This window comes from Pungitius pungitius, chromosome 16 (assembly GCF_949316345.1).
Source record: "Pungitius pungitius chromosome 16, fPunPun2.1, whole genome shotgun sequence".
Lineage (NCBI taxonomy): Eukaryota > Metazoa > Chordata > Actinopteri > Perciformes > Gasterosteidae > Pungitius > Pungitius pungitius.
In genome coordinates, this window is record NC_084915.1 from 6,324,863 (window position 1) to 6,429,369 (window position 104,507).

Genomic DNA, 104,507 nt, shown 5'->3' on the forward strand with positions numbered 1-104,507 from the left:
TATTTATTAAAGAACTTTACCCCTGTAGCATTGTAGTTATTGTTCTCTCTTGTTAACCTGAGGTCATAGATAATGGGATGGGTACGAAGCATCTTTAGGCTGAGAAAGTTTGGTTCTCATTGAAAGTGTACAGTTGATCAGCTGAGAGGGTTAAAGATTTTGAATATGCTGTAATGTCTTCATTTTTTACAATACTTTAATGAATTTTTTTATGAAATACCATTCCACAACATGTGACGTAGCTATTCCATTTTTTAATGACATAATACACTGGGACTTCTTTATGACATTTTTTATGACAAACTAACTACAATTCATTTTTATTTATTTTATACTATATTATGGGATGTTTTGACATTTTTCTTTAGGCCTGAGGCTTTTACATTACTACTTTCACCATGCTAAGCAATTACTTTTATTCAACCACAGGATACATTTTGTGACAAGATATACTTATATTTTTAATGACAGCCACAGTATATAGTTCAAAGATATTTCTATAACGTAGTGCCACTCTTTCTGCCATTTCTATCATGCAATTTTGAAAGATGTTTTCTGACAATTAATACTATGTTCTTTTAAGTCATACTACACCATGACATGTTTTTATTAGATTTCTTTTACGACTGTACTGTAACTTTCTTTAAAGCTTTTGTGACATACTTCACTATGACCTTTTCATGAAATACTATGACATATCTATTATGTCTTTGACTTTGAAATAACATACTGTGTGAATGTTTGAAAAATTCTCACTTGACACCGGTTGTCATGTTATGCGTCATGCGCCAAGGCTAAAAAGTCTTTATCTTCAGAGCGGGAATATATGGTTGAAAGATAACATAATGAAACAGGGGGGCTTTGTGCACATCCGAGTGCTGGGCCATCATGTTCTCTTCTCAAGGACGTGTAGTGTGGAGATTCTAAGCGCCGACATCTTCTATCAGCTGACATGAAGTACACAGTTAGCATTGCAAAGAGAGCGACGACATTCTGGGATCAGCTCTGACTATGCCATGATATTATTGCAGTTTTTCCAACTGTGGATCTCAGGATTATAAGTATTAATTAACATTTTTATACACTGTAGAAGTAAGGACAATACCATCCTGAGTTACAAGTACAAATGATCAGACTACAGATTGTTTTTCAAGAATCTCAACTGTTTTGTTTTTTCAGATCTTATGAAGATGCGACATTGGTGACTATGATTATCATTTTTATTGAGCAGAAAGAACCAGTCAAACTTTTCTGGCCACTTGGGAGCAGTAGAAACAAGTTAAACTCAATACTAAAATGGCATTGCCTTTTTTTAACATGTCACAATTTCCCAAAACAGAGCGACTTTATTTGTCTGTATCTGTCACCTCAATGAATATTGGCCCATTACTGCTTTTACTTCTGTTTTCTTCTCCACTAACTGAAAACAAGATCTGTGTCTTTAGCAGAATCAGTGATATTGTGTTGTACAAGACATCATGAAAGATCATTTTTTCTCAAGTCAGGTTGTAAAAATGGAGCCTTACAATGTTCAAACATGTCGTTAAAGTAAAAAAATGGCTCACAGTATTGAAAGTGGAAGAAACTCAAAGAAAATGACTTATTTCCTGACAATCTGAGTTTTTAAATATATATTTTAAAGAATATGATTGTCTTTTTGTTTTGGACTGTGTATACTTTCATTTGATTTGAATGTTTGGTTGGATTTCGAAAGATCAAAATATATCAATAAATGCCAATGCATTAGACAAAATGCACTTTTTTGCCAATATTGCACGTGTGTAGGGAGGTGTCTTGTGAGCTAGCGGTTCACCAGCCTGATGGCCTGCGGGTAGGCACTGCTTGCTAGTCCCTTGGTTCTGGACATCAGACCCCTGTAGCGTCTGCCTGATGGCAGGAGCGAGGAGAGTGTGTGCTGGGGGCGTGTTGTGTCCCTTGATCATGTTGTGGGCTCTCCGTGACCCTGGTGGAGTGAATGTCCTGTTGTGAGGGGAAGGCTGCTACTGAGATGAACTGTGCTGTTTTTATCACACTCCGTCCTGGGCAATGCAGTGTCTATACACAGCAAAATCCTTTTAATTAGTTCATTTTCCGGTGTTAGCCAAAGTGTTGAAGTGCAGAGTTGAAATCACACTGCAAAAAGATTCAGCTCTTACAGAGTTAATTGTACTAAAGAGCTGGAGTCATTATCCAGTGTCAAGATCAGATTTATTTGATATATCCTTTGATAGGATTGAAATGTAACTGTACAGGGTCACAGTTCTTGGTATCAGGCTTAACTGCATGTAATATGGCACATGGATTGGTGATGGTGTGCCTGGAATCACAGGGTTGTTGGATCGATCCCTGACTTACCCATGTTCCATGTCAAAGTGTCCCTGAGCAATACACCGAACCCTGAATTGCTCCCTGGGCTAAAATGTAAACTCCATGTGTTAAAAATGATGCTTTTGATGAAAGCATCAGCTAAATGACTGGCTGCCCCATGTCGGAGTGTTCTTGAGCAAGATACCCAACCCCTAATTGCTCCCCCGTGCTAAATGTAAAAACCTGCTAAAAATGCAATGTAAGTCCCTTTGGATAAAAGCGTCAGCTAAATGACATGTAATTGATGTGGTGAGGACGTACCTCAACCGTACCTCTGCAGAAATGTTGGTTTGCATGCCCAATTTCCTCAGTCTTCTTAGGAAGTACAGCCTCTGCCGGGTCTTTTTAGTGATCTAATGGCGAGATGGAGCGGGGACCCCCTATTCTACGGAGTTTGGTCCGCTGTTAGATCGTGATTATGCTCATGTCTGATTGGCTAGTGCCTGTGCTGTCATATTTGCATGAAAGGTGCTGTGAATGAACCGGTGTCCAGCTTGACAGAGCTCCTGTGGGTGTATGTGTGGATTGAAAGATAACTTAATCTTCTCCATCAATTTATCAGTTTGTATGTTGGATTCATGTTAATGTGTGTTTAAAGACAATTCTGATTCTGAAGATATTTAAATTAGTGGGGAAAAAATTTGCTGAAAAAATAAAAATAAAATTGTCAATCAAAAATCAACCAAAAATATTGCAACCCCCCCTGCAGTACCTCCGCGGACCCCCTGGGGGTCGCAGGCCCCTGTTGAAGACCTCTGCTCTGCAGACTTGGTGATATTGGTGTTATTCTGGGAGGCCACATAGGCGTACGTGAAGAGGGTGTACAGCAGGGGACTCGGTACACACCCCTAGGGGGGGCCTGTGCTCACAGTTCTTGTGTTGGAGGTGAGATTCCCAACTCTGACTAATTGGGGTCTGTCTGAGAGGACTGCAGCAAAGGTGAAGAAATCCTGGCCTTTAGCTCAAAACTCCAAAGAAATGTCTACACTTCCCATAATACAACTCCATTGCACATGTTAAACTTTCCCTGTCCGTTAATTAGCTCACATTTTAAATTCCACACATGTTTTCTATTCTTAGTCCCTTTATCAGCCCCCAATAATTTCAGTGGACTGGAATCAGACAAAGCTCTAATTAAGGCAAAATATCTGAAGAGTGTACACTGGCTGCTTGGTAGAGGTGGACACCCCTCGGTGCATTGCATCACACACTGTGATATAGTGAACAGCGAGATGGTTGGTCACTTATTAGATTTACTGTTGTGCCATTGCTAGCACTAGGCTGCCCACTAGTGGTAATGATTAGTAACTGCATCTCACCCATTTCCACATTCCTGACACACTGTAAAGGCGTGAAATGAATTCTGATTATTGAAACCCCAGATAACTGATGTTAGGGTCACGTATGCTCTAATGTGGGAAGATATATATTTTTTTTATATATTGTTCAGGTAGAGATACACACTTTTAAATTTACTACATTTCAGTCATGGGAATATTTGAAACATACATTTCTCTCCCATTGATAATTTATTCAAAGCAGTTGACAGATATTTTGGGAGGAATTAAATATTAAACTATATGCGCGAAAAAGTGAAATGAAATGTCTGCCACCTTTATGATAGACTCAATGGAAATAACAGAGCTTTTAAGCCAGATGTGCAGGTCTGATTATCATAAGGTCTAACAAAAAGTCTGTTTTTCATCACTGGAAAACTACTGGTTTCACATATTAACATGAAAAACAATCTTCTGTATTGCTTCAAAATGAAATTCCTCCCAATAAATATGTTTACAGTTGGACTTCTGTCCGTTTTTTTTTTACTGTTACTGATTCTACTTCACTGATGACAGAAGCTCTAAAATCAATTCACACACCATGTTCAAATCTGCATATGCAATTCCAAAAACATTTAAATTGGTGTCCAATTATAATTTGTCCACAAGATGGCAACATTCGAGCAGCAGAAGCAGCAACAGATGGTCACATTAGGCGTCTAACTGCAGTAATGATTTGTGATCACACAAGACGCTCGCAAGGCTTCTATTCTCAATTCTTCCGGTGTTTCTGCTTTCCGCGCAATAAGGCTTTGGGGCCTCCGTGCTACTTATTTTGAGATACTGATTTGAGATTACTGATAATTCAGATGACGAACTACAAGGATGTATATTAAGCTTTTAATTACAACCTTTCCCTGACAAGTTTACAACATAAAATGGCTCAAGAAGCTGGGTTGCTTTTGCAAAGATGTTTCCTGCCACGAACCTCTTGGAGTGTCTCCAACGGGGTTATTCTGTATCTGTAAAAGCAATGAAGGAAACTATAGCAACAAGGATACCACATGTTTTTTGTTGACCATGGTGCTAGAAGACAATACTGAATACAAAGAGATGTAGTGTGACAAAACACCAATTCTATTTTTGACACAAAAAAAACTAATACTGACTGCAAAAAAACGCATGGGAGCACTGTTTAAAAGGTCCTCAACAGTCATGGGTACATGGCAGCAGAGTGGTTACCACAGCAACAAAAGCAAACACTTTAAGGTTTTCTTTCATCCAAGTAGAAAAATCGAATGTGTTGTGCTCTGTCAAACCTTTCAGGATCTTATCACCAATCTGATGAATATCCAAAAGGCTAACTTTTTCTAGTCTTCCTCATCCTTCAACACACAAGTTATGAGGAATTTGAGAATAGTATACACTTGTGTCAAAACGTAAATATTACTGAAGAAAAAATGTAAAAGGCTTTATTGTCGTCCAGCCACCTGTTGCCATTATTATTTGTAGATATATCTCTAGCTTCACTCTAAGACTCTGTAATGATTAATTTAACTTCCCATGAATCCTCTTTTCAGCGCCTTACTTATCCAAACGTTCGAAGGTCAAAGTCAGCATCACACCACGAGACTAAGTTGTTTTACAAATGGATTTCACCCACAGAAAGATTAAGGCATCTTCATACATTTTTAAAAAATGTAAAAAGATTGTTTACTCATCAAATTCTGAGAAGTATCAGACTTGGGATAAATGTAAATACTGTGAGGAGAAGTCATAGGTAAATAATTGCAATTGCAAATTGGCATATTTTGCACATTTTGGTTGAAAGAGCAAGCTAAGAAAATGCATCAAAATGATGGTCAATAGCCATAGCACTGTAAAAATTAAAATCTAGAAAGTGTGTGAAAGGTCTTGCAGAAAGTATTCACTGTACTGTTAAATTATAAAAAGACTACATAACACATAACCATCGAACATGGCTATTGTTGGGACTCACAGAGGACGGTAACAGAATATGAGCAGGCAGACGGGTAGACACGCACCATTGGATTGGTTTTCCTTCTTTTTTTTTGGTCAGAGTAAAGTTTTTAAAGAAGATTAACAATCCTACCCCTCCCTTGGCCTTTTCTTTCGTCATCAGTCTAATCTTTTTTATTTCTCCCGTAGGTTTAGCATAATGATCGCTTCAGGTGAGTAGTCCGCAGCCTCCATCCTGTGATTATGGCAGGCAATCATCTACCAATAAAAACTAAATTAATTTTATCCAAATGAAAGCTACATTTTTAGCTTCGCTGGCTGTATAGTTCCAATGAAGACAATTTGCCGTCAGTCAGCGGTTCAACAACTGGGGGATGTTATTGGATACAGACCTTCATAGGACCCAGGGGATTGATGGTAATTATGATCAGAATAAGGTTAAAATTGTCACCTGTCCAATAGTGGAGTTCATGACTGAGCATGTACTTGAGAGAGTGTAAACAAAGCATACGAGCATGCTACATGTAATTTACTAATGCATGCATGCCAGTTGTTGAGGTTTTGCTATATTCAGGGCAATAAATAAATGAACTGTGACAACATTTTTTTTTAATTTTGCCTGTTTACACAACTTCAATTGATTTGGACTGGAACATTCAATATTTTGTTCGACGTTTTAATTCAATGGGTAAAACAAAATACATCACATTAACACTTTAGGAATCACAGAGAGGGTCAGAGGTATTTGGACACTTTTGCCAGGCGGTTTTATGGAAAGGTGAAACGTGTTCATGAACTTGTGACAGCTGTCACCCACACTGATTTGAAACGCTTAACTTATTTCACTGTACAGCCTCAAAATGCCTTCATGAAGACACCCAAAATCTCCGATGGCGTCATTGACGTGTCATAAGAGTTATTTTACCAAACTTTTTACTGACAATATTGAAATCTGTGTCTGTTAAAGCCTCCTTCTTCTTGCCTCCTCTCATCTTCAAAGTCTTTACCAAAGATGACAGATCAAGTTGTTTTACTAGTTTTTATAGTATATGTCAAGATTTCAGGTTAATGTGTTTTTTTTCCTCCCTCATGTCTCTGTCTATCCAGATTACAATAAAAACCACCAACACACAGTCCTACAACCACATCTGGGAATTTTGAGTCCCTGACTCGCATATGAGATCTTCAGCTTTAAGCTCACTGGAGGTTTATATGTGATGGTGACTAATAACGAAGATGAGGGGGGGCTGAATCCTGAATTCATGAGTGAAATGGCCATTCCTCCTGGACTCCCGATGCGCAGTCAGGAGGACCATCCGTGCGTGTAGCGCTGTCTCTGAACGTCTCCTCCCCTGTTTCTGCAGTGCTATATACTGCTCTTCCATCTCGCTCATCGCTTCTTGTCTCATAGCTACCCACCGCGAGAAGAGTAAGACAAGACTACCATTTGCATACCACCACACTGCTCTTTCTTGTCTGCCACCATCCCTCTCCTCGATATCCATCTTGTCCTGATCCGTGTTCCGTGTGCTTTGCCTTCTCTCAGTCCTTCACCATTCATTCACGCCTACTCTCATGTGCGGTCCTCTTTGGCTCTTTGCCTTATCCAGCGCTGGCAGGAAACCCAGGGATTTTTTTTCTTCACTCAGTTAATTTTTTTTTTCTCAAAGCAAAGAACATCCTTAAAAGCCTTTTATTAATTGACAGTTTGGAAGAAATATCTGACTGATTGAGGCGGGACGAGTGAGGGTAGAACCAGTCATTTCATTTATGATGTTACGCATCAACAATCGCACGTAACGTTTGCCTGGACAGGAGAAAGCTGAAAACGTTTTGTGGTTTTTGAAAAATTGACTTAGGTTCGCGGTTGCCGTGCGAGAGCGAGTGGAATTCAACCAAAAACAACTAATCAGGCAGTGTTAAGTTTGCTGAGGTAGGGTACCTGTCAGAAGAAAAAAAAAATCGCGAAGAAGCACCGTGGACAGCAACGCGTCATTTACCAAGACACCAGCGCAACAAGCCAACACCATTACACCAGCGTGCTGAGTGGATGGCACACGGGGTGTCGTGAACTGGTGCAGGGTGCCACGCTGAGACCAGAGACCAGGATCCAGGCAAGATTCGGTGATTTCCGTGAGTATCCTGTGGGACACACGCTGTGCGCACCGAATGGGCCGGTCCATTTGTCCCTCATTTACAGCGCACTGATGGGATTGTGTCCAATGATCGAGTCGTCTCTGAACCCATTTGTAATTTAACATTTTTAATTGTCTGTTACAGTTTGTAATTCTACTCTTGCTTAATCTACTGGCCCACATATCTGGCTTTTAATAAGCTTATTAAAAATATCTCATGTGGAATTCTTTTAGGTTCGTTTATTTTTTGTGGTGATTATAAGACTAAACTACAATTTCTTCATTTAAAATAAGCTGTCTTTCCACAGAGTGATATGAAAGATAAATTAATCTCTTGAGGCCACAACTTCTACACTGCACTGACTCCCTGACAACTGCACCCAGGTGAGTAATGCAGATCTAAGGATCTAAAAAATAGGAGATATATTCCTGCATGAGCGTCGAGGGTTTTCGCTGAGCCCTAAAGCTCACACATAGCTGCATGCAAACGAATGGAATACATGATCTATATGCTTATCTTCATTATCTATCATGATTATCTATCATTTATTGTTTCCTTGTTCAAAACTCAAGGGATTCTTGTCAGTTTTACTTTCTCTTTCTCTATCTTTCTCCTGATTCTTTTGTGATGACTTCCCATTACCAAGATAGCATAAATGGCTTTCATCAGGAGTCTCATTACACATTCAGGCTGTCACCACTTAAGGAAAAAAAAACATCTCTAAAAAAACAGGTGCCGGCCATCGAAGTGTGACTCATTATGTACAAGTGTTTACTTGCCAAACTGAAACCTTTGCTGAGAAAACAGGAACACATTTGAGGGTTTAAATTATCATACATTTAATAGTGTCAGAGGATTTTTTTCAGTTTGGATAATTTGGAAATCTTTAAAGGTTAAATGAGAAACTTAGTGAAATGGAAAGTAGCATCTCGTGGGTATTTCAGTGGCATAAATCTTGCACTGATTAAAACATGACTTGAGAATTGTTGTCTTGTGCTTGTAGATAATCTATTAAATGTTGTTGATGGGACTCAAATTGTCAATGTAAGGTAGAAAACTGTCCTCGTTGCTTGGGCCAATGAATCCTGGATTCTTCATGGAAACAGACAGATCATCTCTCTGTACTGTCTCAGAATCGTTGCCACCAGGTGATTTTCAGTGAGAAATGAGATAAACTCAAAAGATAAAAACATGTAGACACCTTTTGTTGATATCGTACTGCTTTAATTCCAGCCTAACAACCAGTGTTGCAGGTTTGCTTTTACCATAGAAACGTCACCCACTCAAAATTTGTTACGGTTCGTGTGCCAGACAAAAGTAGATTCATATTATATTATAGAAAGGAATTAATGTTGAAAATACACAATATTATACTCTCGCCTCTCTGAAACGTCTTCAATAATTATGACAAAAACAGATTTTCATTCAGATATTTCACATTTTTCTTTTTTGCGCCTTCTTGTTGCAAGAGACTCTGTCCATGGTTCTGAATTAGCTGATGTTCACTCTATCTGATAAGCAGACGTGTGCTGAGTTGTAAAATGCACAAGCAAGATCTGTTTGTTGTTTATACACAAGGCAAAAATTGTCAACTTAATTTCTATATCTACATTTGTTTGACACCAAAATGTTTTCCTTGATGGAAAAATGTGTACTCCACTTCAGAGAGGAAAATGCTGCTACTCTCTCCTGCATGTCATTGAAAGCATGTGCTGTACATAAAGCATTGTCAAATCTGCTGTAGGTAGCAAACCTATTTTTGTGAAAGAGTTGGTCTTGAAATTTTAATTAGGAAGACCCAGATTACATGGCAGGGCCATTTCCCCCTTCTCCTTCTCCCTGTTCACATCAATGCAGATGTTAATCCTCTGGACAGCATTGATGCTGTACTCTCTTAATTGTTCACTCAAGCTGCTGCCAAGAAAACCACAATCTGAAGTTGTTCTCTAACATAGCTTAAATGGCTTGAGTAAAATAAAAAACATTTCATTTATTAACAACATTTATGTCAATAAATTATGAGTAGAGTTGAGAGGCATGCTGTACTTCCATTAGAGATCAGCATGGTTTCTCCTTTATAATCATGTAATATATTTATTGGTAGGTCCGGGATGCTGCCTGAGAACAACTGCTCTTTCTTTGTTATGTTGTCAGTGAAGAATATTTTTAGAATCTCCTCTAACTTGACCATACATAGAGGACTGAGTCACTTTTTCCCTCAGTACTACAGGTGCGGAGGGTAACATTTTCTACTGCTGCTTAGCACCGAATGACCACATTATATGTGTGGGAGTTTGACAGGATAGTTCAATACCAATGACTCAATGATTAGTAGGTGCCAATATTTCTGGCTTCCAAACTCGAACGAACAAAACTGTTGGATCCCACACCATTTGTATAAAAAAGCGTATGACTTTGAGTACTTCTGTGATGCTATATGCTGGTAGAAGTTAAAGAAAGAATAGAACCCTGAACCCCGAGCATCTGAGCCTGGGAATGTGATCACACACGCAAATCTTCTTATTCTTTTGTCTTTCAGTCATTTGGATAGAGCTTCAAATGTGACGTGGATTGAACTTTGGTATCAGAAGACCCCGAGCTCTGTCCCGCTGCAATGTCTCTACACAAGAGCATCCTGAATCTCACCCCACCCTTCACGCCGTGTATGTTCATCTCCTTTCTGCTGGTTCTGCTCCCGGGAGTCACTCATTTCTCCCAGGGTAGCGCCAGCCATGAAGAGATAGGCAGCACACCAGGCAACTGCTCCAGTACTGATAACTGCTCCGAGGGAGTGGTGCTGCCCATGTGGAACCCGCAAAACCCTGCGGTGGGTGACAAGGTGGCCCGCGCCATTGTTTACTTTGCAGCCCTCATATACATGTTCCTGGGCATGTCCATTATTGCAGACCGCTTCATGTCTTCGATTGAAGTAATCACCTCTCAGGAAAAGGAGATCACAATCAAGAAGCCCAACGGTGAGACCACGACAACAACCGTACGCATCTGGAATGAGACCGTGTCCAACCTGACTCTCATGGCGCTGGGCTCATCTGCACCAGAGATCTTGCTCTCCGTCATTGAAGTGGTCGGCCATAACTTTGAGGCTGGATCGCTGGGTCCCAGCACGATTGTGGGGAGTGCCGCATTCAACATGTTCATCATCATCGCTATCTGTGTTTATGTGGTGCCAGAAAATGAAGTTCGCAAGGTAAAGCACCTGCGGGTGTTTTTTGTCACTGCTGCCTGGAGCATATTCGCCTACATCTGGCTGTATCTCATTCTATCCGTGGTCTCCCCCGGAGAGGTGGAGGTTTGGGAGGCCGTCCTCACCTTCCTCTTTTTCCCTCTTTGTGTGCTGCAAGCCTGGATCGCAGACCGACGCCTTCTCTTCTACAAGTATGTCAATAAGCGGTATCGTGCCGACAAGGCCCGTGGCATTATCATTGAGTCCGAGGGAGATGCCATGTTCACTAAAATGGACTTGGAGATGGACGGCCAGGATGTGAACTCCCACACTCACCCCAGAGAGGCTCTGGATGGAATGCTGGAGGGGGTGGAGGAAGGCGGAGGGATGAGTGCGGAGCAAATTCAAGAGGAAGAGGCCCGGCGGGACATGGCTCGCACCCTAAAGGACTTGAAACAAAGGCACCCGGAGAAGGACATGGAGCAACTGATCGAGATGGCTAACTACCAAGTGCTGGTCCAACAACAGAAGAGCCGGGCCTTCTACCGCATTCAAGCCACGCGCATGATGATCGGAGCTGGGAACATATTGAAAAAGCACGCCGCTGACCAAGCCAGGAAAGTGGTGAGCTGCCATGAGGCTACTGGCCAAGAGGAAGACCCCAACACCATCTACCTGCAGTTTGAAACCTCTCACTACCAGTGCTTTGAGAACTGTGGCTCACTGAAGCTGTCAGTGACCCGGCACGGAGGAGAAAGTGGTTGCACTGTGAAGGTAATAAGAAGTACTGGTTGTAAAAGATCATGGTCAATTTGTGTAAAATGTAATTGCTTGAGGCAGATGAATTAGCAATAATTGAACAATTGTCTTTCTTTGCCACGCAGGTGGATTACCGTACAGAGGATGCGACGGCCAATGCTGGCTCAGACTACGAGTTCGCTGAGGGCACTTTGGTCTTCAAGCCTGGTGAGACAACCAAAGAGTTCACCGTTGGCGTTATTGATGATGATATTTTTGAAGAGGACGAGCACTTCTACGTGCGTCTGAGTAATCCCCGTATCGCACACCGGGCCGAGGTCTCCGTCCTGGAGCCGAGCTCCATCACCTCCAGCAACAGCACGCCGGGCGTCTCCCATGTTCCTCCCAAGGCAGCACTGGGCAGTGCTCACACGGCCACGGTTACCATCTATGATGACGACCACGCCGGTATATTCACATTCGAGAGTAACTCCATGAGGGTCAGTGAGAGCATTGGCAGCATGCAGGTGAAGGTCCACCGGACGTCCGGGGCGAGGGGGAAGGTGGCGGTGCCCTACCACACCGCCGAGGGCACCGCCAAGGCCGGGGAAGACTACGAGGAGGTGTCCGGCAAGTTGGAGTTCCAGAACGATGAGACCATGTGAGTGACCATTGTTCCTTCTCATCACTTCATCAAACATCACAGCCCACACGTTGACCTGTCAATCCAGTGGCCCCCAATCTTTTTTGCTTGACTGACCGGTTCCATGTTAGAAAATATTCCGCGGATGGGTCTTGAAGGTGCGGCGGTTAAACATGACAAAATAATCGTCCGATTGGTTGTTGGGGTCCCCTGTATTAAACTGTCCTTGTGGATTAGTGCAAATTATCTATTTTGGTAAAGGATAAAAGGGCTATTTTTATGAGTCATAGATACGTTTGCTCTGAGAAGTTTAGATCCTTCAGAACAATGACGTGGGAGGTTAAGAGGATAAAATTGTGAGACAGTTAATGAAACAATGGAGAAGATATAGAAGAGAAGAAGAGAGAAGAAGTATAGAAGCAGCTTTCAATGAATGAATTAAAACGTGATTTCTATGCAGTTCATTTTAATGGAGAGAGAGGAAAGAACCACTGCAGAAAACAATGGAAGTAAATGTTAGCAGCAGAGGAGAGAAAAGAAAATCCAGCAGGTGACTGCACAATAGAGAGGGAGATGAGTATTGAGCAGCTACTGAAACAGGTGTTTACAATGAGACCTGTGTGATATTTTTTGACAAAAGGATCCTTGGATGCACCAGCAAAGAAGCATATTAAAAGAGGAGGGAGGAAGAGTACAGGGGGAGGTTAAAGTCTGATGTTTTTCCAGCTTTTCTCTTCAGCGCTGTGTGGAGGGTTTGGCAGCATGACGAGTGCTCTTGCGTTTTTTTATTTTTTATGATGTGACGAGCAGAGGACCTGGCAATCATCCACAGCGGCAATTTTTTGTTTTTGTTAAAAAGAAAATGCCCCGCATTGTATGAAGCTCATCACATCACGATAATGTAGAGCATACCAAAGGGCTAAAAAAGGAAAAAATGATTTGGATGTATCCGTCTGTGTGAGGAGATTTTCAGGTCTTGTGTGTGGGTGTATCGTGTAGGTTGGCTGAATGGGAGGAAAGGCAGGTGAATATACTGTGTCAAAGAGAACGTAGATCTCCCTATTTGTCTTTTTTGCCGCACAGTGCAGTGGAAATTTTATTACATATACATCAGTTTGTTTGTGCACATTTATATGCATATTTAATAGCTTTTCTTGCATTTGTCTGCATGTGTTTTTTAGGGTGTATATCTGTACGCTGAATCCACTTTAGCTTCACATGAAATAAAATGTCGCTCCAAAGGGGAACTAAGAAGAGCTTCTAGAGCATCAAAAATAATTAGGGAGAGTGAAGATGGGTTAGAGGAGTCCCAAAAGTTCTCAACAGAGCGCAGGTGGCAACAGAAACTGTGGTTAATGAGACAGCAGTGCATAGCATGAACATTAGAAGCTGGCAGCTTGTATCAGGATTTAAATGGAGACTGAGCATTAGATGAAATCCTAACCTACTGAGCCGGCACTATGTTCATCAAACTGTATCAAGCTGACAGTGACACAAGCACCTGCACAATTCATATTATCACCGCCTTGCAAGAGAAGAAGGACTATGGAGAGCAGGACAGTTTATTTCGGGCAGATGAAAAAAAATACTTATATACTCAAAAGCATCGAGGTAATGCCAAAGCTTTTCTCAGAAACCAAGTACTTAAAGCCAAATGCAGGGCCACTCTGATCATAGCTAAAAACGTCTTAAGCATATAACTTGAATGAGAATGGCCAGGTCCAGTTGGGTCGATGCACAGCAGCATGCTTATGTTTTTAGCCCACTGTATATTAAATCTAAGGAGGTCAGAGAATTAAAGGCAGTATACATCTCCATTAGCCACAGAGCACAGCATCAGTGAAGAGCCAAATGAGCCTCTGTTGAACTAGTCTACAAGGACCTTAGTCTTGTGCATTATCACTTTTTTTCCCGCTTTATGCTACTCAGATCCTCAAGTTGGACTGAATATTTTATGAGGTTGTTTAATTGGAAGCGTTCTCTCAGTCCTGTTAAAAGATGCAGGTGAAACCGCATCACTGTTAAAGCATGTTGGCTTTTAGTACCAACGCATCTATCAAACATGTCTTTGTGCAAACAAGCTTGCAAATGCTCGTGTTAAATATGTATCTTCCTCTATCTTACTGCTCAGCAGGCTGCCAAAGTTCAGCCTTAAAAAAAAAATTTACCCGAGTGTTTCCCTGGGCGTTCAGGACAAAGAGCTGACACTCTGCAGAAGGCCTCCAGGCAGCTTTGTGTGTGTATGTGTGTTTGTTTGTTACAGTGCCTCTTGCTTTGTGTCTCTTTCTGTACATATACCAGTCCCGGATGATGTTTGTGCATGCAGAGAAAAAAAAAGAGGAAGAAGGCTAGTTTTTAAGCTTTTGGCATGGAACCAGCAGGAATTTAAAAAAAACGGGCGTGCAGTTAAATAATAATTTACCAACTAAATTCTGCACTGCAGTAAATAGATTATGATAGAGACACAAACCTCTGAGCCAAAATAAACAGGCTGAACCGTTTTACATTCTGTGTTTATGGATTAGAGGAAGATCTACAAAGACCCTTTGATGCTTGTGTGTAGCTTCCTCTTGTATCTGTTTCCGTTAGTGCCTCAAAATGTGTGGCACTACACACCAGTTGAAGCTGAGGTGGATAACTGGGGCAGTTATATAAGCTAAGATGAAAGAGCTGTGAGGGGATCACTTCTGAAAAGGAAAATCAATACCCTGATATGTTTTATTTCTCACGCTTAATGTGGTCCGCATCAATATCGTTCTGCATTTCCTGAGAAACAACCAAGGTGGAGCAGCAGAGCCAGCATAGGGTCAGCTCATCGTTTGTAACAACCATATCCAAACAGTGGCGGCGTTGAGCTATCCCGGCTTTATGTCCACCAAGCAAGCAGATGCTTGGAAAACAACACACATGTGGGGGGTTAGGCAACTTCATTCTCCGCTCAAGTGGACATTAATCCGCTCTACCTCTGCAAATAGTTGTTACCTCTGCTACACCAAGGCTGTGAATGTCATACATAGCTGCTTTAATGTTAGGCGTAGTTCAGAGTGTCGCTGCTTGGAGCGACAGGTGGGGGCCGCACACGCTGCGCTACGCTACGCACGGGGCCCGCTTCGATTCCCCAATGACACACGAGGATGATGTGTCGTCACTGCCGAGATGGCGACACCCGCTTTGAGTTTTGCGACGGCTTTCCAGAAACCCGCCACAGAGACAACATCCATAAATCTGTGTCTTATATATATATGTGTATTTCGCACATAACTGGAGAGAAAATGTAATTGTATTTTAACTGCTACACATATGAGAAACACATCTCATTGCTGCATTTGTTTTTGTTTTTAGCTACAATACAGTTTCTTTGGAGCTGATATCTTGCTCAAGGACACTTTGGCCAGCCAGACACATGCCATGATTTTGGTAGTGGCCCATTCACTCATAGGCATTAAAATCCTGTCATGCATTTCTGCATTCACTCATTCTTTTTGTCTGGCTCTCAGGAGGCCTACAACAGCATGCATTACATTACATGTCATTTAGCTGACGCTTTTATCCAAAGCGACTTACAATAAGTGCATTTCATCTATAAAGATACAAGCTCGGAAGTGCATGCAGAGTGCAGAAAGCCGACATACTCTCTCTGAGTCAACGTGGAAGCATAAAATCACTCGCATCTACCTGTAGGCTGTTTGGAGACTCTGTCTTCATACTGTTTATGTCTTTTGGCTGTCAGAGGAAGCGACCTAATGCACAACAAAACATACTCACATTTTGAGATTTAATAGATAGCCTTCTACATTCACATGGGTTGAAACTGACATAAAATTCCAGGGGATGCATACTGAACATCAGTGACAGTGAGTTCCTTTGTCTACCAATGACGTCACTTCCAAAATGTCTGCCGGCTGGCTAACACTTTTGAACTAGCTGAATTAACCAAAGACCAAATTACCAAAGGTCTTTGATAACAAGACGTACATTAAATCTATGCTGTTCAAACCAAACTAATATATTTCTAAAACGTTATGGAAATATTGTTGTGACGGATATCTCACATCAGGTTTTTAAACTATTCACGATTTGCTGGAGGTCATTCAAGGAGACAAAAAATGGTCTTATAATACAAATCCAAAAAAGATGTCTCTGTTTAACCAAACCAGAAAAAGTCATAATTTGTATATGTTTTATGGAAATGCAATTAAAATTCCTTCTTGAGTTTTTATTTAACCAATTTAATTTTACTTGCTAAACGTAATCATAAAAGTATTTTCACATTCATCTTTTTTTTAAATGTGTGAAGTTATGTGTGTAACGTAAGTTATATCTTTTACATCCTCAAACACTCAATAGATAGATACTCAAGTATCCACCTAAAGTCAGATGTGGACTTGAAAAAGATGAAAAAATTTTTGCAGTTTGAATACATTCAATTGCAACTGAGCCACATTTAAATTCATGGCCTTTCCCCTGATGCTTTAGAGTGAACTTATTGTGTCCCTGTACATACCACACTTGAAATAACATCTTGTTCAAAAGATTTACTCTTTTTTTTTTTTCCATTGAAAGGACTGTAGGCTATGCTGCGATTCCCTTTGCTCCCACTGGCATGACTTTCCTTGACATTAGACTGCTGATGACGTATCACTCATGTTTAAAATAAATTTCTTCTTTTCTGCAAGCAAAAAGCTCTACCAGCGTGATGTCGAATTCTGAGTGTACATGAGTAGACAGAAATAGACAGCCACCCACATATCATTAGGGAGATGGAGGGAGAGGGAGAGAAAGACTCACTGTGACAGTGTGGGAGAACGAAGCGGGCTGAGGAAAATATGTCGGCCACAGTTTGACACCACGTCCTCACGTGGTTTTGTAGCACCCACATTTTAGTACCAAAGCTGAATTGGTAAATGTGTGTGTTAAGAAGTTGCCTAAAGCTGCATGGATTCCTACATCGGTGGTGCTTGAATTCCACTGAGAACAAGATCCCTGATTTTCCGATGACTTATATCTTGAAGCGTGTGGGAGGGGTGTGATCTATATGTTTCCCTTGTGCTCTACTGGAATTAATGGTGTAGAAGGAGTCCGCCCTCTTGTGGACTCCTGGAAAGAAAAGAAAAAAAATATGTATATTCTGTATTGTGTTTTACACAGTGTTCTTTGTAACAAATCACTAGCTTCCATCTTGTAATCAAACATCACTATTTCAAATTGTATTGAGTAGGCAGTTTACTTCTTGGGTATATCATTTGAATTTGTATAAAGCATGGGTAAGAACTCCTCTTACTAGATGTGAGGAATACTTTTTTTATTGGATTTCAGTATGAAATGCACGCTGCTGGTTAAAGCTCACTAAATGCTGCAGATATTTCACGATTTACGCTAATTTACAATTCTCTGTTTGGCTGAATCCGTTCCATGTCCCTCGACCCCTCTGTTTTCAGGAAGATGCTGAATGTGAAGGTCATTGATGACGAGGAATACGAGAAAAACAAGACTTTCACAGTTGTGTTGGAGGCGCCCATCCTGCTGGATGTGGGACAGAGACACGGTAAGCCCCTCGTCATTTCATGCCTGGCCTGAATATTATTTCATATCTCCTGTCGTTTATATCACATTTTAATTCTTGGGTGAGAGCAGTTTATATTCATTGATACAAATTGCTCTTGACCTTGGGGCAATGCTAAGCTGTGATCTCCTCTTGGTGCATCTCATGGTCTCCTCCTTGAGGACTCAGGGTTTAATTGTTGTACTTTAAAACAGCTTGTGTTTAAGTAGTTAGATCAAAGTTAGAGCCAAAAGGCAAAAGGATTTATCATAATGTAGACACCTTTTTAAATGCCTTCTATATTTATCATATTTTAAAATATTGTAATGGCCGACTATATTGCAAAAGATAGAAACACAATTTATTTCAGATTGGGTCATTTGCTTATATCAGCACATCTATGAGGAGCATCTGTCCTAAATCTATTCTAGTTTTCTCATTTCATTAAATGTGGGATTTCCATTCTATACTAGAACTACTACCCACCACAATACCCTAAAAAATCGTCCCATCAAAGCAGTTCAAACCTGCTTAGGTCATACAGATCTTCTTGGATGCACATAAATAAAGACCGTTTTAAAATGATCGAAGACGAAAATATAACAGATTAAGATGTTGTATGTATGAAATTACTCTGGTAATATAACCAATGTGTACCATTCCCAGCACAGGTTTTATCCCTGATCCTAATGTTGCATGTGATCCTTAGATCACTTAATTCTCATGCTACAGGTTTGCTTCACGGTATCTCAGGTTGTAGCAAATCCCCCATGTGGGAAGTACTGGCTACTAGCTTACACACCTATCTCTGTGGTGCAGGAGACACCAACGATAACAAGACAGCAGTGGGACCGGAGGACGTGTCAAAGATGGGCTGCCCCAGTCTGGGCGAGCACAGGAAGCTGGAGGTGGTAATCGAGGAGTCCTATGAGTTCAAGGTAACTTAAAATAAATAGGAAATACATTTTTTTTTTTACCTTTGGATGCGCACTCACCAATTAACCAATTGACGTTTATTTATTTCAATACTTTTCACAGGCTTTTTGGGCTTAAGAATATCAATATTTAATTTATTCTTGCAATATGTACTTTGTTCCATCCTCGTACTATCTATCAATATTGAAACAATAATGTTAAATTCATCCTCAGACTCAATCCTGACCTCACTAACTCACTACCCGCCACAGAGGGAAGAGTAACTTGGCTTAATTTAACACATTAGCGTCTCTACTCGCATAAGACGTTACGATTGTATTGATAATGTTTCTGCATGACTATAAAAAGATAGCTACTAACAACCTGTCCCTATGCCGTCTTTGTCCTCGTGGCTGTCGACAGAGCACAGTGGACAAGCTGATTAAGAAGACGAACCTGGCTCTGGTGGTGGGGAGCAGCAGCTGGAGGGAGCAGTTTGTTAGTGCTGTCACTGTCAGTGCAGGTGAGTTTCTCATCTGTCCATCCCTCTGAGAGCGTACCTGTGGTAGCTGGAGTCTGCAGGCTGGATCTGGCCCACCAGCTGCTCTCTGTTGTGCTGTATTTTAGTTTTTTTTTTTTTTTTTTTAGATATGTGTTGAATAAAATGCTAAATGCTCCAGTTGGCAGAATTAGCAGGTCTAATTGGATGGATAATGAATGAAAGAGATTACAAAAACACGGCCTGTTTATATATATTATAGCAATCCTGTACTTGTTTGCTATTCCCTTTTAACCCAGACATTTTATTAAAAATGTATGATCTGGACAATTCCTGGTGTAGCAACAACATAAAATCTAAACTGACCAGCACTGCCTGGATGATTAATGGCTCATTTGGCTTTGTGAACCTTTTAAGTCTCTACAGTAGTGCACAAAACATTTGGGCTAAAAGCTTAACGTGGGAACCAAAGATTTGTGATTCTGTTAATATTCTCTCGCTTTCATTCTTTCTCTCTATTGTTCACTCATATTTTCATGCAGAGAGTAACGTAACAAAGGCGTACAAGGCGTAGGCAGGAGGCATACAAGAGAGAGGTGCACTCCTCTCTCATAGCTATCATATATTTATATTATATATATTTTTTCCTATTGGACTGTAATTGTCTAAGCTTGATTGAAGAATGAAGATTTTATGATTCAATACAAATTCATGAACAGCAATGTCACAGCTGGATCAGATGATACGAAACATCTCATTCTTAGGCTCTTATTATCTATTATGCAGGCCTTAACTCATCTATTTGTCTCTGCAAGGTGACGATGACGAGGAAGAGAGCGGGGAAGAACGTCTGCCGTCCTGCTTTGACTACATTATGCACTTCTTGACCGTTTTCTGGAAAGTCCTCTTTGCTTTTGTCCCACCGACTGAGTACTGGAATGGCTGGGCCTGTTTCATCGTGTCCATTTCCCTCATCGGCGCTCTGACGGCTGTGACCGGGGACTTGGCCTCTCATTTCGGCTGCACCGTCGGCCTCAAAGACTCAGTCACCGCGGTGGTGTTTGTGGCCCTCGGCACCTCTGTTCCAGGTGGGCGACTGTGGTTTCTAACAGCTCTCGCGTAGCCTCATCCTGGCTTTCCTCTCGGGCTGTGTGCGTGCAGTAGAAGACTTGTATAACCTCTGTCTCGCCCTGTGCTGTCAGAGTAATTCTCTCCTGAGCTCTTGTCTGGAACATTACAAGTTGTGAACAAAGACAGAGCCGGTTCTACATGTCAGTCTCTCCGTGCTGCCTTATTGTATCCCCATTGCACTACCGCAGGGAGGCCTAAATCAGAATATTAAAATTAGACGTTGACAGGCCAGTGAGCCCCATAAAGTTTGCAAATTAGTTATCCAGGGAATCCCTCTCCCTAGTAGTCACTATCTAAAAGGCATACATTTCATTTTTACTTCTGCACTTAGTAACAATCATCTTACTGTGTCTTATTATGAAGTTGTACCAAAGTGTTATGCACCACACCTCTCGGCTTAGTTGAAATGATCTGACTCACTTCTGAGTTGTTTAATTTCATGATACTCTAAAGTCCCTGGTAGATGATGGCTAAATGGAGGATCACTATTCTCTAATATCCATTAGCAGCTAGTCTCATCTTTAACCACTTATCCGGGGTCGGGTCGCGGGGTCAACGGCTCCAGCAGGGGACCCTAAACTTCCCTTTGCCGGGACACATTTACCAGGTCTGACTGGGGGACCGCAAGGCGTGCCAAGACCAGGCTGGAGATATAATCTCCAAGTTAGTCCTGGATCTTCCCCGGGGCCTCGTCCCAGCTGGCTGTGCCTGAAAAAACTCCCTGGGGAGGAGTTAATTTCAAAATAAACGACCCGTTCCATTTTTCTTATCAATGCTTAAGTTATTTCTCGTTCTTTTTTACAGATACATTTGCGAGTAAAGTCGCTGCCATACAGGACCAATACGCTGACGCCTCCATCGGCAACGTGACAGGCAGCAATGCAGTGAATGTGTTCCTGGGCATCGGGGTGGCGTGGACCATCGCTGCCGTCTACTGGAAGAGCAAAGGAGAGGTGTTCAAGGTGGACCCGGGCTCCCTGGCCTTTTCCGTCACCGTCTTCACCATCATGGCGCTGGTGTGTGTGATGGTGCTGCTCTACCGCCGCCGTCCCAGCGTGTCAGGCGGAGAGCTTGGGGGCCCACGGACACCCAAGCTCCTCACCTTCTTCATGTTCCTCTCCCTGTGGTTCATCTACATCCTGTTGTCCTCCCTGGAGGCTTACTGCCATTTGCCTGTCTTCTGAAACAGAGGGAAACACACAGACACGGCTCCTCTCCTTGTTTTTAAAGTCTGCTGAATGTGTTTTCTCTCGGTTTTTGTCTACTTTCACAACGGTTTATAACTATTTTTATCATATTCATTATTGATACCGCACAATATTTGATTGACTTTGAATCTTTGGACTTTGGAACTTTGCTACCACCCACTGAAAATCAGCCTCCTCTCAACTTTCCTTCCTTTTCTTTTAACTAGTATGTTTCACTTTACATTTATCTAATCATTGCTAATTTTAAGTGTTAAAGCACAAGTTTGGAGCAGAATATTTCTAATGGTGTTATTAAATGGAAAGTTAGAAAGAGTGCATGGGATGACGTTATTCTGAAATTTACGTAAAATGAAAGCCATTACCGCGGCTCAAGTTACATATGTGTGTGTTGATATTTATTACTCAGTCTATACATGAATTGTTCATTGTATATTGCGTAAAAGATGAGCATTGTGCGTGGGAGTTTTGTGAAAGAGTAAGTGTGTTTGCTTTTGCACGTGATCAGATAAAGAGTTTCTTGGTAATCTATTTTAAAGTACTCTATGTGATATTTTGATATGGCTGTTGATGTGTTGATGTGTTTGTGTACATGTGAATCCCGGCTGTATCATAATCTCTTCACTGCCTGGTCCCCTCTCCCACAAAGCTTATCATTTTGGACATCACCAGGGATAAAAAGGCTTTTTTTAATGGAATAAGTCTTAAAAAGTATAAATTTACAATTTTTTGTGGGCGTGGGTGCGTGCGCGTGTGTGTCTGTGTGTGCGCGTGCACCTGTGCTCCCCAGCACAAATTGGCAAAAGTTTTGGCACTATTGTGTCATGTTTGCAGATATTGTGAGGATGACAACAAAATGACATGATGTCAGTTTGTATTTTTCTTATTTTCAAATCCCTTTAGAAGAAGCACAGCACAGTAAAGGGTCACTTTTCAGATGAGCGTCGGGATGAAAGTAATTATCACCTAATAATTGCGCATTATAATTGTTGTTCCATCATCTGGGTTCAAAATGTGACAAAAGCAAAGACTTGAGTGTGTATTACAGAGGCTGATATTGAAGTTTGTTTTTTTATTTAACCTTGAATATTTAAAGCCATATTTATTGTAACAGTATTACGGTAAAAGTATTTATATGATCAATTTCAGTTTTATTGATATGCATGTTTAATGTTCAAAAAGTGAAAATAAATGTTGTTCATTTGTGATGCTATAAAACTCTGTGATGTCTTACTTTCACATCTCACTCAATGATTGGGTCAAGACTTGGTCTTCATCAAATACCAAAACACATAGTTAAAAAACCTGTTTTGATTTAGAATTGATGAGTCTATTAACTCTTTTATTAAAGTGAGTTATTACAAAACCCGCTAGATTGCTGTCTAAGTGGAGAAGACATTTCTGACAATATAACAGAACACAGTAAATCGTAGTACATACAAACTACAGCTTTATAAATCCACACAGTCAAAATAACAATCTGATGACGAAGAAGCAGCGGTGCACATGGTGATGATTGTTGAGTCTGATCCTCGGCAGCGAACAAATTACAGAAAAAAAATGAAAGAAAAGTTGGATATATGAAACGGTCTGTTGTTCTATTTACAAAATACCATTTTCATTCCTTTAAGACGGACTATTGGAACTATTGGATTATTGTACGTCATCCCTATTTTCCAGCTTCCCTGGTAAACTGCATTGAGTGGGGAATGAGCCACGGACTTAATATGCATGCACACACTGAGCTGGAAGGCTTTTGTACTTTCTGCAGAGAGCATGCTGGGAAATGCTTCAACCCCCTGAGAAGGAGTAAGCAGGTAAAGATAGTGCCTAGCAACAGTGTCTAGGTTATGTGGCACTTTTCTATCCTAAATCTAGTGCTTTAACTTTTTAGTGTTCTTCACAAACTTGTCGAGAATCTGACAGATCAATGACCAGAGAAAAGTTCAAGCTGAAAATAATAAATGTACTATATTTACTGTGAAAGGTGTCACTGGCAGTGAAGACTTTTCCCTTTTTTAACACAACACTTACTTTTCTAGCATTACTATTCTAATCAGTTTGTTTTCCAGCAGTAGAAGGCAGCTGTTTTTATTGAATGTGCTCTAATTACCTTGCTTTACGGCACCTACATAGTACCAAATTACATTTATCATAAACATAATTCAGCATTTGTTAGCTAATGGCACAGATATTTCTGTCTTGCCACAAATTAGATACAATAGGAGGATGAATACAAACTAATCTGTACCGTTAATATAAAGCTACAGCAGCAGGCGGCCAGTTAATTTAGCTTAGCTTGTTATAGAGCCTGTAAATGGGGAGAACTAGATTGTACACACTATGGAGGTGATTGTTTTATTTTTTTAACCTTTGGACAGAATTGAGCTGCTAGCACAATCATATATGCTACCACCAAGCGCACAGTCTAACTCTTAAGAATTCAAAATAGCTCATTTTCCTAAAATACATTTATGGTTAGTGAAATATTACTATTGCAGTTTCCTCTTCCTCTATTTATTTACTTTTTCCTTCATATACAGTATCTTGTTAGTGTTTAGCACAGATCACACTTATACATCTATAATATAATGTACCTTTTACTAATGAAATAAGCTCAAACAAGCTCCTGTGAGTTGAGTGACACAGATCGTGAGCTAACAGATATGAAGAGGTTAGAAAGCCATATTGAAATTCATCACCGTCCGCCCATTACTGCTTCTCTGAAATGAATAATGCGTTGAACCAGGACATCCTACAGTTCTTCAGGGAATGTTAGATTAATTCAGCGACTAAGAAGGGGTTGTGAATTCAGATTAGATCTTTTTTGGAGAGTTTATAGGTATTTCACGGGCATCACTGCAGTGTTTAATTGCGACGCATTCAGAGGTTTTTGAAATGCACACATTAGCTAATTCCCAATGCATGTGTCAAAAGTGACAATTCATATTAGCAGCAAAGCAAATAATGATATTACCAGTACAGGAAGTGCAAACACATCCTTTATTGTCTTATAATTATCTACCTGAAAGACTTTTATTTGAAGTTACAGACACAGCGGCACAAGCAACGTGCACTCTGTGCGAGATTTCACTCATACACACTAGTGAGATGCTCTTACATTCACTAGTGAGATTACTCGTATGAATACATGAATACATACATATAACTGAACAACGTATACATACACATTTACACAAATATATGTGAAACACTTATGCATATGTATTTTAACTTACAATCATATGGAATAGATTGAGTTATGCATGCATGAGTGTTAAACAATATACAACCTTTTCATACATCATAGATACTCTGAAACACTTATATGTATGTAGAGTGCCTCAGTAGTGAGTGCGAGGGTGTCTCAATGGTTAGTATTCCTAAACGACTCATGTTAATATCATTCATTACAAGTCCTCCATTTAAAAGGTCACAGTTTAGCTCCACACCCGCCCCACTTTATTTTTCAGTCACTCCCACCTTGTCAGTCTAAACGCCCTTCACCTGTTTACACACCTGCCTCTCATCAAATTCCCATTTAGTCTCCTGCCACACACACACACACACACACTTTGTCAGATTTTTTTTTTCTGCTTTCAGGCCTGACTCAGGCACTTGTTTTCCGACGGGTCTCCCGTTGCCGACCCGCTAGCCCAAGTCCCATTTCTCTGCCTGCTGTCTCCGGAGCTTTAAATAAAAGGTCAGAGATCCCTGGGGTCGTGTGTGTGTGCATTTGGGTCCACACACAAACTGTTACTGTCACGGGTTGGGCTCATGTCTTGTTTTATTTTGTAGCTTCATGTTTCTGGTGTCCCTGGGGTAACGTCACTTCCTGCCTTGTCCTCTGATTGTCTGTTTCCACCTGTGTCCAATCACCTGCACCTCCCTTGTGTATTTAAGCCCTGTGTGCCTGGTGTCCCTTGTCGTGTCATTGTTAAATGTTGCCTGTCGTTGTTGCACGGCCGTCCTCAAATTGGATTTATTAAAGAGCACTTGTTGGGAAACCTCTGCGTCTGAGTCCTCCCTCCCTCTACCTGCACAAGCCGCTGTGACAGTTACATATATCTCCCCAAAGAAATAATTCATGATGTAAATCTTTTTAAGTATTGAAAGTCCTCATAATGCAGAAAAATGGCCCCTGTGCATTTTATAACACTAGATAATACAGCCTGATTTACTTTCACACACCCCACTAATATTTAAACATGTCCCCACACCCCCAGCAGCTTGTATCTGTATCTCACTATTACTGTTAACATAATGCAGTATATTCTTTGTTAATACAATATATCTTAATGTGTTCATTGCATATCTGGTTCATTTTACACACATCAGCACTTTACTGCTTTCACTTAAAATGCTGCATTAAATTGCTGTAATTTAAATTGAATAAATGCAGTGGAATATAAAGTACAAGATAAAACTAAAAGACGTACAGATCAAATGGAAATGCTCAAGTAGAACCTCAAATGTGTGCTCGACCATCTGAGTCGTTCTCTCCTCCTTGAAGATATGTTGTTGGTTCAAAACCCTCTTCCCCCCCTCCTCCACCAGTCCGCAAATGCTGCGTGCTCGGCCCCGAGCCCTCCATCTCGTGTGCTTCGCCATTGGTCTGGGATGATGTCATCCACAGTGGAGACAATAGAGCCCACCTCCCCGTCAGTGTCTCCTCACACGCGCACCGCAGCTCAGAGTGACACACGCTCAGTGACGTGACGCCAGCTGAGTTAGCCAAGCACTCCAGATGACATTTACTCATTTACTCATCCGTCTTATCTAAAGTCCAACAGAGCTGTGCATCTTCTATTCACGCTATATATATTTTTTTTCTCCCTTCCGCCCCCCCCCCCCCTTTTTTTTTAAATCCATGAACAAACGCGCAGGCAGGGAAGGTGTTACACATCTGGATCAAACCAACGCAGCGGGTCGTGCTACTCGAGCCCCTACACATGAGGTTCTCTCATTCCGATCGCGCTTACACGATGGAAACACTTGGGGACTGCCACGCCTGATGTAAGTGATGCTTTGATTTGTTTTTTTTGTTTTTTTTAGTAACGTTACTTATCGTCGCTCGGGTCGGCCTCGCGGTCCCCGAGTGCAGCCGCTGTCACATCACTACGTGTTGGTCGGCTTTACAGAGGAGACGCCTCCGTAGTGTCTCTGAAGCGTCTGAATTGGCCGTCACACCGATGCCACATGCTAAAACCACGCCGCGCACCCTCGTGTGAGGAGGTCTGCGGTTGTGATTGTTTGCCGTAATGCGCGTGTTTTATTGCGGGAGAACTGCGGACACGTGAAAGGAGCCAAGTGGGAAACAACAAATGGACGCTAATTTTACACATCTGCACTTGGTCGGTACAGGCCTGCTGGGGGGGGGGGGGGTGGGGGGTAGGGGGGGGGGGGGGGGGGTCTGTCGCACACATCGGCTTTATTTGCCATCACGGTAAAGGTTCCAAAAATGTGCAGCGAAGATGCGATTCAAAACACGGAGAAGCCGGGCAGCGCGCCACCTAGCGGCTGTATTAATCGGAACTAGTAGATGTTTCCTCGCTGGACCGCAGAGCGGCAGCCCTGTGAAAAAAACAATGCAGGGGAAGAAGGTACATATTAATAGCTGGTTTATTTTTCGCTTGCGGTGGTGCTGATGAGATGCTTCAAAGAGGCGAGGAGAAGCAGAGCAGGAGAGATGCAGCATGAGTTTTTCTCTTTCAGCATTGCCAGTAAGTAAGTAAATCAAAAGGATATGAAGGTACGGACACACGTGTGTTAGTGGTTGATTTCTAAGACTACATTTGGATCAAACTTTCAGTGTAGTAATGATTGACGGGTGCACAATGCATCTAAACAACTGAAATCATCAGCTATGGGGAATCCACTATCAGGACACATATGAGTCACTGCTGTGAATTGGAAGGGAGACCAAGCCGTGTAAGGACCATCCCGCACTAAGCATATATTACTGAGGTTAATACGGCTCTGCAACATGACCGGGTCACTTGAAGTGTAGTCTAAACTATCATCCAGCACCCTGGCTCACAGTTTGGAGCTGCTTTTGTTCAGATTGGGCAAAAGATACTGTCAAGGTGACTCACTGCTTTTCTCATTTTAAAACTACGCTGTTTGTATTATGCTTCAAATAGAACATTGTTTAAAGTGACTCTAAGGAAAGATGTAGTGTTCATCTGGATCTTACATTCAAAGAAAATTAAAAGATTAAAAAATACTAAACTCAACATTTCCTATTCAACAATCAATCAATTAATCAGTCTATTTGATTTGATTAATGAAACCATGGAATAGTTCAGGGAGAGAAAATGAATGACCCTGCCAATATTTAGAAGCTATTTATGAAATGTATTTACTTTAAGTTTACTACAAAGAACAAACACAGTGCCGAGTATTTGGCAGAATGATTATGTCATCAATCAACTTGAATAATTAGAACTTAAGAAAAAAGTGAATAATGTTCTTAATCATTTTTCAGTTTTCTCTTAGTCAAATTTTCAAGGCCAAGAAAACATCAGCAAGGGCCTCTTTTTGTCCGGACCTAAAGACTTTTTTGTGGCATAAGACAAAGAAAACCGTTAAATCTTCACATTTTAGAACCACAAAAATCTTGAAATAGTTGCTGATTAATTGTTTCAGCTCTTGTTTCCATGTGCTATCCTCTGCTCTAGCTGTTCCAGTCTACTCACAGCTTACAGATCGACCTTACCCTTTCTTTTACCCAATGCATGCTGGGATAATCTTTGATTCTGAAAAGAAACAAAAAGATTAACAATGGATGGATTATTTGCAAACTGAACAATAGAGGAACAAGTATTTATCATAACAGTTGAAGATCTAAATGATCCATTTTATGTTAGAATCACTCCCACCATTAATAATGATAACTTCACTCAGGGTGTCTTCTTCTTCTGTTGACGCTGCAGGCCAGCTTTACTGTCTTTGAGGTTTTCTATGAGGATATGATGGTGGTCTTGTGTAGTTTGCAGAGGGGTAAAATAAACAGAATGTTATTACCACAATTTACCCAGAAGGATGTTGCTGTTTCTTTTAAGGGGTTATTTTTCTCAGGGGAAAAGTGTTTTTCTCATTCCAACGAGTTCCTGGATTCTCACGATGTAGAACATCTTTCCCTGGTTCGGATCAGAATACACTCTGAAACCAAAAACGATCAAACACAGAACACACAGAGGCTTTCAGCGTGTAATATTAGACCACGCTTGATCGGCTGTTGTCTCAGCCAATTGATCTGAATACGCTTTTCACGCCTGTCTGTTTGACAGTTTGTTTGCAAAAACATCATGTCAAAAAAATGACATTTTGTGCACAGAAATTACTACATTTTGTTCATATTTGGGAGTCAGTACCTGTGCCAGTATGCTTTTTGGATTCTTCAAACGTTTTAAAGTATATTGAAAGCACGTTACTGCTCTTATCTATATGTGACAGGGCTGAAATCCCTCACACAAATTCTTTCTCTAAGCGGCTTTTGTCACTTTCTATTCTTAGTATATTATTTAAGGATTCAGTCATTTTTTTTGTATTTGTTATACAATTGATTTGCTTTTACCATCCTAATGTGCCATGACTTTGTGCAGGCATACAGTATAGCCTAAAATCCCTGGGCTGTTGTAACTGATTAGCATTGGTCTGCTCCTTCATTCAAATATTTGACTGAGGGATTTTTTCAATATGTCTAAATTGGGGCACAGGCAGGAAATCTGGGCCACGGCAAAGAAATATTGCTCTGCAGCAAGAGTAACACAGATCCCATTTTACCTGCTTTAAAAATGTAATAAACATAAAAATAGCTTAGCCTTGTATTATAACAGTGCCTATCCTCAAAGTCAGGTAGTATCAGTGTTTAAATTGGTTTTGACTGAATAGAGGAGGGAAATGAGAGATCAGCTCAATGTGCCCAATCCCGCTGGCCACTGATTGGCCAGTTTGTGCAGTTGCTTCCATCACTTTCCGTCAGCTGACTGTGGAGATTGGGTGATGTAATTATTCTGACTTCCCCCTCAGTCGCCTGCAGTGCTCTGAGTTCTGATGAGACGGTAAAACAAATCAGTTTACAGTGAAAAGGCAAATTCAGCAACATGCTAACAAAGATTAGCAGTTTAGATTAATTTGCCTTTTCAAATCAATCAGGCAACATTTTAGGAATGCTATTAATCATAATATGGCTCATTAGGCCATCATTGTACCATTATCATGGCATTGTTGACAAAACCCATCATCTGGACTTCTGAATCACAGCCAGGTCATCACATCTAGCAGGACTTCAGGTTGCGACTCATTCTGCTTTGTCCCAAATTATTTGATATGTGACCTGAGCCTGAAAAGTGAGAGAGCCATAACTGTTGTGAATCAAAATTTTCTTTATGACCCAGATGTTTATCATTTTGTCCTTTAATACCTGTTTTTCCACCCCACTTGTCCTGACAACATAAACCGTCTTCAAATTATTTGGAATCTGTCGACTCGAACAGTTTGATAGGAGCTCATGAGCTTCATGGTAATGCATCAGCGACTCCTCGGCTGGGATTGGTCATTTTGCTTCAGACTATGCGGAATCTTAGGTCAGGATCACTAACAGGAGGCATAGGAACCATGGATTTTTTTGCACCCGATTATTTGCCTCACATACTACTCAGGTTATAGCAAAAGTTTGACAAACCAAACAAAAAGTTATGTATATATTAGTTACCAACTGTAGCTTTAATCCATATAAAAGAAACAACTGTTTAGGCTGCTGAAGGTTACAGTGGCGAGAGGACAGCGACACCTGAGACTGTTTACGCCGTCCAGAGCCTGTTGGGTCTACAGCACATCTGCTCAATGACCCTTGACAGGTTGCTGACAGCACAAATCCGTCAAGGTTTTTTTTTTTCTCTTTTTTTTTTTTTTTTACACCTCACATGTTGACACGGCGGCCTTCTCTGTGGGAGCCTGTTCCTTCTTCCAACCTGATTATTGATTTCAGATATGATATCAGCAGTTTATGTAGACATACTGTAGGATCTGTTAGGTATTTTATTGTGAACATATTGGTGCTTTTCCCCTTTTGTGTCCAGTGGCCACCTCTCTGTTTGCTTACACAGTATGTGTGAACTACCATTTATGGACCTCGAGTGGACATCAAGGATGTTGAGCTGTCTTTTGACAAAAATGTCCTGCTCATCTGCCCCTGGAAACAAGTAAATCCGATGACTCATTTGCAGTCCCGCTATCTCTGGAGTCTTTTTTGTTTCTCTTTTTCACTGTGATGGAAAATAATGTTGTTCAGCAGCAAGACATTCTCCAACTCCAGCAACTTCACCCGCCCATAGTTGAGCTGCACATTCCAATATTATTGCCTGTTTATTTTATTCTGGTCTGGACCACCCTGCTGCATCGGTGTTTGGCTCTCAGGTGCATTTTTGCTAAAGGGGCTACATCAGGGCGGGGAACGGAACGATCTCCATCAATCTTGCGCGGTACGACAGCCATTAGTTCCCAGAAACATCAGCTTGTCCACCAAAAAATACTCACTTCACTGCCTCTGCAGCTGGAGATGTACTGAGATGTACTATGTACCTCAATTCTACACTTTGCCTAATTATTGTAAAGCACTGTGAGATTATTTCACCATAACTCATGCCCTGTCCTATCATCATTTCCATGGCACACTCTGTGATCTGTTCTCTTTTCTCCTCCCAAGAAAAAATGAATGACTTTGTATGGAACTCAACAGACAAAATAACACCAGCTCAGATTAAATTTAATTTTATGAAATATGACACAGTCCAGGGCCTTAGGCAAGCCAATTATAACTATTTGCGTTATTGCAGGTTTTGCTCAGGTGCTTGGGAAAGAGTTAAATCATCTGGAAACACATTAGCATGTGCAACGCTCTCCTCTCTCTGGCTTATGCCTGTGACTGTAAAGCTGTTATCTTCATTATGCTGGTGGGGTAGCAGTGAGGCGTCATGATCTCCCCTGCAGGCTCATGCAGTTCTCGCTAACAGAAACCGAGTGGCACTGCTTTTATATGAATTACTTTGCTTTTACACTTTCATGTGCTCAAATTTGGAGGCCGGTAACGTGGTTCCCAAGCTTAGCATACGTTAGCATTTCCCCTTAAATATTAAAATACACCTAATCGCGCACATACACGTTCCGCTCTGCTCCGTGATCCACCCTGTGACATTTTTAGTTACTGAGAATAAGCGATGTCCCCACCTTCTTATAGGATACTCAGAGGCTGTTATGTTTCAGTTATTCTGAGAGGAACTCATGACTCATTCACACTTTAGTGTAAACTTCTGAAGTCAATTATAACAGGAAGATACATTATGCATCCTCACATACAGATACGAGCTGTCTGATGTAGAACATCGCTGGAGTCATAAAAATGGTATTCAGCTGTCACTTTTAAAAAGGGTTGAGCTACCGATTGAGCATAAACACACACATGTTTAGGAATTTATCATTGTGTTGAGTTGTATCCAAGCAAACAAACACACACACAACAGCACTCAGCAGGCTGTATGTTGGACGAGCAAGTGGCTTACAGCCTTTTAGCAGATTCCATTAATATGTTAGAAAGCCCTAGTGCTTAATTAAACACAATTTTAATTAAACCTCTAATCAACAGCGCGCAAACCATTTTACAGTTTAATTCTCGTAGGTGGAAACTTTCTGCCCTCAGGTCCAGTGAACAAACGCACAAAGATGCCAGGATATTTCAAGTTTTGACAAGATTTTAATTGATCTAAACCAGTATCTGCATCTTAAAGCATCAAAAAATTAGAAATTTGAATGGAGACGATTAAAAGGCAATTGGCTCTTTGGTGGCACCGCTAACAACTCCTAAAGGCCCACAATCGGATGATGGTTATTGTGTATAGTCCATATTCTTTGTGTTATATTTGTAGAAAAAGTAAAGCATTAAAAAAGAACATTTTATGCACGTTATAAGCCGTTCAGTAATGGAGTAATGCTTCATTAAAGTCTGTGTTGCATTATATGTTAATTTTGTGTCCACATGTGGCAGTGAAATTTGAAGAGACATCGCTTTGTTTTAACATTTTCCACCTCTGTGTGTTCTGCTGAGGCTGTGACTATGACTGAGTGAAAAGGCCACTAGCCTGCCCGCACTTTACAGTGTGTGAGAGCAAAGTGATCAGAGTGATAGTGACTTCCACCATGATAAACTGGGTCAATGTTACCCCCACCCCCTTCACCACAGGCATGTCTGAAAAAGGGGGGGGGGGGATGAGGATACCGTCACCAGACTCTGTGCGTGGACATGGGGACACTGGAGCTTGGTTTGCTTTTTCCATGGGTTGGTATGTGCACTGTGTTGGGTCTGAAGGCGTCCCCTGGATTATTTGGACGTGTTCCTTCCTCCCGGGTAGTCTGTGGTTTTCAGTGTCACATTGTAATCCGTCCCCCTGTATTTTCTCCCGACCCACTTTGTTTCTGCCAGTCAGTGTTGTCTTAAGTATCTGTTCTTTCCAGTCCCGCTTTTAATGTCTTGGTCTTCCATTAGCAAGATTCTTGCAAAATATGGATTGATGGGACTCTGGTTAAATCAAAAATCCACCATAGGAAACACTGTTTTAACAACTGTATTTGATGTACAGTGCAGTTACAGGTTTGCATGACGTTTGGTGGGCAAATATGAACAATGTTGTTTTGTACCTTGACATTTTTATTTAAATTACAAAAAAAAGCATATTAAGCTATTAAACCACCAACCATCAGCTCATTATTTTATGCAACTGAATGTGTCTTTTTAAGAATAAGGACTCGTCGGAGGGGTGCAGTGTGTTGCAGCTTTTGCGACAGAGCTTTTAAGAAGCCTCACTGCCATCAGGATTAGATGGGATTAATTGAGGGCTAACAGCAAACAGGTGCACACTCGTTTTTATTTGGAAGCCCTACAAACATAGGTGAGCAATTACTGTCTGGCAGGTGGCCCTTTTATAAGAAGTTAAAAGACTGTGATGTGCATGTCGAACTGGATTTGGCGTAACCATCATGACAGTGTTATCCATTTAAATCAAACGTGCACCTCACCTGAAGTTTCTCTTTATTCAATTTCTCCTTTCACTTGAAGCAAATGTAAAAGGAAATATGTGTGATATGTTAATGAAAAAAAGCTGTTGGTTGTTGGTTTTGTAATTTTTCGTGGTGTGTTTTGCAGATAAATGAGCTTAACAGTGCAAGCAAAACGGTGTTTTGTCATTCTTGTGGTGGATTTGGGTTTTTACCTTACGTTTCCTAGTTTCCTAACGACTCTTTCTGTCTCTCTCTCCTCTCACCATCGGACAGCTGCGCATAAACCCAGATGCCTCCTCTCCCTCTTGATGAGCGTATAGTGGTCATTCAGCACCCTAAAAACGTAGCCCTGTGTGATGCTTCCCCACAAACCATCCCTCAGCACTCCTCTCAAATATCAGCCTCTTCCAATGGACACCATACTCATCTCCACTCTTCGAAGTCCCACTTCTACGCACCCTCGTGTAAACCTCTGACTCTCGACTGCAAGCGTAGATCCTCTCGTGTGCAGAAGCTCAAGAGCGATCAACCTGTCGCCCCAGCAGGTGCCAGACCCATCCCTAGCCACTGCCATAGCAACGGCACAGTAACTCTCGCCCCACGGCTGCCCTCCCACACACATACTATTGATATCAGGGTGACAGTGGACAAAGGAGGACATGGAGGAGGAATCAGCAACTCATTGGGGCGCAGTGGAATTGTAAAAGGTGGCAGAGAGAAATGTGTCTCTTCACAGCTGGATCGAGGACAATGTGATAGGCGGACTGGAACCGCAGGGAGGCCGGGTGGTGCCGAACTCAAGTCCCAGCGAAGTCGCCATAGCCAGCAGCCGTCTTCCCCCGGGGGCATCCTGCAATTCGTCCCGGCCCAGGCGCAGCAGCGTAGGTTGAGGACGGAAAAGGAAAACACTAGTTTTTTAAACAGAAGTGACCAGGAATTTCCTTCGCTGGATCACAAGAAGAATTCCAAACTGGGAACTGCCCATCAAAGCCATAATAGCCTAAATCTACCCTACCACCAAAATTCCGTCCCTGTGCCCCGTGCCGCCATCCTAAATTCCAACTATCCGTCGTCCCCTCTCTCCCAACCCGCCCGTGTCCCCGGCCCCTTTCAGAAAGTCAGCCAGCCGCAAGCGTCCCGCACCAGGGATCTCCGCCCTCACATTCTCCATGGTCTACCCCTCTCCCCCTGCTCCTCCCACGCCGGAGGGTTCCCCAGCCCTGACCACACCTGCACCATTGACTGCACCCACCCATTCAGTTGTGGCTGCTGGAGGTTAGTAAGATGCATAGGCTGTAAGGGACACTCGGCCAACTGCCGAGAAGGTGGAGGGAGCACTTCCGCATCATTTTCATGTGCTCATAATGCTGGAGCAGTGAAGAGAGGAGGCAAAGAAATGGGCTTGAGGAATCTCGGTGGGTGTCTCTCCACCACCTCCACCTCCAACACCTCCTCCTCCAACAGCACTGTGTCCGACTGCCGAGCCAACCTGTTCAAACCTCTCCGCTGTGCCTCCTGCTCTGGGGAGGCTAGAAACTTTGAGAGTCCAGCTATCCTTCGCAAAAAACTGGTTGGGGGGTGCCTGCCGTGCACCCCGCTGTCCTCCTCGGCCCCTCTCCGGGCCATACAGAGCTGCGTCACAGGCTGCAACCCCAAAGCCTCTCAAACAGGCAGCTCCACCTGCAGCTACTGTAGCAGCGACCCCATAGTGGTGACATTTAACCCTCGCAGGTGCAAACCCCCAGGTAGAGGCATCGGAGCCACTCATCAGATGGGAACGCTCCAAGCCGATGACGACGACTACAGCGTGCGTACGATCTGGCCTGAGGAACTGGCCAAGAAAATGACCCATTCTAAAGCCCAAAAGAATCACCCGGTGATGGGTGTAGGAGCGAGGAAGAACCCTGCCACCCAAGTCCAAAATGGCAGTAACAGACCAGGCCTTGCCCTCCTGGACTGTCAAAACCTGCAGGAATACACGCAGTCTCAGTTTACAGACCGCGCTGGCCGACGTCGGCTTCAGCAGGGAAAAATGGCCGCCCTCGACTTCATGGGCCGCGGGTCGGGGTCGGGGTCCGGGCGTGACGAGGGACAGAACTCACTGAAGAGGCTCTTGAATAAAACAGGAGACGCAGGAACAGAGCAAGACGGCGATGCAGCATATCCGCGCTCCCCCTCTCCGCGCTCCTCAGCTTCTCCACCGTCGCCTGTGTCCTTTTCTCCTCCGCCGTCCGCTCCGTGCACTCTGATCAAACCCAAGCCCTGGCAGAGGGACAGGGAGGGAGGACATTCTCTGCCGTCCGCTCAGTCCCTTCACCTGGCCCTCAACTCCCTGAACAGAGAGCAAGATGAGGAAAAAAGCAGAAGTAAGGAGATCTTATAATTCACATCCCGAGTACAAGTGGGAAAATATTCACCATATCTATGAAGTAACTCATCTTTTACTTCTGTCATTTAGCAGTTTGGTTGGTTTTTAGTTTGACTTTTCTGACTGACTTTATACGTATGTTTTTTTTTTTTATTTTAAATATCCATCTACATTTGGGAACATCTAACAAAGTGCAAACCATCCAACCTCTTTTATGGACAAATAATACAGATGATCAGCTTTCTGACTAATTGGACCCGGTTTTGAATCAGTGATTTTATTGGTGATTTAGCCCCTTTATGTTTTGTTTTAAAGTCTTTATTTTCTCATCTCTTGCTCTGTGGCAGCCCAGCCTGCTGCAGAGAAATATTTCATCACCCTTTCTCTTTGTCTTCTCTTCATCCAGTGCACCTTTCTCTGCCGCTGTCCTCTTCTTTGCCGGCTTCTCTGTCCGATGAGACGGCGATGAGTCCTGATGCGGAGAACGCCGTGGTGAGTCCCATCCTGCCTTTCCTTTTTCTGGGGAACGAGAGAGACGCCCAGGACTTGGACCTGCTGCTGCGCCTCAACATCGGCTTCGTGGTCAATGTGACCACGCACCTGCCCCTCTACCACGTCAGCTCTGGATTGCGCTACAAAAGGCTGCCAGCCACCGATAACAGCAAGCAAAACCTTCGGCAATACTTTGAGGAGGTCTTTGAGTTCATTGGTGAGAGACGTCATTGTTTTTGTGAGTTGATTTAGAAGAGAGAGATTCTATTGAGTTCAATCTGACTTCAACAGTCATCACTGACTCTGCTCACGGCACCACGCTGTGGTCGAAGAGATTCACCTTCAGACAGGTTTTGTGTGACATGGATAACTTTGTTGTGTTAATCAAAAAAGGTGGTGTATCGAATGAAATGTTAAAAAGGGCTATGGATGATTACCGCTTTATAGCTTAAAACGTCAATGATAGCTCACATTTAGGTTTTCACCTGGCTCAATTACTTATTGAGGATGTGACGATACACGTCATAGGGCGTGCTAAATGGAAGATTGTTGTAAGAAGGATTTCTCCGGTGGATGCTCTGTTGAGCGATGAAGCTGATCTTTCCTGAGTAGTTGTGCTTCCTGTTGCTACATGTGCCATGATGCATAGCGCACTTAATCTGATAAATATACAAAATGTCACTGAAGGAAATATTCATACACCTGAACTGATAAATACAGATAAATACAACAGTACACCTTCTCCATTCAAGTTGCTTTCCTACACAAACTAAGTATTGTATACTCAGTGTAAACCATCTACCAAAGCTCGTAAAACTCTGGATTTCTTTCCTTGTCTCCAGCACCGTCACCGTCATCTCACTATACGCAGAAAAACAACTCATTTTTCAGCTGCGTCCCAAAGACAGAGAACGTGTGCCAAAAGAAGCAGGCGTTTCTAACACTCAGATCTCAGATAGAGATGGGGTTGACAATGTTTGGACAGTGTTGACATTTTCTATATAATCACCATACAATGATGAGCCAGTTTTCTTCTTTGATTCTGTCTCATTCTAAATCGGTTTTGTCCTTCTCACCAACAGAGGAGGCATATCAGAGTGGACAGGGAGTGTTGGTACACTGCCAGGCCGGCGTGTCCCGTTCTGCAACCATTGTCATCGCCTACCTTATGAAGCACACCCTCATGACAATGACGGATGCCTACAAATACGTGAGGAGTCGTCGTCCAGTGGTATCTCCCAACCTAAACTTCATGGGCCAGCTTTTGGAGTTCGAGAGGGACCTCAACTCCGGCGTGACTCCTCGTATCCTAATGCCGAAGCTCAGCGGTGTGGAGACGCAGGTGTGAGGAAGGTCAGGAGCGTGTGAAAGTACCGATTAAAGCAGTATTGAAAAGAGTGCAGCAGATTTTAGAAGAGTGACGTGGCCACAAATACTTTGGTGGGAAAAACGGTGGTGTTTTCGGCAGACAGTGCACTTTTAATACTGTGAAACACAAGACAAAACACCGGATGCTTCAACACGCGACCATCACCCAGTATACTGTTTATAAGAAAATGTGCCAATATTTTGTGGGGACCCAACGTCAGTCTCAGATCTCATCTTTCTCTGATGCCTCTTCCTATTTGTTCCCATCGTTTACATTCACAGCCACCAACGGAAATACAACGACTGTGTGGCCATAAATCATAAGCGCACGCTGAACGGATATGCAAATGTGGAAAAGGATCACTGGTGATGTGCTACTCCCTCTGCAACACCAGGTTGATGTTTCCACCACATGTAGCAGCAAGGATATGAATACAAACTTTACATTCCATTATCGCTGACTAAATTGTCACAAAGACGAGAGGAATTCATGGCGTAGACCACAGTCACTGTTTTCTGAAACCTATTGAAAAAAAGGGACAAACAGCTCATGAAAATACCTATTGAATGGTTTTGGTTCAGTAGCATTTTAGAAGAAAAAAAAATTGAAAGGGTGAAATTATACTGTGCACCGACAGGGTTAGAGTACACAATATAACTGTAGAAATGTGTGAGTAAAATTTAGATTTAAACACATTAACTGCATATTTGAAATTACAACTGAAGAATACTTTGAGAGAGTTGCAAACTATGGTTTACAATAAATTTGACCGGAGCTGTGCGTTAGCAGGTTCTCTCCTAGTGTAATATTGCGCTTTAAAGACAACTCACCATCTTAAGCTGTGAGGTATATGTTTTTGTCGGTAAATCATTGAGAAACTACATTATTTAATGGATAATTGAACCAAGAAAATAGTTTTTTGTGGTTTTGCATGAAACTGACCTGTCATAGTGCACAGACAGGTATTTTGCCATGTAGCACATGGTAGTTTGATATTCAGGAGACAACACAGAAACAACAGAAAAGAGGTCACATTTAACACTTACTGTCTGGTCGGATAAGTAGAGAGAAAATGGTGTGTGTTAATAACTGCTCGACCGTAGCGCTTTTATTTTGTAACCCTTTATTTCAGATATTTGATTTGACTGCACATCCTGCGGCAGATTATACATGTTATTTCCAACAGTACCAGTAAGGGATAAAGGAAACAAATTGTTTCCCTACGCTAAATCCATATTTATTATTTTTATTCCTTTCTCAACGAGGTTGAAAACAAACAAGCAGTTTTTTAGTGACGGTGAATTCTGAAAGTTGAGTGGTTGCTCTTCATTACTCCCTGTTCTATTCCCTTATTGTCTGTACTGAAGTTCTTCACTGTGTTCCTCCTGACTATGCATTGCTTTTTATGTAGGCTTTTGGTTTAATTAGAGAAGATTAATTCACTGTGTTATTACGGTCATGGCCTGAGTCTTACTCAACACACCTTCACACACCTGCAGGTTCAATTTTCTGGTTTAACGTAATACAAAACCTTATATTAGCCAAAAAAATTCTAGAAACTTATTATTATAATAAACAGTGGAAAAAGACTCATAGGCTCATACATCAACTATAATATAGGAAGTAAGTGCAGATTTATACTTATAGTGTTCTACATGTTGTGAAACAAAATCATACAATCTACAAACTCCGTATTATATCAGTTCATCCTTTGGGGAGAATCACTGACTGACTGGATGAATAATGTTTTTCTAATCCGGTTGCAAAGGGATGAGAATATTTTGCACATTTTCTAAACAAATGCCACACAAAACCGTACTTTATGACTCAAGCATTTGCAATGTTTTGACAGCATTAATTGTCAGATATGACAGAAAGATTCAGGTGAAAGAAGTGGGGACACACATTTTATTATTTGAACTATTTGTGTTCTCTTGTCTTCAACTGCGGAAACAAATAGTTGTGCAGTCGGACTCAGGATAGTCCAATCAAAACAAACTTTTACACCTTGACTTCTCACAGTTCCTAAGTATTTGTTGTTATTTATTTAAATATTTTCACCAGATTCCAGTTGCCCTTTTTCCAGTATTTAGGAAAATACCCTGTTCCGAGTTTCCTTAACCAAAATGCCTTCGGTTTAGCCATATTTAATCTGGTCCTCCCATGTTGTCATTATATTTATGACTTTGTAGAATGGTCCTGGGTTTTGCCTGGTGGATTTGTTTTCTGTCAAAGTGACTTTGATATAGGCTATATATTTTTCTACAGTCAAACTGCTTCATTGTGTTAGTATACAAACTTACTCTGACTGTATTTACAGTTTTTTTTTTTTACATGAATCTTTGTTTTGTATGAAAGGCTGTTCGGACAGGATGCCATCTTCCAACTCTGCAGAACCAATGAGGATCTTGAGCCGTGCTGTGCGTTGCAGTGTCACTGTTATCAGACCTCAGTAAACGTGGGTCAACATACCGCATTCCTGTTTTTACCTCTCGCCTTTACTTTAGTGGGAGAGACTTCCACCTAAACATGCTGTTTCCTCCTCCAGTCTCTCCAGCTCAGCTCACAATTGGTGTAGTATTTACTGTTGAAGGCCTGTTGCTCCTTTATTTTTATACAGACTTTATATGCAAAATGGCTGTCAAAGCAATTTCTTTAATTCCAGGCAGCATGGACTTGTTCAGTGTTGGCCTCAGACGTTTGTACTCAGAAATGCATCAAAAGCCGACGGACCTTTTCTCTTTCATTCATGTGAACTGAAAAGCCAGTGTTTCTGTGGGTTTCAGTGTGTGTAGAAAAAAAAACCTCTTGTTTGTATTTTGCATTTGAAAATGGGAAAGTTGATGCAGTCTGAATGATAAGCTTTTGAGAACATGGTTTATCCGTGAATTGCTTTATTTATGGTGACATGATTATTCCTGTTTGTACTCCATTTTGATCATTGTGTTTTTTCCTGTACCAAATAATGAGTTAAAAAGACTGGCTATTGATTGATTCAAAAGACTGATGATGATGATGATGATGATGATGAGAAGAAAAAAAGCAGATCACCTCCTCCCTTCCTAACGGGGGTAAGAACTCTTCAGGTATGACTAATGTAGTATTGCTGTGCTGTTTAACCCCACCGCCTCCAAAAAAAAACCCAAACTCATGTTATCCAACCTGTGATGCTCTTCCTTTTAATGATGGATTGTTTCTCTTAAGCCAATGTAATATTTTCATATTGTATTAACTGGTCCTAGTATTTAGACAATGTTTTTACCTCCATTTACCAACTATAGTCTTCACAATTCTTTGAGGTGCACTGTGACAAATACAATGCTGCTATATCACAAGGACTTTTATTTTGTAGGTCACATTTAGCCAATGCAAAAGTGGTGAATATTGCTAAAGGTGACCCTTGCAAAGTGGGCTTGAATACAGAGGCACTGCTTACATTGTTCCGATTCAATCAATGCTTTATTATTGTTCTGCCTTGCTGCAGTGTGTTACCTGCAGACTGACTGTGTGCACAACAATAGGATCTGCAGCTGTCCCTGTTGATCTTCTTTTTAATGCATGACACAAGCAAAAGAGAGCAAAATGTAGCAGTGAAGTATTTCTAAAGGCCTACGTCACTGTAGTCAATAAAACTGTGATGTTGCTCTTCTTGCAACAGTGTTTATTATTTGGGAAATGTTGACTTGGTTTGCTGATAGTTTCAGGATTAACTTCAGGCAGTATGTGAGGAAAAGTCCATTCGCAGGAATATTTGGCACAAGGTTAGACTTTGTCATCTGTCGACATATGTATTATACGGTTTTGAGACGTGCAGCATATTACGATAAGCTTTAGGTGTAGATTCATAATTTAACTTAAATTAAATAAAGCAGAGAAAAGATACACTAACAAAGATAAAATATATATATATAATTATGTTTTGGCCATATCATTTGGTCCTGAATGAAATATCTCAACACGTATTGGATGGATTGCCATGCATTTTGATACAGTCATCCATGGCCCCCAGAGGATGATTTGTAAAAAATGCACCTGACTTCCTATGCAGCATTGTTTTGGGGTTGAAATCTGTCTGTGTGTCCAATCATTTGGTTTATCACCAAGTCCATGCAAAGTGTGTGTCTTTTAAACTGAATCAAGATGTTTAATGTAAACTTACTAAAAGTCAACACATAACTGTGGGCACGTTAGGATGCTACCATTAGCATTCAGCTCAAAGCACGCTGGTCCTACGCCCACCCGCATGGCTGTATACACCTTCTTATCTTTTTATGACTAATCCACATCTCAAAAAGGTACAAAAGCTGCATTACAGAGATGTGTCTGCCAAATGAATTTAACAGCTCATATTAACATTATTGTGATACAACCTGCATTTGTGTCAGTTGCTATATTTCAAGTTCGAGTTACAATCATTAAGGTAAAACATTTTTTTTACAGTATCATTTTGGTGTGAACTGTAAAAAACTGTTTAAATCCAGGAACATCTGCCGTATTTACACTACATGTATAATGATATCGCGCTCAATAATACTAACAGAATATTGTATCTCGTTTAATTTGCATCATTACACAACAAAATATACTCTAATTGTAAAAGGGCTTCGGCCATACAAATCTCCCATCTCAGACAAAAAAGTCCCTGAACTAGGGTTTTTAAAACCATTGTGTAGCACTATATAATATGCAAAGCATCAAGTCAAGTTATACTGTACAATTCTCAGATCTGTAGCAAAGTTATTATCTCAAATATACACAGGCCTTCCATGCATCCGTTACCTCCCAAAGAAGACTGAGGTTAAGAAGCTTCACAGTTACACAGCATCTGTCCCAGGGAGTCACAAGGATGTAGGTGAAGAAAGAAAAGCGCTTTTTATTGCGGTGTAGATGCATTATGTGACACACTCCACAGAAAGACAGTTTGAGGAGGTGCTCTCTGGAACAACTGAGTTCACACTACATTTCTTCCCGCCATTTCTTACAAGTTTGATTAGCAGCACCTCTGATTAATCTGGTTTCTGAATGGGTGACGGCATTGATGTTTTCCCATCAATTGATTTGGTTTCTGTCTAACCTTCTTTTTTTTTTGGTTATAGCTAAATTTGATGCAAATGTTACTGTAGTAGCATCCTAAAGTGTGCAGTCCATAATCCGATGTCTGGATTGTGAAGTTGTTCTTAATGTTCATTTCTAGTAAACACACTGGAACTGGCTTTTTTCATTAAAAAAATAGAAAATAGAAAAAAAGAGAAAAAAATAATTCCTGAGTCTTTTGTTTTTATTAATGTTGTTTTTTCTTAAGTGCACTGAAAGCTTCAGTTAACTCAATCAAACAATGAACACATTAAGCTGGAGCTTAATCCACTGACAGATCACCAGCCCTCTTTGAATGAATTAAGAATGTGTCTATTTGGAAAGTATTGACAAGTCTACATTGCCGTCAATACAAACGGCCAGTTGCAATTGATGATTCAAATGATCACCCCACCCCGACCATTTCCCATCATGACATAAGAGCTGGTTTGGGATTCACAGCTGTGTGATTGAGCACCCGGGGCTGATTGATTGTTGAGAGGTTAAAACAAACTCACTGCCTGGCAATAACCACTGTGAATAAAAAGCATGAGCAGTGAAAGGCAGGGCTGGACCGACTGCATGCAACTTTGAATTTTATATTGATTTCTCAAACTCTTATATAAAAATGCAAGTAGGAATGTGGGATTTTTCCTGTTAACTATATTATGTTTAGCCATGCTAGAGGCGATGCTGTAGGGATAGTAATGTTGCTCTGCCCACATTGATCCACTATATTGGTCCAGATTTTAAAAAATTCAAATATAAATTACCTTGAAAGTTTGTAAAGACATTCATGGTCCTCAGAGGCCATACTTTGTTGTTCCCCAGACATTTGGTCTAGTGCCACACTGAGGTAATAATATAGAAGAATACAGGAAACAGGTCTAAAATCTGTCAGCTGCAATCTAATTATAAAAGAAATTGTATGGAGAGCAAATGAATGCCCCATGACTCAAAATATAATATACTGTATAAATAGGAATCTTGATCCTAATTAAAAAATCACACCAATTTCTAAATATTCTATGGACATCATCCCCAATGTTTCCATATTAACAATTTGCATCCCGGATGTTGGCAGATCGGTTTTCACGTTCCTGGAAATGTTTCACTACATTTCATTTATTTAAAAGAAATGTGTCTGTCATCACTTTACGGAACAGACAAATTGTAGTCGTTAACACAATAGCTCATCAGCCACTGCCATATGATGGGTCATTGTGGTGGATGTTTTGCTGTGGTTCGATTCTGTAGACAATTGAGGTGCAGCAGCTGTTAAAAGCCCTCAGTCATCAGACATCAACGCTCACAGTCACGCACATAATGCATCTAACATTTTATTCTTCAATATCAACACCTTGCCGTTGAGCTTGAAACCTGTTCAGCATTTCCGTGTCTGTGAGCCAATCACTGGATCAATGGCCCAAATGGGCTGAAATGAAAATCAACATGGGTCCAATATGTATTCACATCAACCTCCCCTATTGTCCGCATGGATTAAAATCTAGATGTCACCAGGGTGTTTGACCGGGTCATGAAGGTTATATTTTAAACAGTTTGATTGAGAGGGCAATGATGATCTAACAATAGTACACAAGTGGATGACAAATTAGTTTCATGGTCTCATTCTCCATTAGTTAAACTCACTACCAAACTGCTCAGATTTGTATTTGCGTCACCGAATATTTTTTATTTTTTTTATCAATCTAGAAATCCAGTGAGGCTGTCAGCTTTGCGGTCTCTAGACTTTAGGGCTCCAGTGAGCCATGACAGTAATTAACTTCAACTTAATTAGGATTATTAATTAGTTTGAAATAAATACACTAGATGTAAATTATCTGTAATATTTATAGCATAATAGATAATTACATGTAGAAATGAGTAAATAATTAGTTTTTTGCAGTATTTTGCACACTTTTCTTACCAATAGTAAAAGCTGATCTGCTTTTACATTTCCACTTTTAATCGTGACATTATCATCATCATCATCATAATTGCAAAAAAATGATCAAATTACTAAATTGTTAGATGGAAAGTAGCCCCACTAATTACACCATAATCTGCAAAGATGAAACAGGAGGTCTCTTGGACCATCTGGGGCGTGTAGACATGGACCTTGCATTCATGTAAGGATTGAATGTGCTCTCTGGGAGTCCCTGCTGAATTAATGAATAGAGATTGAAAAAAAGATGTTTCTTGAAACCAGTTTAGAAATTGCTGCAGGACATTAACCTGCTCAGCAAAAAACATTGCATGTGACAGTTGATAGCTGCTATTCAAACAGCCAAAGGATAAATCATAATTTTCATGTGAATTAGTTACCAATAGAGAGCATTTACCTTTCTATAATTGTGCATTATAAAGGTTTAAAACACACTGTGGTCTTGTTGTATGCAGAAATAAAGACAATTGGCCATTAATACGTTAACCACTATAACCCATCCACAATGAATTAACAGCAAACAAAAGCCATAAAACATATTATTCATCATCTGAAATTATGTGAACAATTATGTAAAGTTCCCATTGAAATAAGATGTCCTTATGTACCTCAAAAGAAGCTTGGGGTTCCCATATCACCAAGCTGGTCCATCAGTACCATCCAGCAGATGGAGTCCTTGAACTGCAGCCGCGGTTTATAAATCCAAATGAACTTCATTTGTGGTCTTCAGCAAAGGTAATCAAGATCGGTCAGTTTAACACAATGAAAAGCAAAAATCAAGTAGAACTTGGAGAGCTCTCTGATAGTTGCTTCATGCTGAAAAAGTTCATTTTCATTATTATCTTTTTTGCCTTGAATTCATTACAATCAACTAAAACAGTCCTTCTATCCCACATGGAAAGAACCTATATAAACATATATGTTTTAATATATGTTTTGATATAGGTAATTGATATATGTGACATATATAAAATTGGCCGTTTTCCTATATGTTTTATTATATATGTACATATATGCGCCACATATATGCCCGCACATATATGCGCTACATATATGCCCGCACAAATATGCGCCACAAATATGCGCCACATATATGCGCCACATATATGCACGCATACATGTGGGCATACATGCGGGCATATATGCGCCACATATATGCACGCATACATGTGGGCATATATGCCCGCATGTATGCCCACATACATGTACACATATATATGCATGCATAAATGTACCTATATAGGTACATATATGCACATATGTCCACCTATACATTAGTAAAATTATTAAAATCCAAACTAGGAAACAAAAATAAAAGCCCAAAATGTGGAAATTTACATTATTTATTTAAGGACTATCAAAATGTACAAAAATGACAACAACAACAACAAAAAAAATCATTTAATGGATCTTCGCATCTCTGCGAGCTTGGAATTTATAGCTGTTCCTATCTGCCCTCGGCTGGCTGCCGGCCATTTCTTCAATGTAGCATCTAGAGAAGACAAAAATAATTAGACAATATAATAATATTGTAACAATAATGAGGGAATGGCATTCAGCCATCTGTTCTGAATTAACAAATCCTGACTTTTTAACACATTCCGTGTTCTCTGGGCTGGGCTTTGAGCAAACAAGACCCTTGTTTTACACACACACACACACACCATGCTCGAAGAAGGTATGCATTAAAATCAAGCAAATCAATTACCGGCATAGACAAAATAAGGCAGGACAGAGGGGATTAAGGGTGAAGGAGGGGTGAATATTATTTATGAACACTTCAGACAACAACAATATGCCATGAGGTTATTTGCAACAATATATGTTCTACAAAATAGAGGACTACACACCTTACAGCACATTGAGCGCAATACCCCAGAAATGTGGCTTTAGAAAAGGAAAGGTGGGATCAAAAAGTGAGCAATCAATGAATTAGTATTATAGGTGCTAAGCAGATACAGTAACAATAATGGGACCTTATCCAGTCTCCATTGATGCCTAATATACATTGATACAAGTAGGCTATGGTTAAAGTGGTGAACTTATAAAGTCTTAAAAGTTTTGTTTTCCCTTCTCAACACATTATGCATTTACTCACCAATAATGGCTGCCTTTTTTATTTTGTCCAGGGCAACCAGCTGCTCCCCGTCCCCTCTGGTTGGCTTCCCACCTTAAAGTAATATTTCAAAATTATTATGAAAGGCGGGTAAAATGAAGGTGGAGTAAGCAAGAGTTTTTTTTATATATACACACACATTACATTTTCTTGAGGTGCAAGGAAATACAAAAATAGCAAGTAAAAAAGCGATGGTATGCCCGCACACAAACATGATTTATTCCACTGCATGTAACGCCTCGGCTCGGCTCGCTTTGCTTTTCCACTGCGTGGTACGACTCGTCTCAGTACGGCACAGCTCGGTTCGCTTTAACTGAGTTGCTTTTCCACTGCAGAAGTACCACTTCAGTGTTTTCATGTCACGTTTAAAGTACCGTTACGGTACGCTTAGAACATCAACAGACCAGGTACCATTTAAAGCGAGCCGTACCATGCTGTACTATGCAGTGGAAAAGTGCCATAATTGGATCCTACAAAGCATACAGTTTATACTCATCCTTACTACATAATGTTATTCACCTGTGGTTTCGCTGAGTTTTTAGTTGTTGCCGCAGTCTTGTTAGAGAAGAAAAACATCTTTTCAACAATTTTATGCATGTGGGGCAAGTAAATTACATATTACCACTAACTATCCAAACATAAAAATCTCTATAGCTTAGTTAATAACACACACTGAATGCAGACTGGTAGTGTACCTTGTTCTTTGTGTCATGACGCGCCTCATCATCCACTTTCTCCTCCTCCTCCTGTCTCGTATTTAGAAACATTTTTCTTTTTCACGACAACCTTTGGAGGGAGAGGGAGAAACAGAGGAACCATGAATGTATTGTAATGTAATGTAACAGCACACACACAGGATGCAGACTGGTAGTGTACCTTGTTCTTTGAAAGTCTGTCATGACCCTCCTCCTGCTTCTCACCCTCCTGGTGCTTGTTTTTGGAAGACCCTCCCTTTTTACTGTCAACCCACAAGACACTGACTTTTAGCCCAACTCTTATTAACTTGCGTTACACCACCTTGCACATATATCTTGGCAAAGCACATTAAATCATCATAGATGACACAATTACAAACCTACAAACATACACATTAAGAAACAAGAGAGGGGAGATAACTTAAACTAAAGCACCAATTGGTGCAGTCAGTTACCTTTTTTTAAGCCTTCTCAGTCTTCCCCTGCCGAATTAAGAGACTTAACATTAACATTAGCAAATAGCTAATGTTTGCTAATGTAGCTAACAGCCAGCATGCTAAGCTAGTCAGGTAACAAGATCCATTTTACACTTCTTTACGTGCGAGCAAAATTTAATGTAATATATACATAATAGAATGTAACATAACTTACTTGCCACGTCAATAATTTTGGCTGGGTGAACCGGCCAGGGTTGGCGGCCGTTTCGCCATTCCACCAGCTTCTCGTTTTGTTCAGTCGAGGCAAAAAAATCTTGAACTGAAAAGTTCCGGACACAGTCAATCGCCAAAATACTATGCGCCCCACTATCATCACCCTCAGTCCATTCAAGTAGTAAAAAGCAGTAAAAATGGAGACATCAGCGTTTCGCTATGTCTCCATTTTTACTACTTTTTACTTAGTCCCAGCCGTTATCTTTCGGCGCGAAAGATACGATCGCAGCTGCATGTGAATGACGTCATCCACAAGCGGCCCAGCGCGGTTGATGACGTCATTCGCACGCGACGCTGTAGCGGAGCTGTACAAGTATCTAAAATTAGAGACAAGTGTCTTTATATGTGGCATATATGCGCATATATGCAGCATATATATTGTCATATATGCGCATATATGTGGCATATGACAATATATATGCTGCATATATGCGCATATATGCCACATATAGGTCGCCTATATGTAGCATATATACGCATATATGCAGTATATATGTACATATATGCAGTATATATGTACATATATACTGCATATAGGTTTCATATATGTGCATATATCCACATATAGGTTCTTTCCATGTGGGATTTCTCAAATACATTACATGTTTTACATATACGTAAGTTAAATCCACAGTAACATTTAATCTTTGATAAAACCACCAACAAAACAATTAACAAACTAGCAATTTAAATAATAATAAATTAAATTAAATGAATAACAATAATAATTAAGTAATCAAGCATATTTGCATGTTAAGTGGATTCAACAAATAACTCCATTATTGATTAAACCATTATTGTTACACTATTATACCTATATTTATTATAAGAATGTAAATAAAGCAAAAAAGCGTTGCTTGTATTTTAGAAAAAACGTTCTAAATAAAACTCACGACGACTGCCACAAATGTACGGCAAGCACTGAGGACAAACTAAGGATAAACAAGCGAGAAGGAGAAAGCCTGCCTATCAAAGACAGCACAACAGGAGAGAGAGGTCACCAGCGAAAAACCCAAGTAAGCTACATGGTCGTAGCACCATTGCGGAAGAGCTAGCCTAGCAAAGATGGAGTCTGACAGTTTTCCAGCCATCAGTTGCGAGTAAGAAAGATCCTGTCTGCTCGAGTGTCCTCTGAAACAATGGAGAACAGTTATCCCATGAGGGAAACGTATTTTTGTAAAACAGTTACCGACACACATGAAAAATGATTTGTTTTCACTCAAATAGTCAAAGCTGTTGTGACATAATGCTCATGCAACTCTTTCCTCAACAGGGTCTTTGGTCTGAAAGCCTCAAAAAACATCAACTGCGCTTTTCAACTCAAAGCAATTTAGTTTTATCTTTATTATTAACGTATTTGAGAAAGCACACATTCTTCCCATGTGTAGGTTATGACAGATACAGTAAATAGCTGCAACATCTTCACAATTTCATCAGTGGTGAACCACTAAATCAGACTGCAGCAGTCCCCATGGCAACAGAGGAGAGGGTGCGCGTCACAAAAGGGTGAGAGATATTTAATGAGCTGGGCCACTTTATTTCAAATCCCAAGCTTTACATAATCTTTCAGCCCTAAAAACAAAATCATCCTTTCTCTACGATAAGTTGAAACTTGAGAGATATCCATCAGCCCCAATTTCCAAGGCACAGATATGGTACAATCCACCTTCATGATGAAACCCTCACCAATGGTTTCCCCCTCCCTGTCTGGCATGTACCACTTACTGCTGTGGGGGAGGGGGGGAGGGGGGGGGGTGATACTATCCATCCACCAGAAACCAAGTGCTCATTGTGGATGGATTGCGGTGAACTGGACTGTATAAAGCAGGGTACCAGCCAGGCTGTTGTCTGTGAGGGGTGGGGTCCGGCTACACTGATACCACCAAACGTAAGCTCACAGAGGGTCACAGAGAGGAAGAACAGGAGAGGAAAAAAGGAGAGAGAAGAGGGGGGAGGATTACCTGAGGATAACTATAATACGGGTAAGGAGAAAAAGGGGGTGAATGGAGATGGAAGGAAAAAGACAACAGATTTATTCATAATCTTTAGGAATACATATGGCTGCTCATGTCATCGTACATTTGATATTTTTGTGGCTACTCTTGCTGGTAGTGGGGGAATCTGTTGAACACGGTGAATACATCTGACCATTTGGCCTAGTTAACATTTGAAAGAATGCACTAAATGCCTTTGTTGAAGAATAAGATGACACACGGTATCAGATGTGCCGATTTTATAACAATGTTGACCAACATGTATTCTCCATTATTGGGGACTGACTTGTTTCATGTGATTTTGCTTGCTCGGCCAAATATATGAATAAGTAATCAATATTATAACTGATCAGTATGGATTTTATCATGTGACATATGTTGCACGTTGTATTTGTCTTTAGACTCTTAGCTCACAAAATGAACTGTAGTTCATTTGATTAACCGTCCACACTCCCCCACCGAGAAAGCAAACTCTGCAGTCAACAACCCTCAGTGTGGGAATAGGAAATATTAGTTTGAACCACAACTTATTCCAGTCTATAAACGCGATTCAGTCAAATGTCGCTATTTAGAAATAGACTAAGGATACAAGGGTGTATGAATGCACCATTCTATGCTATAGGGGAACTGTTTCATCAAACACTCTAAGAAACAAATGTAAAGGTTTACAGAGGGTAATTCCATCCATGAGGACTTAAATGTTTGTGTCTTTGTGGCCAGGATGAAAGGAGACACCCCAGTGAACAGCGCCATGAGTGTCGGCCAAGCCAGGAAGCTGGTGGAGCAACTGAAGATAGAGGCGAGTTTTTGCAGGATAAAGGTAAGAAAACACTTTGGATTCAAATATGAAAGATAAAACTGGAATGGACTTAAACACATAAGACTGCGAGGAAAATTGAAACAATTGACCAGTTAGAAAAACAATACCATGAATACATTTACACACTAAAACTTAATTGGACTTCATCAGGAATCAGGAATAGAAAAAACAAATGCTGCTCTCAAAACACGTTCCGATATTTACGGTAGCAAATATTATAGATCTAGAAGTCTAGTATATGTCTATAAACTGTATGTTAGCATAATACTAGCATGACTGATAGCTTAACCAATTAAACCCGCCTTCAGACTGAGAAAAGACACCTTTTGATAAAAGATTTGTTTATAAAAAAAGCCTCAAAATTCAATCAGTGGTGCCTGGACAGCAATGAAAAATGTTGACTTGAAGGAAATCCCCGTTGACCCTCTCGAAGTCAATGAGTTTACAAAGGTTACTTTCTTCTGTCGTGTTCTTAACGGCATTAAAAAAACTTTGCATAGGGGATTTTCCTCTTTAAAAAAATTAAACATATTAAATTTGCAAAACACTCATATTAGCATGTTTAAGACATTTTTAAGCTGCTGGTCAAAGCATTCTTTTTTTGCATTGGGGACGATTATCTTCTCTTATAATATAAACTTATAATATAGACTTATAATATAAAAATATTTTAATGTACCAACAAAATTCTGATTTATATACTTCCATTTTCTAAAAACTGCTCATATTCAAACTATATGTACTGATGCCCATATTTATCACCTCAAACTATGTTATTGATTCTGTATTGTTCCATTGGTCAAATATGCCTGTTTACTGCTGTACTCTCATAACTTTGTACCAGCAAACCTTTTTCTTTTTTTTCTCCAAATGAATCGACATTGAACTCGTTATTTGCATTTTGAAAAGTTCACACATATTACAAATTCACAAATTATTTGTGTGACCATTTGGTTCAAATAACACCTGCCACAATTCATTTTAGTTTTTTACTTCTTCAGCCTAATCTCATCTGTCAATTAAAAAAAAGACTGAGGCTTAAAAACTGTCAATAGTGTGGATAAAATAAAGAAAGAGACAAGTGATCCTCATGGGGGTCAAAGGGACAGTTCTTTTTATAAACTCTGCTAAATCTGTATCACCCTGAATACATTGTTTTTGATAATCTGCAGATAAATGAACAGTTGAATCCACAGCATGCAAACACCATCAAATTCAGTCTTTAGGTGGAAACCTTTCATTTCATGCGGAATATTTATCCAGATTCTGAGAGAATAATCAAATCACATGAAAATAGCAAAATATGGAATGTACTAATGTTGATGAAAGGCCCTAAATCAAAATCCTCCTCATCTGCAGGTGTCAAAGGCAGCGGCCGACCTGATGGCGTACTGCGACACGCACTCCTGTGACGACCCACTCATCAGCCCCGTGCCCACCTCAGAGAACCCGTTCAGGGAGAAGAAGTTCTTCTGCGCTCTTCTTTGAGACCAATCAGGGATTGTTGTGATTGATAGTACACTGTACAGTATGTACATGTATGTACAGTGTGTACATGTACTTCGGATCTGAATAAGACATCAATGTACAATAGTAACCTGCATAAAAGCTGCCGATGTACAGTACACATTATCAACTACAAAGTGTCTCGAACTAAATTCTTTACCTGCAGATTTGTCTTGATGTTGAGGGAAAAGAAATAAATCAGTCAGATATCATTAGGAAAAATAAGACTGGAAGTCAAGATAATTTCAAGAAACAGCGCTCATCTGATTGGAAAGACCTTTCATGCTCATCATTATATATATATATTAGGGCTGGGACTCGATTAAAAATATTAATCTAATTAATTAGAGGCATTGTAATTAATTAATTGAAATTAATCGCATTTTAATTGCATAAATATTTGACCTGAGAACAGTGAGAAGTATTTTTTTTCACATGGATTTTTATTTTTGTTCAACTAATTCCAGCAGACAAGTGTAGAAATAGCATATTTAGAAATATAGTACTTTCAGAAATTCAGGTAGCCTATAGGTAAGTAGACCTTCTGTAAACTATGTTTTTTTAAGTAGACCAATACTTTCAAGTACATTCAGAACATTGGTTATTTTTTCAGACGTGGACTTAGTTACCCTGGTCCTTAAACCAGTCATCTGGACCCTCAGACTGGTTTAGCTCCATAGGGGAGTCGGTATGGATCTCCTCAATTCACACGCGGGAATCAGCACACATGTCGAAAAAAGTGAAATAAGGATCACAGCATAAAAGTAGTGAAATCAACTAGGGCTTTATTAGAAATACCATTATATGACTTTACTTGACCTGCAATTCTATTATAACGGTATGGAACGGTTGTGGATTCCAGCCTGAGAATCTATGAGAAATGAGGTTGGATTCAAAAGCATCAACAGGTGTGTGGTGGAACAGTGCAGGGAGATAGCAGGAAGGCTGAAGTGTGGAGGATCCTCAGTTCAAACCTGCTCTTTCAGAAGGAGGGTTTGGTTGCAGTCAGGGCCTCAAACTGTAAACTTTGAAACAGTTTTGAGGTTTAGTAAACAATCCCACGGTCTAATAGGAGAAACGGACACAATGAGGCATGTTCTTGAATAGCACAAGGGAACAACTGAAGGGCTGCAGGCTCCAACCTGCTGTCTGAGGTTGTGGGTTCGTGCCCCTTCATGCAGACATCACTTCTGCTTTGAAAGAGTTTTGAGGTTTGAGTAGCAGTCTCAAGGTTAAATACGAGAAACAAAAATAAAATTTGTGCATGGTGAGGTAGTGCAGCACAAGAGCTGAGGAGCTACTGTCCTTACCCTGTAGGTTGTGGATTCAAGCCCAGTGTGGGGTTTGAGCCTTTGGCTTTACTTCAGGTTTGAGTAGCAAGCTCAAGGTTAAATACAACAAACAAAGGGTTGGTTAGTGTGTGGTGAAGTAGCACAGGGGAAGAGCTGCTGACATAAGCCCCTGCACTGCACTTGGAGGTTGTGGGTTCAAGCCCAGATGTGGAAAAAGCATTTGAAACTGTTTTAAAGTTTAGCTCACATGCTCAAGGTTAAATAGGAAAATCAAAGTTTCTACAATGTGACCAGGACTGGTAGTGTAGGGGTGAGTGCAGGGTGCCAAAAGCCTCTGTGCGCACCGCCAGTGGGTTCAAATCCCACCCGCCAAGTCTTGAGCGCACTACTGCGGAGGTAGTAGTGGGGGCATTGTCCCCACTGGTTGTTTCAGAGAAGTGAACCCTAGGGGTTATGCAGAAACACAAGGCGTGTTCACTTGAGTTATGATGGCATTGTCAAGAATGATGAAGAATCTTTTGAATGATGACTAAACTTGATGTTAATTGCTTTGCCTTTAGCACTTATTAGCCATGCTAGGGTTCCACCTTTTTGACGGGAGAGAAGGCCAGATGAGCAGATGTGTCTCATTCAGTGGTCACACTGACATGAAACTTATTACAGCCTCTGAGGGTATTTTTCAAGACAATCACATGTTTGTCTACTTCAGGGCATCCTGTGGACCTTAAACTGACAGTCTGGCACAGGGTGTAGATTTGTTTACCCTTTTTAGTGCATCCACCCTCCAATTCTCTGTTACATTCAACTCACTTGTGCCTTTACCAATGCAGGAAGGATGAATAGCATGGTTGATCCTCCAAGATGCACCAATCCGTCTCTGGGGCAATATTCCATTATGATTTTTTATAAATGTCAGTTACCCAAAACTAAAAAAGGATTTAGGAAGAGCCACCATGTCCCTTGAGGGTTGAACCCAGATAAGGTTTAAAGTACAGAAATTTGGGGCATTTGGCATTAGTGACAGGGACGTGTAGGTTGCTCCATCTAAGATCATTCCAGTCATGTGATGGGAAAAAAAATATTGTGAAAAAGTCAAAATATGTAGGGTCAAAAAATGTCACAGAAAAGATTTTCTTTAAATAATAGGTAAAACATTATTATAAAAAATATATGTAAGGTCAATATATATAATATATATATATTATTAGGGCCGGGACTCGATTAAAAATATTAATCTAATTAGAGGCTTTGTAATTAATTAATCAAAATTAATCGCATTTTAATTGCATAAATATTTGACCTGAGAACAGTGAGAAGTAATTTTTTTCACATGGATTTTAATTTTTGTTCAACCAATTCCAGCAGACAAGTGTAGCAATAGCATATTTAGAAATATAGTACTTTCAGAAATTCAGGTAGCCTATAGGTAAGTAGACCTTCTGTAAACTATGTTTTTTTAAGTACACCAATACTTTCAAGGACATTCAGAACATTGGTTATTTTTTCACACATGGACTCTGGCAGTTTGGGTTGGGTGTGGGTCCTTGTACTCGTAGTCGGGCTAACGTCCACGCTAGCTGCTAATTGTTTCGCGTTGAGGTGATACTTGAGGCTCGATGTGAATTCCTTGTTGCACAGCTTGCACACAACCACGCTCTTATCGACGCTTCCATCCATGTGTTTATTATAATAAGATTTCCCATTCACGGGGCCAACCGACACAGTCTCGCCAGCTTCTTCGTTCATGTTCACTGTGGTTTGTTGTTGTCTGAAGTCATGAACGCTAGTTGGTGCTCCAGTATAATCGGTCCTCCGAAACTCATCCAGTGAGAAACGTTCCGCGGTGCGGTAAAAATGCGTAAAAAATGTTTAATGTGTTATTTTTTGTGTAATTAATCTTAATTCACATTGTAATTAATTAATCGTAATTAACGCGCTAAAGTCCCGGCCCTAATATATATATATATATATATATAAATATATATATATATTACATAAATATATATAAATATATATATATATTACAGGCGACAGAAAAAAAAAACCTTGTGGCCATGTGGGAGTGCCTTAACGGTCACAGGAAAACAGACTCATGGATCCTGCAGCATGTGACTCTTACTGGGAGGAACTCCCACATTAGGTCTGGATCGTGTTGGTGCTACTGGCCTCAGCTGCTGCTCTGATAAAGCAGGGTGATCAGTTCTGTCATAACAAGCGGCCCATGCATTTGAAATCTGATTTGAGGGAAGACAAATATAAAAGACAGGCCTATAGGAGGTAATGAAGTACATTCCATGTGATTACTTGTAGGTGGAGGTAATAACATTTCTTCACATTTAATGTGCTTCACTTACAGTTGTCTTCATTCTTTCTTTAACATTTAGATTTGCTTTAAGAGCAACATCCAATCTCCAGTCCACACATTCTATCCTGCAGCAAGGGTGTATGCGTTGGTGCTGCTGTGAAAGGAAAGCAGCTTATGGGCACTGCTCCTTTAAAAAAAAAAACTTCCAGGGCATAAGGACATAATCAACGCCTTTAAAGGAAAGTCACATATTTAAATTACATGAACCTAATATTTCTTTTAAACAAATCAAACAGTAGTTTGTACTTTTAACAAATGGTCGGTCATCGTTTTAAACAATCAGACGTGAGACTCTGCAGAGCAATTCAAAAAGTGTCAGTCACTTTGGGTGTTAAGTCCTCCATCTACAGTGAAGGTAATGAGTTACCATGAGTTTGATGGCACTCTTAACATAAAATCTTTGGACCCCCAGATCCTGAACAATTAAAAACTATGAACCAATGCATTGACAATATCAAGCAAATACAAAATGTAGAGCTTGGGCTCAAGAGATCATAGAACATCATGTCTTGAAATAAAACCTCATGCGTTCAAAGATTCTCATTTGTGTTTTTATTTCATACAAATCTAAATTCAGATGACATGTTGGGGGGGTTGGGGGGGGGGAGAATAAACATTTGCAAATCCAATACTGGTCTTTTTTTTATCAAAAGCAAGAAAAAGCTGTTACACCGGTGACCTCCTCAAACTGCTTGTGGAAACGGCCTGGACATGCAGGTTTGATAGCTCAGCTTAACAAATCTTAAGGCATATTTAGGAAACACAGCTGAATGAAAATCAAGATCAGTCATTATAACTGACAGAAGCCTGTTGGTGTAACAACACATGCTACATGTTCTGCCTGCATCATTTAAAGCTACCGGAAGTGAAGTTTAGAAGAAGCAGCAGATTGGCTGGTGCGCCTGGATGTGTTCTACTCATCAGCAATAGATTGACACATTGTTGAGAGTAATTGCTTCTGCATCTTTATTTAGATAATTTTCCCACCATCAAGTCAATGCTACTACTTGATTTAAAAGATCAAAAGTTACATTTTTGTAATAAAATAAAAGATCAACATCTTTTCTGAGACCAGTGTGGCATAAGGTTTGAGGTTTTGTATTTGTCACATAAAATCTGCAAGATACTTCAAACAGACCATCCACCTCTTTGAGAAATCCTTTAAACATTGTTGGTGATGCAAAACTGTGCAACAATGAACCATTTAAAATAACACAGCTTACATTAACTTTCAAACGGCTTTAAAAACAGGCAATTGGGGGACGAAGGCCGAGAGAGCTGACACTAAAGGTTTAAATATAGAACAAAGTGGCCATTTTTTGGCTTGAGAAATATAAATTCTCAGCATTTACAATAGATGAACGACGAATTTAAAATTCAACCTTTGATAAAAATGCAGTTTTTTTACTGATCTCGGACAAATTCAACAGGATGAACACAAGCAGCTCCCCCCCCCCCTCCCAATTACACGAGTCCTGCATTTAGTGTGCCTACGTCATAGTACTGCTAACATGCGCATAATGGACAACGGCCATTATTATAATTAGATTCACCCGTGCTTTTACTACAAAAATGTGATGACTGCAATAAGAAGGGCAGACAATTTCAAGAGTAAGCAAGTATCAGCCTAGACATACTAGTGATGAGAGAAGGACCATGAGAAGGAACAATGTAAAATGTTAGAACTCAAAAGATGTCAGAAATAAACAAACAGCTTTAGGTAGAAGTACAAAATAAATCGACTTCAACAACCTCATTTGTGTGAGTTCATACATGTGGTGCAGCCGATTTGAATAAAGATTACTGAAGAGGTAATGTACAGTTTGGACTTCAGAAGTTGAAAACCATTGGTGAATAATTTATAAGAAGGCGTCACACCATTCTTTCAGGCAGCCATAGCAGTCACCTTGTTGTTTCACATTTGCTTTGCAAGTGTCCTTCAGCCAATCCCGGAAAAGCTCCTCATCTTTCTTCAGCACTAGAAACTGCCCGAGGACGACATACGCCTGTGAAGACAGAAAAAAAAAAAAATGAATCAATGCACCCGTATTAACCACATCGATGGCCTTGTTGTCAAACGGCCGATTCGATGACACACATCTTTCCAGCTCTATGGTGATGAATGAAAGAATAGATTATAGTTATGTAGAAAGGGGACGGCTTGAGACACCTTCAAGTTCTATGCAAATAGAGCTTAAGGACATTTGTCTTGTGAATGCCGTTTTTCTGAGTAACTGAAAAGGAGCGCTGGATGGTTTGTTTATTAATCAAGTTTGGCTTGATTTATTTTGACTGCCAGTATGATAACGTTTCATTGGGTTAAAAAACAAACTGGTTCATACTATAAAAAAGCTACCTTTTAAAAAATGTAAAAATTCGGTTACTTAAAATAACATTACACAAACTCAAATATCCATGTTACTTTGATACAGAAGGGCTATTACAGAAAATAACTACTATGACCAACTATTTGTTGCATTGCTTATTTTTTGTATTGATTTCAAAAACTGAATACATTCAAGCACCCCCCATAAGCAGTGCATTTGATACGTGGTAAATCATTTTATATCACATAGGGCAAAGAAATACCTTATCGAAACCTTTTTCCTCCAGTCTTTTGCCAAGGACATCTCCGATGCCCGCAAGAGCCCCGACAGGCTTCTCGCCCATGGGCTCGGCCACAAAATCTTTATGTTTTTGGGATGTCGACGACATGGCTGCTCTGTAGGCGGAAAAACAACAACTTATTTGAAACACAGAAGAGAGATAGTCAAACATCATGCTTCAGATAAAATGCCTGCTCTATGTCAGATGTCGAAGTGTCAAATGGGTCAAATGCAGAGAACAATTACCTGTATGTGCAAAATAATACTTAACGTTACGTCGCTTGCGTTAAATGTGGTTTAAGCTTTAATATATTTGAAGAACCCGTAGCTTTGACAAAAAAGACCCTACCGCTGCAAACGAGCAGGCTGCAGAATGCGGTAATTAGTTAATAACACTAACCGTTAATTATCTAAAAGTAAAAAAAGACTGCGTAGTATTTAAATTGACTACAGCACCACATGCAGTTACTCTCATCGTTACAGTCAGCGACAAAGCGGGCACACGGCTATCGATTTGCGCGCGCAGTCCATTGCTAACAACTGTAGCACAAACAGCTAACGTTCACGAGGCTCTCATCGTGTTATTGTTCGGTTCATTACAAACCACATCAGCTTGTCACAAGGGGTGCTGTCGTTTTTTTATGAATGGGAATGTTCCTCAACTTATTATCGATTAACGTTGAATTAGAACTTCGACCCGAGAGAGTACTGCAGATAGCTTACAATTCAGGCGCCTTCAAAAGCATTTAACAGGAGCCATTGATAAACACTTTTAACTGTTGTAGTGTGATGCTACTTTTTGTTTAGGGCATGTAAAAAAAAAAGGCACGTCTATTGTGACGGAGCATAATTAACTTACCAAATACTTTCCCGTGCTGGCAGAATTAGCGTAGCTGCCTGAAGTGTTGGTCGCTTTCAGTTTCCGTCAGGCACCGGCGACCACAATGCAATGCGCCAGCTTCTTACGTCCTTACGTCACGAGATGCCTTTTGAGGGTTGCGCTTCTGATCGACGAGTTATAAGAGTGGTTCTCACAGGGGGGCACACGTACCGCTGGGGGTTACGTGAGATTTAAAAATATATTTGAAATGATCATCCATTAAAAACACCTACAAAAATATTTATTTAATAAATATTCAATAAAATATGTGTATAATTCATGAACTGAATTTTATATTTAGTGGGTTATTCAATTGAATTATCCTAAAACCATAGTGTCTCCCCCAAACCAGAATGGTTCGACCCAACCTGGCACACACCACCTATCCATCACTGTTTCTTAAGAGGAAACTTTCTGAATTCTCAAAGTCTAGGAGCCATTCGTGATGTTTGTGTACAACATGGTATTGGGAGCCAATCTCAGGTGTGAGTATTCGTGTGACAGGGAGTCTACATATGGAGGCACAGGTGCAATTGACACAGGAAATGATGCATGGGTGACAGGGAGATGGCACAGTTTTTACCGCTTGTCAAGACACACAGAGGGAGATCAGGAAGTATTTGTATTCCCCAATTTTGCATAAATGCGTAAAAATTGAGAGAAGCAGACTTCTAAAACGGACTTCTCATAACTTTCCTAGCCAAATACTGATTAATCCATATAAACCAGTGACATTCAGATGAATATAATTGTCTTAACTTGGATTAAAATGAAGACAAACATGTCAAAGATGTATGCATAGCCTTAAGCCCTACGGTTAAATACTTCATTGCTTTCGGACATGTGCACACATGCACGCACACAACATGATTATTGCTTTAATACTGAATTTTATTTGCTCAATGATATACAGAGGAAGTACGCAGTTGCTTTGGATTGCCAGCCATAACACGTGTGCGCATTAATAACCTCCTAAGTTTTGCTTGACAGAACCAGGAAGAAAAAAATTATAATGCGACTTTTGCATCCGTCTTTGGGAAAAAGGAGAAAGATTGAACAGGCTGGGCTTTGTTAGTGCTACTTTTACAAGTACTGTGTTTGCAGTGTGGTTTATTGAGCTCTAAATAGGCCTAGAGCCCAGACAGAACATTGGAAGCCAGGCTGCAGGTCAGTCCGGTGCCATCCGGCTCCACATTGATCTTCTTCACAACGCCATCTTCCACCAACATAGCATACCTGAAAGAAAGAATGAAGAACAAGGATTTGTAGCTAGAGACCTCAAATATCTCAGCTACACACTGACTACAATGCAGTAGTAACAAACATTATAGATTTTTTTTCCAGCATTATTCTAGAAATTAATTATTATTGGCCACTGGTTGAAGAAGTCTTTGATTTGTTGTGACACGACTTTGATGAAATTGCACTGAGTTTGTATCCTTATTGTTGAAATGCACTTATTGTAAGTCGCTTTGGAAAAAAGAATCATCTAAATGACATGTAATGTTAAGGTCTCATATGGTTTTTTTTACCCTAAAAAATGGTATGCAATTGATGCTGAAAAACTGGAATGGACAAAAAGATGAATACCTCTTGGATCGCTTGTTCCCAAGTGCCTGAACAATCTGATCACTGTCAAGTAGCAGATCAACTGCCTAAGAGGAAGACATTAAAAAAATTAATACATACAGTCACAGGAAAAAATAATTGATATGTAGATATTTAGATTTACCTTTGTAAAAGCTCCAGTAGGATCAGCCAGCATTCGAACCTGCAGAAGACAGTAAAGTAAGCTAACAGCTCAGTTGTGTGCCATTAGTTACAGTTTTTAAAGTCTCTCTCTGGTGCATAATATGGTTTTATTCAACAGATCGCTGGAATTGCCTACTGGTCAAGTCCATCACGAATTGAAATTCATACTTTATTTGCTGCTGACAGGAATTTATGGTTAATGAAATTTTCATATCATCTGGAATATGTAGTCAGCTTTATTCTACAATATGACTTGATGCACGTTGTCATGGAGATTGCCCATTGAACTAAAAAATACACTCCATACCTTGCCATCTGCCCCGTGCTCCTTTCCCCAGGCAGCCATGACAAATGCATCATTGACGGAAATGCAAGCGACCTCATGGACACCTTTGCTCTTCAAGTCCTGCGCCTGCTGCACAAAACCTGGGAGGTGAGTCTGAAAGCAACAAGAAAAAATACAACATCAGCTGATGCAAAGCTGATCATGCAGAGTGAGACACAGCAAAGAAAGAAAAAAAGATGACATAGTGGTCTCAACCTTGGAACAACCAGGGGTAAAAGCTCCAGGTACAGCAAAGAGGACTCCCTTTTTCCCCTTGAAGAGCTGATCCATGGCCACCTTGTTTCCTGGTTCCCCCTCCTGAACCTCCACAGCAGGGAGATGCTCACCAACCTGTCACAGATTGAGCAAAGTTAATCCGCATTCCTAAGTCACCTTAACAAAATTACACAAATATAAAGAAAAAGGTATGAGAATGGTGGTTCAGCAAATTATAAAGACTAAATAATCTGAAGAGGATAGACATTTGAGCTGTAATAATCGCACACGTGTTGCCACTGGAGGGCGACAAATCCCAAGAATTAAAAATGCATGCGTTCGGTTAAAATGGCCGAATAACAATTCTAAATGTAACCCTAATACTAACCGTCTACGACGCGACACTTTCAACAACATCTAATAGATGCATGTTGCTTTTACAACAAAGCTATTCGTATGGTCACAATATTTCCACGTGAGAAGGTCACGCACCCCATAGACTAAGTTTACCACAAATAAGCTACTTGGGGAATAATCAGAATACGTAAAGTACGCTTTCACACCGTGTTGCATTTACTGACGCCAATATAAGGAACAAACAACCCAAGACAACCCTGTGTATGTTTCCCACTGACTAACGTATAGAGGGGCTTTGGAGCTGTTACATGGTGATTATTTACAGGTTGCGTAATTCAACGTTCACTTGACCAGCAGTAACGAGGAAGCTGCTGGTCACAGTGACGTCACCAAGCCGAGGGTAACGGCCAGAAACAAACATAGTTAACCGCTCTATTGATCGTCATGGTGACGGGGGCAAGAAAGGGGTCCTCGCGGGTACAGTTAGCTCGGTGAGCTAACATGGAAAACGGATACGCGCGCGACCTGTGGCGTAACCTTAGTTATTCCTCAGACTTCCTAAGACTTGAATCAACTGCTCCTGACTGCGCCATGCGAAACAAAACGCGCTAAACGTTAGCTAGACGCCGACGACGCTTACCTGAATCGGCATTTTGACAAGGGGAGACGTGTGTAGCAGTCGGAGGGTTCGGCAGCGTCTGGTGATGGTGCCCGTGACGGAAAGCATTATGGCTCAATATTGAAGCAGCTCGCGCAAAATGTCCTGCGGTAGAATTCCGGCAGCGTGCGACGTGGTTGCGCTGTCAGACGCAGCTCGGCCTGCCTCTCTGACTCCCCACTACTGCCCCCGGCTTGACTTTGTCTGCGTAGGACTTAACCTAACGTTAGCTCCCAGATTTGGGGCCTGCTAAATCTGGATTCAACGTTACTGCGCCATCTGCTAGCACGAAAGCACCTGCCTCATGCCTCATCTTTGTTAGACTGGAATGGAATGACACAAATATAATATAAATATCCAAAAATAAAAGTTGGAGGAAATGTCTGAATTCTATATGGTAAAAGCTCAACATTATTTTAATGTAACGTTAACATAGTAGTTTGATCCTATTTATGGTTTACTACTTGGTAAGTCAGTACTGAGTCATGTGAGTCACTGTAGGACTATAATGTGCTTTTTTAAAAATATACTTTGAAAAGAACTTTGCAATACTTCAGCTCAAGCTCACTCTTTGGCAATCCTACACTGATAGACTTGAAAGGTTAATGCAGCTGTTAAGGTCAAAGCTGCTAACCGACACCTGCAGTCAGAGGTGCAGACTCTGTACTGAATGTACAAACACATGGAGACAAACGGCTTCCAATGCAGTATGCTCAAATTATGCAGTCAACTACTAGCATCCATGCAGTACTTTATTCTGGAGGATTTGTTGTCATGTTGGTGCCTTTAGGGTACAATATTACAACGACATTTTGACTTCATCAATGTCAAAATGTTCCAAATCTATCAATGAGGAAATTGACAGTACCCCCCCCCCCCCCCCCCCCCGCCGTGATGGGGCTCAATGCAATACACACAAACATGCACCCACAAATACACACAGGGAGAGGTGAGACCAATGATATGTGGTGGTGGTGTGTCCATTTATTACACAACACAAAGCACCTACAATAATCCACTCCCCGTTGCGTCAGACAGTGGATGATCTCACTTTTTTCACAGTGATTTTTATGTGGACATGTTTAGACAAGGACATCAAACCGTTTTATCTAAATGAAAAGAAAGAAAAAAAATCTACACAGAAATTCACAGCCAATATCACACGCAAAAACAAAGCGGTGTCAACAAACGACGGTAAATTGAGTAAAAAATAGAATTTAATCATTTAAATAGTCTTTCAAAATACAAACATTGATTTGAACTAAATAATATAACGTTTAGTAGCTATTCTTCATTATAACTGGCGTTGTTACATTTACACAGCTATACAAGGAAATGTGTGAGGTTTGGTAATTTATTGTATTGCTCATTTATATTAATGCGCACATATTTCATAAAACCACAAATGACTGTATCATTATAACGGTGACACTGCAAACGACCCTGCCTACCTCCAAAATCCATCGTACCTAAAACAGAATTGTACTCTAATGAAAAAGCTTCCATTGTGTAAATGGCAGAGTCAATATGAAGACATTTTAACAGCTCTACTTGGACCTTGGCATCTATATTTATTTTTTTGTAAAAAAAAAAAACAGAACATGTATGCTGAGAAGCAGGATTAATCAGCCATATATAATGTGAAGACAAAAAAATACATGATCTTGGCTGATTCTCACAGCTGCCAAAACATTTGATGAGCCCGATGCTCAAATTTATGTTGACCAATTAGAAAGATCAAGAATTCCATTTGTCTCCACAGTTATTTGGCCATCTGGCTTTCTCTGCACCCTGAGGGAGCCCTCTGTAGCCTCACCATGCCGCTAAATCTATAGAGCCAGATAAAATTGATCCATAAAATGACATTCAGATTCAGAAAAAACAACTGCTTACATAAAAAAACATTTAGTATTTATATTATCCTGAATGGAAAGCTTCATTTCAATACCAAACCCACAACAGTGTCACAATGTAAATAAAATACCCTTGAGTCCTAGAAAGGAAAATATATGAAAAAGCTTTACAAATTTCAGAGCACTGTAAGCTGCACAAATATAATTGTTATGGGGAATTTCTATCATATTTGCTGGCTTTATTGTCTTCCACTATAAATTGCATGTTTCTGTTTTTTTGATTGAAACTGTACATGGCTGAAAGATTAATGGCTCTCTGGCCACTAAATATTCTGTCTGATTTTGACGTCAGATACTGTAGCCTTGCATTGCATGTGAAGCTTATTATGATGATCAACTTTCAGGGTTTTTTGAGACAAGGTTTCAACATCCAAAAAGAAGATAATGCATATTTTGCATCTCTTGTTGTCCTGAGCCCATAACGGACACTTGCAGTTTTAGTTCTCACGATGTGCACAATTCAGATCTTCTATTCAACGCTCATCACGACTGCGGAAAATGCAGCAAAACCTCTCCATCGTTTATCAATCGTATGGATAAGTATTAGAGCCCCCAAATCGAATAGGTCAGACAATTGTTTTTGAACAGCACAGCTGCTGAAGTCAAAAGCCCTGGTCAGATCGACTGGTAGAGGACAGTATTAAAAAAAAGCAGATGAGGCCTTTGACATTTCTGTTTTAACCACTTACTTGTTCGCTTTTAGCCACGCTTTATTTTCAAAGAGTTGCGTTCTTCCCTGATCTCTGATAGCTCAATGGTTTCGCCTGCACGCGGGCGCACACGCACACGCTCACTGGAAAGGAAGCAACGTTTTTTTGCGCGTAGCACTGAATGAATCGCCTTCCGAGTAGAGCATTCTACACAATCTTTGTATGCACTTCTCCCTCGAATTGACTGCACAACCTTTTGTAAAGAGTCCTCCACCTACTTGGTACATCAGTAGTTCCCAACTCTGGTATTTACCCCGAAAGTGCTGTTTTTTTTCTTCTTTTTTTTCTTTCTTCCTTACTAGCATTTTAAATCTGCTCACCTGGCCTCTGTGACCCCGAAGCACTCTCTGCTAGCAGCGGGAATTTCAGAAATCAGCACTTGGGGTTCTGAGAGTGGAGAACTACGGATATACACACACACGACTAGATGCCTCACGCTTTTAGCCACATTTTAAATGTGACGGACAACAAATTGATTCATTATATTGCTTTAACATATTGCGAGTAGTTCCTATGAGTTTGCTGACAACGGCACACTAAACTATAGAAAATACAAGCACTCCATGTGCATATTAATCTGTCTTTCGCTTGACGTTGCTATGACTTCCATGAGTAGGTGTTGTTTTAAAAAGTTCACAAGCCACATGTGTCAGTCTGTTCTCGGCCACCTCCATGTCGTTTTTCAGTGGTTATGGAACTGCAGAGCAATGCTGTGATGGAACTCACCATGAAAATGGTTGAAACCATGAAGCATTCTGGCATTCGCGTTAAATGTCATCACTCTTGGAGCCTTTTAAATAAGTCTTACTGCAAATACCCAATTCCCACTTCGGGACATGAATGCACGAGCTTTTTATTTTCTCATATTATTTTCCTTTCTTCATGTGTAGCCTATGGAAAACGGGAAAAAAAGGACCATTTCCTCCATTATGAATTCTCTAATAAAATCTTTCGTTTCTCACAAACCACTCATCCACTATTGAAACCTAGATCTCCATTGGGTCTCTCTCTCTGCATCCTATTTGCTGCTTCCCTCTGCTCTAGGGAGAGTCCATCATGGCTTCCAGCATCTCCAGGAATAGTTTGTGCATGGGAACGCCACCGCGGGTCTTGATGCTGTAGAAGGTGGTGAGAGCACGGCCAGCAGTCTGTCGGAGGAGAGGCAGTGTTAAAAGGAGGCGTCCGGCCCGCTGGGAGTCGTCTGGGCGCCGCTGACATTCCAGCTCCAGCAGGGCCTGGTGGAGGAGGTCCCGCAGCTTCTGCACCGCCTCCGTGTCCTCGATGTAAACAGAGTCTAGCAGAACAGCAGGGAGCAGATGGAAAGGCATTGAGCAGGGTGTTTGCATTCTCTCAGCTTTTGCCACAGAAAGTTAGCGTGTTGCCCATTGACTTACCAAAAATACAAACTAATTGTAAGCTTTATTTACAAAACCAAAAGTGTAGCATCCAAAATGATCATTATGTTCAATGAGGACCTCTCTAAAACCGTTTCAGCAGAATCTGAACAATAATTACTATGTTTGTTTTTGATATAAATGACCTAATGATGTACCTAATAAACTGGAAACTGAGTGTAATTTTTCAAAAACGTAGTTAATATTCCATTTTGACATGTCACCTGAAGGTTTCCCAAGAAGTGGATTTACCGGCAAGCACTGGACCTTTAATACATCGAAAATTATAAATGTAATAATTTTACTCTGACTTAAACAGAGTAATTCTTGATTTCAGCCAGAGTGACTCCACTATGAAAAGGCTGCAGCACCCTTTTTATGATCAATAATACAACTAGAAAAACATTTTTTGGGGGTAGTTCCTCATCATGAAAAGTCAACAACATAGCTGATCAGGGTACACTAAAACTGTCATGGCTCTAATTCCTGGCATTCTTAACAAATGTGGAGCACAATCCATTTGTCTGCATAACTGTTCAAATACACAAGGGTAAGTACCTGAGTTAGTGAGTGCGATGGCTTTAAGCATGACAAATTCCTCTCGGTCCACGTTCAGCGCCCGGAAGCGGCGAGCAAGTTGACTAATTGCGCCGTTTAGCTCCGTCAGTCCAGCAACACGGGACATCTCCTCATCGAGGACAAAATCCTCCGCGAACACCACTTCGTCCTCACAGCCAAGCGAGCGGTACGCTACACCCAGCACCAGCACTTCCAGCCACACTGACTGCAGCACGGACATCTGGTCTGCTAAGGACAGCGACAGGAAGCCTGCAGAGGAATAGGCAGAGAGGGTGGAGTTTAAAAGACTGGTTCACATTGCTGGTGTCTCCTGACTCAGGGACCAACGGTGCTTCACAATATAGAATAGTGTAAGCAGCAATTATACTTTTTTTTCATTAAATGCATTAAATGATCTTTTACATTTTATATACAGTATGTGTTTCTTATTTATTTGGATTTTGTGTAACATAATATTTATGTGTATATATATGTACATGTATTTATTCTCGCTTCTGTACTGCATGTCGTTGCAGTTGGCAGGTTTGATGAGGAAAAAATGGAGACCTGTCAATCCAGCAGTGTGTTTATCGTCTCTTACCGGGAATGTGTTTAGCCCAGCCGATGATGACAACCAGCTCGCGGTCAGCGAGGTCACACAGTGTGGTGAGCGTGCGCTGGGCTGTGTCTGGCTGCAGAGGGTCCGGCATGGCAAATAACTTCTCTGGCTCTGCCACTAGAAGGTGGGACACGATGATGTTGGAGGAACCTGTGTCCCAGAATAGAAACAAAACGAGGGATTAATATGATGTGCAGATAAACAAGTGCATAGTACATTCGTAGACATACAGATAGACAGAGAAACTAGTAAACTAGTTTATATACACTGTACTATATGATGTATGTGAATCAGGAGCTTCCAGTTTTCCAGAACCAAAGTACAGGCAGGCACAGCACCCCACTTTTTGGCAGTAGAGGGCGCCATTATCGTATTGTCTCAAATGTTGCTTGTATGCTGTGGGCACCTCACATTTCACCTGCCAGGCATGTCCCGCATGTTTGAGAGGAACACGCTCCTCGAGTTAAAAAAAACAAAACTACCCTAATCTAATTACTGCCTCATATTTGTGTTCCTTCTCCAACCAGTTATGTTTCTGTCCAAAATATCCTCACTTAGTAACTTTTTAAACGTTTGTGCTGAATTGTAATAATTCATGGTTTAATTATTTTGGATGTTATATTGACCTTTGGCCACCCAATTTAAATGAATGCATCCTTGACCTTGAAGTGGATGTTTGTTCGAAATCTAAAGAATTTTTCTGAAGGCATTTCCAAGAAGGGAGCTCACAGTGTCTTTGACCCCTGACCTCCACAATCAAATCAGTTTCTCCAAGGTTCAAGTGGAAGTTTGTGCCAAATTGAAATCGAGCCTTCTTGAGGTATCGCATTAACGAAAATGGATCAGACGTGAGGTGAAAGTGCCTTTGACCTCAGACTCCCAAGACCCAATGTTTTTATTCTTGAGTCCAAGTGGACGTTTGTGCCGAGTTTGAAGATATTCCTTGTGGTCGTTCTCGATATACTGCATTCACAGGAATGGGAGGGGGATGGATGGAGGGACGACCCAAAAACATAGCGCCTGTGGCTAAAAGGGTCGCCGCCGTGGAGGAATGGAAAAGGTTGAGCTCTGAAGAGGCGGACTCTCTTCCTCTCCTTCTGAACCAGAGGAACACAAGGGGGACTTGTACCACACGGAGTGCAGATTGGCTGGGTTGACATTGCTTCTGTTGCTAGCCACATGCAACTTGCCAGCACACGGTCGATGGACGGTAGACAAAAGCAGCTCCTTTTCTGCTCATTTTTCACAACTCATATTACCCTATACTGCCTGCTGTCAAACAACTCGCTAATGACAAGAGAGGAATATAAACAACACCTTTTTCACTCTCCTTTGTCAGGGGGAGAGGGGCACTCTGGTACGTTGCATTCTCCACTTCTGGGCGTCTTTTGTACTTCTGCCTTCCACCTCTGACCCTGTCCAGACGAACTCCTGCATTGGGACGACAGAATTAACACATCACGCATTCAAAAAAACCCGTAAGGCTTGACTTCAAAGAGAGGAAACCGAACCTCTGCACACCACCAACACTCACCCTCTTTCAGCATGCCTACTTTAAGGCACTTGGTGAAGCGGCATGCTTGACAAGCCTTTCTGCGCCTCTTAGTTATCTCACACTCATTCGATGCTGGGCAGCTGTATTCGATGTTACCTTTATGAAGGACCAGAAAACAACACGTAAGATATGTATTATTTCATCACAAGTCTACTTACATTTCAAATACACTACATGTCATTTAGCTGACGCTTTTATCCAAAGGGACTTAGTGCAAATAATACGATCGTCTTTAAATGTTACTCTGTTTTCTCTACAAAATGCATATGATCACAAATAAGTAAATATGAGAGAGACATTTGCGAAAAGCTTTATATTGATTTCAATCATTAAATACAAATATGATATCTGTTCTATTAACTGCCAGAGTCCTTATGGTTGAAATTTAAGAAAATCCTCTGTTAGATATTCATTCTAGTAGCTTTGTGGGCCGTCCACACACACACAATAGCCCACAAAGCTATTAGATTGTATAGTTATGGAGGCAGTGAGGGAGTCCTTACAGTACAGGGTCCTCCATTTAGTGCTCCGCCCCTGGGTGGAGGGTAGTCATGGAAATGACCTCACATTGAACATGATTTAAGCCCTTACAGAGGATAAGACGGAGGGTAACTACTCAACAACACACACCTTGGATGGTTCTCTTGAAGAAGGCTTTGCAGGCCTCGCATGACGCCACGCCGTAGTGGTACCCAGAGGCCACGTCCCCGCACACTAAACACAGCCTCTTCGGCAGCGTGCTCAGGGCGTACTTGCATCGCCCCGCTCCATTTCCAGCGGAGCCCTCCTCCGCTCCATCCCCACCCTCGTCTTTAAAGTGGCAACGGAGTGCCGGTGTGTAGAGCGGCGGGGAGTACCGCTTAACGCCGTCTCCTCGGGTTCCTCCACCTCCACTTTGGGAGGAGTCTGAAGACGCCCCGCCAGGGCTGATCCGACCTCCCCCTCCTCCCTCTGGACTGCTCGGTTCTGCCTTTATGTAGACGTCTGACCGACGCTCCCTGGAAGACATTATTATCTACAGAGAGGGAACAATGAACAGCATAGTGAATAGAAAATAAAATGTACCGCTCTTTGAAAATACTTTCATGTCACCTGGTTAAAACCATCACTGACAGTTTATGCATACGGGATAGTTTGAGAGTAGACAGTAATTAGAAGGAACAGGCTTCCAGAAAGCTAAGTGTATAGTAGCCAAATCAACTGTGGTTAAGACAAATTACCATCATGGTCAGTTTGCTTCATGGATTGTGAAAAGCACCCAGATTTGACATTATCAGCATGCCAACATGACAAAAGGCCGCCTTGTTCCTTATCTTGTTCTACGGCAGCTTATTTCCTGTGTCGTACGTGCCTCTTTTTGAGCTGAGTTTTTCTTGAGGCCGACAAAAAAAAAAAAAAAAACTTAGATTCACTCAACCAGAACGCTTTACGTCTGAAATATAAGTATACGGGTCCTCTAATCCTCCCCGCAGTGGGAAGTCTTGGTCTGTGACATTTCCAGACATGAAAATAGCCAAGGTGACTGGATGAAGGTCACTCGGCTTATAAACAGTGACCGCTCTTCCCTAGTCAGACACATAACTTATAAGGCAGCCAGAGTACTGCGGCAACCTGCTCGCCTGCCAGGGGCTGTCTTTAGTTCTCAATTTAAATGCAGAGACAGACATGGTATACACTTTACACAGAGGACTCATGGCTTATTGGAGATATTAAGCAGAAATGATTCACTTTCCTGTCACCGACGATAATCACAAAATCCATTACAATTCTATTGACTCAATGTCAGGACTAACAGCTCTTGCATTTTGTGCATTCAAGGAGTGTCAATATTTGAATACGTGTGAGATTAACGTGACCACCACTCTGCCATGTCCCTTACTATGTCAATCACTTCATAAACGAGTGTACCTGTTGCATAATGAGGGCACCAAGTCAGTATGTGTACATTTATTCTGAAATTAGCAAATGATGATAGAGCTATAGATTACGCTTTTGTTGATTTGCTCCATTAACAGGGTCCTGAAAAACGGTTGAAATAGGGTCGAACACTGGGGCGTGAATTGCAGGTCGTGTCTGGGTTTCAACTGAGGAGCGGATGCATTAATGCAGAGGCATACTCCAACGATTGTGCTCTTGTTCCAACTTAATAGATCCCTGTGTGAGGACGATATCTGCAGCCTAAATAGCTTTAATCCATTTAAGAACCAAAAGTCACTCGGATATTTTCATACTGATAAAAACTGGCAACTGACTGCTAATAACAACCTTTTTTTCCTTGTTTATCTGTAAATGTGACAATACATTTGCAGGCTGTATATTTTCAAAGTGGTGCATTATTCGAAATGCTTATTGGTGTAATGCTCAAATGCCTCACCGTGTCAACAACGACAGCGTTACATGTGGTTGTTTACTCTGTACACGCTGTAATGGTTTACTGACATAATTACATACGAGTATGGGTGTAATCTGCCAAAAGGCTCTTAGTATTTACCATCCGGTACACACGGTTGACAACATATGAAATGAGTTTTATTCGTGTGCCGTCCCAAAACAAATCAACTATCATCCTGTTTGTGTCAATATGTGTGTTTAAGGCCTAAAATCAATAGGACCTCAGTCCTGACCTGGGGTGTATATTATCTGTCCAAGCCCATCTGATATGCATATTTGTTACTTTACTTATTTATGGACATGTATGACAGCGGGGATCTACTGATATGTTAACATTCAGATACACTTCAGATCCCAGTGTGCATTCAATGGACCTGACTCTTATCACGATGTTCTGCACTTTATTGCATTAACATACAACCGATGAGAGACAGTCTTTTAATCCATCTGTTAAATAAGATTTGCCTCCACTTCACTTTTCGCGGAAATCTGAACGCAATCAAAGTTTTTTCCCCACTGAGGAAAACAAAGTACAGGCTTTATTTAGATGCTGTACCAACATCTCACACACACACCATACCATGTAACACTGTGAAGTGTGGCTGCAGATAAACACTTTTAACATCCAGGAACGTTTAACTAGTTTGCTCCAGCTATAAGCCACGTGTGTGCCTTTTATCATAATTATTGCTCCAGCTGATAATCCAATCCGGTGGTAGCGGACTGTCTTCTCTTTGGAGTTTGCCCCCTCTGGACTTGATTGTAGCGGTTTGGCAAGCAGCAAAAAGGGTCACTGCAAACTCTGCCCGTTTAAAGTTTAGCTCACCTGGGCCAAGGGTACACATGAGCCAATGACATCCCCTCCGGTACACGAGCCCAGATGTTACACAGATTTGTTCAAAGCAGAGACCAACAAGTCAAACTGCACCATGTGCACCGCTGGCCAGTCCGGCATCTCCTCGAGCAAAAGAGGAACATCGCTCTCAGAAGCGAAATCCTCTAAATCAAGCGGTGATAACTCAGTGGTTACTTGTCGCCTCAGTCAACACGGTTCGGCGAGAGACTTGTAACATACTCCACTCGACATAAAACGTGTCCCGTGCCCAGTGAACCAAGTTAATACACGTTGTGAGTAGCGTTAGCATTAGCTTCAAGCGAACGCCTTATAGCAGCGGGTTAGCTTAGCTTAGCCAACTAAGCTAGTAGCAGCTAGCGTTAATCCCGACTGACCAGGCGCTCTCCTGCTGCGGCCTAAAGCGTATTTACGTCTGTGACCCGGACCAGGCTGCATCTTACCTGATAGCGGTGACTAGGACGGCCTCTATGTCTCTCCACGGTGAGATACCATGACACAAGATTGACGGAAAATACGTTTCCAGACCGCCGGTGCCTGCTGTGTGTGTTCGTGTGTGAATGGTGTCTGTGTGTGTGTGTGTGTGTGTGTGTGTGTTGAGATGGGCCGGGCTACACTCGGCTTTCTCTAACAGCTGGCTGATGATAATGGTTGGATATAGTGAAGCTGTACCACATTAAGGTCAAGGAGCACTCCAGAAGCAGTTTTCGTCGTGGTTTAACTGCCAAATGAATGAAATGTAAGTACACGTGTATTTTTGCATTGGCTTGGATGCCATAAAAGAGAGGAGGCTATGTGTCTTTGTATAACTATGTTCAGTCCTAATTGTTATTATGTAGGCCTATAATGAGCCATTAATCCGTGCATATTAGAAAATTACAGGCATCTGGCTTTACAATGCGTTAGCCACACATCTTGATTGCTGGAGAAGGTTTTTATTTGTCCCAGGCTACATTCAGCATCCCCAAAAGAAATCGATTTTGGGACCCTCAGACTGCTCCTTTCTCCTCACACATTAGACTTTGGATGGGACCACTGATTTATTCTAGTTAAGCGGGGAGCGACCTTCCCTCTCCTCTATACCCTACTTGTCCTTTGTGTATCCTCTGTGCATTCACCCATGTTTTCAACATGCCCCACAAGGTTCTCGATTGCAACAGAATGATAAGCACGATAAGCATCTAAAGCCACTTAATATTTCGGATGTGAAATGTAAAGCCGACACCATCAGAATCCTTCTCTGGTGTTTTTGATGCATTTATCAGTTCACATCCCTTGCGTGGCCAGAACTGTTTTCAAAACAAGACATTAACCTTCAACGGTAAAACTCCTTCAAAGCCTTAGAAGAATGAACTTCAGAAATGAATGACAAAATATCTCCCATGAAGCACAGCGTAAATATTTCATTAAAGATGATATGTCAACATTACCTGGTAAATGAGCTGGAGTCTGAAGCCTATATTTATTTGGCTCCCAGTGGTAGTTTAAACGAATGCCGTTGCTTTGGATTGAAAGCTGCAGTTATCAGGACACCTGCAAAGCAAGGAAAAGTTGTTTAGCCCCGGCAGCCGAGTCACTTTTTGTGTTCCCAGCGGCCATTTGTCACTTTAATGGTCACAAGAGAACATTTGATCAAGTCCTAAAGTTTTCAGATCATTAATGGGTTGTAACTGTGCCCACACTTTTTATGACTTTTTATATTTCTCCTTCCTAAAATACATATTTGAATGTATCCGTCTGTATTTCTGCACACTGCAACAGCACCCTCCCCCTCGCGCTGCATGACTAACTCCAAAGGTCACAGGAACAGGAATGCTTGAAGGACAGAAAGAGCAAAGCCAACACCTTGTCTCTCAGTCATACAATGTCATAAGCTGAAGTTTGGTGATAACTCTCTGTAAATAATTAAAGGGACCAGTTTAAATGTATAAAAAGAACACAGCATAAAAGCATCAATTTAGTTACTGTTTAAATTGCAACACAGAGAAAAGCTGTCTACAAGCAACTTTCAACTTGCGCAGCAAGGCTGTAATGTGGGACAAGCCTAGTCTTCAAAAGAGACATTTTAATAACGGATATTAATTAAGTTAAAGACGTGGATTTACATTGTTTAAATTACCATTCAAAATATCATTACTATTAAAATGTCACACTCTGATGAATAACCAACACTTTTTTCGCGATGTCATATAAACCAGCCAGTCCTTACTCCGCAATGGTTTCACACCTTTCTCATCCACCTTAATTTAGTGGGCATAGTATCTGTCACTGATAATGCATCACACTGACTGCATGACCCATAAAGCCCAGTTGGAAGGTTTTAAATGCGGCGCGCTGTGGAGACGAAGAGAACAGCACCCAGGGGTGACCTTGTCTACTGATCTCGGACCGGTGAAAGGTTAATTGCCACAGTGGATTATGCTTAAAGATCAGTGACCTCAATCCCGGTCCCAGCAGGCTCGGTGTCATGCATAGTTTAGTGTGCTAAGACAAGAAGGAAGAATCACTCAGAATGGTTAAAATACATAAACAATAAAAAAGCTACTGTATACAGTTGCAGAAGTGCGGGGTGTTATTTGCCCAAACAGGATTCGTTTCACGTGTGGACCTGCGGTGAACCGAGACCGTCACCCGCGGCATCTTATTCAACCATGCATTCTTTATTTACCCAATAAGTGAGCATGCATCCCATTTATCAAGACCTCTTGTCGGCGGGCTCGGTGTAGAGCTTTGGCTGTCGCATATGGTAGTAGCGCGCGTATTTCCGTGGGAAGTAGAGTCTAGTTTCTGACTGCAAAACGATTTCACGATGCAGTCTATTAAAACGTTTGTTCGGCTGCTCGTGCCCCCCCCCCCCCCCCATGAACCCCAAACAACGTGGCCACGCGAAATCCGCTCTGACGGGCGGATCGTGCGTGTGCACATCAGGCTTCCGCCGAGGCAGCTGACAGCTCCGCATTAAGATTAATAATAGCCCGAGCCCACAGTGGGCTCCATCGCTGCAGTGTAGGGGAAGGTGAGGAAAGGCTACTCACTGGGAAACGCAGAAGCATCGCAGGGTTGTTGATGTTTTTTAATCAATAGAGAATCAAGTCCTTGCGGCTGGTTAAGTCCAAAGTTGACCGGTTTAACGGCGCCGTCCAGTCCTCACAGGGTTCCTCACATCGCATCACTATGTCGCCGTGTGGATGAGGTGACAACAACAACCGGCGACGGTCTTGTACGCCTGTTCTGTTCCGTACACGGTGGGGTAGGGGGGGGGGGGGTTATCAATTCTCGTCTTTGCCTTGCACAGCTGAGCTTGTAGCTGGAGCGTCAACACTTTACGAAGCAACACCGAATGTCCGGTAAGAAAAAAAAATTTCACAACAAAACTTAGTCGACTCGCATATTAATAAATAATGATTCAATAATGATTTAATATTTAAGCCAACGCGACGTGTAGAGATACAACGTTGGCCATCCCCTAATACTGCCTCCATAACCAATGGGTATATTACTGAAATCAACACAAACCCTGGTTTATTTGAACAAGACAACCGAACCAACTTCCGGTTTCTTCGTGACTTCCCCCTCCCTTTTAGCTTGACGCAGCTCAGTGACGTAGCCTCTATCCCGTGTCGTTTCTCCTCCCTCTGACCAATTTGCGTCCGCTGAGTCTCCGTTACGTCCGCACGCACCTTCCACTGGCGTCCTCAGCATTATAATGCGGCCCTGCAACTCGTGAATAAAATATCACCCAGTCTACAAATGTCATGTATATTTATTACGATCTGATACTTTTTTTCAGACCAGAAAATATAATACATGACATTCCTTCAGGGACAAATTTATTACTGTAGCGAGTCGACTCTCGACAATGAAACTACGATTATGCTATAGTAGCGTTGTTTGTTTGTTTTTGTTCTGGTTTTTTTTTTTTTACCTAAAGCGACAAACAATCAACCTCAAACACCATACAGTTTAATATTGTAATGTCTGTTGTGAGGACATTTTAGCTCTGAATCCTGTCACAAGACTGTTTCAGAACAGATCTAAATAATGGCTTACACGTCACTTGCATATACACATCTATGGAAAATGGAGTCATGCTTTCGGTCTTGTGACACTGAACCGGCCCTCTCCACCGCTACACTGGTTGGACAGGAGCCAAGGAAGAGGAGATCAGGAGATCACTGCAATGGGATGAGACGGGGAAATAATCAAGGGATAGTAGTTCGGCGGATAAAACAGTAACCTGCAGACACGTTATCAGAAAAATAGTACCATCGAATAGGTCTCAGAGAGATCTCTTGGTTGCGCCATTCACGTGGGATGGAGCCGATTACAACGATTAGATGCTTTTTCTAGTTAACTGAGAGGCTACACTGCTTCTCGAAATAGGCTGCCCCATGCGCTCTGCAACATGCCTTCTAACAGCTGGTGCAGAAGTTGTCACAGGAGAGTTGTCAACCTCGGCCACTAAACGAATAAGAACAGGACGTTGGATAAAAGAACACGCGGAAGCCCACGGCGTACTCTGGATAACTTAGTATTGCCCCAAAGAGCGCAGCATTATCCCTCTAATTATAGACCAATAAACGTTGTTCTAGTCCCTTTAAACCAATAAGTGCGAGAGCTACACTTGCATGGAGACGTCTGCATGCAGGCTCTGCAGCGGGCTCGAGGCACGGCGTGAGCTCTTTTCGTGGTGCGCGCACGAGAGGAAAATCTGACGGCAGTGTCATTGCGACCTTGAAGCAAGGTCATTCAGGCTCTGCTGCAGACACTGCAATTCTACGGGGCTGCATCATACTGCTGCAGAGTCTGCATTAACACCCTGTTACGGGCGAAACCGGTTATGCTATATTCATTAGATTCAGGCCAACATTTAAAAAAAGAAGAAGACGGGATTTGTTTGACACGGTATGTTATCTTGAGATTCATTGCATTATAAAGGTATGAGTACAACTGTGTTGCTCTTGGCAGCTATAGTTGTCGCTAAGGATTTGTGGTCGAGCTGAAGTGGAGGAACAGGCTAAACTCTGAATGCCAGCTGAGGTGCCCAACGGTGCTCCTTACAGCAGGTCCTGACCCCAGACAGGTGTCGGCTGATAAATACCAAGACGCCATTGTGCCTGATATACAAATAGCATTGGCCACCGCATCCGTGAGTCATGTCACAACTGATAGAGAACAGCCTCCACCTATTCTACAAACACTTTGATCTTCATAGGGCTCATTTCAATTTGTTGTAGCCAAACAGTTGTTGTCTTTGTCTTAATGTCTTTTATATACTGTAGGAAAAAGGGTAAAGTATCCTAAAACTGAGCATTATATAGTATTATGGTTATCAATGCTAAGGTCGATACTGACAGATGTTTGACCAAATTGGAGATCAGAGCATCAATGCCATCAGGCCACATTTGATGGAGTTTCACACCTCTGCATTGACTAATTACATGTGTTCAAAGAGGTTTTGTTGAAGATGTCTAATCCCATTAGTCCACACTGTCCATTTGTGAATGATGGAAAATGTCCTTCTAATGGAACGGTTCCAGGATTTGTCTCTCAAAGAGGAGATCTCTACAGTCTGTGATTCTGTCATCGAACTGAGGTGTTGGGGTAAATTTTCCCTTTTAATTCCGGGTCAGGAGTGCCGCCTACATCAGCACTACTGACGCTGCCCATTATTGGCCCTCTAGTGGCAGCACACGGAGACCTGCAGCAGCGGAACTGATGACGGTATAGCAGCTGAGTGAATGTCCTCCAGTGAAAGGTCACCCACTGCCACAGCACATCATCACTGCCTGCTGACTTCCTGTTTGCAGTGCCAGAACGCTGCCTTTTCTTTTCACATATCCCACAGTAAAGTGTCAGATTTCTAAGGGGCAGGCGAACAGTCACTTGGTTCCTGCTCCTTCAAAACGCATTTCGCTTACTCACCATAATATTCTGCCGACTCACCAACCAAACGCATTGTTCGATTTGTCTCATTTCAAACTCATTCAGACATCAACAAGCAAACGCAAGTTTTGTCAAAAAACCTTGGACAAATGAAAGCATGATGTTTTAACGAGTCGTGAATTCGCGTACGGAGGGAAATGTCTGAGTGTGCCATCTGCTGGTTGTGTTCAAAGAGGAAATCAAATCTACATTCATCTACTTAGCGAGGGAGCGGAGGGGCACTCATAAATGACTATCAACTTCAACTTTCATTTGGATATTATGCAAGATTAACTTTTGCAAACCAAGACACAGGCATCAAAATAACTGCAGTTACGGGTTTGCTGCAGAACCATGTTTGTCCTTGGTGCCATTTTCAGATTGAAACACAACGGTAGAGTTTCCAGTGGAGTATCACTTACACGGATCAACTGAGGAGCAACAGCACATGCTAAAAGGGCCATATTGACAACCTGAAGGTCATCTATACGGTACATCCGTAATATGGAACCCTATGCATGCCGTTCAAATCATGCAGCACATCTGGCCGATAGCTACCAGCAAACCCTCTCCATTAGAGCCAAATTAGTCATTTCATCCCCACCCCCTCTCTTCACATCAAATGTGGCCTGTTTTTCAATTTATTTCCAACCATTCAGAAAAACTCATATTATTAATTACTAATATTCCTGTGGCGTCGTTTTTTAGCTCCCCTGAAAATATCGGTCTGTCTATTTAGACAGTACAGTTTAAATATTTGTACAAGTCAACGGATTAACTCGAGATTTACTACAGACTTTTAGGGTTTCTGGAGGATCAGTTTTAATGTCTTCGGTGATCCCGTGACCTTTCATCTGACGCCAGCATCGCGTCACCCATGGCTGTTGACTATTCATATTGTTGCACTTGAATTAGTTTCTTTCTGAATATAACAGTTGTCGTACCATACCTGAATAATTTTCACAAAATACGTCAATATTCATAGAGAGAGAGCTTTCTGTCTCTCTAACTATCCATCTATCAATTCACCCGTCTATAAAAATATACATATTCTGCATTAAAATTGTAATCCATCACATTTTGCTGGGATCTGCTCTCTCTTATGCTCAGCTTTGACCTCCTGTGTATGGCACACCATTCTCTCTGTACTGGGGCTCTAACCCAACATGTGATGACAATAAATACATTTTGCTCAACAGATTATCATGTTTCCCATCTTTAAAAAGCAAGTACAGTACTTTAAAAAAAAGCTAAACGTAGTTCCAAGTCTCAATGCAGCTTTCCTTTAAAAAAAAGAAACTTTATTAGGGAAATGCATCACAGTAGGATCAATGTATTTCACCATCAATCTGCAAATATTATGGTTGTACACAGTATTTTAAAAAGGTTTTATTACACACCAAAGAGCCTATTTAGCACTCGTTTAGTTGATGGCAGCATTCAACATTTAAGTATCTGCCTAACCACCTTAACCTTTCATTAACATGAGCATCACACAGCTGCGTTTTCTTGGTGGTTTTTTATTATTAGTGAAAGCAAGCAAACCCTGACGTAAAGAGAGTGGTAGAGTGTTTCTTTCTTGGTCCAGTAGAGGGCAGTAACTCCTCAGAAAGTAACGGGAACATTGGCATACAAATCACTTCATCATCTTTTGTTGAGGAATACACACTCGCATGCTAAGAGCAATAAATGCAAAGCACACGTGGCCAAAGCTGCTGCACCAGGGTTTCCCCTTAAGTGTCTGTAAGTAAGCAGAACATAGATACAAATACATGTGCTATATTGACAACTCCCCTGAAACAATATAAGCGCTTCTCATATCTCTTAGGCTGATACTTGTGCAGTGGAGTGACTGTTTTCAGCTTCATTCTTAAGGCTCCACTGGTAGACCTGAAATTGGTTGGGGGTTTCCATTGGGCTCCTTCTCATCACGGCTGGAGCTTTTGAGTTTGGGGCTTCTCTGTGGAACCGGCCTTCTTTGCCGTCTCCTCTTGGGCATCCGAGAGCGTACGCGGTTGGATTGTAACGCATCCAGCAGAGGATCCAAATGGAGTTTACCACTCTGGGCATCCGAAGACTCGTCGATAAAGGCAAGGTTCTCCCCAAAATGGTCCAGAGGCTGCGACAGGAGAGGATCTGGCGGAGTCTCTGCGGGTTTCTCTTCGGGTACTCCCTCTGTCTGAGTGACCTGAGAGTCGCTTTCTGATTCAGACCCTGACTCATTGGAGGAGGAAGAGTAGGAAGATCCCGACTCTGTCTGACTCTCACTCTGCTCATCTTTACCCTCAGGGGCCCCGTTGGCTGACACTGTGTGACCTTGGCTGCGAGGGCCGTGGCGGCGCTTTCGGCGGCGCCGTTTAAAGGGGTCGTCGATTCTTCCTGCAATGCGAAAATCCACCGACATATTCTGAATGTTTTGGGTCCAGTCAGTCGCGTGTGCTCGGAGCTCCTCCATCTGAGAGAAGAGGATGAAACCAGAGATGAGGAAAAGGCAGTGGAAGAGAGAGGACATGATAAAAACAGAGGCCAGTGGACGAGAAGTACCTCGGCTCTGGTCTTCTTAGATAGAACCCGAAGCCAGTTACCAATCATCGTCAGGACGGACGCGAAGTAGGCAAGACCAAGCAAGATCCAAAACCATACTAAAGGCTTGTACCAATGGTCACTCCCCGCCTTTCCTGAATCCCCTTTGAGAATATAGAAAGACACATTGTGTGTAAAGCCAATGCATTCATCCATTCACCTGTTTTTAAAGAGTAAATAAACCTTTAAGATAGGAGATACTATGCAGCAAAATAGATCATCAATAATTCATCAAAGCATGAATCATATATGAGGCAAATTATAATTGTCTGCACTTAGTGAACTTAATGCATTACAACAGTTATATTTATGGATGGTAAATTAAATCATGCTCATTCTCATCTGTGAATAAAGTCTGCGAAAAGCAATTCTATTCAAACAGCAGCGCAAGTTGGATATATAAAAAATCAAAGAAATTTCAGCCTTGCACAGTAAATATTTATTGATCTGTGCCATCATGTGGATATATGTGTCCAGTGAAGTCATAGATTTAAGGTGGCCTTCAGGAAATGGGGAACACAAAAGGCTCTTGGTGTGATGTTTGGCTTGTGGGTTCTGAGCTTCTTTGAGAACAGGATGTTGCAAGATGGCGTACTCTGGGATGAGGACACACTCCCTGAGTAGATAAGATGGGCTAATTTCAAATGATGAAGGTCACTCAATGAATGTTGTATTATTTTTCTTCTAGATAGATGCCCCAATATAATACACTGCCTCTTTAATAAGGCATCTAAACATTTCATTTCATTTATATCTTATTTTTCCCTCTTTCTTTCTCTGTGAAGTCCTGTATTTCCATAATGACAGTTAGAAAATAATAGTTATTGGACAGTTGGTTGCATGTTAGAATGGGACCGGAACTTAAATCCTTTGTATCTAATCCTTTTCGATAACTGTTGTATACCTGCAACATAGTCTCCGAACCCCACTGTTGTCAGGGTGATAACGACAAAGTACGCCGACTCCAGATAAGTCCACTCCTCCACCTCCTGGAAAATCAGGATAGGCACAGCGACGAAGAGCAGGCACCCGAGCAGGATGGACAGGACGGCTGAGATCACCCGCACAATGGTTGGACTAACACGCCATTTCTGTCAGCAGATTGAAAACAACACAGCAGCATGAGACAAATAAAAGGGAGTGCACGTGCAGAGAAGGCATTGGAAGCTCTGTTGAGGGTCTGACCCGGAAGAGAGTCTCTATTTTGGCAACAGCCTTCCTCAGCCCAGTACCCAGATGGTCTCCAACTCCAGCAAGCAGGAAACCAAACATCGGGATCCCCACCAGAGCGTAGAAGATGCAGAACAGCTGCCCTCCTTCTGTCTTGGGAGAGATGTTTCCAAAACCTGAAGATGTGAGAGCCGATATTAAAACCCCAAGCGGAAAGGTCACAAATATAACTCATGGTAGCACAAGTAGCTTATTGTTCCTCCTGGACACCCACCAATAGTTGTGATGATAGTCCCTGAGAAAAAAAAGGCACTGGCCAGATCCCATTGGCTGACATAAGTTAGGTTACTGCCGGGATCCACGCCAGGATCCACGCCTGCACCGACGGCCTCCACTACTTTCTGATATGGCAAAATAGAGAAGACGAGAGTGTAGTGGGTCATTCATGTAACAATTCAGCAATTCATGTCTTATCAGTTAGCACACACGGTTCACTTTTGACATGTTGAAAGTTTTAAAGGAACTGACAAGATAATTAGTTTGTTTTTATTATCCAATTAAATTATCCAGTGTGTCGTCAATGCTGTAGAAAATGCGTTGTCATGGCATCAGCAGCAGGCAGTCAGCGATAAAGAAGCTACTGGTGATGTGCTACTGGGACGGCTCCGTTCTGTCCGAGTTTATCAGCACACTGATCTAATTATCTGTTTTTTATCTGTTGGTGTTAAATCTAAAATGAGTGTAATGCAGATGTATTAATGCTAAAGACATCAATACTTATATATATTAATATCGTAGAGGCAGGACTAGGTTGAGTTGATCCTGGACATATCTTTCCCAACTCATTTGAGAAGTCATTGATCTTTCTATCGTTTCACGATTCCAACTCTGCTTTCACTTTAATTGCTGAAGCGCACAATCGGTGTTTGCATGCTCAATTGTTGCCAAACAAACACAGCACATGTTGAGTTGTTAAATCAGCTGAACCGTACATTACTCAAGGTAAGAACAGAGGACCTGCTGATAGCGGTTTAGTGAAACCTGACCCACAGCAATTGGTTAGCAGAACTTCATCTGAAGAATGACAGCTGCCTGGTTTACTCGTGATGAGGAGGACTTCCAATTGTTTTTCTGACAACACTGTTGTACTAAAACCGAGTGGGAACCTTCACTAAGTGATTCTAAAATGTAAGGATACATTGCAAGAATAAACCTAAAACGACCTATATATTTTATGATTAATTCATTTAGGGAAATAAATTGAACTAAACTTATCATAAGATTTCATTTAAACATTTATTTATATCTTATATTATAGATTTCATTTGAAAATACCTATCTAAAGCAATCTTTATTTCTTTATATAGCGGAGCTGTGCATGCTCACCACCTACCTACTAACCACTCTGACAGAATCTCTTTGGTATCTTACATGCTTTGGCCAATGGTTAACTCTGACACTGACAATAAAAACTAAAAAACTAGCTTATCGTAAGCTAATGCTACGACTCAAATAAAACACTAACAGGAAACTTGACATCATGAACTTAAATGTTTCATTATAAAAAGGGCCTTTTGAAATAATGTTTATTCAGTTATCAGGCAAATCATTAAATTAAGTGTTAAATTAAGTAAACAATGATTTTTTGTTGGCTTGATATTGAACACTTAATCAATCAAATGAATCATTCCTTCCATTCTAATATTATGAACTATGAATTATTCATCCTGTATTTCATTTGACCAGTAAACAGGATGCACAAAAAGAGCGCCCCAGATCTGCAATGATCTTTCTCTAAATAATCATAAACAAAACAGCCCCTTTAACCTTTTGGCAAATGTCAACGGCCAAAACAATGCTTTACAACTTTGGCTCATAACGCTCATCTATCAGGCACTTGCACACGCATACTAGAGCTAACCCATCCTCACAAAGCCGCTCAGACCACACCTGTCACCATGCACCCACTCCACTAAATATTAAAACAAATCTGAAGGGTCACACTTATGATCCATATAACTGATTCAGTGCGATAAGTTGTATTGTTAAACTCCAACAAGTTCCAAGAAAGATGAAATGGGAAGCAGTAACATCAAGATGGAGGCCGTCTCTAAGGTTCAGAACCTGAACCTGAAGTGTAGCTGATGAAAATGTACACACAAAGAAATCTTACCACACCATAATGATAGTAATTACCAAGTATGTGTATGTGTGTGTGTATTCTGTAAAAAGATTTTTGTTGAAACTAACTAAAAGTAAATATTCCAATTTATTTCACTATTTCTAAAAAATAATGTTTCAATAAATCCAACCTCTGGACAGTTCAATAGAAGAAAATACTGAGGCGTTATTGTCGTAAGTTGTGTTTATAATACGTTTCAGGGGTTTCAAAGGGGCCAAATCTATGTTGTGAAGAGCCATGTCGTGAGAACATCTGCTGTACCTCTATGAACGTCTGAAGGTCATCTGGGCCCATGCAGGTAAAGTTCAACAAGAAGTCCCGCCGCGCCTCCTGCAGATCCATGTGCTTGCCTTCCTCTCGCGGAGCCTCCAAGGAGCGGAACACCACGGCTCCCAGCACCAAGTAGAGAAGCACCCCGGTGAGGATGCCGAGGAGGGTGGAGCAGCGCATTGCTGCACCTCTACTCAGTCCGAACGCAGCCTGCTGTTTGTCTGTGCCTGGATCCCAGCTGCTGCTGCTGCAGCTGAAACATCAGCGACCACACGTGCACGGGGGTTTCTATCTGACCACAGCTTCTGACAGCAACCCGCGCACGAGGCACTAAATGCACTGCTGACACACACAGTGAACGAGACATCCTCGATAAAGCGGCTATCATTGGACCTGCCTGACATTCTGAAGCCACTTGACTGGATGAGTGCAATAACGTGTACGATGCATGTCATAAATGGACGGACTGATGCCCCCATAATAGTTGAGCTCACCTATTAATCCGCCTGAGTGGGCCACGCCTTCGTCTTTTCCAGTGCTCCTTGTCACCCGGCCTGAGGATGGAGTCCCTGGATCCGTACCCGATGGGGAGGCCGCCCACCTCACATTCCGAGGGAGGGGACACTACATAGAAGAAGAGGCACCTATTTCCACCCGCTATTTGGAATTCACAGCATTGACGTCAATAACTTTGTTCACTTTCACGCAAAACGCCATTAGTGAGGGAAATCCTCGGTGAGAGGAAAAAAGACACGGTGAAGCTCACACACAGAACACAAGTTGTTGTCTTTTCTTCTATTTCCTTGACGTAATGCAGCAGTTGCAGAAGAAATGTAATGTGCAGGTACCTCCAAATGCATCAGATATGGACTACAGAGTATGTTGTTTCTTTGAAGAAGCAGAAGCTCTTGAGGTCAGGAAGTAAAACCCGGTTCAGTGCCATAAAGTTCCTTATCATGGGCTCAAACCAAGACGCATTCTCATTTTTCAAACTGAAGGCTTTGCACTTTGAAAAATCTTTGCCAGGTTAAAGCAAGGGGCTGAGAAACTATTAGATGGGTCCGATAGTCCCCTTTGTCACCAAATCATTTTAGGGTCAAAGATTTGTAGCAGTTAGCTTCCATTGACTCTGCATCGCAGCCAGAACAATAAAACTAGCTGCGGGTTTCTTCAGTTCGATGCCTGAAGCACTTTAGTCAGCAGATCTGATAAAATTAGAACAATAAAGTGTCACGGCTTGACAACATAATATGCACTTCTCTCCACAGATTAACAGCTGCAGGGAATACTGAGAGAGCCTGTTTCGCATACAACCACAAGTTAGCAGAGTAACTCATACCTTTATTATAAAAAAGTACTGTTTGCTGGCTGTTATATGCATGCACTATTTACATAAGGAGACGGACCAAATGTTACATGTGGGATTGTCCATGAAACAACAGACTAAAAACGCACTAGTACTTCATGAGTTAAAGAGAAAACGGATCCACTTCTCAAATCCATTTTGAAGTATTCTGTGGCCGTTAACGACATCATTATTGTTCTGCATACTTACCACAGAAAGCCAAAAAAGATTACCCACCACTGGATAAAGGATTGTAACACGGCTTGCATTAAGTGCCAACTGTGCTGCTGCTGCTGCTCCCGTAACCGAGACCAAGCCGCAGAGATCCTGTTTGATTAATACTCCTAAAAAAATGTATGACACCGACTGACCTGCTGGAGAGTCACGCCCAATCGTGCTTACCTTAAAAATGAAAAATCATAAGAATCCTGAGTGCCAGTCGTCCATTGCATGCTGTTTCAGGCAGCCGCATACGGGGAGGTGTGTGTGGGTGTGTGTGTGTGTGTGTGTGTGTGTGGGTCAGGGTGGAGAGGGATGCTGTTGCTGAGCATTAAAGTGAGGAAAAAGATACTCAATCAAATTGACTTGATATGCAGTGTGAGAGAGTGAATTAAAGAGAGAGGGGGAAATGGTGCAGCAGGGATGATGATGTAGTTTCTTTTAGCGTATGAATAAAGATATTATTGTATGGTTATGTGAAGACAAAATGCAGCTTGATTTGCTTCGGTCTCCTCGTAGAATTCTTCTTACTCCATTTAGTTTCCTCCTGTGAGTCAGACTGAATGTCCAACGCAGTAGTGGCTGTGGTCATATCAATACTTGCATGGGATCAATGTTTCATTTTCATTGAGATCTGACTGTCGACTGCAGCGGGAAGCCGAGCTCAGCCCTCCTTCCACCCTGCTCTCAATGTCCCATCTTTGACTCAATCTGCTTGACAGAACTGCTGCTCTCTTTCTTTTTGTGTGTGTGTGTGTGTGTGTGTGTGTGTGTGTGTGTGTGTGTGTGTGTTTTTTACAGGGGTGGGGATAAGATTCATTAGGTCTTCCTCCAAATCTGTAAGGTTATTATATACAGCATGTTCTCCAATGATAAGGAAAAACTCTCTTCATATAAGCTGTACTACTAAATATATAATGTACTGTATAATGTTGCATTGCTTTCACTCATAATATTTTTGCAGTATTTCCAGTTATTCTAAAGTATACTACTGAACTGGCTTACACTGTTGGTCAATGCAGAAGGAAATGTAGGCTCGATAGTGTTTTGTTATGTTAAAGTCGGCGGCACACACTAATAAACTAAGATCACAAAGCCACGTTGGCAAATTCCCAAGACGCTCCAGTGTTTGCTCAGTCAGAGACAACCACGACTGTGTCGGGAGATCAGATGCATCAGTCTGTTAAAATAAGCGATTGATTCGGCAAACATAAACAGGAACTTGATGCTGATTAGCTCGCCACATTAATAGAAGATAAAACGTCATGTCAGATTATGCATGTATTGTTTTGTGGATGAGGATTTTTTTGTGGCGTTGCCTCCTGAATGAATCAATGTTGCTTCGAGGAAGTGAGGCGCTTAGATGACGGTGATCAATCAATGAGTGAAACAGTCCTAAGCATCTCTATTTAATAAAATGTATACCAATCAGGGGCCTTTAAGTAGCATTAAGTATCGGCCAGCTACTTCAGCAGAGCTTTCAGGGGGTAAATGACCAAGTGTGCCAGGGCAACATTTCAGGCTAAGAGGTGCTATTGTACAGGGTATTAAAAGTAATCATGAAGTTCCACAACATGACACAATATTGCTCTATTGATTAGCTGATCAGCATATCTGCAGAAATATCACATTGGATTTAGTGAAACGTTAACCTTCTGAGTGCTATGGCTCTACTTTACTCACTATTCCACAAGGGAGGATTCCATGTGATATAAAAATGAGGATAAATGCAGTTTTTACATGTTGACAAATACTGACATTTTTTTTCAATATTTAAGCAAGGGAAAGGTTGACACACTATACAATCGACCCTTTAGCTTACAGGAACTTCTTGCAAACTGATGCAAGAGGTAATTTACTAATTTACTTAGCAATACGTTCAACCAGAACACTATGTCATAATGTATTTGGACATCGTTCCCCTGTATTTCCCTGCAAATACTCTGTACTTGGCTTACACTTACAGAACTGGATTTATTCCATGCACTCACCTAATAAAATACATTTAGCTCCTTCAATTCAATCTGTGAGAGCTTTTGTCTCTCTCTTCCTACGAAAGCTTAACACAGTCCAACCCCATGGAAGCAGGTGTCTTATTGCTATGGCTACGCAAATCATTACCCAGTGCAGGACCAAGAAGGAATCAAGTAATGATTGTTCGAAACTTGAGTGATCAATGTTAATCAGAGAGCTCTAAAGGATACACAAGAAGAATATTTGACAACTGTAGTACTGTACTACTCTCATAGAAAAATAGTTAAAATATTTTAAAAGGGAGATGTTGATTTAAAAGGTCAAGCCGATATCTGGATAAAACTGGACATAATTGAACTTCTACATTACCTCCATAATCCCTTCTGATCCTCACATAATAGACCTTGACATCTCTTATGCGCCTCGTCACACATGCAAAGAAGAAGACAATCTAAAAAGCCTTACTTTTATAGGTCGATTGCTTCAATTCCACGAGTCGTTTTAATATAACATAGGACTTTTAAAGGTAGGCAGTTTAAAGGTACATTTAAATGGCCTCCAGCTACTCCAGAAAAAAAAAAGAATCTGTGACATTTGAGCATCTGAGAAGTAGCTAAACTTGAATTGCAAGTAAAGGAAGGTGGTGGTAAACAAAAGAGAGGGAGGGAGGGAGCCGAAGGAGGCGTCGGGGGGAGGAGGAGGACTTCACCGCTATGAGCACTTTATTTTCAATTAAGTCATCTACTGTAAGTTCACTTTCTTTCTGCCATTTCTGATGAGGCAGGGCCTTCTTCGACTGGAAATTGATTGGTTAGCTAACGTCTGCAATTTTGCTCATTTAACCGGAGATGCACTTCGACGTACAAGGCAAAACGTCAGAAAATAATATGTTATACTCCGTTGAGCAGAATGGTCAATGGAATTCAGTCAGGTTCCTTTGTTTGAGGGAAAGTAATTATGTTTTTGAAGTAATTACCTAAGTGGTAAATAATGAACCTCTACATTATGATTCAAGCGGGGTGTACGAGGCGGTGATGTGTAGTACAGCCACAAAATGTCCAATGTTTAATCATATTTTCTCATAAAAAATGATTGGAATCATTTTTTTATTTGATCATTATTGTGTTTGTATTTCCTGATGTTACATTTCAAAGAGTGTAGTTATCACCACTGCCCCCCACCCTCTTCATATTTTTGTTATTATGAAAATGTTTGATTCTTAATTTATAGTCAAGATTTCTTCAATATTTTAATATGTATTTGACATTGTTTGGCGCCCCGTATTCTGGAATGTAGTGGAATACAGCTTGAAACAAACCTTAGTTTGATTTAGAAAAATTAATCTAAATAATCTAGAAGTGAAATATCTATTAACAATAATACTTTAATACATCATTTCCAAATACATCTCTCTCTATTTCAAAAATAGTTTTACATAAGTGGTTCAACCTTGTTATGAAGCAAACCCAATTATACAGAATCTAATGCATTGCCTGGATTTGGTGTCTCCCTGGTTGTTGTTTTGTTATTTTGAGCACCCACCAGAGGTCCATTTCAATGAAACTATCAATTCTCCGCTGCTCTAATGGACAAATCCTGCATATCCTGCTTTAATTCCCCAAACGGTTGTTGAATGTGGTCTGGTTATTTGCTGAGCCAATATTTCAAAAAGGGAGATGAAGAGGGCAACAAGCCTTTGATAACTGGACAGTGATTGATGCACCGATCAGACCAGGTTTAAGAGATGTCAAAAAGTTCTAAATGGTGGAAAGTCCAGCCAGGAACGCTTTTGTTATGTAGAGCTGTGAGGTTGTGTGGGACGACTTGACACCCTCCAGCATCACAACTAGTCGGCCTCCACCTCAGCAGACTCTGGTCAGCTGAACATCATCAGTCTGCTAAACACGGGGGTCAGACAGCGGTGGGAGACGAGTTCAAATATTTACCCCCCCCCACTACTTCAGTCTAGTTCACATTCTGACGGCTCACCTCTCCCCTTTCTGCTGCTTCGTTCTCTCCACATTGCCAGGACCCGTTTGAGCGCAGACCTCGATCTCCGTCCCATCCTGGAGCAGCTCAGGAAAGGGTTCTCTCTTTGAAAGGCCCCCCCATTTCCTTTTGCATTCGTTTTTTGTCTTCTAGACAGCTTTGGACCAGAGAGTCATTCTACTGTTAATAAATTATATTTGTGTGTGTATAGAGCCCAAGACAAATGCAAATAAATTACATGGACAATAATGATCTTGAGTAAATTAGTGTAAATATGAAGATTTCTTCGCTTTTCATCCAACATTGTAGACTTGGTTTAAAGCATATACTCACTTTCTCTTAAGACATTGGACCTTAAAACAATGCTGGAAGAAAAAACATTCAAAGTAAACGAACAAGGGGTTTACACAGCAAATAAAGACATTGAGCAGTCACTTCAGCCGGATTATTTGACTCTGTAGGCCACCTCTCAGTAACTGCACACTCAAACAGTCATGTTTCAGATTTGGCTCCATACTTTAATGCATAGACTGCAAAATCTGAGAAGCTCCAGGAATCTGTTACACCTAAATCCTCGATCTGCCAAGATATCCACTTCACACTTTAATCGAATACCCCCATACCGAAAAGCTTTTAAATCATGAGAGGAGAGAAGTCCGATAACTAAGGGGGGGGGGCGTACGGTAAGAGAGTGGGAGGAGAATATAACAAAGAATGTGTCCACCATCACACTAAAACATACCTGGCACTGATAAACAGGCCTCTATGTGCAAATTATTATTTATTTTATATAATATTTACTATCAAGTGGGTTTTAAAGCTACTCTGAGCAAAATGACATCCTCCACAGATCATACGTAGAGCGGCCTTTTGAAGGGGTTAACAATGAAGAATTGTAATTAAGTGCACTTCCCCTCGTCAGACAGCTCTACGTAGGATTTGTCGAGGATGTAAACATTTTGCTCAGAGTAGCTTTAAAACTTGATCCAAGACCTTTCTGAGATGATTCATAACACACGTGTTCTCGAGGGCAGATCCAAGACGGGCCAGTTCACCCAGCCGGAGGAATAACACCTCCAAGAAATACTGCTATAAAGAATCTGTATCCGCACAATAACACAGGCCATTATATTTACATTAAAACATTTCACAGCAACATTTTAGGACAATTGGATTAACTGCTACACACTTACATACACCTAAATATATGACAAATTTAAGCAATTTTAATTTTTATTGATAACAGCAAGCCGGGTCTTTTACATCGTTGACAGTGAATGGAATAGAAAACACATTGAAATAAATTCTTGTCATTTTCTTCACATTTAGACAAACTTCTTAAAGACCAGCCAATGTCTGTGTGGATGTGGAATTTCTTCTTACTTTTCCACAATTATGAAGTAACAGCTATTCGACCTAAAGTAGCGTTGATTTATCCATTTTGAGGATCTCCTAAAAAGAACCACGTTCATTCTAAAACATGAAGATACCATCAATCTGGAGACGTATTCATGTTTTTAAAGTGTTTTAAAAATGTTTAATAGAAAAGTGAATTATCGAAGTGGTCGCACAATGGCTTTCTATCTAGTTACAAAGGCTGAAATGAGCCCTTGCTATATTGTGCCCGTTGATACAAAGTTTCTATTCAGCAATGGCTCTTCAAATATATGTAAAAAAAAAAAAAGAAACACCGCGAACAGCTATTCATTAAGTGTTAAAAAACAAAACTGCGTTACTTTGGAATGGAATAAGAACGATCGATCCCTTTGCACCATGTTTTAAAAATTAACACCCAAATAAATACAGGAAACATGTGGAATGCATAAATCATTTCAGGGACGAGAGAAATGATTGCAAATGTGATGCACAAGCAGCAACAAAACGTTTCACAAATAGCCTTGCTGGTGACGTGTTTCCTTGAGGAGTTTGCATTTTAAACTCCTTTGGTAATCCCAACAACACCTGAAATCATCCGGGCGGATCAAAACAGTTTTACCATGCTCTCTCTGGACTTGCCCACTCCAACCCACTTCACTGAAATAAAATGTAAGAAAAGACAAGGTGTCAGGTGTCAGGTTCGGCAAAGCGTTTAGCAATTTGGCTGCAGTGTATCCATTCATGTAAAAGTGGCTCTTTAACAAACCTGGCACTTGCAGGAAGTTCTCGATGAAGCGAATGTAGTTCTGTGCCTTCGGCGGCAGCTCCTCGAAGCCGCGCGCCGACTCGGTGCTGCAGCACCAGCCGGGCAACGTCTCGTAATCCACCGACACGCGCGTCAGAACGTCCATGTTCGCTGCAGCAGAGGCACATTGGCAACGTTGGGTGAGCGATTCGTTTGAATCGGGTTTACAGTTCAGTCTCAACAACACACGGGACAGCCCCCCCGACACAGTTTATTATGGGAGGTGATGCTCCAGAGCAGCCTGTTCAAGGCAGGACAGCTTTCCCGCCTTAAAAAATAAAAAAAAAAAGCACTACGCACATTTCTGTTTTTTTAGATCTGTGATTTAAAAATTGTTGAATCAACTAGTTGACAAAATCAGGACAGTCGACCATGAATTACTTTGGTCAAGCTGGATAAATGGAAATATGTTTCCTGTAAAAACAGAAATGTAAACCTTAATTGTTAACAAAAAAAGTTAATACAATAATTCAAATAACAGTTTTATAAATCAACACAAAGCGCCCAATCAGAGGTCCCTTACTCCAGAATGTAAATCGATCTAACTGTTGAAAGACTGCGGCACAAGCAGAGAGCACTCGGAGAAACAGATCTGGATCGGGGAAAAAGAGCCGACTCAACCATTCAGCACCCCACAGATGATAAATACAGAAGCGCATCATTGATGACATGCTGGCCGAGAGCAGCTAGAGTCACAAACAGTTGCCTCATCCTCCTCTGCATCATTGGCATAATAATTCAATTTGCTCTGTTTGACAGTGCGAGCAGAGATGCGCAGAAGATAAACGCTCCATCGAATCTGCTAAAAAATAGATTTTCGAAAAGCCAAGATGTTGCATTTCCCGCTAGTAGAAGCTGACCTGTCGAAAATAACACATTACGGAGCATTACAGCTAGAGTAGTCCTTCTGAAAATGATAATTCCTTGGAGAGGACAGGTCCTTTCCTGTGTTTACAGTTTGTTGATCGATGGACGGTCTTCGACATGAAAATGTATCAACCAAAGATCAGTCGAGATAAAACATGACTGCATTGTAGTCTAGAGTACAAAAAAATAATAATTGTGAATTGATATGACAAAGCCTTACATCTGCTCAAAGGCATGAGGATATTCTGTTTAACCATTACCATTATAATACCATATATAACTTGTATTTTGGGATGTGAAGTCTGAAACAAAAAGACAATTTAAGAGGGTATGAATTTCCATGATTTGTGAGGTGCATCTTTTTTTTCTTTCAAGCCATTAATTGTACAAATAAACGACAGACAATACGGTGAGCCAATGCAGGCCTACTTTTCATTCATCTCTGCCCCCTACCTAAATGCAGTGCATATATCCAAACTATTTATTCTGTAATGGGCGGACAAAGAGCTGATCTGTAAAACATTGAAAGAGTTTTAGCCTACCGGGGAAACTTGGTAGAGGTTCTCCATCGACTTTATAGGCCACTCCCACTTTAATCTCCGACAACGTGTCCAAAATGTCCAGCTTGGTCAAGGCAATTCTGCAAGGAAAGAAGTCCGTCCGTTTACCTGTGATAGGGCTGAACTGCAGCTTCACTAATGTCATCAGCAGGTGGGGGTGGTTTTCTAAAAGGGCAAAACAGTTCCTTACGCAGTAAAGCCATTGATCATGTGGGCGTATCTGACCAAGATCAGGTCGAGCCAACCGCAACGCCTCCTCCGGCCCGTCGTCACACCGAACTCTCTCCCTTTGGTCTGTAAGAGTTCTCCAGTCTCCTAAAATACAACAAAACAAGCGCTCATCTATGAACGGGAAAACAGAAACACAGCAACACGTTTCCTTAACCAAAGAAATACGTGTTTGGGGATACGGTGCTGATTCAGCTCGTTTTGTGTCGGGACAGTCGGCTGCACGTGCCCTTTCCCAGTGACGTCCGGCGTGTGGAAGCTGCTCAGTACAACCGCACTCCTCTGCCGCTGACCACTGAGCAGCTGGGACTTTAGCCTCTTAAATTAAAAAAATAGACTGCAAAAGCTGGCAGACTCTCCCCCCCCCTCTCCCACAAAAGCTTCTCCCGGGCCGTCTCCTCAATTTGAGCTGCCTCACGTCTGACCACAAGTCTGTTTCTGACTTGGAACTGGGAAGCTGACGCCATTGGTGTTATTTTGACTCAGGGGAACTTACCAGACAAGACAGCTTACATTATTTACTCACCATCCTTTCATCCCTGGATGTTTCCAGGTGATGAAATGATGGTGAGTTTCCAGGATTTTGCCATAGTTCCCAGTGAATTTGATAATCTTTAAATCTCAACTCGATGTCCTCTCAGTCCAATGTTTGCCCTACCATTAGAACAGGGGAGAACCACCCCACCTGAAATTACTATGGTAATTTGTATCATTTGTTTCATGCTCTGTAGTTCCACACTGACATGAATATGTTGAGAATATGTCTGAGTCGCTCGCAGCAGCGAGGCAGAGAGCACCAGAGTGACCCCCACCCCCCACCAAAAGTTGAAAACCATGGGGAAACACTGCAGTTTGATGACATTGATCGTTCATTAGCAGGAGCCTTATCATCAACAAGTTGGAAAAAGGTTTTATTTTCACTCACATTATCCTGCTCTGTTGGGAAAGCACCGACGCCCACCCTGGTGGTGTAGGCTTTGACGACGCCGTACACTCGGCCAACGTATGACGGAGGCACGCCAAGACCAGTGCACACTCCGCCCACCGTGCAGTTAGAAGACGTCACAAAAGGGTACGTGCCTGCACAGAGAACAGCAATTTAACCTAAGAGGGAGAGTCGTCAGATTTGTATTCATAATTGACTCCGCATACAGAGGGGCTCACCAAAGTCAATGTCCAGCAGAGCAGCATTGGCTCCCTCCACCAGGATTTTCTTACTGGGACCATTGAGAGCTTGGTGCATAAAGTACACCCCGTCAGTCACCAGGGGGCGCAGTCTCTCTGCAAAACCCTAAAGAAATAAAACAGTGACCAGCATGTTACTAGAAGAATAAAAACGCTGAATTTTACTCAGCAATGACTACCAATTACAACCATCCAAAATCCACAGGAGTAAGGCAACAAAACAAGTACAATAAGTTCAATATAACAATACCATCATCCTGACTTATTTGTTTCAATCTAAAAAAAGTGGCATAACCGAACAAGATATAAACAAATTAATAAGATTTTATAAGTGTAACATTGTCTGAGTAGTTGGTAACACTAATGATTTTCTAAAAAAAAAAAAAAGGTCTGACATGAAAAAGACCTATTGTCAGAAACGATATTTCCAGGCACTGAATGTGTAACCTGTCCTCTCACCTTTAGCTGCTCCAGTTCACTGTCAACATCCAAGTTAAGGTTTGGATACATCGTCAGGAAATGTTCAGCCAACATGCGAAACCTGCAAAGAGGACAGAGTTTAAAAGGCTGCTGGCACACATTCAAAAAAAACCTTTATGTGCATGCCTTTTGTACGCAACAGCAGAACCTAACTGCACACGACATTCAGAGCATCATAACGCTTCTGTCTCAAGTCGTGCCACTTGGTGAAGATCGAGACACTACATTTATAAGGGCAGCACACGATGACGCTTAATAGAACCATGGACCCCCTGATGTCTAAAATGTGATTTAAATGTCCTCAAAATGTTTTCCTGAACTCTTGAAACTTGAACCTTCAAGCGGCACCCTCTTGTTATAATGGAAGGGTAAACCCTTGTGAGAAAATGAAAGGGAATGAAATTTGAAGAAAGACAAACAAAAAAACTCACTTGTCCTCAAAAACCTTGAAATCTGACACAAGGTCACAGACTCGCAGACCGTTACGAGCGGCTTTGGAGGAGTACGCAGGACCAATACCCTTTTTAGTGGTTCCCAAACTGGAGGACAAGTAAAAACGGCAAAATTAATTTCCATACAAACCTATATAAAACAATCACTCCAATTCATGCATCATAATATAAACCTTAGAATAAAATCTATACAGTATTTAAGCTAGAGGAGATTTACTTTTTCCCTTCTTGTTGCTGCCGCTGCTGCTCCTGGATTCCATCAACAGCTTGATGGAAGTTAAACACTGGAGGGAGGGGGGGTAGAAAGGGTTGTCAATTTTTTAAAAAAAGGACTTTTTTTAAATTAAAGAATCTGAATGAGGAAATGCTTACTCACCGAGGTGGGCACGATCAGAAATCTTTAACCTCTCCTCCCAACCTTGTAATCCTGCATGCGATTCAACACATCCCACATTACATGTTGGCTAAACCTCGTCTAAATGATTAGTTATCATCTCATCCTACAAATTTCACAGCAGGTTTCAAGCGTTAGGGACGCCTCAATGTATTTGAAGCCAATACTAATATAATGCTTTCCACTTTTATGTTATAAGATAATGATACACATTTCTAAAAGTCTCACAGCTAATGAAAATAAAACATACCGTGTCATTTTATATTCTAGTGGTTATTAAGTCCATAAGTTGAATTAAGTGTGATGAGCAGCTTATCCCCCTGCATGGTCAACTTTACAATAATAATAATAATTTTAAAAAATGTGTGAGAAAGGGGTGAAGTTTGAGTAGTGTTAAAGCGATTTGTGTGGTCAGGTAATTTAGCATAATAACCCTGCTTCATATTTTTAGTTTACCTTTGCCTTTCTGCAAATTCTTTTGAGCCTCCTCAAACAGGCCTGGGAGGTGGATCACAACCCCATTGCCTGAAACACGGATGAAATATCATACTTAAACAAACCACGTGAGGAATAACGTCATTGAGCCGTGAAATTGAGACACTTCTCATGCCGCTTGTGTTTTTCATCAAGTTTCATTTACACAAACAAGCTATATTGTAACCAATGGTGTGAACAACTGTTCCTTAATAGTTCCTATTTCCATGTTTTCATAGTACTAGAAAAACATCTAGCGAAAAGAGGAAATGCTGAATCAAAAGAACGCAGAGTTGTATGTAAATGATTGTGTACGTACACAAGCATACTCTAAACAACTGGTTTATGCAAGTGCACTGCATAAACCAGTGTGTGTGTGTGTGTGTGTGTGTGTGTGTGTGTCTATATATGCAGTGCCTCATACCAATGAAGGAGACGGCATTCTTGTTGAGCACGCCGCTGGGCAGCAGGTGGAAGTCGTACTCCACGGAGTCCACCACCACCGTGTGGCCCGCATTGTTGCCTCCCTGCAGGGGAGGGGGGGGGGGGGGTCAGCTCGGTGTAATGGGGGTTTTTACACAGCAAAACAGCAGAAACTATCCACCCAGGGAGGGGGATGAGGTCGCCAGTGGGTGACATTATTGAGCTACGCTAAGCTAATTAAACAAAAAACAAAAAATCTCAATTTCTGTTAAATGTCGCTGGGTTAAAAGCGGAAGGGAGAGGAACAGCTGGGCAACAGCTGGCGGTCGGTTTGTTACATACCAGTCAGTGGAAAGACATCGGTGTGTGGGGGTAACATTACATGTGCTAGACGAAGAGCAGTTTTAGCGACAACCTTATGAGGTAATGTAAGGTGTACAGGCAAACCTTTCTTATTAGCATCTACTTAGCACCAACTTAGCACTTCAACATCCGGGATATCAGACAAGGTTGTTGACGTCGGAGCCGGATCATTAATATTTAACTGCCGCTGCAAAGGGGGGGACTATATCTACCAAACAAGCCGTAGTACAGAATGGCGGGCTTTTAAATAACAGCCATCGCACGAAGCCGTCCGTGTGAATGTTTAAATCGACAGAGTAGCTGGGTACCTGGCACCTGCATACAATATCCGCATCCATCGCGAGCAAGTCCACAACTTTCCCTTTGCCCTCGTCGCCCCACTGAGCTCCGAGCACAACGGTCACTTTGTTCTGCGGCTCCTTCGGGATGCGGAGGGAAGGATCGTGCGAGACACTCTCCCGCAGCCGCTTAACGACGGGCTCCCCGTTGAGGGAGACGGTCTCCCGTCCGTTAACGTTGGCCTCGGTGCTGTCGGATGCCATGCTGCTGCTGCTCTGCTCTTCACACACCGGAACGTCGTTTTACCGCGTTTCTCTGCGTCACGGGAAGTGCTCGTGCGCCACGTGGCCACCAGGTGGCCGTGTGTCTCCCCATACCCTTGGTCCTGAGTCTCGAAATACCGTTAATCCGTTAAGGCGCAGTTATAATAATTCATTCTTATTAACTATGTCTATAATCAATTAACCTACCAATCGACATTATACGTAACTCGATGTCTTTGTTTGTTTAGCTCATTATTATTAAATGAATGACCTTCGTGGAGGCTACGTCACTATTTACGAAGAGTACACGAATGCAGAATGATTCACTTCTCTCGACTTCCGCATTCGCTTCAGTCAACGGGCAGATTGAACCCATCAGTAATATTTGTTTTTCCCCTGTTAGCAGCTCAAATATAATGCTTCTCATAAACGGCCATTGCCTTTATTTACCACGTCTCAGGCACTTTTATTTGATTCGAAATTGAAGGCACATCATCATTTTAATGATTAGCTTCGAGGCATTAGTAATGTCCTTGGTCAGAAAGAGTCACTCAACCTCAGAGGCCACATCGAATAGACATAATAGGTCTGCTGTCTTTGCTGATCGCACCCAGCATGGATTCAACAATGTCTCCATCAGGCTACCAGGTAGAGCCCGAGGCGGCTGTTTCATATTGTGTGTACACTCCTTGTGCATATTTCAATATAGATTTGAATTTAATAACACAGCTGACAAGGTGACCCAAAATGTACTTGCGGCCAAGTCATATTCTGGCTTTTCTCAATCAAAACCCCTTCTTCAGTTATGTTTTTGAAGTGATTCAATAGTCCCATTGGAACAGGACCTCAAATATCTCGAGTCCTCAGTAACATCAACATGTCCCACTGTCAAAATGTTAAATTAATAAAAGAATGCAATGTACATTTTCTGGGAGATACAGCCTCTAACGACCTGCCTGCCTGTGTTTTCACAGAAGTATACAGCGCTGGTTGCTCTTTCAGCACCGCTGCTGTTGCTTGTGCTGTGAGCGCTGTTAGCAACTCAGCCAACACGTTAAGAGCTGTGTGGCGGTAACAGACGAGCTATGCATTTGGTATTGAGCACCTTTAAGGGTATTTTGTTGTTTTTTATTTCAATTCAGGATACTCTGAATAAATCATTAAGTCATTTTTCATGTTTATGAATTGTGTGTTGTCAGTTGATACATATCCATATTCAATGAAATATTATTATAATATTTTTATTCCAGTGTACCACAGATATGTTCGCTTAACGTTCTGCTATCTCAATCCCTTTAAGATAAGTTTGAATTGCATGAATAAAAAAAGTTGACTAACCTGGCAAACAGTTAATAATCATCAACAGACCAATAGAGCAAACATGACCGACTCATCCTCACATAATGTAACAGCTTTTATTCATTAAAAAACCTGATTTAAAAAAACAGTTTTGAGTGTAAACACTCTGTCGGGGTTCAGGAGGGGAAAACACAGCAGTGGCCTAGAGAACTGACAGGCAGAGTTTACAACCACTGGCTGTCAATTAATAGGTCATCGCTTTGTGTCCCATCGCCCTCCGGCTGCTCCTACAACGGAAAAGGGCCCGAACAGCTTTTCGACCTCTCAAGGAAGAGCTCAGGCTTGGTGCTGCGTTCGGTAGTCCTCTGCAAGTAACAGCACCTCCACTGGAACTGGAGGCAGCTTCCACATGGAGTTGCTGTTACATCCAGCGAACACCACGAGAGCCGAGAGGCAAAGCGCATCAGCTTCAGTTGTCCTCCGCCAGTTGTCAGCCACGTTGCAGATGGACAAACCCACAAGGACGCGTGTCCAGTGTTGACCCCGCCGCTGTGGAAGTACCTTAGATGAGGGTGAGGGGGATTGCGGAGAGAAGGAACACAAGAGACGGCACAAGGTTAACTCGTGATTTGGACTTGGAGGCACTTGCTTTAGTACGAGAGGAGTCTCCACTTCGCGAGCGACTTTGACCCGGCAATTTCCTCCGCCCAGTTTTATTGCCTCAAGTAGACGCCACCATTGCTCGCGCTCTTCCAATCGCCCGGCCAAAGGGCCAAGGCCTGAGCAGATAACACCGATTTTATGGTTGCTGTCAACATCAGGGCTCTTTTCAATATGTGAATATCCGGGTGTGGCTGACCTATGTACCTGCAGGCCCTACATTTCCTGTTTCCACTGGCATTTGTCATCATGATTACTAAAAGATTGGCTTCATAGTTTTACAATATGCAATCAGTTTGAACCTAATTTAGTTTTTCTGTGAGGCGTTTTGTTCTCGTTGAGCCTGCCTTGTTTACAGAGTGATACTTTTGTGACTTTTATACAGAATTATAAAGAAATTAAATGATTCACTTTTTATTCTGTTCAGTGGACCAATCAGAAGCCATCCCCCCCCCCCCACTCTAAAGAAGAAAACAGTGCCCCCAATTTGAAAAATACTATAAATACACATTATTTGTTTTATTACATTTTTTATTTAACAAAAATAAATATATTGAGAAAATAGAAAAAGACAGATTTTGTCTTAGAATACATCATGTTTCCTGGAACACGGCTATTTCAATGTAATATTCAGTATTCTGAAAATATAAATCTTCCCGGTACAACACAAAAAAAAAAACACTGAACTTGTCGTCGTGCATCGTTTCGATCTTGAACATTTCAGCGACTGACTCGGCTTTGGGTTGGAGCTGTACTCACCTCTAGTTGCATGGCCCATCCGGAGGCTGTTTTGCGGAACAAGGCCAAAGGTTTCGAGAGCTGCAGGGCATGGAGACGCAAGGTGGAGGGAACGGAGCAGCGGTGGGAAAGCGCAGAAAAGAAGAAACCTTCAGAAGACCAAGACCGGTGGAAACACCGAGGGTTATACTGGCAGCAGACTGCTGCTAAAAAGAGGCGCGTATCAATGCAAATGTCGGCAAAGACAGCGAAGCAATGGCAGCGAGGCCGAGCCTCCGGTTTAAGGGATCGGGAGGTAGTGGACGGTTAATTATTACACCTGCGGTCAATATTTAACAGGCCCAGCGCCCTGCCCCTCAGTCCAACATCCTGATTCCACACTGACTGACACAGAGGGTAGGGCCGGCCTCCAGAACATCTCTTTTGTCCCCTTCACAGAATATGTATTCAAGGCCTGTAGGAAATCCCACTGCACCCAGTGAAATACTATGCCGTAACTCACAAGACGTTTTACACATGAATCAATGTTTATGATGAAGAACGGCCTTCTCATAAAGGTCAAGGCAAAACAAGTTGAGATTGAACCCCTCTGCTTGTTCTGCTTTACTTTGAAATGGAGCACAGCACAAGCTACAGAATGATGTACTGCTGTATCAGCAAGTGAGGCAAGTCGCTTTCTTACATGTACACATACACACACACACACACACACCAACACACAATTACTGTAAAATAGCAGATGTGAAACTCACTGTTGCTCAAAATTGGTAGAACGGAGCAGGAAGCAGAGAGCGCTATTTTGAATACAAAGTATTGAACATGTCCCTAATATTCAAAGTAAGTGCAAAGAGAGCAACAAAAAAACCTCTTATATCATGTTACATATGAAATTACGGCATGACAAAAATTGAATAATGAACTCTATGAGATGAGTAATTCTTTAACTTTAGGACACTGTAAAAGTAACTCATGATGCGTGACACCAACTGCCGCTCATGAACTGTTTGACCTTACTCGACCTGAAGGATCTCTTCCCATCAGTGTTATGTTTTATTATATTTCTTTATCTGACTCCTCTCTGCCATTAATATGATTCCAACATTTCTCCTGTAATCGGTTAGAGGAGTGCCTGAAGGATAAAGGAGATGTTATCTGACCTAATGGGGGCAAAAGTCACACGAGCAGATTCATACTGAAACAGAATGTGTGAGAGCAGGTTGTCCTCATGCAGGCAACGTGCTTCCTCGTGGGAGTCACCGTTTCAAGGTCTCCCCCACAAACCCCTTAAATGTAGCTTAAGATATTCGATACATATATACGCTGGCAAATAGACATATTCCTTCAAGTTAAAGCATCTCAGACACGTCCGGCCTCCCCTTTCATTCATGTACTATCTTATCTCAGAAGTTGGTGTGCCCGAGTGCAGAGTCCAGTGTCTCTAGGAGAGAGAATATGTGCGCAGCATTAATCTGTTGCACAGATAAAGTCCTTTGTTGCTCCTTTGAATCTACAGTGCCCAAGGTCATCATCATTTCTGCTGCACTTCCAGATCAGATAACAACATCACTCTGCTAAGCATTCAATTATCGTCACGTGCGCTGCTCAAATCTCATCGCACAAAGTTCTCGTTTCAGAAATGATTGACTCTGTTGTGTTGTTTTATTAATGGCGTTCCGTTTTCTGAGTCCAACTTGCTATTCCTACTTTGAATCTCTAGTTGAAGTACGTTTCTTTCCTTTTGTTTTGCATCCAGGAATTATGTTTAGCAGTAGTTAAGTTTTGACACGACGGTCACTCACATGCTGTAAGACCACAATTAACCTCTTTACCACATGTTTTACACATGTTTTGCTCTTTGTATATATTCTACCCACAGCTTTACTGCACTTTCCTCCAATCTAAGCTTCCCAGATAACCTTTACTTCATATACTTTTATGGCCCTGTTAGGTAGTTGTACATTACATCAAAACTTGCAGTAAGCTGCAGTACAACAGTAAATAGACACTGAAACATATATTCTTTTAAATGTCATGCAAGGAAATGCTAATGTACTTGGTCCCATTAATTGAAGGCTATTGAATGTACATCGTGTGATAGGCGTGCGTTTACAATGTCATTTTGTAAATGCTACTTGGTTTGCCTGTTTCTTTTTGATGTAGTTCTGTAGTGGCCCCTAAAATGATAAGACAATATGTATTGTATTATTTCATGTGTGCAGCCATTGAGTACAAGACACATTTGGCTAAGGAACCAATAAAGGTTGCGTCATAACGCATTGAAATGTAGCCTGGGACGCGCTCTGGAGGCGATGCCTCAATCATACAAATCAGTTGTGTTCTTTCATAGTGGAGCTTCAGCTAGTGAGCCAATCTATTGCCGAGAGTGCACCAAGTTCCTTGAACTTGCGTTCTTTCCATTTACCATGAGAGGACAGGTACTCTGATATGGAAGTCTATGAGAACATGAGAGTCTTTAAGTACATGACCTCACTTCTCAAAAAATATTGTACACATTAGTTTTAGTTGATCAGGTTTCAAGTGCTGTTCAAAAGTGATTCAGTTCATTTAGTAACTGATGGTCCTCTTTACAGGTCTCTTCCACAGTGATTTGTGTCTGTGTTTTAATCCTCCAACTTTTACCCTTTCAGTGTCCTTTTTCAGGTCCTTAAAGTTCATCGTTGCATTTTGGTTGTTTCAAAAAGTCTTAATCGGTCTTCTAGGGTACGGATGTTGGCTGGAATCTGCAGGTAATCACATGTGTTCATTTCATGTACCACTGAGTAACTTGTAATGAAAT

General features: G+C 41.3%; 8 protein-coding genes and 1 long non-coding RNA gene across 16 annotated transcripts; 3 read left to right on the forward strand and 6 right to left on the reverse strand.

The window, feature by feature from the left end:
- Window positions 1-6,794: 6,794 nt before the first annotated feature.
- Window positions 6,795-22,683, forward strand: slc8a4a (solute carrier family 8 member 4a). Its single transcript, XM_037467452.2, has 9 exons — window positions 6,795-7,757; window positions 8,068-8,143; window positions 10,300-11,718; window positions 11,829-12,343; window positions 17,764-17,870; window positions 18,687-18,805; window positions 19,206-19,305; window positions 20,097-20,369; window positions 21,217-22,683. Exons 3-9 carry the CDS (start codon window positions 10,375-10,377, stop codon window positions 21,594-21,596), a joined length of 2,838 nt encoding a protein of 945 aa, XP_037323349.2. The 5' UTR covers window positions 6,795-7,757; window positions 8,068-8,143; window positions 10,300-10,374; the 3' UTR covers window positions 21,597-22,683.
- Window positions 22,684-25,225: 2,542 nt separating this feature from the next.
- Window positions 25,226-40,925, forward strand: si:dkey-175m17.7 (uncharacterized). 2 transcript variants are annotated; one of them, XM_037467881.2, is made up of 4 exons: window positions 25,226-25,320; window positions 33,948-36,040; window positions 36,449-36,751; window positions 37,617-40,925. In XM_037467881.2, exons 2-4 carry the CDS (start codon window positions 33,964-33,966, stop codon window positions 37,880-37,882), a joined length of 2,646 nt encoding a protein of 881 aa, XP_037323778.2. In that variant the 5' UTR covers window positions 25,226-25,320; window positions 33,948-33,963; the 3' UTR covers window positions 37,883-40,925. The 2 variants fall into 2 exon arrangements, with proteins under 2 accessions (XP_037323778.2, XP_037323777.2); XM_037467880.2 differs by lacking the exon at window positions 25,226-25,320 and adding an exon at window positions 26,296-26,633.
- A 5,382-nt stretch (window positions 40,926-46,307) lies between these two features.
- LOC119196952 (uncharacterized) lies at window positions 46,308-48,741 on the reverse strand. 5 transcript variants are annotated; one of them, XR_009942516.1, is made up of 7 exons: window positions 48,384-48,741; window positions 48,188-48,214; window positions 47,914-47,995; window positions 47,733-47,823; window positions 47,020-47,091; window positions 46,898-46,919; window positions 46,309-46,413 (listed from the first exon to the last, which is right to left on the reverse strand). It is a non-coding gene; the product is annotated as an uncharacterized LOC119196952 (long non-coding RNA). The 5 variants fall into 5 exon arrangements; XR_009942515.1 differs by having other exon boundaries at window positions 46,308-46,413; window positions 47,914-48,214; XR_005114367.2 differs by lacking the exon at window positions 48,188-48,214.
- A 1,462-nt stretch (window positions 48,742-50,203) lies between these two features.
- On the forward strand, window positions 50,204-52,987 carry gng3 (guanine nucleotide binding protein (G protein), gamma 3). Its single transcript, XM_037467454.2, has 3 exons — window positions 50,204-50,424; window positions 51,157-51,256; window positions 52,616-52,987. Exons 2-3 carry the CDS (start codon window positions 51,158-51,160, stop codon window positions 52,742-52,744), a joined length of 228 nt encoding a protein of 75 aa, XP_037323351.1. The 5' UTR covers window positions 50,204-50,424; window position 51,157; the 3' UTR covers window positions 52,745-52,987.
- Window positions 52,988-57,027: 4,040 nt separating this feature from the next.
- On the reverse strand, window positions 57,028-60,015 carry banf1 (BAF nuclear assembly factor 1). The gene is made up of 3 exons (XM_037468030.2): window positions 59,885-60,015; window positions 59,009-59,141; window positions 57,028-58,425 (listed from the first exon to the last, which is right to left on the reverse strand). Exons 2-3 carry the CDS (start codon window positions 59,132-59,134, stop codon window positions 58,279-58,281), a joined length of 273 nt encoding a protein of 90 aa, XP_037323927.1. The 5' UTR covers window positions 59,135-59,141; window positions 59,885-60,015; the 3' UTR covers window positions 57,028-58,278.
- Window positions 60,016-60,767: 752 nt separating this feature from the next.
- On the reverse strand, window positions 60,768-63,485 carry prdx5 (peroxiredoxin 5). Its single transcript, XM_037467139.2, has 6 exons — window positions 63,196-63,485; window positions 62,199-62,333; window positions 61,965-62,096; window positions 61,638-61,676; window positions 61,496-61,560; window positions 60,768-61,141 (listed from the first exon to the last, which is right to left on the reverse strand). Exons 1-6 carry the CDS (start codon window positions 63,280-63,282, stop codon window positions 61,036-61,038), a joined length of 564 nt encoding a protein of 187 aa, XP_037323036.2. The 5' UTR covers window positions 63,283-63,485; the 3' UTR covers window positions 60,768-61,035.
- Window positions 63,486-64,177: 692 nt separating this feature from the next.
- Window positions 64,178-76,460, reverse strand: esrra (estrogen-related receptor alpha). 3 transcript variants are annotated; one of them, XM_037467137.2, is made up of 8 exons: window positions 76,242-76,460; window positions 74,637-74,739; window positions 70,593-70,977; window positions 69,942-70,058; window positions 69,725-69,838; window positions 68,390-68,557; window positions 67,789-68,058; window positions 64,178-67,130 (listed from the first exon to the last, which is right to left on the reverse strand). In XM_037467137.2, exons 3-8 carry the CDS (start codon window positions 70,969-70,971, stop codon window positions 66,877-66,879), a joined length of 1,302 nt encoding a protein of 433 aa, XP_037323034.1. In that variant the 5' UTR covers window positions 70,972-70,977; window positions 74,637-74,739; window positions 76,242-76,460; the 3' UTR covers window positions 64,178-66,876. The 3 variants fall into 3 exon arrangements, with proteins under 3 accessions (XP_037323034.1, XP_062414005.1, XP_037323035.1); XM_062558021.1 differs by lacking the exon at window positions 76,242-76,460 and adding an exon at window positions 75,875-75,893; XM_037467138.2 differs by lacking the exons at window positions 74,637-74,739; window positions 76,242-76,460 and adding an exon at window positions 73,650-74,092.
- Window positions 76,461-80,518: 4,058 nt separating this feature from the next.
- On the reverse strand, window positions 80,519-86,101 carry LOC119215442 (potassium channel subfamily K member 4). The gene is made up of 7 exons (XM_037467620.2): window positions 85,831-86,101; window positions 85,328-85,589; window positions 83,159-83,285; window positions 82,900-83,060; window positions 82,619-82,805; window positions 81,676-81,818; window positions 80,519-81,586 (listed from the first exon to the last, which is right to left on the reverse strand). Exons 2-7 carry the CDS (start codon window positions 85,514-85,516, stop codon window positions 81,002-81,004), a joined length of 1,392 nt encoding a protein of 463 aa, XP_037323517.2. The 5' UTR covers window positions 85,517-85,589; window positions 85,831-86,101; the 3' UTR covers window positions 80,519-81,001.
- A 6,412-nt stretch (window positions 86,102-92,513) lies between these two features.
- Window positions 92,514-99,268, reverse strand: adssl (adenylosuccinate synthase, like). Its single transcript, XM_037468084.2, has 13 exons — window positions 98,780-99,268; window positions 98,110-98,212; window positions 97,668-97,736; window positions 97,194-97,244; window positions 97,035-97,101; window positions 96,797-96,904; window positions 96,345-96,426; window positions 95,865-95,991; window positions 95,626-95,780; window positions 94,663-94,787; window positions 94,455-94,552; window positions 93,007-93,156; window positions 92,514-92,897 (listed from the first exon to the last, which is right to left on the reverse strand). Exons 1-13 carry the CDS (start codon window positions 99,011-99,013, stop codon window positions 92,845-92,847), a joined length of 1,422 nt encoding a protein of 473 aa, XP_037323981.1. The 5' UTR covers window positions 99,014-99,268; the 3' UTR covers window positions 92,514-92,844.
- Between the last annotated feature and the right edge of the window lie 5,239 nt (window positions 99,269-104,507).

Excerpts from the sequence above, each read along its gene's own strand:
- si:dkey-175m17.7 (XM_037467881.2), top strand. The coding sequence starts at position 33,964 with ATGCCTCCTCTCCCTCTTGATGAGCGTATAGTGGTCATTCAGCACCCT. Across the intron at positions 36,041-36,448 it reads AGATGAGGAAAAAAGCAGAA|TGCACCTTTCTCTGCCGCTG; the intron begins GTAAGGAGATCT and ends CTCTTCATCCAG. Across the intron at positions 36,752-37,616 it reads GGAGGTCTTTGAGTTCATTG|AGGAGGCATATCAGAGTGGA; the intron begins GTGAGAGACGTC and ends TCTCACCAACAG.
- esrra (XM_037467137.2), bottom strand. The coding sequence starts at position 70,971 with ATGTCTTCCAGGGAGCGTCGGTCAGACGTCTACATAAAGGCAGAACCG. Across the intron at positions 68,059-68,389 it reads CTGGGCTAAACACATTCCCG|GCTTCCTGTCGCTGTCCTTA; the intron begins GTAAGAGACGAT and ends ATTCCTCTGCAG. Across the intron at positions 67,131-67,788 it reads CATCGCACTCACTAACTCAG|ACTCTGTTTACATCGAGGAC; the intron begins GTACTTACCCTT and ends CTGTTCTGCTAG.
- banf1 (XM_037468030.2), bottom strand. The coding sequence starts at position 59,134 with ATGTCGTCGACATCCCAAAAACATAAAGATTTTGTGGCCGAGCCCATG. Across the intron at positions 58,426-59,008 it reads AGGAAAAAGGTTTCGATAAG|GCGTATGTCGTCCTCGGGCA; the intron begins GTATTTCTTTGC and ends CTGTCTTCACAG.
- slc8a4a (XM_037467452.2), top strand. The coding sequence starts at position 10,375 with ATGTCTCTACACAAGAGCATCCTGAATCTCACCCCACCCTTCACGCCG. Across the intron at positions 18,806-19,205 it reads AGGAGTCCTATGAGTTCAAG|AGCACAGTGGACAAGCTGAT; the intron begins GTAACTTAAAAT and ends GGCTGTCGACAG. Across the intron at positions 20,370-21,216 it reads CCTCGGCACCTCTGTTCCAG|ATACATTTGCGAGTAAAGTC; the intron begins GTGGGCGACTGT and ends TCTTTTTTACAG.
- prdx5 (XM_037467139.2), bottom strand. The coding sequence starts at position 63,282 with ATGCTTTCCGTCACGGGCACCATCACCAGACGCTGCCGAACCCTCCGA. Across the intron at positions 62,097-62,198 it reads TTACCCCTGGTTGTTCCAAG|ACTCACCTCCCAGGTTTTGT; the intron begins GTTGAGACCACT and ends TGTTGCTTTCAG. Across the intron at positions 61,677-61,964 it reads AGCACGGGGCAGATGGCAAG|GTTCGAATGCTGGCTGATCC; the intron begins GTATGGAGTGTA and ends TGTCTTCTGCAG.
- LOC119215442 (XM_037467620.2), bottom strand. The coding sequence starts at position 85,516 with ATGCGCTGCTCCACCCTCCTCGGCATCCTCACCGGGGTGCTTCTCTAC. Across the intron at positions 83,286-85,327 it reads ACCTTCAGACGTTCATAGAG|AAAGTAGTGGAGGCCGTCGG; the intron begins GTACAGCAGATG and ends TTGCCATATCAG. Across the intron at positions 83,061-83,158 it reads GACTATCATCACAACTATTG|GTTTTGGAAACATCTCTCCC; the intron begins GTGGGTGTCCAG and ends TCACATCTTCAG.
- adssl (XM_037468084.2), bottom strand. The coding sequence starts at position 99,013 with ATGGCATCCGACAGCACCGAGGCCAACGTTAACGGACGGGAGACCGTC. Across the intron at positions 96,905-97,034 it reads CAGCAACAAGAAGGGAAAAA|TTTGGGAACCACTAAAAAGG; the intron begins GTAAATCTCCTC and ends CTTGTCCTCCAG. Across the intron at positions 92,898-93,006 it reads GAACTTCCTGCAAGTGCCAG|TGAAGTGGGTTGGAGTGGGC; the intron begins GTTTGTTAAAGA and ends ATTTTATTTCAG.
- gng3 (XM_037467454.2), top strand. The coding sequence starts at position 51,158 with ATGAAAGGAGACACCCCAGTGAACAGCGCCATGAGTGTCGGCCAAGCC. Across the intron at positions 51,257-52,615 it reads CGAGTTTTTGCAGGATAAAG|GTGTCAAAGGCAGCGGCCGA; the intron begins GTAAGAAAACAC and ends CCTCATCTGCAG.